At 40.2% G+C, this 129,860-nt stretch overlaps 10 protein-coding genes, 1 long non-coding RNA gene and 1 pseudogene across 19 annotated transcripts in view; 7 read left to right on the top strand and 5 right to left on the bottom strand.

Moving 5' to 3' along the window:
* Positions 1 to 10,726: 10,726 nt before the first annotated feature.
* On the top strand, positions 10,727 to 23,370 carry LOC114137007 (cyclic nucleotide-gated cation channel beta-3-like). Its single transcript, XM_028005483.1, has 17 exons — positions 10,727 to 10,996; positions 11,457 to 11,511; positions 12,711 to 13,026; positions 15,040 to 15,203; positions 15,337 to 15,851; positions 15,931 to 15,981; positions 16,278 to 16,364; positions 16,437 to 16,501; positions 17,347 to 17,469; positions 18,404 to 18,545; positions 19,619 to 19,778; positions 19,866 to 19,963; positions 20,039 to 20,122; positions 21,049 to 21,167; positions 21,279 to 21,431; positions 22,240 to 22,390; positions 22,489 to 23,370. Exons 1-17 carry the CDS (start codon positions 10,892 to 10,894, stop codon positions 22,504 to 22,506), a joined length of 2,406 nt encoding a protein of 801 aa, XP_027861284.1. The 5' UTR covers positions 10,727 to 10,891; the 3' UTR covers positions 22,507 to 23,370.
* Positions 23,371 to 23,617: 247 nt separating this feature from the next.
* On the top strand, positions 23,618 to 36,274 carry cngb3.1 (cyclic nucleotide gated channel subunit beta 3, tandem duplicate 1). Its single transcript, XM_028005482.1, has 18 exons — positions 23,618 to 23,947; positions 24,725 to 24,857; positions 25,521 to 25,584; positions 28,005 to 28,147; positions 28,241 to 28,540; positions 28,631 to 28,839; positions 29,315 to 29,365; positions 29,694 to 29,780; positions 29,872 to 29,936; positions 30,386 to 30,508; positions 32,173 to 32,314; positions 32,560 to 32,719; positions 32,819 to 32,916; positions 33,051 to 33,134; positions 33,207 to 33,325; positions 34,307 to 34,459; positions 34,552 to 34,702; positions 35,117 to 36,274. The coding sequence occupies exons 1-18, from the start codon at positions 23,828 to 23,830 to the stop codon at positions 35,138 to 35,140; spliced, it is 2,226 nt and encodes a 741-aa protein (XP_027861283.1). The 5' UTR covers positions 23,618 to 23,827; the 3' UTR covers positions 35,141 to 36,274.
* On the bottom strand, positions 35,405 to 49,471 carry nsmaf (neutral sphingomyelinase (N-SMase) activation associated factor). Of its 2 annotated transcripts, none has more exons than XM_028005481.1 (31): positions 49,440 to 49,471; positions 49,056 to 49,142; positions 48,038 to 48,116; positions 47,649 to 47,710; positions 47,441 to 47,477; positions 47,298 to 47,348; positions 46,964 to 47,035; positions 45,328 to 45,375; positions 45,136 to 45,188; positions 44,910 to 45,039; positions 44,754 to 44,822; positions 44,542 to 44,650; positions 43,460 to 43,636; positions 43,260 to 43,339; positions 43,067 to 43,157; positions 42,508 to 42,571; positions 42,229 to 42,280; positions 41,693 to 41,813; positions 41,128 to 41,259; positions 41,007 to 41,049; positions 40,749 to 40,915; positions 40,074 to 40,185; positions 39,807 to 39,865; positions 39,597 to 39,664; positions 39,445 to 39,512; positions 39,245 to 39,368; positions 38,993 to 39,076; positions 38,647 to 38,797; positions 38,302 to 38,404; positions 37,309 to 37,418; positions 35,405 to 37,101 (listed from the first exon to the last, which is right to left on the bottom strand). In XM_028005481.1, exons 1-31 carry the CDS (start codon positions 49,454 to 49,456, stop codon positions 37,007 to 37,009), a joined length of 2,715 nt encoding a protein of 904 aa, XP_027861282.1. In that variant the 5' UTR covers positions 49,457 to 49,471; the 3' UTR covers positions 35,405 to 37,006. The 2 variants fall into 2 exon arrangements, with proteins under 2 accessions (XP_027861282.1, XP_027861281.1); XM_028005480.1 differs by having other exon boundaries at positions 44,754 to 44,825.
* Positions 49,472 to 52,595: 3,124 nt separating this feature from the next.
* Positions 52,596 to 57,574, top strand: slc35d4 (solute carrier family 35 member D4). Its single transcript, XM_028004976.1, has 15 exons — positions 52,596 to 52,811; positions 53,435 to 53,481; positions 53,563 to 53,640; positions 53,766 to 53,847; positions 53,970 to 54,047; positions 55,122 to 55,147; positions 55,520 to 55,571; positions 55,655 to 55,703; positions 55,789 to 55,831; positions 56,485 to 56,520; positions 56,754 to 56,788; positions 56,887 to 56,956; positions 57,098 to 57,191; positions 57,274 to 57,338; positions 57,421 to 57,574. Exons 1-15 carry the CDS (start codon positions 52,740 to 52,742, stop codon positions 57,482 to 57,484), a joined length of 891 nt encoding a protein of 296 aa, XP_027860777.1. The 5' UTR covers positions 52,596 to 52,739; the 3' UTR covers positions 57,485 to 57,574.
* On the bottom strand, positions 57,502 to 64,018 carry rbbp8 (retinoblastoma binding protein 8). Of its 6 annotated transcripts, none has more exons than XM_028004972.1 (19): positions 63,842 to 64,010; positions 63,466 to 63,686; positions 63,106 to 63,148; positions 62,943 to 63,038; positions 62,416 to 62,507; positions 61,585 to 61,657; positions 61,114 to 61,310; positions 60,939 to 61,031; positions 60,663 to 60,736; positions 59,988 to 60,055; positions 59,649 to 59,901; positions 59,370 to 59,514; positions 58,823 to 58,896; positions 58,595 to 58,709; positions 58,362 to 58,499; positions 58,235 to 58,277; positions 58,071 to 58,158; positions 57,859 to 58,000; positions 57,502 to 57,777 (listed from the first exon to the last, which is right to left on the bottom strand). In XM_028004972.1, exons 2-19 carry the CDS (start codon positions 63,566 to 63,568, stop codon positions 57,680 to 57,682), a joined length of 1,935 nt encoding a protein of 644 aa, XP_027860773.1. In that variant the 5' UTR covers positions 63,569 to 63,686; positions 63,842 to 64,010; the 3' UTR covers positions 57,502 to 57,679. The 6 variants fall into 6 exon arrangements, with proteins under 6 accessions (XP_027860773.1, XP_027860772.1, XP_027860775.1 ...); XM_028004971.1 differs by having other exon boundaries at positions 63,763 to 64,010; XM_028004974.1 differs by having other exon boundaries at positions 58,235 to 58,271; positions 63,466 to 64,018.
* Positions 64,019 to 65,213: 1,195 nt separating this feature from the next.
* fam168b (family with sequence similarity 168 member B) lies at positions 65,214 to 69,975 on the bottom strand. Of its 3 annotated transcripts, none has more exons than XM_028004981.1 (7): positions 69,821 to 69,975; positions 68,563 to 68,654; positions 68,354 to 68,437; positions 67,661 to 67,800; positions 67,376 to 67,574; positions 67,172 to 67,296; positions 65,214 to 66,195 (listed from the first exon to the last, which is right to left on the bottom strand). In XM_028004981.1, exons 2-6 carry the CDS (start codon positions 68,630 to 68,632, stop codon positions 67,184 to 67,186), a joined length of 606 nt encoding a protein of 201 aa, XP_027860782.1. In that variant the 5' UTR covers positions 68,633 to 68,654; positions 69,821 to 69,975; the 3' UTR covers positions 65,214 to 66,195; positions 67,172 to 67,183. The 3 variants fall into 3 exon arrangements, with proteins under 3 accessions (XP_027860782.1, XP_027860779.1, XP_027860780.1); XM_028004978.1 differs by having other exon boundaries at positions 68,354 to 68,440; XM_028004979.1 differs by having other exon boundaries at positions 67,161 to 67,296; positions 68,354 to 68,440.
* A 927-nt stretch (positions 69,976 to 70,902) lies between these two features.
* fbxo45 (F-box protein 45) lies at positions 70,903 to 74,737 on the top strand. Its single transcript, XM_028004977.1, has 3 exons — positions 70,903 to 71,391; positions 72,257 to 72,613; positions 73,758 to 74,737. Exons 1-3 carry the CDS (start codon positions 71,059 to 71,061, stop codon positions 73,941 to 73,943), a joined length of 876 nt encoding a protein of 291 aa, XP_027860778.1. The 5' UTR covers positions 70,903 to 71,058; the 3' UTR covers positions 73,944 to 74,737.
* Positions 74,738 to 81,220: 6,483 nt separating this feature from the next.
* On the top strand, positions 81,221 to 86,932 carry nrros (negative regulator of reactive oxygen species). The gene is made up of 3 exons (XM_028005734.1): positions 81,221 to 81,369; positions 82,650 to 82,764; positions 84,437 to 86,932. The coding sequence occupies exons 2-3, from the start codon at positions 82,663 to 82,665 to the stop codon at positions 86,390 to 86,392; spliced, it is 2,058 nt and encodes a 685-aa protein (XP_027861535.1). The 5' UTR covers positions 81,221 to 81,369; positions 82,650 to 82,662; the 3' UTR covers positions 86,393 to 86,932.
* A 5,414-nt stretch (positions 86,933 to 92,346) lies between these two features.
* Positions 92,347 to 102,875, bottom strand: sh3glb1a (SH3-domain GRB2-like endophilin B1a). Its single transcript, XM_028005465.1, has 9 exons — positions 102,619 to 102,875; positions 102,110 to 102,251; positions 101,280 to 101,408; positions 99,069 to 99,202; positions 98,735 to 98,827; positions 95,289 to 95,378; positions 95,038 to 95,138; positions 94,565 to 94,802; positions 92,347 to 93,475 (listed from the first exon to the last, which is right to left on the bottom strand). The coding sequence occupies exons 1-9, from the start codon at positions 102,679 to 102,681 to the stop codon at positions 93,368 to 93,370; spliced, it is 1,098 nt and encodes a 365-aa protein (XP_027861266.1). The 5' UTR covers positions 102,682 to 102,875; the 3' UTR covers positions 92,347 to 93,367.
* A 2,251-nt stretch (positions 102,876 to 105,126) lies between these two features.
* LOC114136386 (crystallin J1B-like) lies at positions 105,127 to 111,975 on the bottom strand (annotated as a pseudogene).
* A 754-nt stretch (positions 111,976 to 112,729) lies between these two features.
* LOC114137087 (uncharacterized) lies at positions 112,730 to 113,258 on the top strand. The gene is made up of 4 exons (XR_003593941.1): positions 112,730 to 112,854; positions 112,925 to 112,987; positions 113,056 to 113,115; positions 113,203 to 113,258. It is a non-coding gene; the product is annotated as an uncharacterized LOC114137087 (long non-coding RNA).
* Positions 113,259 to 128,865: 15,607 nt separating this feature from the next.
* The window catches only part of LOC114136521 (zinc finger protein 271-like), a 4,250-nt gene continuing 3,255 nt past the window's right edge, over positions 128,866 to 129,860 (top strand). Inside the window, exon 1 of the mRNA XM_028004532.1 lies at positions 128,866 to 128,934. The gene's annotated coding sequence lies outside the window, so the exon portion shown is untranslated. The remainder of the gene's footprint in view (positions 128,935 to 129,860) is intronic.

The following is a 129,860-nucleotide window of genomic DNA, read 5'->3' on the forward strand; positions in this document are numbered from 1 at the left end:
TGAAACAAAACAAAAATAATCTTTCTGTACATGTTGATCTGACATTGCAGTTGTCAGAAAGGACCGACACAAGCAAATATAGCGGGGCGACGGTGATAGGAGTTTGTCCTGTAACTGGTGGGTTGCCAGGTTGTATCCCCGCTCCGTCTGTCTCAGGTATTGTGCCCTTGGGCAAGAACCCTGTCTTGCCTGCTGGTGATGGTGAGAGGGCCCAGTGGCGTTGATGCATGGCAGCCTTACCCAACCATCGGTGTGTGTGTGTGTGTGAATGTAGTGTGAAGTGAGTTGGGGTCTTCTGGACTTGATAAAGTGCTCTACAAGCACAGGCTATTTTATGTGGAGGGCTGATTTGTGGACAATTCCAATCAAGCATTTTCATGTGAACCAACTCAGACTGAGAAAAATACAACAGGCATCAGAGAGCGCGTGAGTCAAAACTAGCTTAACCAGAATTCGACACAGACGATCTCAAAGTGATGACGGAGCTCTTCGCGGTTGTGTCAACCACAAACGAGCCGGCTCTAAGGCCTGGAAGTCGAAAGCAAACAAGAGGAGCCTGCTCCCAGCTTAAACATAAGGCTCTGAAGGACACTAAATGAGGAGAAGTGAGCCAACATCAAGTTCAGCTGCTCCTTCTCAGCTCTGCTGAGAATCCATGCAGGCAAGGGTGTAGCTTTATTTTGACGGGGAGACTGCGCAGCCAAACATTTGCAAAGACATACAAGGAGCTTACCACGGTGTGAAAGAAGAAAGGGGATGGAGGGGCTGTACCTCCAAAGTCAACCAGTGGTAAAGACCAGGCAGGAGACAAAGAGATGTGTGAGGAAAAAGTGAAGAAATGAGAATAAACTGAAGAAGAAGCACCTCTGTTGAACTGGAACAGTAACAGGGAGTCTGTTTTGCTTTATTCTTCAAATATATAGTTTCTGATAATGCGCCAGATCTCAATTAAGGTGGACCGGGAGGGTAACAACGGTTAAGAATGCCTGAACTTTCTGAAAGATTGTTGAAACTATGCCTAGAGCTTACGAAAGTGTTGATCTGTAGAGAAGACTGTGTTTATAGTTAGAGCCATATGTTATAGAGCAGTGGTTCTCAAACTTTTTTCAGTGATGTACCCCCTTAAAAATATATTTTTAGTCAAGTACCCCCTGACACGGGCAAAACATTTTTGGAATTAAAAAGAGGTACAGTGCTGTAAAATCACTGTCTGATTTATTAAAGCCAAACAACTTATATCAGTGAACCTGACAAATACATCCATATTGCAAACATTGCATGGTTAAACAAAAAAGAAAAACAGAAGACGGTGACCACCAGGAAGGTATAAAACCAGTCAAACCGTTTTATTTTAAAGGATATTGAAACTAAATACTGAATATAAAATTCAGTGCATGAACACATTTATATTTTATCGAGCTTTTTACAAAATAATTTTTCCCAAGACTTATTATGAGGAGCCTACTGATTTTTTAAAGATATTTTGAAAAGCTTCACGTACCCCCTGCAGTACCTCCACGTACCCCCAGGGGTACACGTACCCCCATTTGAGAACCACTGTTATAGAGAATGCCACAACTAGGACTGCGTAGGCGCGATGTGGAAGGTTAAAAAAAGAGAATCTATGTTCATAGTTCTCGGGTCATTCTGTTGTCCTCAGATCGGTGCACCGATCTGCAGCAAGAGCTTGTTTGAAATAATATCCTCATTTATTCATGTCTTGGCGTCTTCATTGGAAACCAGAGGCATTTTTAGAGGCAACAGACATCCACTCATACACTTCCCAAAAATTGGTCTATTTTCTCTTAATTTACCAGTTATGAATGATTTGCGTGCTTGTATTAAATATTTTATAAAGCAAGTTCGTAGAATCGCTATTTTTTGCTCCCTTTTTTTTAACCATTAAAAAATACACAATTAACATGTTTTTTTGCAATTCAAGCAAATTTTTGGTCGTATTCAATAAATCAGAATCTGCAGTGAAGCTTTTTTTATGTCATATTTAAGGTATCTTTGGAAAAAACCTTTAAGCACGTATCAAACATGGTTTTCATTTAGCCCCCATATCTGCATTAAAAGTGTCTTTTTCTATTAGCCTGATGTAAAATTCTCATCCTAAATGTTGTGTTTTCTTCAGCTGTAAGCGGAAAATCATCATCATTAACAAAGAAAATGGCTTGAACATCAGTCTGTGTGTAATTAATCTATATAATGTGTTTCACTTAGTGAATTGAGTTACTGAAATAAATGAACTTTTCAGTAGTATTAAAATTAATGGGATACGACTGCAAATGCACAGGGGATAGCAGCTGCTCTGGATATTTTCATTTTACAAATTCTGCACTTAGCTTTGCTGTCTCCAATATAAATACGCTACAGCTAGATGTACCTTCTTTTTTGTGGGGTTTTTCCTTATTTTCTCTGTTTTTCCAGACACGCTTACATTTAAACGTGGCTCCACATCTCCTCCGCACCAAATGTAACTGCCTTGTGCCACCACGTTTGCCGTTTCCAGGGACCAGCTTCCTTTTTTCTGGTGTCCATCATTTTTAGATTCATCTGCTTAAAGAACATCATTCCAGAAGACCTGGTTTTTGTCCATGTTCTCTGTGGTAAACCTTAGTCAAGCCCATTTGTTTTTCTAGGAGAGAGCGATGGTTTCCTCCTTGCACACATGTGCAGTCTCTAATTGATTGTACAGATATCAGCAACAGTAGCCGGGGCATGAATTAGGGCTTATGATTCAATTTTGAGGTTTCTGAAGACTTTTTTCATCATCTCGCAGTTTAATCACAGGGCGAATGTCCTCAACTTGCCAGATCTCTAGTAATTTTTTTCTGTATAGAGGAATGGCTGATTTGAAAATGTCACTTTAAATCCCATGCAGGTAAAGTTTGAACATTGTGTTGTAATATCTTTGTGGGTAACTGCGGAAGCACGGCACGTCTGGGTATCTTTTAGTGTCTTTTATCCAATCTCCGTTTGCCCAGGGAGCTGTGTCCGCATTCATGGTGAAAAGCTCAGACTTTTCCCTGTATGTGTTGAACTGTACCTTGCCACCCATCCTGTTTGTGGCGAACATGGACAGGATCTAAAGGCTCTCCCAAACTTCACCCAAAGCCAAATAATCAACATGGCCACATGGTTGAGGGACGTATTCACATCTTCTGCTTCAGTGGACATCATTCCCTAAAGACATAGGGCATCGTCTTTGTGACTGCAGTGGTCTCAAAGAGGGTTTCACACCCTTCTGCAGACAGCCTCCTCCAGTGACAAGAACTTTGCAATCGTACAAATATACATAGTTCCTCACAGCGTCTGATAAAGGCTCCTCAAACGTATTCATGTCACCTGAAGGTACAGAAACCTGTTGAAGGGAAATATCAACATGGCTGTTCCTTCGCATTTCTGCAAGAAACACGACGATAAACCAAGCAATCCCACAACACGACACAGAGCTCTGTGCAAAATAGTTCGAACCAGGCCTATTGTGGAGAAAAGGAGGAAGACGCCTCATTGCGGACAAAATAATGCAATTTTCATCATGCGACAATGTCGACATTGACAGACTTCAATGAAGTAACTCCTCAGTCAGAGGAGTTAAGAGTATTTTAGTGTCTTGTTCACGTGTTGATAGGATGGATCGGCAGACAGACAGACATGTTGGATCTTTACTTGGAGTAATGTGGGTGCTGCTCTGATCTGTTGTGGTGAAGATCTGAGTGAAGAAGCCAAACTCTCAATTCACCAATCCTTTGGTCATTGTATTTTCCCCAGATTGGTTCACTGATCTGCATCATCTGGAGGATGATGAAAAGAACAACATCCTCCAGAAATTAACTTCTTCCAAAGGATGGATGAACTCAATCTTAGCGATAGGGTGACGAGCTTCCATTATCTGGACAGATAATGGAAATGTATTTCTTTATGGAGATGGTTCATTGCTGTTAGTTTTCATTTGTGGAATATGTTTTACTATGAAACTAAAACCACTTAAAAGATTTTAAGATGCTACATAAACAGGACTACAATGAGTTATCAGTAAATTGATAAGATCTCCCAAGTCTATGTTACTCACAAAAGAATAATAAAACCGTAGCAAAAGTCCACATCTGAAGTCTGTACACAAACATATTCACTTCTGCAGCTGTTATCGAGAGGAAAACAGCTCGACCCGGAGAGGCTAAGGGGGTGAGGAGTGTGATATTATCAGTGTCTCCATCTGTGAAGGGTGGCACAAGGCAAGAGTAAAGGCACATATTTCATTAACCTTCACCTTCCTCCTCTTGTTCTCCCAGGTGTTAGTGTGTGTGTGTGTGTGTGTGTGTGTGCGTGTGTGTGTGTGTGTGTTTGAGATGGGTGTGGGACTTTAGGTAGAAAGTCCATGTTTTTGTAGAAACAATGTAAAGAATCTGGTGAAACTCTTTAACATAACCTTTGCTTTACTTTTCAGATTGATCAGAGTGGCAACAAATGTAGACTTTGATAGGTATTTTTCCTTTCGAACCTAAATAAAAGAAAGAACCACAGACAACGTATATGAATTTTACGTTTAGCTTTTGCAAAAGGAGAACGCTCTGCCAATTCTTCCTCCAAACAATCCACAGAGCATTCTGATCTGCTCTCACATGAGCTCCTGTTTTTATTGTCAAAGGAGAACAGGCAAGGGGGCAGTCAGGAAAACAACAGAGGTCGTAAAGCTTCTAACCCAAACATCTAACAACCCAGTTCCAGATGTGATATCTGGTCAAAGGTCTGAGCCCGGTTCAAATCTCGGTCAGTACTGTCAATAAAACAAAATACGACTGCTCACAGGTAGTTACTAAATTAGGAGGTGTTCTTGCAAAAGGATTTAAGGTCTGAGAAACTTAGTTTTATCTATTTCTCGTAAAGTTGAACAGACAGTAGTGACCTCCATAAGAGAACACTTTAAACAGAAAATCACAATGACCTATAGGCTGAATGTGAACTAAAGTAAGAATAAAATGATAATACCAAAAAATCTCTAACAGACTTTAAAAAGGGCTTTTTTTTAAAAAAATTTAAAAAAAACAGCTGTGGTTCTATTTGGGCCAACAGAAAAGATAATTAGAGCTAGGAATTGCCACTTAAATTACAACGCATTGCCAAGTATTGAAGTCCTTTACAGTCCTTGTTGGCGTTCAGAGAAACTCAAAACAGAAGCAAATTCAAAAGTTTTTTTGTACTGTAACACACTTTGGGGGATTTTGTCTTAGGTTCTTTGTTTCTTGGAAGGTCCCGATCAATACAGGATAGGTCACTGGTAAATATTCAGCAGAGCATACACATGCTGAGGTTCCACATTTTTCTACCACTCTATTTTTCATCACCTGTGCTTGGATACAGTCCCCAGACTACAGCCAAACGTCTTTAGCAATCACCTTTCGTGGCTTCGCCTCTCTGTGGGAGGAAATAGCAACCGTCAGGTCAGCAATTTTCCCGGTGATTGCGTCGCCCCCCGATGCAACATCGCTGTTTCACCAATCAATTTTGTTACTTGAAAGAAATGTTGAATTTTTTAATATTCATTAGCAGTCATAGTCAAAGCCGTACATGTATTGAGCTGTGTGTAGCGGGCCTATGCGGCTTTTACCGTTTGAATTGAATTACAGATTAAATCATCAATATTCGGTTTAATTAAGATGCATCTTCTTTTTTTGCTTAGAGACTTGCTGCTAGTGGCTGAGATACTTTAAAAACCAAGCAGCTTGATAAACATATCAAGACGGGGAAAAGAAATCAACTTTCAACCAAATTATACCTTACATCATAACCGAACGCGAGTTATTTAGATCCAGAGGTTGAAAATCAGTTTCTCTTCATGCAACTTATCATTTTCATTGGGAATGAACCCCCTGCTTTCATAGATAGGACTATTTTGTGCTATTTGTAAGCTAACATGGTGAATAAAATGCAGCCTGGTGAAAATTATAAATGTGCCTGATTGTAATGGGGGAGGTAGGAAAATAGCCAGTGCCACACATGCTAATAAGCTACCTCCTGTCCAATTTTGCTCCTTGTAAATGAGAGCAACTGGGATGATTGGTTGCTACGTTCATAAGTTGAAAAATGTTGCATCGGAGCCATGAGAAAGAAAAGGAAATCTGAAAATTCTCAAAAGAAATGATCCTAAGTTAGATTTTTAACAAGCTGCTGTACATGATTTGTTTCGGCAGTTCTTGGCAAACAATAGCAGGGATTTCCTAGAGGTCGCTTGGCAACCACATGATGAAAACATGTTTCCAGGAAGTTCATCTGCTGCTTCCAAGGAAACAGTTACCGCACATATAAAATAATTGGAAAAAAAACAAGTAAGTTTGTTCTCAACACATAGTGACTGCAAGTCTATTTGGAGACTTTTATAATCCGGTTCAAATATCTTCTTGTGTCTTCAGTTTTCTAGGTGTGTTTTCTGACTCCATGTTTCATTCAATCAGATCTTCCTGTGTGTGTGTGTGTGTGTGTGTCTGTCTGTGTGACTCATGCAGGAAGTGTTGACCGACAGTAATATTTTTCAGCAACAATTGACCTTTGTCAGGCTCCGGGTGTTACAGAGGAAAGACCTGTGGCCTAATGTTGGCTGACAGCTTTGTCGTGTAAGATTTGATTGGTGCAAGGGGTGTGTCAGACGGCAAGGGGTAAAAAAAAAAAAGAAGAGGAACGGGCCTGTTAACATTCATGAGAAATGATCACTGTGTCTAAGGCAGAGCATCGACTTGTCATTTCTCAGACAGCGCTGATCAATTTGACTGGCCTCGTCTCTTCAGTTCCTGCTTCTGATGTGAATCTGTTATTTTCTTTCATGTTCCATCTTTCCTCCAGTTTCTCTATAGCTTCAAGTCCCTCTTTAGTTGTCTCTGCGGTCTTTCTTTCTAAGCGTTCCATCTTCCTTTCACTTTCTCCCTCTTTCGTCTAAATTCTCACTCAAAACTAAATGTCCTTTATTTGAATTTCTTCTTTACAGGAGCAATTCCACATTTGACTTTCTTGTTTCCTGATCCCCTCTGATTAGGATCCGTCTATTACCAGTACAAGAAGCATCAGCATCTGACCAGATGTAGAAAAACTCATTACCTGAAAGCAATGAAGGCTCAAAGCACTTGAAGTCCCTGTCAGCTTAGAAGAGATTGTGTTTAGACATGGAAAGACGAGGTGACTGCTGGCGTTTGCATGCACAAAATAGATCTTATGGACATAAATTGGGTTTGTAGTGCCAATGCGAATGTGTTCCTTGTCACCTTTTGAGTCACCAAGTCTCCACAACAACCATTGTTTGGGAGCCACACCAGAAATTCCCTCTCTTTCTAAACATAAATGTGAGCATGCGTAGAGTGCCAAACTCTACGGGGCTTTTAACTAGAGCAGTGTAATTTGGTCTGACGAAACTCAACTTGAGCCTCTCGGCCGCAGACGCCACAGACGGTGGAACCGGCATAAAACAAAGGATGAATGATTGGGTGTAGAATTACGTCGTTCTACGGGAAAATTACCAAAAACATTTGGCGAAATCACTACGGAAATACAAAAGTAACCTTCTTTCACTAGCGTCTCCATCCACAGGCCTAAATCCCTTTTTAAAAACAAAACAAAACAGTGGAGCTAAAGACAAGAGGATGCAGGACCATGTAGAGCAGGCGTGTCCAAGTCTGGATGATCCTACAACTCTTCCAATACATCTCAGTCAAATAAACTTCTTGTTACCAGGCCTCTGCAGGATTAAACGACTGAATGCTGATGAAGGAATTGTCATTTGATTCATTAGAGAAACGCACACGAATATGGGTCCAATTTATAATTTATCTTCTAAAAACAAGTTGATTTGGGGTTTTAGTGCACATTGATAAATCAGTTGTCAAACAGCATCTTTAGGTGAGCCTTCTCCTTCAGCACAAGAGTCTGAAAGTACCAGCAATTTTCAGACTAGCATCTAGAATAGTGTTGATTTAGGTTCGCCTCCTTTCTCAGGACCAGACACAAAAACCCTTTGGCCCCTCTCAGTGACACACCTCGGGGGCTCGCTTGCTGGGTTACCACCGCGCCGAAACTCACACTGCAGAGTCCACGCCGAGGGTTGCCGTCATCGCCGCGGCGCACACGCACCCAAAGAAAACACCGCTTCGGCAGCCGGAGCCAATAAACCGGCACGCTGCAGCTGGAGAGACAGAAACGGCGCCAGAGAAATAAATGCATCGCAGCTGCAGCCTGGGGTGTTACTTCATTTTATCCTCCTTTAGCTAACAGCTGAAACACATGTTCACAGATGGGATGTCGATTAAAGGGTTGCTTCTCATTCTCCTGATGTATGAGTTTGTAGTTGTTTTAACCCCAGAACCAATATGTGAATCAAATGTGCTGATGTAAGTAATGGCATTTTTAATGCCATTCAAGCTGAATCCGCTATTAGGGACGGGTGACGTCACGACAAAAAGTGCGTTTTAGCTAATCATTGTTTAATGTTGCCGACTGAAAAACCACAGCAACCTTTTGAGAAGTCATTTATCAACCATATCTGGTTTCCAGGAAAACTCTCAGTTGATAAATACCCGTTCTGCGGCTTTTGGGATTAAGCCATTTAAGTTTCTTTCTGTTTCCCTGGAACGAGTTTTGACGTGACACCGGATGTTGGTGTCTTTAAAATGCTCATAAGTCATGCTGGCTGGAGTCTCTCACTGAGCTCGGAGAAATACTCGATGACATCTGGCTGGTTCTACTGAAATCGGTTTCACGATCTGCTGCAGGAAGAAAAAGGAGAGGTGTAATTTATAAGGATTTACTGCCCCCGTGTGGCAGCTCAGAAAAATGCAACACACCACACTAAACTGGAACTAATTGGCTCTATTAGCATCTTCTGCATTAGAAACTGGCGTTTTTTTTAAAGTGACAAAATTCAGGTAAACTTTAGAAACCTATATGTTGCTAAATATGTATAACTTCTGGTTTTTATTCTCATTTTTTGGTTTTGAGTTTCATTTTGCTTAGTTTGATGTAGAGATTTTGATTTAATTAGTGTGATCAACTCATGACAACAGTATAAACCAAAGAACAATAAAGCAAAAATATTTAATTTATTCTTAAATCAAACACTAAAAGCTTGTTACAAATGCAGGTTTTGTCTTTAATTTATTTGTTTTAAGGCAGAGTTTAATAAATTTATGCGCACAATAGAGTCAATGGTTAAGAATTTGACATTATTGCGAAAGTTAAAGTCCCTTTTTGATTTTTAATAAAGCGGTGTAATTAAAATATTCTAAGTGTGACTATGGAAGATGTGGATAAAACAATATTCATAAAAAAACTTTGCCATAAATGTTTATCATGTAGATTCACATATATTTATTCGAAATAGTTAATATGCGATATATCCGATATAAGATTTCATATATCCAGAGAAATAAGAACACACAATTTACGAAATCTAAATCCATATAGAAAAAGTTATTGCATATTTTATTTTGATTTCATAATATATGAAGATCCAAATTTTTGTATGAACCATTCCTATATTTAGTGGAACTACATCTTCCTATATTATATGACCACGTAGGTAGCGTAAAGGTACGTTATGTCCACCATGCATAAGGAATCTGCTAGCTACTGTTTGTAATCTGACAATCCGGACTGAGATTATCAGATGAAGTTCAGACGAACTGAGTTTGCGTCTTAAGAGAGGACATCGTTTTTTGACCTTTTCGGGTCTTTTTTCTGCAACCAGAACCTGTTTTTATCCATGTGTTATCTGAATGCATGTTAATTCCATTTCAAAAAGGAAAATCAAAGAAGTTAAAGTCCATTTTGCTAAAAAAAAAAACCCCAAAAAACGTGTTGCTCTGTCCTCATTAATAATTTAAGAAATAATCGGTCCTTTGGTTAGCATGTTGTGATTCTGGGACTCAGACGTTGTCAGCAGGTTGACCGACATGGACCTGGAGCTTCTACCACCGCCGTGTCAAAGGCTTAACCCCACAACAAGGCTTTAATTAGATTATTCAAGGCAATGGAAGAGGATCTAATGACTATTTTCTTTGATACAGTAGACAACACGAAGGTGAAGAAGCAAATGTTCTGCTTCTTCGTCCTCGTATTCTTCTCTTCTTCTGTCCCAGAAAAACTCCGGTCCTTCACGAAACTCAACTTATGTTGCACAAAGAGTCGAGACTTTCAAAACGAAGAAATAAACCGGCCAAAACCATTTCTATCAACAATGAAAATTAAGCTAAATTAAATTAGAAAATCAAATCTCAGATGAAGGGGTGCTGAAGCAAACAGCTAAACCTTTTAGAAATCCAAACTGCTGACAAAAAATAAAAACAAACAAACAAGAAAACAGGAAACATATCCAGCAACAAAACACAGTGGTAAGGAGTTTTAACAAGCTACTCCTTGTTGCCAAGTGCTCTTAAATCTGTGAAAGGATAAATGAGCTAATTTCATTGCCAATTCACTCATGGCCTTCTTGGTCTTGGTCTTCCTTGAATGTGAACCTCCATACTAGATTCAAGACCTCGGCAACAGGTTTTCTTCCAGGATTTAACTCCATTCAACGAGTTTGAACTCGTACCAATCTAGAGAGAGTGCCCTCTCTTTTTTCCAGCTCTGCTGCAGCTGTCCTCCTTGCTTTCGTGGTCACCCATAAGCCTATTTGCATCCCAAATGAGATAGCAATGGGTTTACATGTCAGTGGCAATGGCGCAGACTATTCCCTCTGCGAGAGCATTAGTGGGGCTAAAAGCAGTAATGCCATCGGGGCCAGCTCAGTTCAGACACGTCGCTCTGCAGAGGACGGCGAGCAAAGTGGATCGGTTAGCTCCACGGGCCTCAGCAAAGGGGAGCGCAGTCCAACAGATGCGCCGGTATCCGCGTCTTCAAAAATATGTTTGCCAAGTTTAAGGGCCTCTTCTCAGGCCCGCATGTTCCACCTGATTCTGGGACCACTAAAGCATCACCAGCACCAGCTCCTGCTCCAGCTCCTGCACCAGCCAAGGTAAGACACCTTGTAAATATGCCTTTAAAGTCTCGGCTTTATAAGATGCAAGAAATGTTTTTATACTCGGATTAGCTTCCATTGCCTCTAAGCAGCATGAAATATTAGAAGTGCCATCCAAGCATTTTAAAAGAAATGCGTGTGCCGTCCTGCATGTCATGCAGATCCGTTTAATGTTTTCCCAAACTTGCAACTTTGACTTTCTATCCGCTCTTCCATTTGATGGATTTTTAATGAAGTCAAAGCCAACAAGTTCAACCTGAAGACATGTTCTTTTTTTTTTATTTATTGACTTCCAGCCAATAGAATAATTTGCTAATGTGGTACTTTGAGGTTGTTGTTTTTTTCCCCCCTTTCTTTTAAATAATAATACCAAATGTTTATCTGATGCCATCTGGTTTGACTAGTGAAACCAAGCATCTAAATCTGTGGAAAATGATGATTTGTCATGTAGGAGGAGAAGCCCAACGAGAAAGAAAATGAAGCCAAGAACGAGGACCAACCGCAGGGTAAGCTTGTGACTCTACTGTGTCCTGAAACTAGGGGTGTAACTTTACACGTCTCTTTTTCTGCTTTGAGTTTGTGGGAATTCTGACTCGTCCGTTCAAGTGGCAACACAGAATTATAGGGATGTATATTGTCATCAACTATATTGTAGCAGATATTGTCGTACATGGCACTCTAAAAGATCAGTGTTGTACGTATAAATGTCGAGAGAGAAAAAAAAAGGCACGAGAATGGAGCCTTGAGGTGCCCCACATGACTTTTTTTTTTTCTCTCTCTCTCTGATTTATAATCACCTAATGACTCAAAGTCAAATAAGGTTAGGCTGACATACTGCCACACAAAACGTTCACCAGTGCCGTCTCAGAAGAATCTGACTGAAACGCATGAAAGATATTTTGTTCTCATAAAAAAAAAAATTTTCTGATAAACAGATTGTTCAATTATGTTTACCAGAAATCCAGATATTAGCCTGTATCGCTGTCTGCAGTACTCCAGGTGCAACCTACAGCTTGACAAATAAAACCATTGGAACCAATTCAAGATGGCGAGCTGTGGATTTCGTGTCAATTCTTACTTCCTCCTGATGTCAAAGGAACATTGAAAAATTCTCCTTCAGGAGACTACGGTACTTTTAATTGTTATTTTAAAAAAGAAAAAAGCACAAATAACTGAAATGCAAAAGACTTATTGATAGTAGATATTACCGCCAGGAGTGACACAAGGGTTGCTTAGAATTTGGAGCCATTTGCTGCTTCACACAAGGCCGATTAGTTCGGCCATTTTCACTCAATAAACTAAATCACTGTTTGAAAACTGTTTCTTCTACCTAAATTTCCGCGGTGTGGGACACTTTTTCTTCTTCTTTTTTTCCTCCTTCTCCTTTGTTTACTTCTCTTCTGTCCTCTTTTCAAATGATTATTTTCTGTATTTTTCGTTGCGACCACAAAGCAATAACAGAAGACTTCTTTAAAGGGGAAACTTTTCTTCTTCTTTTTTTTGGCACTGTAGACAGCCGGATGATACATGTTTAGAAAAAATTGATCTGTGTAATATCGATGACAGCGAGATGAAAGGAATTAGAAAAGTCGCATGTGTTTTCCACGAGTGCATTTTATTTAGAGGAATGCTATATTTTTGCATGTAGCATCTCCAGGACCTGCACCGGCCCCAGAACCGACTGCTGCACCGGCATCGGCTCCAGCACCGGCCCCAGAACCCACTGCTGCACCGGCATCGGCTCCAGCACCGGCCCCAGAACCGACTGCTGCACCGGCATCGGCTCCAGCACCGGCCCCAGAACCCACTGCTGCACCGGCATCGGCTCCAGCACCGGCCCCAGAACCGACTGCTGCACCGGCATCGGCTCCAGCACCGGCCCCAGAACCGACTGCTGCACCGGCATCGGCTCCAGCACCGGCCCCAGAACCCACTGCTGCACCGGCGTCGGCCCCAGCACCTGCCTCAGCTCCGGCTCCAGCAGCCACACCTGCAAACCCTGAGCAGCCGGAACCTGAAGGGTGAGTCCCGCACCTGGCAACTAAACGAACACCGCCTGCACTCAAATGATTCATTTCAGGGGAGATTCATTCAATCTAAGGCGATTTAGTACGTTGAAGCACATTTTACGTAGGCAGACACGGCAACCCAGTATCTAATTAATCACGACTTAATCAGGTAGCCCGATAAGTTGCGGGGAGAGAGGCGGAGAAAGCTGGGAGAGGTAGACAGAGTATCTGAGATCTTTATCCCTTGGTTTCAACGGGTATATTATCAGAGCAATGACCCGAGAGTGGATTATGGGCTTTTCAGCTCTTTAGGCATAAGAAGCTCATCAGAGCTGCGTGTGGCTCAGCCATGAAAGACATGTGGCTAACGGGAAGCAGCAGCAGCTAATCTTCTCAGCTGTAGAGACAAGGCTTGCAATCAAAACACGATGAATGGAAGAGGTAGAAGGGAGAGAATGAGACCTGATGGAGGTGTGGACTGAGCGTCACAGGTTTCATGGGCAACATGAGGACACGCCCCCTGTCCTCATGTCACCTGCAGGGCCCAGGTGACCAGGTCACCTGGGTTACGAGCTGGTAATTGCTCCGACCAAAACATTTCAAGACCTATCAACCGTGATGCGAGTCTGACTTTATTTTTGGGTCACACACTGCGTTTGTCTTTCACACTACAGTGAAAAAGTACTTGCTTCCCTATAGATTTATTTTTTGTGACTGAAAAGTTTTAGACCTTCAAAAAACAAAAAGAAAAGAAGAAAGCCAATAAATAATTTCAGTAAATATAAGCTGCAGTTTTTATGTAATGATTTGATTTATGAGGACAGGGAAAAAATATCTAAACCGACCTGGACCTGTGTGAAAATATAATTGGCTCCCTTGATAAATTATGAAGTTTGATGCAAAAAAAAAAACAAAACCTCAAGGTGTTCATCAAATACCTTACACTAAGGAGTGCAAACAGTTACTTCTCAGTATCATCATGCTACTCTGTGATAAAGAAAATGTTTTATCTTAAAATGATTTTTCTTAAAAAGTAAAAAAAAAAAAAAACACCTTGCACACGAGTGAAGTCTTCAGTCTGGTGTATTACTGATTCTGCCCACAAGAGGGCATGATTTGAACACCCATTTTCTGATTCCATTGGGGAAAGTTACATCGATAGTATCTTCATTCATAATATTATTTTATATAAAAATATTAAAACTATATAATATTGTGTTATGCTTTTCATTGTACGACGTGTTGTTTTTATTATTAATCTTCATAATTAATTTGCTTATTTGTGTGTATTTGCATATTAATACACATAAATTATTATTTCACTGTTATTTTACTGCTGTACTCCTGTAGTGCACTTTGTAAAAGGGGGCAGTTGTCAGATTTAAATTCAATTCAATTCAATTAAGTAGCTTCACTTTCAAAAGTGGAGGTTCACTGACCACAACAAGATCACAGTAATGGGCTTGGGCTGAGATTTGACCACAACAACGGGTCAAAGAGACAAATGTCTAAGATTAAAGATTAAATGTCTAAGATTAAAGCTGCCATAGAGTTCATAAATAAGAATAACATATGAACTGGAGAACTAAATGAGTAACATTTGTCTTTGGCTTACGTCCAGGGGACAGCATGGTATTTCCTGGATATGTTGGGAGTTCATCACATTGAAGGTACAAATAACAAACATTTAAGCTCTCACACTAACCTGAGGGCAACGTAAGTGTGTTCAGTTGACTCAACATGCATGTTTTTAGGGTAAGGAAGCCATTAGATCCAGAAAGAAGCGATTCATACTCAAGGAGGTCCAGTAAACTGCTTCAAGGACCTTCTGGCTGTGAGGCAACAAAGCTAACAGCTGCTCCACCATGAGCTACACAATGATTTTTATTTTTATTTCTTATCTAATCCAACAAACTCGGTCTCAATTTTTCGCCAGAAAAGCTCAATTGAGACTTCTCAACTTCCATACACTTCCAGTTTTGTTGTCAGGTGACTGTTTTTTGTTTTTATTCTTGTTTTCTCTAGACAAAACGAGGCCCCTCCTCCTCCTCCGCCGCCGATTGTCATCAACAAATATTCAGATGAGCAGCTCAGAAAGGTAGCCCATCGGATGAAACAGAGGCTGATTTTATACAAGGAGAAAGTGATCGATCAGTACGCTTCGTCCCCCGAGATAACCCCTCCTGTCAGTGAGTACGACTGCATTCACCGTCTTTGTGCTCAGCTGTGACACATTCGTATCGATGACTCTGACCTGTGACTGCTAAGTCAGGATGAAAATAGACAAATTAGGTCGTCTCACTTGACCTGTTGTCATTTTAGCTCCACTGCTACTTAAAGACGAATACACCAGAGTGATGGAGGAAAGGGCGAGGCAAGCGGAGGAGGACAGAATAAAGAAGGAGGAGGCGGATAAGAAGAAGAAAGAAGAACAGGAGAAGAAAAAGAAGGAGGCTGAGCAGAGGAAGAAAGAGGAGGAGGAGAAAAGGAAAGAAGAGGAGAAGAAGGTGAAGGTGCCCCTAAAGACGAGGTTGATTGCAGCTTACTGGGCGTCAGTGGACTTCATGATGAACCCGCTGGCGAACTGGATGGATTCCGTCCTGGGTCCCACCATCGACCCCTTCACGGATCGTCGCTACATCGCGTGGCTCAGCCTGGTTACTGTGGCCATCAACTACAACACTTGGTTCATCACCGCCAGGATGTGTTTCCCGTACCACAACGAGATCATCAACCCTATCTGGTTCACCATGGACATCCTGGCGGACGTCATTTACCTGCTGGATGCCATCTTGTTTCAGCCTCGCAAACAGTTTGTCAAAGGAGGAGACATCATAGTGAGTGTGGAGCCAAGAGACTGTCTCAGAAAGTGGCTAAGAGTATAACAGGTCAAATTATTTTTTGTCTCTCTTTTAGAAAGACCGTGTCTCGACAACCAAGCACTACAGGGAATCTGAGAGATTACTGGTACTTCGGCTCAGATTCATGCATGTTTAAACTCATAGGAGATCTTAGAAGCATAAACACCCCTGAAGTCATTTAAAACCTTTTCCATATTTAATGAGACATATTGTACATTTCAACTGAAACCTCAGAGTATCTCCAAACACTCTAAGGGGGACTTTCCTGATTGAGCGGTTGCGTGTCCAAATATTTCTCATTAGCATCCCCAGAAAGACGGGATTGTGGAAAGCTTTTTAGAGCCTCTGTAAATTTCTGTAAAGTTGTTTCGACCGCAAATGTCGTTTGTTTCCCGCCAACAGGCAGACGTGGTTTCTCTTCTGCCACTCGACTTGTTGTACCTACAGTTCGGATTCAGATCTGGTTTCAGAGTCAACCGCTTAGTAAAGGTAAATTTAATAATGTGCTGACAGTGAATTGCACTTCCTCCTAACTGACATCCTCCTGTTCTTATTCTCAAGATAGATACATTTTTTGAGTTCAGTGACCGTCTGGAGAGCATCTTGGCTAAGGCGTACATCTGGAGGTGAGTTCCATTCATTTAATTTTGCCGGGGCGGGGGGAACATACGAGTTCTTGTTGCTGATAACGTTCATCTTTTAAGTGAGTCCAACAATGAACTGAGGATCCACTCAGAAAGCTTTGCCTCCGATCACGGTTATTTCCCGATACAGCTCATTTTTTAAAAAACCTGTCAAGACCTGAGTGAAGTTGGCCCCCCCAGCTTCTTCAAATTAGACAAAATTGGTGTCAATCAACTCGGCTACGTTTGTGCTGGTTTGTGCAGCAAAAATTTTCGTTTGTGCTGCTTCGGTTTTGAAGATATTAAGGAAAGGGTAAAGGTCAAAAGGTCAACCAGCCCCCCCACCTTCTTCAAATCAGACGAAATGGGTGTCAATCAACTCGGCTACATTTGTGCTGGTTTGTGCAGCAAAGATTTTCATTTGTGCAGCTATCATTTTAAAGATATTAAGAGGGCTGGTTGACCTTTGATGACCTCTAAAACATTTCTTAATATCTTTAAAACGATAGCAGCACAAACGAAAATCTTTGCTGCACAAACCAGCACAAACGTAGCCGAGTTGATTGACACCCATTTCGTCTGATTTGAAAAAGGTGGGGGGCTGGTTGACCTTTGATGACCTCTAAAAACATTTCTTTATATCTTTCAAATGATAGCGGCACAAACGAAAATTTTTGCTGCACAAACCAGCACAAACGTAGCCGAGTTGATTGACACCAATTTTGTCTAATTTGAAGAAGGTGGGGGGGCCAACTTCACTCAGGTCCTGTCAAGATATGCAACAAAAGTCCCATGAATTTCAAGATACGAACCTGTAACGTTTAGCTGTTGCTATTATTCCTTTTAAGAGTGATTCGCACCATTGGGTATCTCCTCTTTATGCTCCACCTGAACGCTTGCTTCTACTATGTGGCCTCGGAGTACCAGGGCATCGGTGGAACAAAATGGGTCTACTCCGGTCTGGGCAGCGCGTGAGTACACTACCATTTATATTACTGAATGCGCAAAAACTCTAATAAACTATAAGCTTCCCATTTGGTAAAGTGTAGTAAAACTTTCATGGTGTGAGAATGTCACTGAAGATATACAGTTTGAGAAGGGAAAAGAAGCACATCATTGGTAAGCCTTTGCTGAATATTAAATACGAATATATCAAAGTCAAACTCTACAATTGAATCCTCTAATTTTCTTTTTCAATTTATCACCCCAACATTTGAGTAAAAACCATTTTAAACATACTTGCTTTTAACTGCAGGTTATTGCATCAAGTTATTTACATATTTATGTGTTCGTCTGGACTCAGAAGGCCAAATAAATTTAAATAAATAAACTGCTGACAGATTTGTTACCGTTTCATTACTATGATGAGACTCCAGAAATATACAAATGTTTTGTCGCCATCATGTTTAGCTGCTATGTGATAAAGTTTGTCCCAAAGAAATTGACAGAAACCCCAAACCTGAAAGTTTTGTTGTTCGTTTGTGCTGCTGATGGAGTTACCTCAGCTGCTTCTTCTATGCGGAGAAGTCCCTTCTGATGATTGCTGAGTTGCCATTTCCAGACACCATGTTTGGACAGATCTTTCAGATGGCGAACTACCTTTTCGGGGCATTCTTTATGTCCGTCATTCTTGGCCAGGTAGCTTCTTTCTCGTCCTTTGTGTTATATTTTTGCTTTGTTTTGTGTCTATGTTGGATTGTAAAAGAAAATGCACCAAAAGAAACTGCAGCAAGACCTCATGGGAATCATAAGGGGAAAAGAATTTAATATTTTCCAAAAGAAGAATACATCTTTATCCCTGACATTCTTTCATGATATCCAGTCGAGTCAGACACAGCTGTCTCTCGGGAAACTCTCAGCGCCGTTTGTGAACGTCCCTCTAACACCCCCTCGCCTCCTCCACAGGTATCTGCGCTGCTACTACTTTGCCGTCCGCAGTCTGATCAACATCGGGGGTCTTAACGAGCCTCACACGGTCTTTGAGATTACCTTTCAGATGACTAACTTTTTCGTAGGCGTCTTTGTGTTCTCCAGTTTGATTGGACAGGTAACGCAGAGACCAAATTGTCCGTAGTGTAGGTCGTAGACCAAGCACCTCTCGTCAGTATGCGTCCTGAAATTAGCGCCTCCTAACTTAAAACACTGACACCTCTTTCAACATGTTTTATTAGCGTGATAGCTGAATGGACTGTGTCCCGGTAGGAGTTATAGGCACCCAACATCCCTATAATCCTTCACACTTTTGGATTTTTTTTTTCTGATTCCCTTTGGAGTCTTGACTGTGGATACAGCATCTAGTATGTATCTCTTGAACTCTTTTCCACTTTACAGCTACAAGCTTTGACGACGTTTACTGGTATTTTATGTGGTACACCAACACAAACCAGTGGATGATTGTAAAGTGGTAGATACCTTATACAAATTTCTATAGGAGAAAATTTGAGGCACCTGGTGGCCTGCTTTGTAGAGCACCATGTGCCGAGGCTACAGTCCTCCACTCAGTTGACCTGGGTTTATTCCCAGTCTCAGACTATTTGCTGCATGTTTTCCACCCCAAATTTCCTATCAATTTACTGTGTAGTCAAAGCCAATAGGGGCAAGAAAATTTGAAAAGCATCTTGTGCATTTGTATGCAGCCACCAATCACGATGGATCGGGGGTTTTTTTGGCAGTCTCTTTCATTCTTCTCTCCAAAATATCTCAAACTGAGTCGGACTGGATGGAGAACATCCGTGAGCAAGAATTTCAAGCCTTGCCACAGATGGAGTTAGCTCTGTTGACTGGATCGCTCTTTATAGCCAACAGGTGGAGTGTAGTCACTAATTTGGGGACTTCTAAAGGTGATTGGCTGGAATACATTTATTTTGTGGTACCAGAGTAAAGGGGGAGAATACAAATGCACAAACACATCCTTTGGTATTCTTTATCTTCCTCTTAAAATTTGACACTGCTTTGTGTTGCTCAGTCTTATAAAGTAAAGTTAAAGTTTGTGGCTGTAACATGACCAAATATGAAAAGGTTCAAAGAATACGTTTACTTCTGCCCAGCACTGTAGCTTTTCATTTACGTGCCAGTCAGTCGTCCTCTGTTTATTTAACTGTTTTTATCGTGTTGCTTTAGATGAGAGATGTGATTGGCGCGGCCACAGCAGGACAGACCTACTTTCGAACCTCCATGGACAACACAGTGGCTTACATGGTGACCAATAACATTCCCTCTATGGTGCAGAACAGGGTGCGCACCTGGTACACCTACACTTGGGACGCTCAGGGCATGCTGGGTCAGTGAAGACTGGCTGAATAATAATTTTGGGGTTTGGGAGTTGGCCTGTTTCTCCTGACCTCTCCCGCTTTATGCTGATGCGCAGATGAGTCTGAACTGCTGGATAAGATGCCTCTCGTAATGAGGACCGCCATTGCTGTGGACATCAACCTGGCGACGTTCCAGAAGATTGATCTTTTCAAGGTACGGGCATGTGAAATCATCCCACCAACGTGGTCAGAAGACTGGTGTGCTAAAAAAAACCCCGTGCCTCCACAGGGCTGCGACCAGCAGATGTTGGTGGACATGCTGCTGAGACTGAAGTCCATCATCTACCTACCGGAAGACTTTGTGGTGAAAAAAGTGAGTTTGTGTCCTTTTCCCACTGGACATCTGACGTACCATTAAATTATTTGGATAAGGCCTCCGCAACATCTGTTGGCACCCTAAAAAAAAGATGCGGAGAATAAACAAACATATTTCATACTTATATGGTATTCGCAAATACTGAAATAACGTCCTTCCTTATAAACGTAGACAAACATTTGCCTTTCCCGAATGGTGTACTTCCTTTGTTTTTACCATTTTGAAGAGTGACTAAGAGAAACTGGTATTTGTTACGAAGTGGTTTGAACAGCGAGTAGATCGCCAGTCTAATACCAGATATCTCACTTATGAGAATCGGAGTCACTTTAACATTCGCTGATTCAACTGTATCTGAAGGTAGAGAGTATTGTATTGTCAATCTTTACAGGAAATTGTATGATTAATGTCAGAACAATGCAAAGATTTAGGAATGCACCATGTATCAGCACCAATATTGGTATCGGACAATATTAGTCGCTTTTTAACATATCGGTTTTGGTCCAATAATTAAAATCGTGTCCATATTAATAACTGATATTTATTTCCCTCTTGTTTGTTTCTGGAGAGGAAAGGGGGCAATTGGTGATGTGGTATCTGTTTGGTCATGTGACAGTGATAGTGGTGCAGCAAAGGATTGTGGGGAGTTATAGTGGGTGAAGCCAGCTGTGTGGTAGTTCTTTTCAAGGTGTCCAAAGGAGATATATATATGCGTGTGTGTGTGTTTTGAACAAAAAGGCACCTAGACACTCGGATCAGCTCAAAAAGAAAATAAACTATAGAATTTGTCAACTGCGTTATTTGACAGAACTGGGTTTTTGCCAATAAGTGAAGTATTGAGGTATTTTTTAACAAGGGTGCTAATACGTGTGGAGGTTGCTGTGCAGACTGTGTCGTTTGTGTCAGTAGTTTTTGTCTCTCTGCAGGGTGACATCGGGAAGGAGATGTACATCATCAAAAGCGGAGCGGTGCAGGTGGTGGGAGGACCCGACAACAGCATCGTGTTTGTAACGCTGAAGGCCGGCTGCGTGTTTGGAGAAATCAGGTGAGTTCACGCAGACGAAACGAGTTACGGGTTGCACACGCAGCTTCCATCGGAAGAAAAATGCACCACGAAAAGCTCTGCATATCATGAAAAATCAACTGTTTTCTGTAGTTTGTTGCAGTCTTCTAAGGACGGAGGGAACAGGCGAACAGCCAACGTCAAAGCTTATGGCTTCGCGAACCTTTTTGTTCTGGAGAAGAAGGACCTGTTTGACATTCTCATCCACTACCCGGAGTCTCAGAAGGTGTTGGCCAGAAAAGGAAGGTGAATACAGGACCTGATTAAAAGGTTCACCTTGAATATCACATTAACTTCAGGCGTTTGAGCCGTTCGTATTCCGGTGTGAAAGGGTTTCATAATGCACAGTCTCCTACTGTGGTATTTCATTTAAATTATGGAGTCATGTACATTTATTTTTCATTTATAGTGAAATTACTCAAATCAAAATTAAAATCAATCACAATTATACATACAGGAACATACAGTGCTGTGAAAAAAGTACAGATGAGAGGCAGGGTTCTTTTTTCAGTCTGAAGCCGTTACAAAGTCACAAGTGGAGAAAATACAGGAGCTTGTTTTAAGTAAATAATTCCTTCATATAGATGAAAAGTGCTAGTTCCACTGGCAGATAATTTCACTTACAGCAAGATGGTTTTACCATATTATAAGTAAAATATTCTGCCAAATGTAACTAGTAGTTTTAAAAATTATTTACTTAAAAGAAGCTCCAATATCCTCCTGAAAAGTTACTTATAAATGAGATTTGTCTTATTTCAAGGGTACTAAGCCATTTGCAGTAGAAACCAGATTAAAAATACCTGGTAAAATTCTGTGTTTTTGCAGTTTTAAATAAAAGTTGCGAAATCTGCACAGAAAAGAAGTCAAATATTGAGGCACAAATTGCTAAAGGACATTCAACCAAATGTTCTTGGGGATGTATGAGTGTCATTGGTGTTGTATGCAACAATTTACGTTTTACTAAAAGTTCAACATTAATCTGACATTTTCTCCTGTGATGGGTGGATGAAAACTTCAGAGTTACCTGTTCTTATTTTTGTGTATTTGCGTGTAGGAAACTAATGAAGGCGAAGGGCCCAGCAGTAGCAACAGCAAAGGAAGAGAAGAAGAAAGGACTGGCGCTGTTCGGCCCCAAACCGCCGACGCCCAAACTGCTGCGAGTTTTCGGAGGAAACTTTAATAAAAAGATGTTTAACCAATTAAAGGTAAGTCGACGCTACTTAAGACACATGATAGAAATCAATACTTAACATTTTTAAACCCTACTTGATTTTGTGTTTTTTTGTTTTGTTTTCCTCGACAGAACACTGAGGAAAAGTGAGAACTCAGCTAACCTGCAATTTTTGTCGATTCCTCCAGTTTGGGAGTAAAGGTACAGCTTTATTTCAGGTCCTTTTCCTTGTTTTATATCAAGTGTTTTATTTTAATGTGATATAAATCATGGGCTGTGCAGGCATGTGTAAGTTTGTTAATAACATCACTGGCATCAGAACCGTTAGAAACAGCTGTGGTTCTTGATTAAATGGCCCGATATTCTGCTGCCGCTTGCCTTTGCTTTTTTCCTACCACAAATAAAGTCAAAACTCAACACTGTTTTGAACAAGCTGTGTAACCATATCTAAACCGGGGTTTGATCCGTCTGTATATTGTGGCTGCTGTGTCATGAATCTTGAAACCTGCTGCCACCGTCTAATGGTTTTGCTGCCAGAAGGCCATTGTTTCTTACATCGCTTTCAGTGTTGCAATGCAGGCTAATAAGAAACAGAAACTTAGCTTTTTCTCAATTTGTAAAGCACTCTTGCCGCCCCTAGATGAAGTGATGCCCTGGGTGGTGAGCCATACGGCCCATATCAAAAATAAAAAATAAAATAACCCGTCACTGGTTTCACGAACTACTTCTAATGGTGGGCAATGCAGGATGTTTATCGCTTCATTTTACACTGAATGTTTTTGTCTTTTTATGGCTTTACTGTCCAGTTCTGTTGTGTTTTCTTTTCTTTTTTTTACACAATTATTTCATTCTTATTATTTCATGTGACTGATTTAATCTTCCATATTTACCTTAATAAATGATTGACAGATGTAATGGCGGCTCTGTTTTGTTTTCTCGTGTCTGTTCATTTAGTCCCACAGCCTCCAGTTTGCGCAGCAGAAGCTCTGGTGCAGATCCGACCTAATCCTGTTAGACAGACAGACATTGTAAAGGCTGATTAATTGCTTGGTCTCCTCATAAACTCTGCATCCTCCTAAGCCACTGAAAAGAGTGAAATTTATCCCATACTTTCTCACCCTATATGTTTTCTTCCACGTCCTAACCCTTAAAAAGGAATAAAAAAAATTTGCTGTATAAAGTATAGCTTCATCTCCATCTCAGATTACATGTAATATGTAATAATTGCGATATACTTCAACTGTTTTAAGTCAGGCTCTTCAGAGTACGGCAGGAAATACGTTTATCCCGCCTGGCAGGGATTGGCAGATGCGATAGTTCATCTTGTGCTGGCCCAGAGAGACAAGGGGGAGTGCCCAAAGGGAATTACCGATTCAAAGAAATTTAAAAGCCTAAGCGTGTTGTTTGGGTCCGACGCGGCAGTCCACCGGGTTCCTGTGGTTCAGACGAGCCCACGGAAAATTCCTCCAGCATGTTCAGCAGGTTGAGGAGGTTTCTGGGCGCTCCTGAGCCTCCGCCTGCCCCTGCAACAACCCCACCAACCCCACCAGCTCCACCAACCCCACCAGCTCCACCAGCTCCACCAGCCAAGGTAAGGCCTCATCTGTGTTTATTTCCTTTTTCAAAATTAACTTAAGTTCTTCGCTTCTCTATCTTTTAGCTGCAGCTAAGAGATAAAACCTACTGAAATGTGAACTAGATGGCACTTCACTACACCAGATGATGATCAGTGAAAGCAGCTTGGCTCTGATGTGAAGAAGAGCTCCTGTTCTAGTTTTTACTCACATTCTTGCCTGTGACTGTGAATGAAATGATTTGTCTCTAGAATAATGAAAGAGAATCTTTTCTTTCAAATTCAGACATTTAAAAACATTTCTTTAGCATTTGGTAGAATTGCTCTAAGACATAGAGCAATGTCTTAGAGCATTGCTCTATGTCAGCTGTTTTGGCTATCCTTCCATATTCTTCTTTTGGGCCAAACCTGCTGACAGAATTTGCCATTTAGCTCATTTTTAGCTGACACGGCGTCATCGTCACCTGTTTGTGTCCAAGCTTTAATTTCCTGGCCGATGTCTTGAGATATTGCTTCAAATTCTCACAGGACGCTTTTTCCTCATGCTGCCATCAGCAAAACACTTCCACAGCACGATGCTGCTTCCCCTATACCTGTAATTTGGTATAAATTACAATTTGATCCTAAGTTAGAGAGCGGTGATTATTAAAGCTTTGGATACTTCCAAAATAATCCGCAGCAAAATAATTGAAACTTAAGTAAAAAGGTACGAGGACGGGGGAGGGAGGGTCTGAGTAAGTTTTATTGATCCGAGAGAAACATCTAACAGATTTCTCTTGTTTTGATGAATTGCAGGAGGAGAAGTTAACAGAAAAGAAAGATGAAAAAGTAGAGGAGCCAAAGGCGACAAGTGAAAAGAAGGAGGAGAAAAATGAAGAGAAACAAGAGGAGCAAATAAATGAGCAGAAGAAGGAAGAGCAGACAGCTGGTGAGACGTTGTTTATATTCATGTGAACCCCAGATATAGTTGTGTTTTATTTTACTAACTTTGCACAGACAGTTTTTGGCCTCACAATCTGTTCGTATTCTTCGTCTTCTCACTTCAGTTGTCTCGTAGAGCCACTTGGCGAAGCATTAAAATCACACCTAGCAAGTTGGACTGATGAATGTGTGTTCAGTTATCATTTTCTGACACCAAACCTACAGTAATTGCTGTTTTTGCCTGAGCCTAGTGTCAAAGTTTTGCACTGGCCATAAGGCAATCCATTAAAAGATGTATTTAAAGAGTGTTGAATTTATCTTTTGGGGTCTTAAAGAAATCTGGTAAAGTTCTGTTTCTTTTAGCATGCTCAGTGTTATGTATATGTATCGACAGAAGTTTGAATTTGTTTTAAATTTTCCATTTCACACATGGACAAAGTCCTACACACAGGCTCTGTCGTATAGATGCACCACTGATAATATTTAAGACTGAGGAGTTAAATGGGCTGTATGATCTTGACATATTTTACAAACCGGTGATATTTACGTTACATTTACCTATTCACCACCGCAGAGAACACACTTAAGTTTTCTCCGCCTCACCTTTTTAAAGTCTCAAGACTTTAAAACGACCCAAACGTTTTTCTAAACTCTTTTTTTTTTTTTCCAGGTCCTGCTCCTGTTCCTCCTTCTCCAGCTCCTATTGCTCCTGTTAACCCAGAAGGGGCTGAAGGGTAAGAATGTGGACAAAGTGATGCATGCTGGGAACCTCAATCAGTTTGAGTTAGAATCAGCTTAAGAAATAGGATATTATACATTTCAGAATCGGTAAATCTGAAGTTTTAAGGCGGTGCATGTTATTTGTTTGGATTCACGTTTGGAAGGGATCCCCCTTCATTTAGTGTTTTGATAACTGCGTTTTACATAAGCCGATGTAAAAGAGTGAAAGTTGGATGGGAAGTGTTTACATGAATACAAAGAAATGCAAAAGTAGGAAAATCTAGTTTGTAGATTCTTTTGTCCACACAAAGGACAATGTAATAATAACAGAACCTTTCTGGATATATCCATCTTCAAAACCCATAAAGATCCTAGCATTCCTTTTCAGAAGCTGATCTATTCAGAAGCATTGGCACTTATGTAAATATCCGTGGGTGAAGTCTTGAGATTTCATAACTTAAGAACCAAAGTCTTGTGACCAATAACTTGCAACATTTGTCAAGCTTAAGATTTCCTCTATGATGGCGGGAATTTCTTTTTGGGTTTTTTTTTTGCTTTGTACTACATTATACTAGTTCTACAATCCTGTGTTACGGTTTATTACAGCTGATAGCGATCGGAGGTTTGTTAGAACGTTCCAAGGTGGGTCAGGGGTATAACACTGGTGGTTCAATTTCAACCCCTTCATTTTCATGTTAGGACCTTCCAGTTGATCGCAAGGCATAAAGCAGATCACAGAATGAGAAGATGAACTGAAAGGGACGAGAGAAATGAGCTTGTAGCCTGGAACAGACTCTTAAGTAGACAAGCTAGCAAATAACAGTACCATGTTAAACGCAATGGCATGTCATGATGAAAGGGCAGGTAAATGACCTAATTGCCTGCATATGGAACAAAAAGAGAAAGCTCTTTATAGCAGCTTAGTCAAAATGGCACATTACTAAAGCTTAGAAATGCAATGAAAACATCTGTTCACAGTACTAATCTAAGAAAAACTTGTATTGATAAGAAGAATTTCCTTTGACCTAAAGTCTAAAGCGCTGGAAAGTAAAGGCTGTCAAAAACAAAGTCCCTGAAAATAGACATCCAAGAATGACCCAAAGGCAGAAAGAAGCCTAGGCAGAAATAGACAAAGTAAATCCTGTACTGCTTAAGACCAACGCTTCCAGATCGTCCTGCAGGTACAGTGATCAGCCAGTGTATAAAAAGGCTTGGCTAAGGTTAAATCCCTCCACATGAGTTCACTAAATTAGCTCCAGTTCCTCTCCACCTATTTTTATCTCTACTCTATTGTTGCAAATAAGCAGTGCATTCTACACACAATGGTTGCAGCATTATCTGGGCCTTGGTGTGTATTATGGCTAAAAAGCTTGAGAAGATTCAGTGATTCCAGTCTGCAGAATCACTTTCACCTGAGTTTAGAACAAGATGATTGATATCTGCTGCCAAATTGAGTCTCTAGAAAGTGAATGATTGTGCATATTGATCAGTGTGGACAGGCTAGTGTGAAATTAAAGGAACAATCCCAAGCTTTCAAAGATGGCACGATGTAAGGGGTAAATTGGGTGAGTCAGGTTAGAGTGAGTGAGATATTTCTGAGTCTGCCCTCAAGTGGTGACAAAATACCATGACACGTGCAAGGGGTTGCTTCAAAAGTGTAATATGAGTAGCTAAAACTATCAATAAGGCCTAATTGTAATGGAATAAAATGGATGTATTTCAATTCAGTCTATACACAATTTCATATTATGATTGGATATGAATTTAATGTGTTGGTCTTTTAAAATGTCTTAACATGACATTTGTTGTAAGTTGTTGTACAGTTGCATTCAGTCGTATATAACTAAATGTGAAAAGCCCCAAACAGTTTCTGTGGGTGCATGTAGCAGAATCGCAAACCTTGATCCACCTGTGACCTGCAGCGTGACTCCTAAAGCAGGAAAAGGAGATTATCAGCTCAGTGCAGCGTTTGGGACTAAGGATGATCTCAGGCTGCATTCTTGTTTTCTTTTTCAATAAATAATTTTTTTTCCCAGACTTCATTCACATGTAAGCTACCACTGATTTGAAACAGTCAGCTTTTTTTTTTTTTTTTGCCATCAATGTACTCAGCAATATAAATACGTATTACAAGACATTCATATAAAAGTTAAAAAAAATCATAAATCTCAGGTTTTCCAAAACTGTGCCTTTTTTAAAGTAGCCTTACCTCTTGGACTTTTTTTTACATTCTGACACATTCAATATAGAACTTTTTGGCCTCCTTGCATATGGGAAAATTAACAAAGTCTTGGAGTTTGTGTTTTACAATGCGAGTCCAAGTGCTAGGAATATTAATGCACTACGTCAAACCCTCACCTTAGAATGTTATTTAACATATCTTAACCAGCAGCTTTCAACTGATTTTCTTTTTTTTTTTGCTTCCTGTTTTCAGAGACGAGCCCCCGGTGGTCTACTCCAGATATGCAGATGACGTCCTGAGGAATGTCATAAAGAGTTTGAGAGAACGAACCGAAATCCTCAAAGAGAAGACTATAGACCCTTATGCTACATCTCCAGAAATCACTCCACCTGTTAGTAAGTGTGGGAAATAATCGGGGTCAAGTTGGTAACACGGAAACTCTGGAGAGTTGGGTTTTTTTCCCCACCGTGACCCCTTTGCCTTTTCAGCACCCATTTTGAGGAAAGAGGACTACGTCAGACAGAAGGAAGAGGAGCGCATAGCAAAAGAAGAAGAAGACAGGAAGAAGGCCGAGGAAGCAGCCAAAAAGGCGGAGGAGAAAAAGAAGAAAGACGAGGAGAAACGACTGGAGGCTGAGAAGAAAGCAGAGGAGGAGAGGCTGGCGGAGGAGGCCAGGAGGAAGGCAAAGATTCTGCCGGACATCAGCTGCTCGTGCTTTGACGTTCTCTTCCGTCCAGTCGAGGAGAAGATGGACACCATGTTGGGAAGCACCATTGATCCTTTCACGGGTACACGGTGCCAGCAACGCAACACCAACGATCGCATCTGGTCATCGTCAGCTTGAAATGCTTCACGTCTCTCTTCGTTTCTCTCGCCAGATCGCCGGTATATCACCTGGTTGGCGGTCGTAGCCGTTGCGTACAACTACAACGTCTGGTTCTGCCCCACCCGGCTGGCCTTCCCTTACCACAACGACACTGCCAACCCATTCTGGATTTTGCTCGACGTCCTCTCTGACGTCGTCAACGTCATTGACATCGTGGTTTGGCAGCCTCGACTACAGTTTGTCAAAGCTGGAGACATTATTGTAAGTCCCAAAGCATTTCTGTCCGGGAGGTTGACCCGACCCAGAGGTCAGTCAGTGACACCAAGTCAGTTTTCGCCAGAGGAAAGTTTTTTCCCCCACCGTTTTCTGTGACTGCATGCAAAAATAAAACAGAAACACCTTTTCAACTTTAGTTACGTAATCGACTGATTGGAACAAGATCTGACTGATATTTAGTTTTTGTTGTTTACAATCATATTTTTATTTATTTTGCTTCAAATCCTTAAATTAGATAATTACAAGATGAATCAAAGAAGTATCTCGCAAACAGCAAAATGTGACCAAACAGACCAAATGTGACAATTTTTTGTTTTTGGAAAATTAAGAAAAGCTCCAAAACCCTTCCAAACCCAAGTTGTTGTTTTTTTTTAAAACAAATCCTGGGTGGATTCCCATTTTCAAAAGTTCAGATACATTTTAACCATGCATCATTCACATCAACCCTTTGTGCTTTCAGAAAGACAGAGCTCTGACCAAAGTGCATTATCGGAAATCTTATCGATTTCAGGTAAGAACGTATCTGCATGTTGCATTGAATTGCAACAATACGCGCATGCATATTTTGTTGTTAAATATTCAAACCTAACACAGTGAAAAAAGTGATTGTCTTTCCTGAGCTATGCAGCAAATGTTCAATGGAAAAACCGCCATCTTTCTGGCTCAGATCACGTTCCTTAACTTCGTAGGATACTAATGAATAATATTTTAGTTCACTTCGACCAGCAGGTTTTCCCTACATGTCTTGCAGTGTTTCTTCTATGATTTAGTAATTGTTTCATTTAGACACGGGAACTTCAAAAGATTCAAACGTTTCTTTTTTGTTGCTGTTGTTGCAGACAGACATGTTCAGCATCATCCCCTTTGACCTTCTCTCTCTACACTTCGGCTTCTCCTCCATTTACAGATTCAACCGCTTCATCAGGGTAGGCGGCCGTCGCGTCATTTCGATTGAAATGTTGGGATTTTTGTTGCTCCACTCGACTTTACACGAGTCCCTCTGTCTGTCCGCTTCAGATAGAGTCTTTCTTTGAGTTCAGTGACCGACTTGAGAGTATCATGGCCAAAGCTTACATCTGGAGGTAAACGCTCGACGCTAAACATCGCAATTACATTTTACACTTTTGCGAGATACAGGATTAGATGGAAACCCACATCTGGTGCTATTAAAAAGGTTATTTGGACGGCCTTTTTTGCATTTGTCTTGTAAATATACGACGGTTTCCTTTCTGATGAAGGGGAAAGAGGTGGCGTGAGCGAACTATGGAAAGCCATGTCACCACCAGAACAAAGGTGGAAGGAGATAACCTTTTACAACGTTCATATTGGTTAGAAACATTCACATATTGACGTCTAATCTCGGTTTCATCTCCAGAAAACAAAATCACTTGATTACAGGCGATAATAAGACAAAACATATCAATATAACTTTGAAGACATGCATTATGCTGAGGAAATGAATTAAATCTGATATGTAATTCCAGTTAACTGTGTCTGCCTCTGTCTCATCATCCCTGTGTGTGTGATGCAGGGTGGCCCGTACCACAGGTTACCTTCTCTACATGCTCCATCTCAACGCCTGTGCTTACTACGTAGCCTCAGTGTACCAGGGTCTGGCTTCGACTACATGGGTGTATGATGGAAAAGGCACAGCGTATGTACTTTTTATCTTTGACTCCTTTAGGAAGTGTTTTGGGTGGGGTTTTTTTTCTTGCCCAAAGATCCATTTAAGGCTGTAATCCAAAGTGCCAACCCTTCTGGAAGCCTCCGTACGTGGTGCTGATGGCTTGAAGCAGAACGTAAAATCTCATTGAAATAAAATCGATGAGAAGTGTACTAACTGTGCAAGTTAATGTTGCTGCAGCTGCTATAACTGAGTGATAAATGTGACAAAAACCAGAAGGTTCTGTCACATTTACGTTTTGAATCATCAAACAAATGTTAGTATCACAGAGTGATAACTTGAGTAAATACAGAAAAAAAGCAATTTTCAAATGAGGGTCTAATATGGGCCCAAACGAACTCGATTCTATGTGAAAAAGTAACATTGTGCCACCCTGGACAAGAACGTCTGTCACCAAACGTTGGTGCTAACTGGTAGTGGGTTTTTGATACGGCTGTGGAGAAACGCTGACCAACTCAATGTTATAATTTAGCTATGGTGGATGGTTTTATGCACAAATTGCCCTAACCGTCACCTTAAAAGTACCAACGAAAAAACAAAGCCTATCCAAATTCAATCACTTGTTGTTTTTGAACCTTTTGGAGTATGTGCAATAGCTTGTACAGGTCACAATTTGTTGTATTATAGACCAGTTTTTATTTATTGAAGTTGCAACACAAATTAAACTTCTTTCTTTGTCATATAACTGCAGACTCAGTCCATGTGGTACTGACTGAAAAAAGAAAGGTGACTATGAAAAGTTCAAATTTGAAATCACAAGCATAAAAACGGGACTATTCTGGACCTGTTCTTCAGTGGCCAAGTCTCGGCATCGTCCATGAGTCATCCCTCCTCCGCGCCTGCTGACTCGGCTTCCCCACCAGACTAGTGGCAGCGGTCTGGCCGCTAGTCTGGCCGCACCAGACTGAGCGTCTACTGAGCTTATCAAAGGAACTACAACGCCCCTAAGAACGGCTGTAAACAGCAAAATGGGGAAGCATCGTTTGTGATGATGTTCTGAAGGGGGAGCGACGGAAATAATAAGAGCTTCTTAAAGAGACAGAGGCGTATTTCAAGGCGTCCGATACTGCTATGACGCAATTTCCGATTTCTTTTAAGTTATTTTTTATACATGCAGCTTTTTTCATAACAATAAGATGACATAATTACTTGATTATGCAATAAAATGCCTGAAAAATATGTAATGACTCCTTCCCTTAAAGTTTGGAATGGGTTAATTATCTTAATCATTGGTCTTTGGATCATTTTCATACTGCAGAACTGAGTTGCACTTGAGCTTTAGGTCATGACCTCTCTACCTGATATGCAGATTTCATAGTTCTGAGTCGTCATAAAAGTCCCAAAGAAGCTGTAAACTAACCTAAACTATCCTTTTAAAAAAAACCTTTGTGATTTATTCAGATGATTCTTAGAAACGGAAAGTGATTTTATGCAACACGTCTGCTAACCCTTCACTTTGAATATTCCTCTCCTATAAATAGTTCAACCAGCAGCAATAACAGCATCAATAATTCAGCTTGAGCACAAGACGAATTTTAAGTGTTTGTTACCTTAAATCAACTGAGCTGCTGCATAAATACCAGCAAGCCTACAACAGACCAGATGAATGTTATTTCTCTGCCGTTTCCTGTCAGGTACCTGCGCTGTTATTACTTTGCGGTACGAAGCCTCATCAACATCGGGGGCCTCCCGGAGCCGGTGACTCTGTTCGAGATCACCTTTCAGATGACCAACTTTTTCGTCGGCGTCTTTGTGTTCTCCAGCCTGATTGGACAGGTGGAATACTTTTTATTCATTGAAAAATTACTTCGCCCCTGACAAAAGAAATAATTAACACTTTTAAAATATCTGAAAGTGTGATAATTAAGGCTGGATGACCATATATTGTTAGAGGTGCAATAGATATTGACATTGTGGCATCCCTAAGCCTCCGTGATCCACATTTATTTCTAAGCTTGTGTCCACGTCCGTACAGGGGGGGAACCCAGTGATTAAGGAGAGTTTCTGTCTCTTCCCTCCAGATGAGAGACGTCATAGGAGCGGCCACGGCAGCTCAGGCGTACTTCCGCGCGTCGATGGACGGCTGCGTCGAGTACATGAACACGTACACCATCCCAAAGCTGGTCCAGAACAGAGTTCGCACCTGGTACAACTACACCTGGGATTCTCAGGGAATGCTAGGTGTGAACTAATATACTTCTACAATCAGTGAAAGACCGAAAATAAATGCTAAGCCACTGCGCACCTGTAAGAATCAGAAGCCTGTCTCGACCTCTCCAGATGAGGCGGAGCTCCTGGACAAGATGCCTCTGGTGATGCGAATCGCCATCGCTGTGGATATAAACCTGGCCACCTTCCAAAAGATCCAGCTTTTTCAGGTGATTCAGACTGAAAAATAAAGAATATGCCGTTTTAAACTGAATGCTGGAATGACCTGTTAGCAGAAAATGATCAAAATCTTAGCCAACCGAACTAATGTCGCTTTAATGAACTTAACTGGGGTCTGTTTCAGGGCTGCGACCAGCAGATGTTGGTGGACATGTTGCTGAGGCTGAAGTCCATCATCTACCTGCCGGGAGACTTTGTCGTGAGGAAGGTGAGAGCGAGTCGTGCTACTATGAGGTTAAGACCGAGCCGCAAGCTGACGTCCTGGCTTCCCCCGCTGCAGGGTGACATCGGGAAGGAGATGTACATCATCAAAAGCGGAGCGGTGCAGGTGGTGGGAGGACCCGACAACAGCATCGTGTTTGTGACGCTGAAGGCCGGCTGCGTGTTCGGGGAAATCAGGTCTGGGAGGACTCGGCCGACACAGAACCAAATCTGAACCGGCACTTTAGCAGGCTGTAAAAATAACACTGCAAAAACACAAAATCCTACCAAGTCATTTCGGTTTAGTTTCTCGTGAAAATGTCTGTGAAATATTTCACGTGAAGTAAAATAAAACTAACTTAGAAGTAACTTTTCAGCAAGAAATAGGAGCTTAAGTCAGTAGCTCCTTAATATTGACTAAAAACTACCAGCTTCACTGGCAGATTATTTCACTTCTAAAGACATTTTCCCATGTTAGAAGTGAAATAATCTGCCAATGGAACTAGTACTTTTTCATTCATATTAAGTAAGTATTTACTTAAAACAAGCTCCTATGTCTTGCTGAAAAGTTACTTGTTAGTCAGTTTTGTCTTATTTCAAGTTTGAGATATTGTCACTAGAAACTAGACCAAAATTACTTGGTAAGATTTTGTGTTTTTGCAGTGAATACAGCAAACTTCAGTGAAGTTTAAAAAAAAAAAAAAAGATTATTTGGTGCACAAATTTGAAATTGTGATTTTTCGGTTCAAATATACACATTCCAGTTTGTGGCTTTGAGGATCGATTTCCTGTTGGAACATCCAACTGTGTGCAAATTCAATTATCTAGCTCCTGATTTCAGGTTCAGTTGCAGAATTTCAGAGATAGTCCACTGTTTTCATTATTTCACACATTTTGTGCAATGCAGAAGAGTCCCACAGCATGGTCTGCCACCACCATGCTTGCCAGCTTGTTTTTAAATCTGAAAACCTCATGTTGATTCGAAGCATACGTCTTCGCCGGATTGTTCGATCTCTGTCCTTCTCAACCACAGCAGGAGCAGCTATGAGTACAGGATTTATTTCTTTTTAGGTACAATGCTGCACCGCTGGAATAGTTCTATTAATATTTCACTTCCATGCGTACCCTTTCCCAGTTTTTTTATCTAGTAAGACTTTAATGGTGTGCGTTTGCCTGTAGCTTGCTGCAATCTGCCAAAGACGGAGGGAACAGGCGGACAGCCAACGTGAGAGCGTACGGCTTCGCGAACCTGTTCGTTCTGGAAAAGAAAGACCTGTTCGACATCCTCGTCCACTACCCCGAGTCCCAGAAGGTTTTGGCCAAGAAGGGCAGGTGAGCGAGCTGCTTTCCGGGGAAGCAGTCCTGTTCTGCAGACATTTGTATAACTAAGAATCCACTGAGTGTCACTCGCGTGTGCTTTAAAGGCAACTGGTTAAAGCCAAAGCTGCAGCAGGGGCTCCGACCAAGGACGAAAAGCCGAAAGGTCTGACTCTGTTACAACAGAAACCCCCAACGCCAAAGCTCCTCAAAGCATTTGCCAACTTGCGCAAAGCGGGGCTGCTGGACAAGCTCAAGGTGAGATCTTCATGACACGCAAACCGATGGAGAATCACTCATGGTCCTCTGTTCGGTCAGGAGGTTACGTCCAGCCACCACTGGCATCGGCGTCTTTGTAGTGCTTTTGTTTTGCAGGGTGAAATTGTTACAAAACAAATAACTTTAAAAAACACACACAAAAAAAACAAGAATAATAGTGTGCCTCTGACTTAGATGAAATGAACTAGTTTCCTTTGTGGATACGACAAAATCCTTAATTTCAAACTTGTTTTTTGATGGTTTGCTGCATAATCATTCCACTCTGGGAAGTATTAATTCATAAGCGTCGTTAAAAGCTCTTAAGATGATGTTAATGCCAGTGATTAGTTCAATGTAAATGTTCTGATCAGAATTGCACATGAACACTCATGTCTGGTTGTCTCCTGTTTACAGAAAGCTGCAGAAGAGGAACAATAAGAGGCGAAAGTTAAGTGTCATCATGTACAGTGTTGCAAATTTGAACTTTGATTATTGAAACTCAAATGAGGACGCGGAAAACTTGTGAAAACTCTAAGATTTCTGATTATTTACATTTGCAATTTAGGATACAAAAAAAAGTTTTAAAAAAAATCCAAGTAGAACTGAAATTAAAATTCACATCTATTGTAACAAGTATTCTGATTAACCTTCTCAAATCCTGGAGAGACAGAAATCCATTAAAATGAACTTAAAAGCAAAAAAATGGAGTCATCTTTTAATAGTTTTTACCTCATCAATTGTGTCATGGTTTAAATTAAGGTTTTCTACAGGTTTATTGTGACATAGGTGGTAGCTCCTTAGTCTCCCAGACTGTTTTACTAGAAATCAGTTGATTACATGAGATTACAATAGATTCCACTAGAAATAATCTTGACAAACACGGGTACAGATCACTCACACCGCTTGATAGAAGGATATTGAGGCCACGCCCCTTCCATGCGCCGTTGCGTCAGATCCGTAAGTCATTCCCCTGTGCTGTACTACTAAAGCAACAGATTTGAGCCAGTGGACTTGATAAGGTGCATCGATAATAATATGATAGTTTGATAAGCTGGACGCAACATTTAAGCTTTAGTTAGCATCTTCGCTACACCATTCCGCTCGATTCTGTAGCCTCTGTTCGGCGCTCCGTCTGGGTTTTCTCCAATTGAAGTGGATTTCTTTTCAAGCGGACCAATCAGCAAACAGAAAAAGACGAAGTAAGCTTCCGGCTTTGAACTGGCACATTACATACATTACAGCTTAACCTTAGAGATTGGGTAAAATAGCAAAATAACTTCAACAAAGTCCAAGCCACCAGCAAGTAATTGTTTCTCAATCTCGACCCTCTGTATGAAACAAAGCTTAGAACAAGGGGCAGGTTTTTACCAGATTAGCATCATTTTATTTCCCATTTATTTCCCCGGTATCATATGATGCCAACTACTTAGCTATACTACATTTGTTGACTAGTGGCTACAGATTTATAGACTCTCAGTTTGTATGGATAGATAATATAAAATAATGGATGTACAAAAGGTGTTTTTAAACTGCTGCTTTTGCTTATGGAGTCCCTAAGGGACATGGAAGGGGGAAAAAAAGGATAATTAAAAACAAATAAAAAATAAAAAAAACTTAACGGTGTGCACGAGATAGTATCTTGTGCTCACCATGTCTTGTGCGCACGAGATCAGGCAAGAAAGTTGTTTTTTTTCCTTTCGGTATCCCTTTAGGCTCTCCATCTTTTGTCTTTCAGTTGCGCTAAAACTAACAAACTGGACGACCGCTTTCGAGGTAATTTTGTGTTTCTGTGGCAACACCTGAGCAACATAAAGCACTGAGACACACTGGGTCCACATTAAATAATAAAATGCACATAAAGCAATGGAATTAGGAACATCACTGATGATTAAAAAAAATATTAACATCCATCCTATGAGCTATACAAGCGAACCTTCTTGGGTTTACAGCTGTTCCTCAGAATAACCTAACAAAAAATAAAATAAAATAAAATCCACACAACTATCGATAAATGACAGGATTAAAAACAATTGAAAATAAGGCGATTACATTGTTTTAGCTTCCTGCTCTCAAGCAAACACTGCATTTAGACATGTTTGTATTTCCATACATCTGGCAACGTTTAACATTACGGTAACATTACGTCCTCCACCCAACTTTCTGACATACTATAAGGGTATAATCTCAGATCTTCCTAGCCGCGTCACAAGTCTGTTCCTTGTACTTGGGTCACATGATCAGAGGGAAACATGGCCTGTGGGTTTAACTGGAAGATTTGGTCTCTGTCGCTGCAGAGAGAGACCTTTAACTCTGCAGCCTCCAGAACAGGATCTGTTTGTCCTCTCCACCTGTGATCACCGTGTTGCACAGTTCATTCATCCACATGGCGGTGACAGCACCTGGAAAAGCAAGCGCTTATATTTATTAATCAGCTCACTGTTTGGCGTAAAATAACTAAATTAAAGAACACAAAATCTGCCTTTTTGACCTGATTCTTTAATAAGTCTCTCTGCCTTGATTGTGTATGATGACAGTGAGTCAGAGTGAATTGTTTTATTTCTATCCTTCATGGAAAGTTGTGGTTAACTCGTAAAGATGAGTTGTACCAGAGTGAGCGGGGATTCTGTTGATGACCGTGTTCCTGAGCAGGTCCCATAGAAGAAGGTCACCGGAGCGTCCTCCACACAGCACCGAGCTTCCATCCCAGCAGAAACATCTGCAAAACGCAGAGACGCTGATAAGTCCCACAGAAAAGGGTCTTCATAAATAAGGCAGCTAATCACAACAGCAGGAGAAAACAAAAACGTCAACACGCCATAAACTTCTCCACATTTTGTCACCTTACAGCCATAAACCGTAAATGTATTTTATTGGTGAGTCCAAACACAAAGTAGGATAGAACTGTGATGTGAAGATAAATACATTGTTACCATATTTCCTGCACCAATAAGGATCTGAAAAGTGTGCCAGGGTTTAGTACTTAGCTCATTCTACGCAAAATAGCTCAAGCTCAGCCAGACTGAAATTTCATTTTAAGTCTTATCTAAGATACTAGTCTGATCTAAGATATTCATGGCCCACTCATACTCATGGACTTTGACTGGGCCATGAATATGATTTAACCTAGAAAGGTCTTCTTTTGTAATCCAACAGCTTGTCTTCCAGGATCGCCCTGAATCTCCCAACAAACACAAAACAAATGTGAAGTATAGACGAGATTTCTTACAGTTTTCTTTTTTCACTTTGGATTTTTGCAGCTACTCTAGAGTTATCATTGGCTTAACATTTTAAAACCCAACCATGAACTCTAGAAACTAATCGGATGACTTCTCAGGATGACCTCAATTTTATTTATGGGTGTTTAAGTAAAGATCAATACAAATTCATGCCACACTTTTTGGGTTTTTAATTGCAAACCACGTGTGCTTCACCTCCACTTCGTAATGTGTTGGTCTGTCACATAAAATATATGATAGTTTTTGGTTCACGGGTATGAAAACTTTTCCAAGGCACGTTTATGTTGGCAGCATCCAACCACTTAAAAAATGTTAAAAAGCTTCAGATGTAGCGACGTCATGCCCGAAGAGTCAGTTTCCTACCTTTGCTCCTCCTCAGCTTTAACAGAAGAGATCATCATTCCAGTCTGGACGTCTATCACCTTCATACAGCAGTCGTCACCAACGCTGAGAACATGTCTGCTGTCTGACGAAAGTAACAACCAGAGACTTGTTACGAGTTACCCAGACCTTTCAAACATGCTTCTAAAAATATATATTCAAGGAGAAACTTGAATATTCTCCATATAAGAGAAAGTATTTTATAAAATCAAAAGGGTTGTGTGCAGAGTTGATCAAGGCTTAATCAGATCGCTGATTAAGCGATCTGATCTCTGTTTTCGTCACAAGTGGCAGAAAGGAAATGGTGTTTGCTATTGTGACACACACCAGGACTGAAGGCAGAGTGGTGAATGGTTCCAGCATGGCAGTGGACCTGCTGAAGAGTTCGGTAGCTGCTGGTATCCCAGATGGTGACAGTCCCGTCTTTGCAGCCAGACGCCAGCAGAGTTCCAGCGGGATTCAGACCGACCGTGTTTACCTGCACGCAAGACAGCAAGGAAGCCAGGTTTTATTAGCATCAAGCAAGACAGATTTAGCTGACAATCCTGCAATGAAAAGCGTAACACATATTCTAGTACAAATAATGTTGTTGGATTTTTCCCCCAAAAATTAAAATATAGTAAACTGATGCAGAGATATTAGAAAACTTTAAACGGTTCGGCATGTGACTCACCCCAGCATCATGTTCCAACTCGGCCAGCAACTCAAATGTATTTTTTTTGTTACTGGGTTGGTTTTTAGAGGAACACTGCCATACCTGCAAAATTAAAACCAGAACAAAAAATAAATAAATCGGAGTAGTCAAGTGAGGTTTTTAAATCAGCCAGAAAATTGCAATCGGATCGTCTTCAATGCTCATCAGATTGTAAGCTTTTGTAGTGTTTAAAAATACCTTTTTGCAGGTTTAAAAAAAAAAAAAAGGCACCTTAACAGTGGAATCCCAGGATGCCGTATAGAGCTTATTATCAAACCAGCACATCTCACTGACGGCGTCATCGTGACCCATCAGTGTGTCCTGCCGCCGGCCGTATGGGATGGAGTAGAAGTAGCTGCCAGGGAAGACAGAGGTCAGTAAAGAGTCATCAAGTAAAATTCATTAAGCATTCACTCAGTCACAGTACTTACACGTTGTTGTCCCATGAAGAACACAACACAGTTTTCCCGTCGGCCAGCATCAAGCATGAAGATAACGCCTGGAAAACAGCGGAGAGGTTTACTGTTCGCAGAGCTGGACAGTTTCACATGATGGAAAACGGACGGGAAATCCAGCTGGGTACCATGTTGGAGAAGGAAACGCTCCTCTGGAATTCCTTCAGCTCTTTGGAAAACATTTTAAGTGTTGAGTCTGGAATAAAGGCATAAAGTTGACAGAACAGTAAGATATGTTAAATTGAACTTGAATTGGATGGAGGAGAAAACTTTCCAGTTGCTTAGCTACCAAGCAACACGCTGTACTAAGCAGTTTTGGGGGGTTTTTTTCTCCAAACCTTGAGATGTAGAGAAGACAGAAGCTCCGTCTCGAGTCACAGCGATGCCCGTCACGGCTCTGGACGTTTAAAAGGCAGAATTAGTTACACGTTTAGAGTGAAAAGTGTGTATATGTAGGAGGCTTATTTCTAATATTTCATAAAAACAAATCTAAGAATAGATTTTCTGTCGTCACAAAACTATTGAAATATTCCAAAGCAGATGATGCCACTGCTACATTTATGACTCTTTTGTTACCGTTGCTGAGAAGAGAGCAGCAGACTTACTCCTTATGGATTTTGTGGCTGGAGATTCGCTTCAGAGTTCCCATGTTGGCCCAGGCCATCTTCCTGCTTTCCTCAGTCAGGTCTTCAAACGACGAGTCCTCACACAGAGAGACTGAAACAGCACACGGAAGAACACGTTTCACGCCGCTTTCTGTTACAATAATACATTTCAATGCATTTTAATAGGATTTTGTATGATAGAGCAACACGAAGCAGCAAATACTGTAGTTGTGAAGTTCGCATAAAAGTGGTAAGACTAGAAGCCGTAAGAAGTTTGGTTTGCCACAATTGATGTCAAATACGATGAGACCAAAATAAACTTTTTCAGGGAATAGAGCATACTTGGCAAAAAACTAACAATTTGTATCATCCTGATGGGGTGAAACATTTAAGGGTGTACAACTGCTGCAGATTTTTTGTTTTTGGTGAACATTTTCCATAAATTAAACTTTTTCTTTCACTCTACAATCCTGGACTACATCGTTTGATATTCAAGTTTGTGATTGCAACATGGCCTTCATTTCACATCCACTTTGTGGGTTTTGCCACTGTGTGTGAACGTTGACCTTTATTTTGAAATCAGAATGCTTCACTGGAGCAGATTTGCTGGAAAACAGTAAATGTGTATTACTAATAATACACAGTTGGAATTGAATGTGTGAGCTGCAGCGTTACCAGGGGACAGCTCGCCGACGGCGGAGTTGACGCTGGAGCTCCAAGTGAGGTTCTGGAACCTGGGTGTGATCCTCTGGGGGTGAGGGCTCGTGAAGAGCTGCTTGGGCGTCTGGCCGAACTCCAGGATCTGCGTCAGCATGGCTATTCTCTGATCCGTGTCCTCGATGCTTCCCGGGCACACGGAGAGAGGGGGAGAGTGGTTAGTGACGAACCTCGTAGAATAATAAAAATCATTTTTCAACTGATTTTCTTTGACACCTGTCACAGTCCATCCCGCCTTCGTAGGTCAACGGGTGAAAAACTAGAAAGAAAAGATAAAATAGACATGAAATGTTTTGAATAGTTTGAGTTTAAAGTGGCTTTTTTTTAAGTGAGTTACCATTATGAGCTTCAACAGCTTCACTGCCCCTCTGTTTGAAGCCAAACACCAAGTCGATCCATTCATGAAGGTGCTCTGATACATACTGACTCTCCAAGGCAAGCTGGTGCTTTTTGAGAAAATCACTGGCATCTGGAGAGAAGATAAAATGCACTTCGACTTCATCCTACGCATTTCCCTTTCAAAGTTCCACATTTTCCCCCACAATTAAGGCTATGAATTATAAAATCTCTTTAAGCCAGTCTTCCAGGATCAATACCATAAAACTGCAACATGTTTATGTCATATTTCTGCTTTTGTCAGGCTGTAAGCATTGAACTTGTACAAAACAGACTGAAAAGAGATTGATGAATGTTTTACACAAACGGGACTAGAAATAAAGTCAGAAAACTTTTTTATTTATTTACAGTGTAAATTAAAACTAGTTCTTCATTGTCACCTGGTTAATAAGTTCAAATATTTCCCCTTATTTAAGTAAACATTGAAAATCATTAAATCAAATTCCAGGTTTTTCCAGGCTGTGTAGGTCACTCTGCCTGGGATACGCAGACAGAAGTTAACTTACCCGAAGCCCACGGAGGGAGAAGAACATCACCGACTAACGTTCCATTCTGCTTTCGGCCCAAATCAAGACTCAGTCTGTTTTCCAGGAAGCTGGAGTCGTTTCTATAAAACTCTGGGATCAGCTGCAATAGTAAGGACACATAAAAATATAAACACACTCCTCCAGAGATGCTTTATTTGCAAACTAAAACTTTTTTTTTTACCCTTAAAAGTGTCGAACTCAATGGAGCAAATCTTTCGTAAAACAATTCTCTAAAGTTCTTTAAAAATAATATTCTCAATAACATTCTGCTGGTTCCAAACAGCTTAGTTTGGATAAAAAGCATACAAAGAAATTATTAATAATGACTGAATGAAAAATGATTTAGCTGCTTTGATCCCATGTTTCCTGCCCTCCGATATTCCACTAGGGGCGCTGTTTTAACACAAACTGCCGAGGAAACCCACAAAGGAGTAGGAAAACTAGTCCTGTCAGTACTCGATGCGAGACTCGATGTTCTCAAAATAAACGTTGCATTTGACACGTCCAGGTTTTACCTCTTTAAAGTCTGTTGCTCCCTCTAAGCAGTTTTTCCATGTTTCACTAATGCTGCAGGAAACAAAAGCACCAAAGTAAATATTCTATCAGAGAAATGAAAACACATGATTATTTTTTTATTTTTTACACAAACGGCTGATGATCATCAAAAGTAGACAAAATAAAAAATTTGCAATTTTTGTGGAAAATTTGATGAAGAATTTTAGTTGAGGTTAATATAAGAAAACAAACATACAGATGTATGCTTTCTGCATTTTGATAAGTTGGAGTAATGCTACCTGTTGAACATGCGGTCTGCGTGGTCAAAGCGGCCGTTCTGCAGACACAGCATGTGCTCTGGAGCTGATGGGAGAGGACAGCTTCTGTTACATTTCATCAAAATCTTTAAATCTGATTTCATTTCTATCTAGAGCTGAAACTATTAATTGGATTAATCGTGATTAATCGATTACTGAAATTATCAGCAAGTAATTTAGTAATCGCTTAATCTTTAAGTGGAATACAAAGACTCACAAAAATGTATTTAGAGCAGTAATTAATCCAAAATTGTACAAAATATGTGTTCATTTTGCCTTTTTGATAAAAAAAAACACCTTTGTCCATAAATCTGTTCCACCCAGAATTCCTCAGGTTGTATACTGTTAAAATCTTTAAAACGTGCCAGTTCTTTTCAATTAATCATTAGAATAATTGATTAATCGATTACTCAAATAATCTTTAATTGCAGTCCTATTTTTTATCAAATATTTACAATTAAAGGAGCTGCAATTGTATCATTCATCTTACCACAAATTTTCATAAATGCTGAATAGTTTTTAGTTTAGAGCTTCAACGTACTGACTCTGACGAGGTAAAACAGGACGTATCCTGGAGAGGAGTAATGGCTCCCGTAGATGAAGCGCGGTTCAGGCATGCCTCCGTACCGAGCCTGTGAGAGCAGAACCACTCAGAGGTTACCGAGGGAGAGGAAGGGCATCTTCTTGCACACAGCAAGAGATTAAAACACAGAGAACAACTTCAAACCTCTCACCAGCAGTCTGTCGAGTCGCTCCTGATTCAGGGCTCCGATGGGTTTACTCAGGTCTCTGAACGTGTCCGAATTTGCCAAGTCTTATAAAAAGAAAAAGAAAAAAAAGCATTGAATAAATAAGAACCTCTTTTACAGCTTTGGTTTTTTAACCCCACACATTTCCTGCTTGTTTTCCGCCTGTAACAGGCAGACCGACCCACCTAACTGTGTGCTGGTGTAGTCGGCTATGACCCAGGGGAAGACGGGGTACTGGGACAGGTCGTTGCAGCTGCGGTCGGCCAGGTTGTTCAAATGGAGGAGATACTCATAGTTGCTGAGATGCCCGCGCTGCCACTGCAGCATGTAGCTCTCTGCTGTGTGCTCCTTGATGTGATTCTCTGAGCCAAACAGAGGAAAACTCAATGTAATCGGATTCATTTTAACATTTCAACACCAACAATAAGGGATCTTTTCTCCTGTACCGTTGCAGTACATTTTAAACTCTACTATTTTCACGTAAATAAACGGCAACTTTAATCATACATATAAAAAAAAGCCTAAATGTCTGAATGTTTTAAAGTTTTACGTTTCTTAATGGCTTGTTGTCCACGTAATCATTACAACTAATGTGCCAAAATGCAAGATATAGAATCTGTATATGCACTAATAAACACATGAAATGATTGTCAAGTGTGATTGAGAACCAGATCCAATGTTTTTTTTAGATGCAGAAATTCATGACAAAAAAAAAATTTTCTGTTATATAAAGATACAATACCTGTTTGTCTAAGAGCTCAACTTAGTATTCGTTTCTTCTCAGACTTGTTTTTCAGATGGATTTTGCTAGTATGTATGAGAAAATCTTTAAAATGACTTCTCGTGCTCAAAATATAATTTATTGATCACCCAAGAAAAATTGCTTATTTGTTGACAAGCTGCTCCCACCCAAAGAGTAACATATTAGTAAATGTAAATATAGCATATTAAGGATAAAAAATTACCACAAATGTGAAATTACAAGAAATGCAAACATGACTTAAATACAAAATATAAGTAAAATGAACAAAATAAAAACAAGTATGGAAATATGTGAATCCATAAATGAGTTCAGAATAAATTTCAAGACATTCAGAGTTGGGTGTTGTATAATCTGATGCCTACAAGCAAAAATGACTTCCTGTGATTTTATTATTAAATCATCTTTGAGGTGCTGACTAATTTTATTCACAGTCGTTTCCATTTCTGCTTGCTGATGACGAACGCTTGGCTCTTCGACAGCAAAAGCTTTCCTGCGTTTTCTTACCCAGAAACGTAGCGATGTAGTAGTAGATTTCATCTCGGTCGGCTGGGTAGTAAAACTTCAAGTAGATGTCAGAAGACAAGTTATTCTCACTACAGAACACCTCCAGCCCCTGAATAAACACAAAGACACACACATTATGTAATCTTTTTGTCGTTATGGACGCAACAGCAAGTGATGTGTTATTTTTGAAGCAGCCGTCCAGCGCTGCTCACCAAAGGCCTGAGCCCGTGCCGTCGTTTGTAGATTCTCCTGACTTCGTTCAGTTTGATTTGAATCACATGCTGCTGAAACGACACGCGAGGTTAACCGGTGTTTCTGTCGGACGGCATCGTTTTGCGAGCAGGCGGCCGCTGCGTCTGTGGACTCACCGGATGTCCATTAAGGGGCTGGAAGTAAAGGTTTTCATTTGTGACACAGACGTGGCCTGGGTTGGACACCAGAGGCATCACCATCTCTACAGGACACTCCATGTGTGGCCTCTCTGCAACACTCTGAAAACTTCACAGCAGAGCATTGTCATATTTGCCCAAAATTAAGCTATGTTTTTGCTAGTGTAAGAAATTAAATCAGTACGAATTTTGGATATCTACTTACCAATTCTTATCAAACGACGACCTTGCCAGTCGGGACTGCAGATTAGCAGCAATCTAAGAAATTACAGATGTTCAAGTGTAAAAATATGTTGGTGAGAAGGAAAATATGCCACGGGATGAGTCACTCAGGATCTTTTTTATTATGTTTTTTATTGTCTGAAATGAGGTGATGGTTAGGTAATGATCAACCTACCATAGCCGTCTGGTCTCCTAGTTTGTCCAGACAGGAAGCCCTGTGGAGCTACCAGATTTAAGAGGATAAAAAAAACAGAAAAATAACAATGAGATAAAAGGCTAAGAGAGGATTAAACACATTCTTTTTTTTTTTTTTTTTGCACAAATACTACAGAAACTGGCTGATCTCCAGGTCCCAAATTTGACATAATGAGTGCATCCCTGCTAATAGGAAACATTATTTCCTCTGTAGATGACTGTGCAGGATGGTTGTGGCTTTTTTTATTGCCAGCAGACTCCATATTTTCGGTGCTTTTACTGTGACATTATCAGTAAAGAAGCAGAGGGTAGCAGTGTGCTCACTGCAGTGTGCTCTAGCAACACCACAAATTTGTACAACAGTACGAAACATTCATGACACACACACAAGAACGTGTCTGTGAGACCATTTCTTAAAGACAGTCTAGTGCCAGTGCTGTAAAAATCACCCGAGTTGTCTCATGTGTTTAGTTGTACTGATATGTCCCCATTTAATATTTCTGGTGATGTTTTGGGAAGGAATGATGCCACCTGTGTGGTGAAAATGGAGAAGGTGGTAAAGACCGGGGCTCTTATTTCACAATCCCTGGAAGATCCATTGGTTTTACTACCCTGTGTCTGAGTTTGACCACTTGGAGCCAGTCTGCCTGTCATCCATCTGGTTTCCAGTATGAACCCATCAGGCTCCCACTCTGGCAGTTCTCTTAAGTCAGACTTTGGGTGTGTTTTTTTTTTAAGTTTTCTTATGTAAAGTTCTGAAAAAGTGGCCAACTGAGTTCTTTTGCTGGTTAAAATGAAATCAGGAAAGGGGAGTACCACAGGGTACTAATCTCAGACCTCCCCTTTTTTCTATTGTCTGTGCTGCGACTCTGCTCTTTTTCAGCATCTTTGCATTTTTTTAAGCTTTATTTTCTGCTCCCCACCATCAGTGTGCGCTCAGTTCGGCCTTATTTTGATGTTAGGATGTTGCTCAATTTTTGAAACTTAAATGACGAGGTGAAAGTGATGTTGCTCAGAGCTAAAGACACCAGAAGGACACCTTGTATTTATCTTTCTTCCTATAAAACAAACCCTTATCAAAACTAGGAGTGAATATTGATTCTACCCTGACACTTCATTGTCAAGTAAAATTAGCAGTAGACATAAACTTTCCTCCAATTGCAACCGGAGCAGAAGCCTTTTTGAAGTTGTTCCAAAGATGCAATGTAAACAGATTCCTTCCCCTATTAGCTCCAAACAAATGTGAGATATTAACTATAATTATCATTCCTTTGTTGCATTTGTTTTAACTTGTTTGACTCAGTATTTGAAATATCTTTTATACATTTTCTGAGTGTTTGTGCTGTTTTTTTACTCTGTCCTTTATGCTGCGTTTGACTGCACAGTACTTTGTTGAGCTTTGCTAATATTGTTCAAGCTAATATTGTAAATGATATGGTATCTTATGTTATAATTGTGTTGTGAATATCTTAAAGCAATGAAAACAAATTGAAATTTCCTTCAAATAACACTTTCAAAAAGACACAATCAGCTGGAATAATCTGATTTTTGAAAATCAGATTATTCACGATTATTTGAAATCATGTATTACAATAATCACAAAAATAGCCACTTACCTGCAATAATGTCTGAACCACATCTTCTGTTTTACTCCAACCTTCCAATTCAAAGGTCAATTTCTTTAATCCCTGCCAAAATAAGAGAAATTATGTTAAGCAGACAGAAAAGCTGGTAGAACTCTCTATTTTACCAATTGTTTAAAATATTTATGTAACACTGTCAAATATTGAGTTTTACTTTCAGATTCCTCTGTTTTCTTTAGTTAGAATTAAATGTAAAAGTTATAATATATGTATATCTATATAAAAGTTATAATCAGTTGAGATAATGACAACCATAAGGCTGCTACGGTGAAGCACGTGAGGTAAACAGCACCTCCAGCGGACTCACCCTTTCATTCCTATACGGCGCAATGATGTTGCTTTCCTTAATGAAAATAACCTGAAAGAAAAAGTGAAAATGAATCAGGCACATTCACTCAGACTAAACAGAAAAGTGCAGCCATGAGTTGGAGGCCTTGTGGAACATCTCACCTGTTCACAAGAGACTGTGATGGCCGGCGGCCTAAGCCTGAGAGAGGAACACAAATCCGATGAGATTGAAAGAGTTTTAGCAGACTGGGTTTTTACAAAACAAAACATGCAGCAGAGCTGCAAAACATTTTCAAGTAAGCAAACCAGTTGGACGAAACGACAAATATTCAGAGCTCTAGGCTCAACTCAGAAATGAAGGGAAACTCACTCATAAAAAGGATTGTTCTCTTTCTCCACAAACTCGATTCTCTGACAGTCTCGCAGAGGAATCTGTACAAACATCAAGGATCGATTAGGAAATGCCATAAAGACCGACACAGCTATTTAAAAACCTGCTAGCACATGTACATTTCCTGATTGTGGGATCAATAAACTCTCTTATCTCACCTTAATCCTAGCAACACATAAAACAGCCCATCATGAGAAAAATCATCAAGTCAGTCTTTATTGCACTTGCTCTACTTGATGTCTTAGCTTTCAACAATCCTACATTGAATGGTTTTTATGATTTCTACATAGAGGATTAGTGTGACACCCATGTGCATAAACTGCAGGATTAAAAAGACAGAAATATGCATTTGCCGTATCAACACAAACCTTTATGATTGGCTCTGTAAGGCCATCTGGATCAAATATGATGGATCTGGAGCAAACTTTGAAGGAACCTCTGATCTTACTGGAAGAAACAAAAAACAGCAATGTTACCATTTTATTTAAACCACATTTGCAATTTTATTTTAAAGAACCAAAACCAAACAAGTTGCATATTTCAGAAAAGTCAACAAAATGAACCATCAATATTTGCGAGCTAAAGTTTTTCTCTGTTTTATTTCTATAAAATTAAACATTTTCTTACTTGAAAACAAAAAGATTTAAATCTTTAAAGAAGATAAATGAAACTTTTTTTGTTGTTGTTGTTTTTTTTACTAAAGAATCAATTATTGCCACAGCTATTCGAGTGGGTCCATTAATATAATATGCATATATAGAAATGACAACCTCATGTAGGACCGTTTGTTGAAACACTTGCATGCAAAACTAATCTTGAACATAAATGCACTTTATTCTCAACGAGACACTGCCATGAAAAAAAATATACTTAAAATAACCTAATAAATAATATTTTTAACTTAAATATTCTTACTGGTGCAGAAAGATTATAATACAAACAGAACATTATGATCATGTACAACAAAGCACAACTGGAACGTTTTCTAATTCAGAATAAGGTCATCAGTTTGCGTTGTGCTGATAGCATTAGCTCCTAAAATAAACCTTAATCATCTAAAAAACAAACGTGAGAAGTACAGTTAAGCTTAGCTGTCATATAGTCACTGTGTTTATATTTTGCTTGGTAACATCTGATCTTAATCTTCTTTTAATTTGCTCACTCTTTTATTACATAATAAAACAACATCTGAACAGCTTCTTCAATAGGCTTCTACTTTAAGCAGACAGAAGCCACCATAGGCACGAAGCGAACATTACAGAGGTGACAGATTTGAATCAGTCTTTCATATTTCAGGAAAAAATAAATAAAATTAGAAAGTCATTTCCTAAAGCAAAGCAGATGACGAGATTGAGTTTCAGAATCTCCATTAATGCTCTCACTTACTTCTCCTTTGTCGAAGGGCTTGTCACGTGGTAAGCAGTGTGCTGCTCAAAGTAATATTCCTCCAAGTCCAGCAACAAGAGAGAAAACCTGTGAAAATAAAATGTTTTAAAAATCAGCAAAACTGCACATCAAGCAACTGAAAACCAGCATATTAAAAAAAGACTAAAATATTACTAAAATAATTAAAATTAGTACAGGATATACAGAGTATGACTATTTAAGTTTCAATGTAGTTGAACAAAGTGAGAAAAAAAAACAAAAAAACAATACTCTGTTGGTTATTGAAGGACTCTTTGGCTATTTATTGGACATTTTCCCGCAAACATAGACTAACTTTACTTAAGAAATTCCTAAAGATGTCAAACTACATGTGTCTGATCCCACCTCAGTGGTGATGACATTATTTCAAGTTGTTGGGCTTTTTTCTGCCAGAACATGGGAACCTTTTTCCCCCTAGCTGTTTGGTCAGCGTGTCCACACAAAGCAAACAAAGGCTTTCTGTCAAAGAGGCTTAATCATCTAATTGAACTCACATGTTGCTCGAAGAGCATCACTTTCAGCTCGCAGGTTTCTTTCAAGATGGCCGATCTACATACATACAGTACAGACCAAAAGTTTGGACACGCCTTTTAATTCAATGAGTTTCCTTCATTTTCATGACTATTGACATTGTAGATTCACACTGAAGGCATCAAAACTATGAATAACACATGTGGAAATATGCACTAAACAAAAAAGTGTAAAACAATTGAAAATACCCCTTATATTCTAGTTTCTTCAAAGTAGCAACCTTTTGCTGTGATTACTGCTTTGCACACACTCTGCATTTTCTTGATGAGCTTCAAGAGGTCGTCACCTGAAATGGTTTTCACTTCATAGGTGTGCCCTGTCAGGTTAATAAGTGGGATTTCTTGCCTTATAAATAGTCATGAAAATAAAGAAAACCCATTGAATTAGAAAGGTGTGTCCAAACTTTTGGTCTGTACTGTACGTCGTGCAACGAAACCGGTGAAAGTGATTACCAGGCGAGGTAGAGTCAGAATTGTTCAAAGTCTTAACTCAAGCACACAAAACGGCATGTCTCAATTTTCAATTCTTGCTCTAGATTTTCAGTTGGATTTAGTTCTGGACTTTAACTAGGCCAGGCTAACACATCTAAACTAAGATGCTAAGCTCAAATCCTTGAAGGTTGGAGTGTTGCAAACTTTAGATACATCCCTGCTCCAACAAACCTAAGTCAAATGGCTGAAGTGACTCTGCAGCACTTTATAGCTTGATGACCTTATTGTTTGATCCAGGCGTGGTAAAGAAGAATCACATCCAAAAGTTGCAGAACTGGAGATTAACTGGATGTTTATTGTCATAGTTCTGCTGGAAGGTGAACCTCCATTCCATTCACCCAACCTCTAACGGGTCATCTTTCAGGACTGGCTTGTATTTTTGCTTCATCTACCTTCCAATCAACTCTGACCAGCTTCTCCACCATTACTAAAAAAAGAATTTTATTAGTAAAACAAAACAACAACAAAAACAAAAAAACAAAAGACAAAACCACGTTGCCTCAAAATTGCTACTGCTAAGTTTCATCATGGGCATTAGGGCTGCACATTAGGAGAAAACTGGAAAATGCAAGTCCAGAAATATATTAGCCCTTTTATAGTATTGTTCATTGTGAAAATTGTATTATCATAATAAGAATAGTTAATTATGTCTTGCTAAATCCCATTTAATAGTCTTACAAAACAAAACTGATGAGAGCCATGCATTCACTGCCATGCAGCTGCCTAAAAAAATTGATTTTAATCGTAATTTTTGCCATCGTCACTGTACCGCAAAAATATCGCGATAAAATTACAATTCCATATCCTCCAAACAGTCATTTGAAATAATAATAATAATCCGCGCTCTGACACTATAATATATTCGCGATATATCGAGGACGGTATCCTATAGACACGCGAAACAAATAGAGGTTTTGCCATCTCCTGAACAAACAAGAACAGATTTACAATTTGTTTTCTTGTTGCTGACGGAATTCCGTTTGCTTCAAGGTATTTTACCTGCAACAAAAAAAAAAATTGCATTGCACAGCGTTTAGAATTGTAAACATTAAAACCCGTCTTTTTGCTGCCAACAGCACCGTCACCGGTGTCAAACCACCGTCGATGACCTCAACTCGGAGAGGTGAGGTCAAGCAGAGCCTGTATGAGATGATGGCTGAGATAAATATAGATTACAGTGCAAGTCACTTAGCACTTATTGTTTCCAGGCATGAGATGAAGCAGCTGTCGTGTGTTGTTTGGCCCCGGCTCGGGCAGCAGCTTCATGACTTCAGTAAAGAGAAGCTGTGAGAGGAGCTCTCATTAGCTGAGTGGCCCCACACGGCAAATAAATGGCATTCTGCCGCAGTGAAAGCAAACACCCCCGCTGTATAAAATACGCAGCTGCGACTGAAAAGCAGGCTACTGAAAAAACAATAAGGTGCAGAAACAATAAGGTGGTGACCAGCGGCAGAGCGACACTCACCTTTCTTTGGTTCGCTCTTGCGTCTTGAAAAAGGCCATGACGGCGCCGCATCCTCCTCGGAAACTCAACACCGACCGCTCCGCAACAAAGATATGTGTCAACACGGAAACTTGCTTGAAACCACGTGACCCACTGTCAGCCAAATGAGATGCACGATATCGATAGTGAAGAGTCCTCACTCTGATTTTTTTTTTTTTTTTTTTTTTTTTTGAGTGGACAGCAAGAAATATTACAATGCTGCGGTATCCCTGTCAAAAAGGAAGTCTAGCTAGAACCAAATGATTTTCACTGTTTATGGAATAAACATTTTATCCGGTTGTTTGGTCAAATTGTTTCAATTATATATTTTTTTCACGGTCATTCTTATGTTTTGCTGTTGACCATTCACTGGCTGAAAGAGTTAAACAAAAACAAAACAAACAAAAAAACAGGAAGTTAAAACAAAACAGTGCATTGCACCAGTGTTTCCCAACCATGGCCCTCAAGGCATGCTGCCCAGCACGTCTTAGATGTTTCCCTGCTTTAACAATCTTGCATTCAGTTGACGTTTGGCTAACAGGCTTTTCGCTGCAGTCATCCGAATCGGTTGTATTAAAGCAGGGAAAACATCTAAAACATGCAGGGTAGTGCGCCCCGAGAACAGCAATGGGAAACACTGCAGTACGACATAGTGATAGGAATAAAAAGGTTTTAGTGGGTTGAGTGGGATGCGATATTCTGTGTGTATTTGCAATTATTGTTGAACAGACATAGTAAGTAAGTAAGTAAATAAATAAATAAATACACACACGATAATAATCAAACATGTCAAATCTCATATTTTGACTGGATGGTAATAGAGGTTAGTTGTACTTTTATATCCATAGTATTAACATACTACTACTAATAATAATAATAATAGTAGTAATAATAATAATAACAACAACAATAATAATAATAATAATTCATTTAATGTCGACGGTGCAGGCGGGCGCCCCGCGAGCGAGTCATCGCTTCATTTGTAGACGATCTTTGTTGTTTTGCGTCTTGACGCGTCGTCAGTGAGGGAAGTTTTCGAGCTTGAGAAACAGTTCCGTTTGGGAAGGCGCCGTACATTGTATCAAATGCAGGATTTTGTGTAGACACAATGTATCTTCTGCAGCGTGTCTGCGGAACATCATGCACTGGAGAGGCCACGTGTCTGGCCTCGCGTTCAGCTTCGTTTTCACGGTGTCATATTTCACGAATAAGGTAAGCGCTCAAAGGATACGGGAGTCTATAAATGCCTGGTTTGTTGGTAAAGTAGTCATCCGGTGTGATTCAAAACGCAGCCAGGGTATTATTGTATTAAAGGCAGCTACAACAAAACTCTATTTAAAAGCCCCAAAGCAAACATAGACATGTATGTCGTTACGTAACCATGTGACAACATAAATGACCATGCACCCCCTTTTTCCTGATACCTCTCAGTAAAATCGAGTGCTACCAAGTGTCTTCAGAAGTCCATAAAACAGTTAATTTGCGATTGTAATTTAATCCCAGCATAAATCCCGCTTTTTTTTTTTTTTTTTGTGAAGGCCTCAGAGAACATTAGTGAACAAATGAGAATTAACATCATCCTCAATGTTGAAACAAGGATGATGGAAGTGGCAGCATCATGCTTTGGGGGATGCCTTTTCTTCAGCAGGGAGAGTGAAAGTGGATGGAGCCAAAAACAAAATGGAGGCTATTTCTGAAGAAAACATGCTAAGACACCCAAGACCAGGGTGGACTAGTTTCATTAAAAATAATTCTCAACCCTAATAATGAATGATGGCACCACACTATTCTATTTCACATCTACTGGAATATAACCCAACCGTTTTATGTTGCAGTTTGTCCTGTCCGTGTTGAAATTCACCTATCCAACTTTATTTCAAGGGTGAGTGGGTCAAAACAAGCAAACAAGCAAACCAACACTACTTCTTCACGCATAAAGTGACAAAGAGATTGTTTCTCCAAGATGGCAGACATTTATTGGAGCCGCCCTGCTTCTGCTCTCTGGAAAGCTGGGCTGGGTGGAGATGAGCCGCATCCCCAGGTACTCCTCTGCTACTCCTCTTGCTGTTTATGCTTTACCAGCTTTCCAGACATATCTTGTGTGTGTGTGTGTGTGTGTGTGTGTGTGTGTGCGTGTGCGTGTGTGTGTGTGGGTGTCCGCTACAGATCCGCTGCTCTCTCCTGGCTTCCGGGCTCATTCCTTTTTGTGGGAAATATTTACGCAGGCTCTAGGGCCTTATCACGAATAGTGAGTGACGGAGTAACTACAAAAATTATTTATTTATTTTTTTTAATACTGTGGTTAATAACCACAGTGAGAAACTGTGGTTTCTCACTGTTTCCCCCCCCCCCGTCTCACTTCCTGCACAGGACATTCCCTTCTTCTTCACTCTTCAGAATTCCTCCCATGTAGTCAGTTACATAATCGCCCGCGCCGTTCACAGAGAGGTAAGTGCATTCACCGCCTGCCGTTTGCGTTATTTAGTCGTGTCTGGGCAGCTGAGTTCTGTTACTGTTGGAACAAGAGAATGAAACGGCATCAGTTCAATTCAAGGTAGTTGGTTGTGGGCATGAAGGGCTCTCCTGCAGCGGTCTGCATTAAGGCGAGTTTGAAGAAGCCTCTCACGGAGGACACGGGGTTTTTTATAGAAAAAACGGAGTGTTTTATCACCGTATGCGTTCCCGTGTGATCTTTAGAAATCTGAAAAATGATGCAACTTTTGGCATTAGTGCCCCTCTTTACATTTTGTCACGTTACATACAGTCAGTCAACATATTCCCTTACACTAGCGTCACCGAACAGCTGGATTAATACCGAGATTAGACACACAGCTGGATACGGAGACTCCTATACGCTGCATTACATTTTTTTAGGGGTACCTGATTAAAGACTATTTGTATTTGTAAAAAGTTCTGAAAACCATGTATGGTTTTACTTCCACTCAATTATTATACGTTGGTCTATTAGGGCCTGACTTTAGAAAGACCTTACAGAGGCAGTAGTCAAGGCCCACAAATAGTTATGTTTTGTAATAAAAGCATATTTTTGAAACATTGTAATTTATATAAAACTCATGACATTAATATTGTTAAATTTTTTATTAAGTGTAACAATAACAGGTAACAGTTCTCCTCATTGCTCCTCTTTGAAACCTGCTGATCAGTACAAATGTATCGTAGTTTTTCGTGACATTTTTAATTTTTTTTTTATTATTATTGGTCACCAAAGCCAGCTGTGGCCCAGAGGCCCTTCTCGTCCTAAATCCAGCCCTGGGTCTGTCTTATAAAACTTCAATGAAGTGAATATGTGGTTGCACTGTGACAGCACTGTGCAAAACATAGATTTGGATTTAGATTGAGATCTAGAGTCAAACAGCTGACAGTCATTCAGGAACCAACATCTGGAACACTGTCTGCGCGATTTTTCAATCCGAGAACTCATTATGAATACAAAAGATTTAGACTGTCAAAGTTGGATTCTTGCTCAGTAACATGAGTTTTGTGTTCTCTCTTCTCCTGCAGAAGACACAGCGGCTTAAAATAATCAGGTGAGCGTTTCTGTTCAGCCTCTATGATGGTAGAAAATCTACAGAATTTTACCACTTAAAGAAAAAAAATCTACTCCTCATCAGGCCTTCGATGTGGGTAAAGCGCAGCGTCGGGTGAAAAATAACATCAAATCACGTGGAACAAATTGGACACCCATTGTGTGTTTATAACACTTATAGTACTTTACATGTATTTGCAATACTGAGATATTCCGACATCTTAGGTGTGACACATCATTTAGTTTTATCAAAATCTAAGGATTTTGGAAGAAGTGTGAATGCACACCACATTTTCATAATTATGTATTTTTTTAAAACATGTATTTAAAGTCATACATTTCTACACCTATATTATCCATCTCCCTGCTGCAGCGTTTGCCTCCTGCTGCTGTCAGCCGTCAACCTGCCCCTGTGTGACCCTCAGGTAACCGTTCTCCACAACGAACTGGAGGGTGCGACGCCGCCACCGCCACATGTCTCGTTACTCTGCGTATGCTTTCTTCACAGTTTGACCACAGCGGCTACGTCTGGGCTCTGTGCCATCTCTTCTGCGTCGGTAAGTACGGTGGTACGCAGCCGATCCCGACGTGGTCGGTTTAAAGTCCGAAGCGTCCTCTCCATGACCGATCTGTCGTTTCCAGGCGCGTACAGAGTGTTTCAAGTTCACAAGTCCACTAATCTGAGGTTAGTAGAACACATGTAGTTGTCAGATGCATTTTAATGTCAGACTAAGATAATCTGAGTAAAAAAAAAAAAAAGGCTACCCAAATCAATTTGGTTCTATGTGGAAAAAGTGGTTCTCCCCACAGGTTTGTAGCCTTCTCGCTAGCTAGCAAAGTCATTTTCACAAAGTTTATAGATGGTTTTGATGGATTTTTTTTTCTGCAAGTATAATATTAAATGTGGTTGTATTTTCCCATTTTTCTTGCTTGAGCTGAAATATTTTAACAGAAATCTAAGAGGGCAAATACGTTTAGTCAGGACCATGTATTTCCAAGATTTGATGGTTCAGCCAGATCCCTCTTTTTTTTTTTTCTCTTAGTACTCAAAGATTGCACACCTGATAATGTAATGCTTTTCAGGCTCCCTACACAGCCCTGCTCCTCAAATGCAAACTTCATTTTATAATCAGGAGCTCAAATCTGGGTTTGTTTCCAGAATATTACTGATTACAAAACATCAGGAGATGCAACAGAAAAAGCTCAGCTTTGTGGTATCCTCAAAGAAATAAATGCCAAAGTGAAACAGTAACTACATATTTAACTTTTATTTAAACGACTCACCTCAGTTGAAACAAAACAAACAAAAAAAAAACACTTTGTTTTTTTCTATTTTAGTGACATTGAACAGCAATGCATCAACTACTTGTTCAGGTAAGAATACAGTCGTATTAAATCAGAGTTCATGGGAATTTTTTTGTCGATTTTGTACAATTATATCGAGACATTTAAAACGTACAAAAAAATCACAAAGCAGGGCTGTAAGTAGCAGAAGACGTCTAATCAACGGGACATCTCAGAGTCTTCAAGGGACGCTTTAATCAGCTCTATTAGGGTCGTTTGTCTTTCATACAAATATTCAACAGCTGTCCTTGTGTTTGAACTAGCGTGCTGCTGCTGGGTCTTGCTGCTCACCCAACAGGTATGACCGACCAAGTGGCGATTTAGCACACCTTTCGGCATGAATTCACCAAGCTTGGCGTGTGTGTATTTACATCGGACGACTTCGTCTCCCTGCAGGTGACGTTACCGGTGCCTTGGAGTTCCCCTCCCTCCAGTCCCACACGTTTCACTGCGGCTGCTGCGCCAGGTGAGTGCAGATAGCGGCGTATAATTTTGACTTAATGTTAGATAAATGTGAAACTGTGTTATTTAAAAAAAAACACAAAAAAACACGTATATAAACGAATCAGCCCTGTTTTAATTTAACTCTGTGTTTCTGCCTCTGCAGTGCGTTGTTGGGGTTTTTGTTGCTGTTGGCCACGGTCAGATTAAAACGTGGGCCGTCCCTCGAGCACTTCAGGGCTTGGGTTTTTCTGTCCAAGGTAAACGTCACAAAATGTCCGACAGTCAGCAGCTGCTTTCAAATTAATAGGAGGTCATTTATTTGGTACCGTTTCCTCCCAGGTCACAGCCATGCTCCTCTCTCCTTTGGTTTTCAACATGGACTTTAACTCTGCGTCTCTACTTTGGTAAGAATTTCACTCTGATTTCTAGAGAATATGCCTTGTGAAATTACATAAAAGCATTGACATTTTATTATTTTTTTTACAGTGTGATTGGCAGCCATGTTGGAGAGGCACTGTTGCTGTATTCGGACAGAGAATCTCCACCATAAAGACAAAAAACCTGCACTTCTTCAAGAGATTTTTTATTTCTTTTTCTAAATGTCTTGTTTTCTGATTATCTGAATAAAACTATACATGTAGCACATGTGTTTTATCTTACAGTTCTACAGGAAGCACAAAGTTTTTACAGTCGCATATAAAGCTGGAACGTCCAGCTCAGGCAACATCTGGAGTGGTGAACGGTTTTAGCTCTGCTCCTGGCTTTTCTTTGGGGTGAACAAAACATTAAACGGCTGTCGCCTTCGTGAACGAGCCTGAGGGTTCTTCTCCTCCCTGATGTAACCTGAGCAAGACACAGAAAGCTTTCAGCTCAAGGCATTGAAAGGTTGCAGTCATCCTGTCTTTGCGGCTTAAAGTCGGTTACCTCTTTCGATGCAGGTCTGTGTTGTCGGGAATCCGACTTCCCAGAAGTTTTCAGGGGTGCAGGGTGGAATGTAGCGGTATCGATGTCTGGAGCAAGTGGATAACTTCTTCTGTTTTTCCTCCTCGGGCAGATGAGCGTAGTACTGCAAGGAACGGGGAATTATTTCAACAAAACCCGACGTTTCAGGACAGGCTCCAACTCAGAATACGCACCACTTCACATTCCTTGCATGTGGTGCCCTTCAGTTTGCTCCTCTCGTCTTTCTTGCGAACGACGGCCACGTGTGCAAACGTCGGCTGCCTGTAGCATACAGGAATGCGTTGGAACCCACGCAACCCTCTAAAAATCTAAAAGCGTTGATTGGGAACTTTCTTACCGGGTTCTGTTGTGGCACGCAGGAGTTTCAGGAAGATCTTGATCTAGTTTGATGGGAAAATCAAAAATTAAACTCAAAATAGGTGCCTGGTGATTGATTGATTGATTGTGTCAATCTAGATGCGTACCGTTAATCTCAACTTCCTCGGCATCATCATCACAATGCCGACTCTGATCCAAGCTGGAGCAGGTGTACGACTTGTACTCCCCGAAAGTTGTTGCATCAAACATCATATCCAAACTGTCGGTGGCCTTTTCGCCGAGTCCTTGGAAAATTAAACGTGGCCGATTTTTTATTATTTATGGGAATCAACCACCTAATTCCTCCGCCCGCTCATTAAAAAAAAAAACTCGTCTATACCAGACTTGACGCATTCCCCGTCCTGACCGTCCTCTGCTCGACGCTGCAGCATGCTGTGGCTGACCCAGGTGCAGTCGGTGTCTGCCAGCTCTCCGGGCCGCTGCTCTTCCACTTCCTAAAAACGCAGCAAAGAAAGTAATTTTTAAAAACACTTCAGAATTATGAACATTTTTTTTCCAGGCACTGTGAGTGAAGATGATAGAAACACCAAAGCTGCCCATGCCGTACCTCGCTCTCAAACACGGACAAGGCGAGCGCGGGGTCGACGCTCCACGTGGACTCCACCATTTCCTTCCTGCCGGCTGGAAAAACACCACAGTCAGCACACGGCTGAAACGATTAATCGTGATGAATCGATTATTGAAACAAACGCCAACTAATTTAGTAAATCGATTGTTTTATGCCCCCCAAAAAGGCCATTTTCTGAAGGAACAATACATCCAGAGACGTAATTAAGTGAAAAGTGTGCAAAACATACATCAATTCTGAATCCAAGATAAACAAACAAAAACTTTGTAAATATGTTCTACACAAAAGTCCTCACGAGGCTTAGTTTTAACTTGTCCTGGTTCAAATTATGCATAATGAAAATAAATTTTAAAAATCTATCAACCACATTTTGCTACCCATTTATTTGCTGATTAATCCAAAGAATAATCAACAATTTATTGGATTAACAATTACTATAAGTGTTACCATTTTATAACCGATTAATCATCAGAATAATTGATTAATTGGTAACTAAAATAATCAGTTTATGCTGTAAATGACTGACCGTTGTTAGATTGAAGGCGTTTCTGTGACGCACTCCGATCCTGCGGAGGCGCTCTTCTACTTCCATCTGGTTTGTCTCCAGCTTTACTCAGTGGCCTCTTGAAAGTGGGACTCGCATAAGAGATGTTCAGCGTTTGGTTTGGACCCTGTGCAACATTAAGCGATTTTTCTGAAACTGTATTTCTGACAAACGTCATTCTCAGACTCTGGAAGGTCTTGGAAATTGAGTTAAAACATCATTTAAAAAAGGCATTGATACCTCGTTGTCCTGCATTCATACCTGTTCCTGTTTGAAGCCAAGCGTGGCGGCCTGGCTAGTGGTTTCAAGTTGTAAGGGTTTAGCTCCCTTCTGATTATCCACCTTCTCTTTACTCCCCGCTCTGCCTTCTCCCTGCTGCTCGGTGCCACTGTCCTTCTGTTTGGCCCAGCAAAAGGAACCTTCCTCTGAAAAGCGTTTAGTACTCGGAAGAAGAGACGGCGATTTCTCTGTGGTCGAGTCCGGTTTGCGGATCTGTGCTGCTGAAGAGAAAGGGCTTGAAGTGTGGGAAATAAAAGATTATTAGAACTTCCTGCTGATAAAACAGAAGGATCTAACATAATCAAAGGTCGTTGTGCTTGCCTTAAACGAGAGTTGCGCTTCCTGATATTTCGTGTGCCGTCTTGATGACGTGGAGTCAACTTGGCTTTCTAAGGCAACAGATTTAAAATGAAAGAAGAACAGAAACCTGTCAAGTTGGCTGGGATGAAAAACAGGCAGACAGCATCATAGAGCCTTCACCATGCTTATTAATTGGTATCAGGGGCCTTTCAACATACACTGACCAAAAGCACACAGTTCCAGTTGGCATTTGTGATGGTAGGACAGGGAGATGTTTTACTTCCCTCAGCATTCAGCTTACTGTTGGTGGTGGTTCTTTGCCCAGACTTGCTTGTCGTAGTTCAAGTGTTTCAAACTTGCAATTATTGCCCTGACTGCCGATTTAGGAACAGAGTATTTTCATTTTATCTTTTCCATTCTAAAGAGAGGCTCCAATTAATGGAAAGTGATGGACTCTCTAATCAGCCTATAAGTATAAATTTAAAAAACATGTTGATGACTTATTTTGTAGAAATTGTTAGGAGCTGAAATAAATGTAGCACTTCTGACTTGCTTTTTTAAAGCAATTTGCTCCATAATGTAGAAATATTTCACTAGATCCATCAGTAGTGCAATAAAATATTTATATATTTTTGTTACATATATTTATAGGTTGAGCGCTGTATGTGTGACTTAATCAAACAGAGCTGTACTTACAAAATGACGACAGTCAAGCACCTCTAAAGCACATGTTTCTCCAACTACCTCCTCCGTTTCTTCTTTCATGTCATCTGAAATAATGGAAATTTAAAAATAAAATCCACAGGATAAACCCCCACCAAACTTCAAACTTTATAGAATCTTAATCTGAAATTCTACAAACAATAGTACGAGTCTTATACTTGGTAAATACGTCAATATGCGATTTCTTTATGTATATTTTCCCTCTTTCTGGTGTCTTTAAACTGTAAAAACCAGTAGATGTGGTTATACTTGAGCTCTGGGATGTGTCCAGTTCACAAGTGTTTGGCACAAGCACTTCTCTCCCAGAATTCTTTGCACCTCCATCAGCCGCTTTCTTCAACTCTTTAATCAGAATAAAAAGACAGATTGAGGCATATTTTATCGCTATGAAAGCCGTTTGTTGGTGCCTCACGATGGGACCGACCATTAAAGAGGGAGTTATTCTTCTGCGGCAGCGGCGTCTCTGCATAACGGACACGTCTGCTCTCGTCGGGGTGTTTACGTTTCCTCAGTTTGTTCGCCGCAGGCAGCGAGCTGGTCAGGATCGGCGAGTCCGGGATGACGCCCTCGTCCTGCTCCGACGTCTCCTCGAGGTCCGCACTGATGCAAAAACAACATCTGCTGATGAAAGGGGAAGTGAAACTTTCCTCTACCTTCCTGTCTGACACCAGAACCTGAAAAAGTTGCTAAAAGTATCAGAGAGCAGCTAGTGAAGACCTGGGTTCAGTTTCCAAATAAAGATATTTATTTTTGTCTTTTCAACACCAGATTGAAACTATAACAATAAATGGCTTGACTTTAGAGGACACAGCTAATAAGATCGTTAATTAAACAGATGTTTAGTTTGAAAGAAAACTACATTTCATGCTGCATTTATTTAAGCTAGCAGACTTACTGATGCACCTTCATCTTCTGCAGTTCAGCTTGAAGATTTCTGTTTTCATCTTCCAGGTTTTTGTTCTCATTTTCTGGAACAAGGTATATATAAAAAAAACAACAACTCTTAAATACATCCCAGAATGTAAGATCATTATGCCCAGTGATGCTCAGATTGACAAAGGTTCAAAATACACATGGTTCTTCAGGCTTTGGTAGGTAGACTAAACAATAGATTAATCAACAACTAAACCTCTTAATACTTGTACGAGCTTTTTTTTTTTTTAAATAAACCTTTTAAAACACCTTTGGCTGTGTGATTGAATGGTTTCTCTCATTGTACATCAATTAGTCTAAATGAATTTAAAACAGAATGGTTTTAAATTCATCAGATAGCATGTGGGGATGACCAGCCACACTGACGAGTGATTGACAGCGCAAAGACCCGCCTCCTGGCTCTGACTGGTTGCACCGAGTAAAGGTAGACTAGCTAAATCTTTTTCACAGATTATCCATCTCATACCATTCTGTCACAACATGGTGACAGGTTTCAAGATGTGTAAAACTAAATATTTTTAGGGTTAGGGTTACTGCAGCTCTAATACTTTAGACTAAAACATTGACAACCTTATTGATTTGTGTACCTGCCATCTTTCTTTCTGCCTCTTTATTGTGATTGGTGCTCTTGTTTTAGCTCCACCTATTTTACATGATGAACCTGCCGAGTTTATAACTGTGGGTTGGTTTACAGAGCTGTTATGGCAACATGTAAACATTAAAGTTTAAGTTTATTTAAGCTTAAAAAAAGGTTGAAAGTGCCTCTTAGTATAGAAGGGAAAAAAAAGCTTACTTAGTTTAGTGATGACATCCAGATTCTGATCCTGAATGCTTTTCAGCTTCTCCTCCAAGACGGCACATCGATCACACTCTGCGACACGGAGCCTGGAAACAGGAAATGTTCTTCTTAGTTTGCTAGATGTTGTACAGCAAAATTGTGACACTTAAAATGTGATATAACCCGTCAGCTGTCCGCTAAGACGGATGCAATAATTATGGAGGGATAGTCTCCCCACCGGCGCTCAATGCACTGAGATTTACATTAGAAATCTTCCAATTTGTTTATAAATGCCTTAGTAGTCTCGCTCCTCTCTGAATTGCTTCAGTCTCATCTTATTTGGGAGCTATTTGAGCTTTTAGCTTCTAAATGTGCATTGGAAATAAATGTAACTTGAACCTGCAAAGCATGCTTTTATTTTATTTTTAAAACTATCCTAACGTTGCTCCCTTGTCAGCCGTAGCACTGCAATGCAACCAGATCCACCAGGCTGTTGACCCTAAAAGTTCTCTGGGCAGTGTGTGAGCCTTTGAGGAGGCTACCTGTCTTCCAGCAGGCTGATGGAATCCTGGAGGCTTTTGTTTTGTTCCTTGAGCTGCTGGTTGCGATTATAAAACGCCTCCAGCTTCTGAGCGTCTCTGCGACGAAACAAAGTTCATCTCAGCTGGTGAAGAGCGCAGTTAGCCAATGGTGCAACATACTCACAGACAGCGGTCATTTCTCAGCTTGCTCACTTTCGACTGATACTCTAGAGGACGAAAAAAATGCTGAACGTCAGTGTCTAAATTTATACAGGGGTCTCAAACTGCAGTCCTCGAGGGCCGCAGTCCTGCAACTTTTAGTTGTGCCTCTGCTGCACCACCTGAACAGAATAATTAGATCATTAAGGCTCTAGAGAACTGATCTACACAAGGAGGAGGTAATTAAGACATTTCATTCCAGCGTTTTGTACATGTGGCACATCTAAAAACTGCAGGACTGCGGCCCTCGAGGCCTGGAGATTGAGACCCCTGCTCTAAAACATAGTTTAAATTACTTTTATTTAATCTCGACTGGGTGTGTTACCCTGTACTGTGTTCTGGTGGCACACTTTTAGCTGCCTCCAAACGTCTTCAAAGAGGTCAGCGGGACTGACGGAGCAGCCGCTGCGGTCTCCTGGACTGCTCATCCTCCTTTGACCCGTCAACAGGCTATTTTTTATTTATTTATTTAAATGTAGGCTCGACTCCGACTATTCAATAAATGCAGCTGCGAACTTTCCAAGACAGCTTCAGCTACTAAAAATACTACAAAGAGAAAATAAAGTTAGACTAATTCGTTGCGGTTCATTTAGCTCGAAGGAATGACACGAACTGTACTTACGACCAACAGGTTTTAAACACCACTACAGTAAAGTGACAAATATCTACGCTGGACTGAAAGCAAACATGTCTCTCTCTACCTTGAAGTCAGCGCGCCGAGTTGCATCATGGGAAGTCTTCTTCTGGTCGCTGAGCTCCTGTGGCTCTGGCGCCCCCTGCTGCTGAAGGCAAATTCTTTCCCTCTCCTAAGGTGACTTGCCGAAATATTTTGTCACATTGCAACGAAAGACTTCAATATATTTTCTCAGGATTTTATAAGCTACGAGAACATATAGTTAATTCGGAAGTAGAAGAACATAATACGCTAATTAGAAACATATTTACAAAAAAGATTAGATTTTAAAACAAGAATCCAAAAGAAAATTACTAGCAATAATTGCATATTGTGTATTTTGAGGCAGGTGCTACTTTCAACGAGGAAAACATGTTTATGTAGGCTCATTCATTAAATAAAAGCTTCTTATTGAAAAATAAAGCAGACAATTTAATAATTTTCAAGAAAAGTTGGTCTTTAATCAAAGTATGAATTGCCAAAGAGGCAATTTTTCCTTAGCAATTCTTCAAAAACAAGTAAGACCAAAGAAAATGCCATGCAATTAAGGCCTAAATGTGTGGCAGTAAATAAATAATAATAATACATTAAGTTTTAAGGTGTTGCTGTAATCTATTTTGACTCCACAAATAGTGAGCAGAATGGTAAGGGAGGCTAACAACATAAATCACCTTTTATGCACATCTTTGCTAGTGGTGCCAGTAATAATCAAGGGAACTACTTATACCTGAAAATGAGTAATGTGTGTATAAAGTCATTATTTATTCTGTGGAAAGTGTTTTGATTTGAAGAAGAAGAAACAGAGGTTTTCCCTTATAGTTGGTTTTTATTTTTAGAGTACAAAACATGAACCAAAATCACAAAAATAACATTTACAAAACAGATTATTTAACTGAGGTGACCGAGGCAACATAGAAAAAGCATGTCTGAAACGAGTGATACTGGTGGGATTACTTTGAGGTAAGACAGCGAGCCATGTCGAAGGGTAAAAACAAAAACAAAAATCTTGAACTGTTTTCACTTAGTGCCTTCATTCAGTTGTGCTATTCACAACTGGACTTGAACGATATGATGTTTTCCTAACATAGCCACAGTTAGCAGTGATTTAATGCTGTAGTGCGTCAGAGCTACCTGGACACAAACTATCTTGATGTGAACGTTTAAAGCATGTCGCACTTGTATGGCACCGCTTTTTGTTTTTCTCTTTTTTTCAACATTAAGACCGTTTCTTTTACGCGCGCGCGCGCACACACACACACACACACAAACACAAAACGGCGATCCCATTCATTCGTTCTCGTCAAACGATTGCCCCAACTTCTCTCGGTTCCTTGCTAAAAGAACACTTCTGGCCAAAACGAAGACGCCGCACCTCTAACAGGCCGAAACTGCTTTTGGTCTTTTTTTTCTATTTTTTTATTTTTTTAGAAAGCAGCTTTTCCTAAAAACACAGGAGAAGAAGAAAAAGAAATGAAACACTCGAGCTGGTTAAGTTGCGGAATGGCTGTCAGTCAGAGGCACGAAGTCAAACACTCCCCGTCTCTTTATTTTCCCCCCTAAAATGCACACACACACAAAAAAAGTGAAGACGCTGCGTCATTTGAAGAAACAATGAAGACCTCGCGTTACATATCGAAAGCAGTGGAAATGGTAAGACTCTGCGTTGGGGTACGCAGGCACGTTTTTGCATGAAAGATCTTCTCTTTTTTTTTTTTTCACATTTATGAGACGGTCACTGGTGATTCAGCATTGCAGATTATTACTTTTTTTTTTCTTTTTTAGTTCCTTTGGACGTGTGCCTTTTATTGACTTTGCATCTGTCACAGCAGGTAGATCAAGCTAGCATTACTTCATATATCTATATATATATATATATATATTTATATACACACACACATGCATTCAACGTCATAGGTATCCTCCAAATAATAATAATAATAATAAAAAATAAACAGAAAAAGAAAACAGAACTCCCTTTTTACCACTTCAGAGTTTAAGCTATAAAAACCTGCATGACAGTCCGCAAAAGGTTCGCCTGGAGGTTTTTTTATGCTTTTGTTTTTTTTTTTCCTTTTTTGCAGTTTGATGCGAGATATGAGGCCAGGCTGCAGAGGTGCTGATGCTGGCAGGGACTGGAAGGAAAGGGGGGGGGGATGCAGCCTTGTTGATATAAGGGGGGACAAAAGGGGGGGCGTACATGGGTCCATATCCTTCCAAGCCCCCTCCATGTTGGAACGGGGCTCTGATCTATGTTAGTTGGGTTTTAGATTCACATTATGCTGGAAGAAGACTAAGTGGTTGCGGACGCTGCGAGGGCAGGCCGCTGCCGAGAGCGAAAAACACTGGAGTAGAGTGTGAATGCATATCTAACGCCTTTGCGACCTGCAGGGAGAAGAACGGGCATGAGTCAAGACGGGTTTCTGCACGCCGCTCGCAAACCAATCACACCCTTTGAACTTTGTTTTTCACATTTTGACACATAAAAACAAACTCATTTTCGTATTAGGATCATGAATGGCTCGGTCGTGCCAGAATGCATCGATAAAACCCATTAACAAATTGTTGAATGAGTAACCGCGGTGTCCGCATTCCATAATTATTTCTTAAAATGAAAATCTTTTCGCATTGATCAAGTTCGCAACTGTGTTTGGGATTTCTTTTTTTTTTTTTTTACAGCTTAATTGGGTGTTAATTTAGAAACATTCGCAACAAATTTTGCTATACTCGACGTAAAATGTGAGTTTTTGTTACCTGTAGTACTGGCTATAACTTCACACCAAGTGAGGCATCAGTGTGGTAGGAGTAAGAAATACTGCCACCTTCAGGTGGGAGTTGGAAGTCACTTCATCCGAATGGGTTGACTTTTTTTGCTAAAAATTTTGCAAAAAAACATTCAACTGTGAATTAGTGCGAAAAAGTGGGAGGACCTGTTGATTTTGCGTGAATTTCCGCGGTCGCAGGATTGAGAAAAGGAGGAGAGAATGACTGATGTAATTTGGCAGTAAACAGATAAAAATCATTTTGAAATGATTGCTAGAATAATATTTAACAGTTATCTTGAAGGTCCTATTTACGAGGCTCTCTCTCTCTAGAGGGAAACAGAAAAAGCTATGGCGGGCCGGATTTGGCCTCTAGGCCTCAAGTTTCACTCGTGCCGTAGAATAACGAACTGTAATGCAGCTCCCTGGGATTTTAAGACGGGTAATTGTTCCCAGAGCGCACATTGGACACCCATGCTCTATTACATAAAATCCTAATAAAAACACTCTTGACGTTTATGATGTGACAAAATGTGAAAAAGTCAAAGGGACATGAATATTGCAATACTGAGAGACTTTCAGTCATACACTGGACTCACGCTTCAGTGTCTTCACCACTGTGACGGCACATAACTGTAGCTGGGGGTGCCAGGGGCCCGATATGTGGGCATCGTAACTTGATGGGGGGCAACGGGTGCAGGTGATGGACTTGTCAGCAAAGTTCCTAGAAAGAAACACAAACAAACACGTTTCGTTTCGGCCTGAAGCGCACCGCTAACGTGTCGGAAACCGCCGAAGCTCACCTGCTGACATGGCCATGGTTGTGCCTGCTACCATCCCCATGGTTACACCGTTGGGGCGAGAGTGAGGGATGGGCGGGGCATACATGGCTGCGGGCATCCCGTTGGGCTGGACCACCGTCGTGTGATGGATGACGTGAGGCGGAGCAGCGTACAGCGGCTGCGTGTAATAGGTGCCTTGCTGTTGTGACGGTATTAGCGCCTGGATCAAAGAGGAGCAAAATATTTTTAGAAAAATACGATCACGTCGTCAGACACGACAGTCCAAACTTGTTCCCAGTCACTGACCTGTGCGTAAGGGCTCTGCTGGGGATAGGTGCTCCTCACAGGGTAAACGGCGGCGTATGGGTTCGGGGAGGAGGAGTACGGCGGGACGGTCCCCGTGTTGGGAGAGCAGGACATTTTGAAAGCAGTGCCAGTGGCATAGCCTGGCGAGAGGAAACACTTTGTTTTATTCAGGGTTTCACCGACTTTGAAAACTTTTTTTAAAGAAAGCTATGAATGGAATTAAGGACCTGTATCACCACCCACATGTACAAACTTTGTCTAGCCAACTGGTGATAAATTTGCACTTACCCAAGATGTACGCTAAAAAGGTAGCTAGCTAACCAGTGAGCAAATACTAGCAGCTAGTTAGAGGTAGCCTCAACCGCTACCGCAGTTAGTGAAGTTATTACAAGTCCTATTAAATAAATGTGACTGAATCATTTCTTTTGTTATTAATGTTTTGTCTTCAGTAAGTTAGATTAGGAACATTTCATTTATAATCATTGGAGGATGTGACCGACAAACCAAAAACCAAAAGTAAAAAGCTACTGTTGCAACTCCAGTAGCATTTCAGTTATTTTTAGCTATACCTAAAATGGCACTGGAGTTGTAACAAACATTCAGTTTTGTTTTCTTTTCTGCCGATCATGGAGTGGGGACCGATGGTAAGAGAGGGTAAAAGAAAAACGTTCAAAGCTACAGTTCAGTTCTTACCGCTGGAGAAGCCCGGGTTTGCTCCAGCATAAACACTGGGACTGTATGCCGGTGCAGCGGTCGCGTATCCAACAGGGAATCCGGCTGCTGTGGCCAAACAAAGGGGCAGAAAAATTTTTTTGATTTGGAGAACCTTTATGAATCTGTGTCGCTTTTTTTATTTATTTATTTATTTATTTTTTTGCATGTGTTGCTGCAAAAGAAATTACCTGGATAGCTCAAACCCTTTGTGTTGGTGAAGGGGACCCCTGTTGGTGCAGGGCTGTATACAGGATTCATGGCGTCTGTCTGCTTATAGTAGCTGTTTTGAAAAAAACCCAACAAAAAACAAACAAAAAAACATTTAAGATACAAGTTAGGCAAGCCAGTGGAACGTGGAAAACACACTATACATTAGCCATTTTTTTAAAACATGAAATATGTGCCTTTAAAACTAAACTCCAAAATATTTATGTACAAAGTATAATACTAAAAAAAAACCTTAAAATGCATCCTACAAACATGACTCTCACTTACATCATATTGTTTGCTAAATAACCTAATAAAATGTTTATGTTTCAGAACATCGTTCCCCCCATGTGACTTTAAAGGCTCAGTTCCAGTTTAGACATAATGTTATGCTGCCCTCTAGAGGTGATGTTTGGAAACACCATTACATCACTTTACAAAAAAATAAAAAACAATTTGAAGGAAATACTGATAATTATAACTTACGTTTAATATCATCACTGTAGTCAAGACTTGTGTAAAAACAAGATTAAAAGTTGCGCATTGGTTTATGTAAGAATTCAGCACAAAACTAAAACAAACAATGTGGTCAATGTCTGTTAATAAAAGTATCACTTTCAAAATAAAAACCACATTAGACAAAATAGTTTTAGCCATATTGGCGGTATTTGAGCTGCATTAAATTTGCTTATTTCACGTAACTCAAGCAGCTTTTTTATTTTTAATTTTTTTTTCTTTAAAAATGAAGTCTATTTATGCACCACTTTCTGATTTTCTTTAAAAACCCGTTCCCAGTAGTTCCAAGCAGCACCAAGGATCATGTGTGTGTTCTGCCAAATAAGACGTCAGGTGTTCTCCTTGTGCATAGGAAAAGATGGCAACCTCTCTTTCAGCCGAGGAATTCCGAAACATCCCGTCGCTTTGTTATCATTAAGCTAGCTTAGCTCGCAGGTTTTAAATGGCACAGAACCTGCGGCCACCTCGGCGCGCCTGCTCCCTCGCATGTTTTTCCTCGGATGTCCCGTGTGACCTGCAAGATCACCCGTGTGACCGCGCCGAGCCGCGGGACACTTCCCGGACAGCACCGCAGACGGGACGGACTTGTCAACAGGCCGCGCCGCTCCGGACAGGAGGAAAGGCAAAGGCAACCGAGACAGCTGTGCTCTGACGGACTTGTCCCAACATTGCACGCAACTCTCAACTCTGACTCGTTTCAATACAACCCGAGCTGGAACTTACTGTCAACCGTTTCCGCCGTGTGTTTGCTCCCAGCTCCGGTCCTCCGCTGTTAAATAAAAACTGAGCTAGCTGGTGTTTTGTTCCCAGATGCTTTGCTTAACTCTTTTGAGCACCACGCGTCACTTCCGTGCGTGTTCTGTCACGTGGTCTTCATAGCACAATCCTTCGCCGCATTGGCTTCGCAGCCCTGATAGAAACGATACGTCGAGCATGTCCGCCATATTGAGAGTGGCAGGTTCATCGTGGGAAACGAAGAGACCCAGTTTATCTGATTTAAAGCAACAATTATAAACGTTAGCTGAATTTGATGAGTAACTTTTAATCAGTAAGATTTTTATTTCGATACAAATAACAGAGACTTCTACACGACCTTGAAATAACAATGTGAAATAAAATGTGCCTAAATTGAACACCGTCGCAAACTAATACATTTAATTAAGTTTGCGTTATATATATATTTTTAAATCCCCATTAAGTTCGCCTTTTTAAAAATCACTGGGACACAACCGTCTTGCAAGTCTCTCAACACAAAAGTCCACTCGCAATATGGCAGCAACGGCAACAACGAAGCGTTTTGGATTTCTTTTGCCCTTCGGAGTTAGTTATTTTTCTCTCTTTCTCTTTCTATCTGTTATGATTTTTTTTCTTAATAAAGCAATTATTTATTTTTTCACTACACGCCATATGTTGAGGACACAATTAACAGCAAAAACAACCGTAATAGGTCAGAAAATATTATTTCTTTCCTTCGAGAAAGACATGGTTTAAGCCATAAGTTGTTGGGTTTTTTTAAATACAATTTTTCAAAAATGTAGCCTCAAATTTCGTAAACATTGTGAAATTGTGAGCTCATTATTATGACAACTACGTGGTCCTTAAAGATCAATAAAAACATAACAACCCGATTTTGGGGCTGCAGTTCATTGGCATTTGGTTGACTCGTACGGTTTAAAATCATTTTAGTAGTTCTAAATAGATTAAATAGTTTCACATTTAAGTGTAGTACAGTTTTCCGACAAGGCTCTGAGTATTGCATTTGCTCTTCCAGGACCTTGACGCATCGCTTCATTCAGCCATTGAACTGGGAAGAGCAGGGTCTGTGCTCATGGTTTAACTGCGACCTGCGTGGGGCTTCTACAGGTAAAATGACGCCGTGCTGGCTATTTTAGAGGCCGCCTCGCAGCACACGGTGAAACTATTCGGTCGGCCGGTGTCGTCGTTGAGGAGCGAGGACCCCAATGTCTGTAGCAGCCGCTGGGGGAGGAGGCTCTCCCTGCTTGGGCGCAGCAGCGGCGGCGGCAGCCAGTTGCAGCTCCGCCGGCTTGTCTTACGCTACTCCGGCGGGCGGAGGCGCAGGGGTGGCCGGGAGGTTGCCAGCCCGAGTGCTGGAGCATATTTTCTCGTATCTGGAGCTGTTTGACCTGATGCGCTGCTTGTTGGTCTGCTGGCACTGGAACAACATTCTGGCGGATGAGAACAGCGAGGTGTGGCGCAGCCTCAGCTCTCGGACGCTAAGCGATGAAGCCCTGCGGTCTGATATCCTGTGCAACCTGCCCACATATAAGGGGAAGGTAGGCTTCCACAGACCGCCTTGTTCTGTAGGAATGTGGGAAACGTGATAGATGACGAGTTTCTTTCAAAGACCCTTTCTATTAAGGTTTCTATTGGACAAGAAGCAACACTTCTCCTCTGTTATATATCTATTAGCACGGTAAAGCTAATATATACTTATTGTACATGTTTGCAATCGTTTTTTAATGTATATTTTAAGCTGGACTTAGCAGGATGGACCACATGCTTTTCTGTTTTCATCCTCGACAAGTAAGGATTCTCTGTACTGACTCAAACACTTGTTGTGGATCTTATCTTAACATGTCATCTGATCTTATAGAATTGAACAATGTGAAAGTTGTCACTAAATTAAAAATTCTCACTCCTTTAAAAATGAAAAGAAACAATAGAAATACTACAAGTGTGATTCTTATTCTTTTTATTATTAAATTCTTCGTCATGCATTTTATCCCTTATTATTGCTGTGTTTCATTGAAGATGTGCTCAACAATGATCTCTAGATACACAATTCATACCCTCTGTAAACCATTTCACCTTTTGTCACTTTGCAACCACCAATTCAAGTCCATTTTATTTTGATTTGAACACAAAGTGGATGGAAAACTTTGGACATCTGTTATCAATAAGAATCTGAAAAAGTAAGGCCTACATTGTCTTACTATTGAAAACTAAATGCCATGCTGCAACAAAATGTAGATCGTTCTATTGCTGTATAACACAAAGATATGGCAAAAATCAATGCGAGATGACAATCCTTATTTAACAGACAAACATTTGAAGCCCTTTTAAAGTGTAACAATATGCGCAACTAACAACCACAACAGATGCCAACCGTGTGACTGATGTCATGTCTTCTGCCAACAGCTTAAGGCTTTCCAACACGCCCTGAGCTCCCACGACTGCTCCCGCAACGTTTACGTGAAGAAGAACGGCTTCACTCTGCACCGCAACCCCATAGCCCAGAGTACGGACGGGGCGCGGGGCAAAATCGGCTTCACTGAAGGCCGGCACGCCTGGGAGATCTGGTGGGAAGGGCCCCTGGGCACCGTGGCCGTGATAGGCATCGCCACAAAGCGGGCGGCGATGCAGTGCCAAGGCTACGTGGCCCTGCTGGGCAGCGACGACCAGAGCTGGGGCTGGAACTTGGTCGACAATAACCTACTTCACAACGGGGAGGTCAGCGGAAACTTCCCGCAGTGCAACAACGCACCCAAATATCAGGTGAGCGCCACGGACCCAGCAGTTTTGCTGTGATTGCGCAGAAATGAAATCCCGTTAGAAAATTAGAACTGAACAGAAAACCAAAATTCAGCGTTCAAATAAACGCTGTTTTTAAGCAAATTGAGGAGACGTTAAGTGGCAGGAATAAAAGTGTGATTAAAAAAAAAAGAGGTTTATTGACCGTCAGGGATAATCCCATGTTCAGAGAGCTGTTAAGTTAAGTCCTCGTTTCACCAAGTCAAAGTGAGCGCAGCCATCTAGCAGGAAGCACTTTGCCCTTCCCTCTGCTGAGAAGCTTGATGGAGATGCTGAGTTTGTTTTCAAGCAGGACTTGGCACCTGCACACACTGTCAAATGTACCAGTACCTGCTTTAATAATCATGGCATCACTTTGCTTGATTGCTACCATAGAAAATGTATGATCTGCTAAGAGGCAACTGACAGAACAATGCAAGCGAGCCGTAACTCATGCCAAAAGATGTAGAGCGCATGTATTGTACAGTACATGAGCCTAGATTTCAGTAGGACGACATTTCTGTATGAAAAATCCCTTCTTGTTTTCAGTCTTACTTAATGTTGTGATTTTTTGAAGAACTGAATTTTCAGTTTTCATTAGTTGTAAGCCATAATCATCAGTATAATAAAAGATAGACTCTTGAAGTATTTCACTTTTTGAACTGAATTTAAAAAAAAGGTTTTCAGTGATGCACTTCTAAAAGAAAAGTATGATTTTATTGCTTTTATTTAAAGCAGGAAGGAAACAAACAGTCCTATTAATGCAAAATATTGATTCTTACAGTTATAAATTTTACTTTGCATCATTTTTAGTGGTATTTTGGTAAACAAAATCTAAATTTTGTGCTGCTATTTGTAGGTTAAAACAAGCTTGTAGCTGGTTATTTAGTCAGGCTATCTGATGAGGTAGCTAGACTGTAGTTGGCTGCTCAACAGACAATCATTTTCTTAATATCTCATTAGAAGGACTTTTACTCTAAGATTCCCATAAACAAAAAATTTAAGCACTTAAAAGCTGAAATAATATCTTTATACTATTCTCAATTCATATTTTCTGCAAATTGTCATCCTTTGAAATCAATCCTTTCTGTGTAATCAAACTCCTCAATGTGACTACTTTTGTTGACAGATCGGGGAGCGAATACGAGTAATTCTAGACATGGACGACAAGACGTTAGCCTTCGAGAGAGGCTTTGAGTTCCTTGGCATTGCTTTCCGCGGACTTCCAAAAGTCTGCCTGTTCCCGGCCGTCTCCGCCGTGTACGGCAACACGGAAGTCACAATGGTTTATCTGGGGAAACCTCTGGACGGCTAGACGCACATTAACCCCGTTTTCGCATTAAACACAAACTTTCCGGCAGGAGCAGAGCCCCCGGCACCCCCCTTTTTCGTCAACAGACTGCTACCACTTTCTGTCATGAAGTTCGAATGTGGCTGAGGCTGAAGAAAAACAGACTTTAGAGGTAAGGTGTGGCTGTTTTACTACAGCTCAACAAGAACGCGCGGGAGGGCGCGCACAACACGTGGAAACGGAAATACACACGGACTGTCATAAACATGTTTCTTTACCGACATGGAAGGACTCCACTTTTACAGTTTGGCTGCTGGACTGTTTTGATCAGTAAAGCATCGTTTTATTTCCTATATTTCAGATGAATAATGCTAAACAATTATGTAAGACGTCATTTCTGCTTCAGTGAGGCCAGAGCCACTCTAAACTGTGGCAGAAACTTTAGCATTTTAAGTGAAACAGTAATCATTAAAGCAAACTGTTTGGTGTGTGTCAGTTAAAACAACACTCTGCGGGTTTAGCCAAAGTCATCTGTTCTGTCCAAAATCGGATTGCAGTGAATTGAAACCGAATCCTTGTGACTTGTTGGTACACTTTGATCAAATTCACAAATGGACGACCAGCTGTCAAGTGCATGAATTGCAGACATAATTATTTCATAAACGGTGCAAACTTTGCCTGTGTCATGACAATATGTGTCCTTTTTAATGTGCTACTGTAGTATTACATGTTATTTATTGTGTGATTTTATCTCTGGTACTATAGACACTGTATGGTTGTATTGGCCTGAAAATAAAGTCCTCACGGTGCCACCATAACGACAAAGATTTTTGTGTTTATTTTTTAGACATATTATCCTCCTTAATAAAATCTTCCGTTTGTGTTTTTTTCTTTTCTGTCATCACACTTGGATGTTTTAAATTGAACAAATTTCGATCTCAGTCAATTATTTATTTAGCTAAAATGCTAACCATAAAGACTGTCAGACAATCACCAACATGCTTGGTTGTTAATAAAATGTACTTTTCCTGAATTGTATTAGTTTTACGCCACTTTTAACAGGAACTAAACCTTACACAATGTTCCATTTTTATCTTGTTGGTCCACAGAATTCGTTACTTTGGGTCAGCAGTGGTCTTGGCCTTGGAACTCTCCCATGGATACCTTTTCAAGCCAAGTCTGTTTCTTATTGCTGAATAATGAACGTTTAGTGGAAATGATCTTTCAAATCATGATTCAAGCACCAAACCTCGTGAAAACATTCCTTGGACGTTACTCTTAAAAAAGTATGAGAACCATTTGAAATCAAAGATGGCTGCCATGCAAATGGCATATTTCACCACAGAATCCTACGACATTGATCAATCTGGATGCTATATGGGCAAGTCTGTACATAATTATAACAAATCCTACTTCTACACCAGATATGGTGGGCATCTCGAAAATGTCTAAGGAGTATCTGTGCCAAATTTGCTGCTTATACCACTATTTGAAAAATTCCTGCAAAATATTATCCCATCTATTGTACTAATCGACATTAACTGAGGCAAGCGTGAGATCTCCAGTGCGTTAGGTGTTGTGTTCTTTTGGATGAGCCAGAAGACTCTTGGAATAATTTGGACTATAGTTTCACAAACATGGCTAGGTTTTTTTGTACTTACTCAGCTCAACTTTACTTGAGGTAGAATGCTGGGACAGTCATTGACAAGTTTCTAGTTTCAAAACCCAGTCAGGCACAGAGTTTGCATGTTCTACCCGGTCGGTGCCCTGACCTTCTCAAAGTCCAAAAATGTCTATTTTATGACAATTTGTATCTCTAAGTTTCCCTTAGACGTGTTTGTGCACATGCGTATTTGTCTCTGTGTTGCCCTGTGATGGACTGGGGGTCTGCCCAGGGTGTATCCTGCCTCTTTCCCAATGGATAAACGACACAGACAATAGACAGATGGATCTTATTCTGATATTACCATTAGTTTGATGATCTGAAAGTTTGCATACTCTGAAATCTAAAACTATCTTCAAAGAAATCGGAATATCTTTTAGCTTGTGATTGCTTCTCCATGATGATCAAAGACACACAGAGGATTCCTGTGATGGCAAAAGGTACAACATTATGCTATGGTTGACTGCTGTAAAATGAAATCTGAGAACATGCACAAGAGAGCTGACCTCAATCACAACACTGATACCAGATGCTAAATTATGTAGGAGCCATTTATGAACTAACATAATGTATGTTAGCTCATATCACAATGCTCTTCACAACACTGCTTGTGCACAGTCACAAATGACTATATCCCTTTTTCTCCATAGCTGATATAGATGTTACTCAATATGATGCTAAATCACTAATGTGTACTTTGTTTTTATTACATTTTTATTTTAATTCTGGCTCCAGGCTTACAATGTCTTATTTACCATTTCATGGGAAAACACTGAAGATGACAGTTTGTTACAGTGCAAAGAATCACTGTACGTCTCGTGAAGCCGTGTACATTTGCTGTCCCCTCAAAATAACTCACTCAAAAGTTAAATGAAAATGTCCAAATTGTGTCCAATGTGTCAATATTTTTGAGTGGCCACCACTATTTTTGCAGCACTGCCTGTACTCTCCTGGACATGGAGTTCACCAGAGCTTCAGTGGTTGTCACTGGAGTCCTCTTCCTGTCCTCCATTATGGCATCACGAAGCTGATGGAAGTTAGACACCTTGCGTTCCTCCACCTTCCCTTTGAGGATGCCCCACTGACGTTTATTAAGGGTTTAGGTCTAGAGACACGCTTTTCTAGTCCAGCACCTTTACCCTCGGTTTCTTTGGTAAGGCAGCTGTTGTCCTGGAGGTGTGTTTGGTGTCATTATCATGTTGGAATACTTCAAGCGTTGTAACCAAGTTGTAACCTTTCTTGCACCCAGTCCTTGTTCTCAAAAACATTTTTCCAACTGGCACTGTTTTAATGCATCATCACGAGCTTTGGACTTGACCATTCCAAACACACTTTTGTCATCTAATCTTCTACATCTCTTGGCAATACAACTACTTGGTTAGAATTAAAGCAAACCCACACTGTAAGGGGTTAATCCATAGTAATAAACTATGGATAATAACTCATCTCTCGCCTACTGACCACAGCAAAGTTAGACACTTAAGGTGGATGAAATTATGAAAGCGCCAAATGCATTTACATGCAGTTCCTCATATGACCAGGAGGTGTCGTAAATGTCTTAAGATCAAACATAGGACATTGTTCTCTACACGACAAAACACTTGACAAGATCATCCTGTATTCTTCCATCTTCCCTACCGACTTTGCTGGCACCCAGCAGTCAGTGGAGGATATATATGTCCAAAATCTATATTGTTGGACTGTGGGTGGAAGCTGGAATTCCTTGAGAGAACCCACACATGCATGGGGAAATCATGTAAACTCCACGGAGAAAGCCCCCAGGCTGTGTGTGGACACAAATCAACCATAAACGCATGTGATACAAACACATTCTGTCGTTTGGAACTATAATACTTTGTGGTTCGCATTCATTGGTGAAGTACTAAGAATAAAAATGGACCTGGCCATGTGATTGGATTTTGATAGATTACAGTGGATAGCAGACGTGGCAATACGGGGATGCAGGCCTGAAATCAGGAGGCTGTGAGACACAGGATATCACATGCTGTAGTAGAATGCTACTTCAGTGACATCCTGTGTCAGTGTGCTTGACCCCCGCCCTTACTGGACTGCTCCAACCCATAGCAGTTGAGAAACCTACGAGGCATCTCTAGTTTTTTGGTAAGATTAGCTTTTTCTTATAACTGTCCAATTCTCTGGCAGTTACGGCATATCCTATGTCATTTTATAGATGTGCTAGCTCTATTCACCTAAATTAATTTATTCACCCATCTTGAAGTAGCTAAAGTAGGTTGTTTTGGGTGAATGTCTCGAGAGGCATCAACAAGTCCTGCTAAATCAGAAGTTTGAGTGTAGGGGGGGCAGGTAGGTGGGTGAGTGAAATCTAAAAGAGCAACATGTCTCTTTCCACTGGATGGAAGTAATTGTCCCCACACATGCTTCTCTTTTTTACGATCTGTGTATTCATAACCCCATTTATGAGACTTCTCACGTTTCCTCTCACACTCCTTACTTATCAACCAACCAACCAACCAACCAATCAATCGATCAATCAGTTTAGCTGCATAGCACATTTCAGCAACAAGGCAGTTCAAAGGGATTTACATAAAAACACAAAAATACAAAGTTATACAAGACACCACGCAGTCAATAATTGAGAAAACCAGTAAGCATTACATTTTGCCAAGTGCCACCATTACACATCGAAATGTTTCATGCATTATGGTTCAAAAGCAACTCCAAACAGGTGGGTGTTTTAGTCTGGATTTAAAGCAACAACGTGTTTCAGCTGTTTTGCATATATTTTTGACGTTTGTTCAAGATTTATGGTGCATCGAAGTTGAATGCTGCTTCTCCGTGTTTGGTTCTGGTTTTGGGAATACAGAGCGGGCCAGAACCAAAAGACCCGAGTGGGCTGGAAGGTCACACTTACTTACTCACTACTCACTGTTTCTGTCTTGTTTCGAACCAGAGAGCTTTTGCGTGCGAAGCAAACGTGATGACAACTACATTATAAGCCGATCTTCTACAAGCTGTTCTTGGTGACACCATTTGTCATAGGCTAATTGTGACGAGGAGTTGCAGACAATGCCAAACATTTATGCGACAGAGTCTCTCAGAGATCAAAGTAGCTTGGTGGACAAACTCTATTTTCAACCTATTTCAAATATAATGCCTTAAATTAAGCCTGAGAACAACTGCTGCATGGGTGCTGCTTTTGTGCAAAATATTAGGTGCGATGCCTGAACGTCCTAAAGAGGAGGTTGATTGCAAGGGGGGCCCTTCAACCTCAAAGACTTGAAGCTGATCAACAAAGATAAACTGTGAGAGCACCTTGTGGAAACCAGCTAAAAACCGGTGAGCGATTAAAAGGAGGGCTTGAGTTCTGTCGTGCAAAACCATGGATTTTTCCTGGTGAGGCACAGACCATATTGTTTCCAGAATTGGCAGATTGCAAGGTGGGGTTGTGATAATCAGCAGTGATGTCAGCCTGAAGAAGACAGCAAAAACATCCTGCTGTTGGAACTAAAGAACAATTCTTAATGCAAGAAGGATTCATTTAAAGAGAAGATGTAGATTTCTTTGAGTCAGTCTTTGAAGAGCCGGTATTTGCTGAACTAAATATAGTTCCTGTGAAAAATCCATATCAATGTTGGTTTATTATATTTAATACCTCCTTTTTGCAGAGTGGCTGGAATATGCAAAAATAAAAATGTATATATACAGTATATATATATATCTATACTGTATATACACCAGTGGCGTGCGTTCAGGGGAGGCCTGCCCACACGTCACTGTCATCATGGAAGAATAATATAACGATAAGATCATTTTTATTGCTATTTTCATCCTGTGCTTTGTACTGTGAAGTATTTATTTTTTATTTAGCTTGACCATTTTTATTACTTTTTTCTTCAAAATTGCTGAATTTGTATATATATATATATATATATATATATATATAGTATATTATGTATTATATTATATATTATATACAGTACATACATATTTGGTGAGGAAACTGATGCACAATTTTGGAGCAGACCCTTCTTTATTTGTCTGCACCGTTGTAATCCACAGTTGTTTAAGACCGACTCCACTCTCTTCCAGCGATTTTTAATTAAACCTTTGAGCTTTAGTGGTTCCTGGATTCCTGATCGTTCTCAGCAGTTTTCTTTCATGTGGAAAAGGTAGCCTAGGTCAGACGAGTAAAACCTGGACACTGTCGGGGGCTCCAACCTGACGATGATCCCCAAACATCCAATCCATATTGGATGTTTGCTACACTCTTGCTGTTAAAAACACCCCCATTTTAAGTTACCTCTGCCAGTTTTGAAAAGGAGAGCGGTCAAATATTGAGAAATCATTATAACTAGAGCCTTGTTGTTTTCTGATGAAAGGAAGTTGTTTCTTTGGAACTTAGTAATGGTTTCCAAAACAGACATCTGTGGGGGTGTATTGCTTGATTTTGAGCCGCTATAAAATCCAGTGCTTGTTCTTAAGATTAAGTCGTTTGTATAATGTTGATTTCACCCTGAAAATAGAATGATTCAAATGCAGGATGAAAAATAGAAATCTAATAGATTTCTATTAGATTTCTAACAGAAATCTAATCTAATAGCTATCGGAACTGTTTTTGATGGCAATTCGTGACAGATCATGATGCCACACTGAACCACAATTTCAGAAGACTTCTATGTCATCTGATGGACTCAAGTTTTCCTAAAGCAACAGAAGGTTTTGCTTCCATTATTTCTCGCGGGACAAGTTTGCCTTTGTGCAAAAAAAAAAAGGTTGGCGGCACGTTTTTGTCAATAACCATTCTAGGTTGTCTTTTAGTCGTCTCACAAAGAGGCAGGTAGCTGAGTAAATATGCACATTCTGTAATGCACATGCCGCCTATTTTTAAATCAGTCAGAACAGAGAGCCTGAGATATCCTGCACGAAAACAGGAAGGAATTACTAACAAATGAGCCCTCCAAGGACAGAAACAGCACTTCCTGATTCCCAATTCCCTATTCTTGCACCCATTAGATTTCAAAGCAGCAACCACGCAGGAGCTCGACCAACTTGATTAAGTTGGTCGAGCTCCTGCCGATTTTCAACAACAAGACCGGAACAGTTTGTGGAACTTTGTGGTTACCGAAAGTAGCCATTTTGTAGATTTATTAGAGGTCCTGTAGAACATTAGTGACACACCACTCTGTCAGTTTTCCTGTTCCAGAACCATTGCAATCCTTCAACGCAGCTTTAGTAAACCTGCCTTTATGCAGATGTGCCTCAGCTTCTGCGAGGGGCCGAAAAACAGGCAGGAAGGGTGTGTGTGTGTTGAGTGGTTTCCTTTCTAGTAGCTTGACTGATCAGAATGAGCGGAGGGTGTGAAGGGTGTGTTCTCGTTGGGGTTTTGTGGTGGCACTTAGGCTGCTGGTACTAGTCGTCTCTCTTGTCACAGCACAACTCGTGTGATGTTGCAAAGAGCAAAAAGGAAGACAGAAAGAAAGAAAACAAAAAAGAACATGAACCATGCACACGGTCCTGCTAGTTGTTGAGCCTGCGCTCGCCTTCCTGTGGCTCGGGTCTTGAGAACCTCAGTGTGTTTGCAACACGTCCATGTGACTCGGTTTCCGTTGCCTGCCTGCTTCCGTGAAGAGTAACAAAAAAAAAAGAAGAAAAAGAAAAGGGGGGGGGCACTAGGGCTTCAGTAAGAGAAGAGCGCTGCAGCTGAAAGTCACACATGAGAGCTCTTTCTACAACAGCAAGTCACTCAGCGATATGGTCAGGGGATCAACCGTCAGTGGCTTGGGAAATCCGCATCTAACCACCAGTGTAAGTAAATGCACTATGCTCCGTTTAACCACTGCAGTATGCTGAGAGACACGGCTAAATAAACAGAATTAAGGATGCTGAATGTTTGACCTTTACAATCTTTAAGCAAGATATGGGAATGGTACGCTCTGAAAACAAATGTTGCTTGCATTTCTTATATCAGCTGGTTGAAGCCTTTTAAGCATCAACTCTGGGACAGATTTTAGTTCACAATAATATAAGGAATTTACATGCAGGGTTGCATTACTTCAAATTGTATTGTACAGCATTTTTGTCCAACCGGTGATTTTTATCTCGAGCGGACTGTGTGTGTTATCTTTTAAGCAAGTTTGTTCTCAGAACAGCAGTCATGTGCGACAAAACTGCACAGCAAGCAAGCGGCGCGCAGCGGCGCAGTCGCCGTGAATCCCGAAGATTGCCGATAAACTCGGCAACAAAAGTACCGCAAAAAATAAAAAATAAAAAAGTTGACATCGAAAGATTTTGTCGTCTACATGGCATTTCCATGTAAAAAAAAAAAAAGAAAGGAAAAAGCCAGTATTAAAAGTGCATCGATTAACAATGCGTGCCGGCAAAAAGGGGAACACAAAACCTCCCTATTTCAAACGCATGACAGCGGTTTGAGAAGAAATTTGGGAATTTTTTTTTTTTTTTTTTTAACAAAGCTGCCGTTCTCATGAAAAAAATATGCCACTTTCTGCTCCCTGATGTAGGATCTAAATGCAAAAATTCTAAATCTGTGCAATATGTTAGACTGTCATCAGCATATAGATTAATGGAAGCAAGTTACATGCAGTGTACATCTCGATTTTTAGGATTTCTAACCACTAGAAAAAAAGATTTGTGGACCAGACATTTTAGTCATACACCTATAGTGACAACAATTTAGCGTAGTGTGACAGTTAAGGTTTTGTGAAATTACTAAAATTGGAAAACACAAGGTTACGTAATTTATATTATAGAAAATGCATTACTTCACTTGGAGTATGACCATTTTTTTTAATTTTGAGTCAGAAACTGAACTCTAGTTTTGGCAATTGCGAAAGAAAAAGCCTTAATTTTAAATCAGCTTAACGTCAAGCAGCTATTTCATTATTTTTGCTTTCATTTCTTTTTCTCTTTGAGTAAGTGCACAGTTAAAGAAGTTACCATAGAGTAATTTCAGCTATCGTTCATGTATCACAGGCACATGAGTTTTTTTTTTATGGTAAACAGCAATGAAACTAATGAGAAGTGACACCTTTTTGTCGTTTTGTCTTCTTTCTTTTTTTTTTTAACAGTGAGAATGATAAAATGCCAGACCAAGGTCTTATTCCCGTCCTACTTTGCTTGTTGGCCATGTGGAGAATCCTGACACCCGTCTCCAGCCATCCACAACACAGTCACTGCAAGCTGGTAAGATGCATCACTTTCAGTAGCAATAGAAAAAATGTGAAATATACAAAGACAAAAACAAAGAACACGGGAAGACGCTTAGAACAGGCTGCTTCAAAATTTTTTACTATTTTACTTCCGCCGGGTTATTTATGAACTTGCTTAAAAAAACAACAACAACAAATTAAAGTTCTTCCTAGCTACTGAGAAGATGTACAATGTATAAAGTAATTCGTACATGCTCATAAAAATAATAATAAAAATAAAACTAATTAAGAAAAGAGCAAAAAGTGATTGTTAGAAAAGATAATAAAATACTACTGGTCTAATACAAGCAGTTATTTAGACCAGAAATAGGACGCCATAAAATACTGCTGAGGAAATCTGTAAAGTGTATCATTATTCAATTACCTGGAGTTTTCTTTATATACATTGTTGTTTTTATTAATTATAATAAAACACTACTGCTTATTGTTTCACTACTATCTGATCTTATTTTGTCTGCTTTCCCAATACAACCAGACTAAGTAAACATTATAAAATATTTGCATCGCGAAACTGATTAGAGTAAAATATACTAAAATTAGTTTTTTCTTGAGTTCTTGTCTGTGTTAATTTATTTGTTACTACTTTTCACTGCACGCTCGACACACAGGCCAGAAAGCTGTAAATTACTGCACTGTTTCATGTTATATGATGCTATAATATAATATAGAAAATAGCTCTGGGGTAGCTATTTTATATACCTACCCCAGAGAAGGCCGGTACATAGTTTGCAGGACGTTTTTGGTTGAGTGGTAAGAGGAATGTTGAGAATTTTTTTTCTTACTGTATTAGCCTCAGTCATTTGAAACAGATCTCATGCACATGAAAAACCCGTTCTGCTCAGATGATGCGCTGAAAGCAAACTGCAGATCTCCTGAAAAGAGATCTGCAGTTTGAAGAGAGAAAACAAAAGGTTGGTTTACTTGTTGTAAAAGTGAGCTTTAGTTATCATCTTAGTAGGACGAGGTCAAATCAGCAATCTAAAGCTAGCAGAAACTGCAATATGTCCTTTGAAATTGGTTGATCACTTTTAATTGCCTAAGATGTGAAGTCAGCTTTGTTTAAGGACGCAACACCAGTAGCATTGTTAAACTGTTTTTTGGGGCGGGGGTTAAGCAAGAACCTGTCTGACAAATAAACTACAATTATCGTTTACTAAAACTTTTCATGAATTTCTCAGGACGAAAAACTTACTTGACAGGTTTCCTGGAAATGTTCCTCCTAAAACATTTCTAAAACAGGTGACCTAATGAAGATGAAGTTTATCTCTCTCTCTCTGTGTCTCTTTACAAAAGAATACTAATGCTTTGATTTTATTACTGCTAAAATTAGCGTGCTTATATAGTAGAAGTAATGCCAACATAGCGGGCTACCATGTGGATGATTATATCAATGTGATGTGCTGTTGAAAGTAATTTAAAAACTAAAAGAGCTCTGACATGATGATCTTTAACGCCGCACTTAGCCCGATGCTACAGCCCACAACACTGGTCTTTAGTTACGTGGAAATATTTATTTTTCTAAATGTTGGTCATCACTTCAAATAAAACCAGATTTTTATGACTTTTCAGAACAATTAATGAATTCTTCTTCGCGACTAAGAACACAATGCAAAAACTGAAACCTGCGTGCTTTCATTTTTCTACAGGTACAAAAAGCAGCGATGTGCAACAATGGCCAACTCTCATCTGTACCTGGAAGACTGCCTGGGAACTTAGAAGAGCTCCAGCTAAACTACAATCAAATTAAAACACTACATAACATCTCTTTCCTTCGCTACCCATCACTAATCACCATAACTTTAGCTTGCAACGGTCTGGAGACAGTACAATCAAATGTTTTTCAAGATTCACAATTGTTAGAGAACCTGAACCTTGCAAATAACAACATAAACATTGGCTTTGAGGAAACCAGCCTTGCATTAAGAACGCTACCTGGTCTGAGATTTCTAGATCTTTCTGAGAATAAGCTTACCGATGAAATGGCTTCCACTCTACTTCAAAACTTATCATCCCTGGAGTACCTCAATCTTTCTGGAAACCTCTTGCAGAGATTGGATGAGACCTCATTCAGGGATCTTCATAACCTCAAAGACCTTGATCTTCAAAGAAACATAATGTTTGAAATTGACGGCGCCTTCGGGAGCAACCCAAAGCTTCAGAGGCTCAACTTGGCCTTTAACTATCTGCCTTGTCTGACGGACTTCCACATGACTCAATTGGTCGTCCTCAATGCGAGCTACAACTTTATCGAGTGGTTTATCTCAAGGCAGGAACTCAACGACACTTTCCAGCTGCAGACGCTTGATCTGTCAAATAACAGGCTCTTCTTTTTTCCTTTCTTGCCAACACGCAGTAAATTACAGAACCTTTATCTCTCGCACAACATTCTCAGGTTCTATGAACATGTTGCAGACAATAGCACACTCCAGAACTCAACCACGAGTGTTGAGTTCTATAACCTAAAAAGGCACATAAAAAACGTGACTGCTCAGTTATGGGACGAAAACCTTCACGGTGATATTTCTTCTCTGGACACTTTAGATTTGAGAGGAAACCAAGTGGATTATTTCCCCGATGGATTTATAGGGAAAATGCCCACCCTGTCAAGACTCCGGATCGGCACGAACTGCCTAGAAACACTCCATTTCTCAACAGAACAGTTCTCTAGCAACTTGTACGAACTGGATATTAGCAACAACAAACTGAACCAGGTTTCAGCGAATGACGGGTCGCTTAGCATGCTAGGCAATCTGACTTACGTGAACCTGAGTCGGAACGATCTGAAGGAGCTACCTTTTGGATTATTTTATTCATTGCCAAGAATCCACTCTGTAGACTTGAGCTATAACAACATTGGCATTTGCCTACCCGATGAAACAAATATCAACAGCAGCAGCATTACAGAATGCTTGCAGTGGAACAACATTGACTCCCTTAGGCAGCTTCACCTTAAAGGTTGCTACCTTGAAACTGTCCCAGACTCTGCATTCGCAGGGTTGTCGCTAACCCACCTAGAACTGTCTGACAATCCTGGGATTGATGTCCAAGATTCATTACAATGTTTAAGCAGGACGTTGCAACATCTGGGCTTAGGAAACACTCAAACACGAGACATTGACTTGTCCCATTTTCAAAGTCTGAAGTCACTTAATCTATCAAGGAACTCTCTTTACCGTCTTCCCAAATCACTTTATGATATTGACCTGAAAGTCCTGGATGTAAGGGGCAATAGACTGTCCACCATCCCCTCTGGTGAAGCTCATACACTAGCCTCAAAACTGCAGACTATTTTCCTCAGTGGAAATGCATTCAACTGCTGCCAAACAGAGTGGTTTAGGATATTTGAAGGTGCAAAGACAATTAATATGGTTGCAATGTCAGAAATCGAATGCCGCGATATCCTACAAACGACACACAGAGTGCAGGACTCAGAAAGATTTTATTGTTCAGAAGCAGGGGAGTCAATCCTGTGGTACATTCTGCTTTTTGTGCCTGTTTGTCTTTTTTTGACTGGGATCTCTATTGTTACGTTGCTTACCTACAAGCCCAAACTCCTACAAACATCGATCAAAAAGAAGTATTTGAAGCCCACGTCCTACTGATACTTTATAAACACCAAATGTGAATGCATTTTGTACATTGTCTAGATGTTGAAAATAAAATAAAATAAACACTTTAAAAGCTATCGACAGTAAAAACCTCATCAACATTTCTTTATACACGCATCCCGTGTATAAAGAGATGCATTTAACTGTGTCCTATTGCCTTGTGTTGCTCTTTGAACTGTGGTTAAAAACCAGCCCGAATCCTAATACCGTCATGTAAAACTGTGGCTGCGTTTTTGTGGGTCTCGGTTTGTCAGTGTGTGGGTGTATGTGTGTGTGTGTGTGTGTGTGAAGATATGCAGAAGTAGAGTGATGCAAGCTGTAGCTATAAGCAGCAGAGGAAACATGAAATTTCCTGTTTTGCTAAGATGTGCAGCAACTGCCCAGTTCTGTATCTCAAAGAGGAGGGGTTTGGGCCTTTCTTCCCATCAGCGAGACGAAGACGCTTCATCGACATACGATTCCAGCGCACCGATGCGTGCGAGGAGTCACTCTGATCCCTCTGCTCAGTCTTTTTTAATAAAACGTGCAGCACGATCTGTGTCGACGCAATATTTTATTCACAAATCAATAAAAATACGAACATCTACGGCTGTGAAACAACAGCTCAACATTATGTTGCCCAGAAGGAAGCAGCGGAGGATTCACACTCCTTTGCGTGCGATTTGTGTCGTTGTGTAGTAGCGGGGAGGCTGGTAGATAAGTGTGCAGCTGTATAAAGTCCCGGAGTCAAACCAGAAGGTAACCAAAATACCACTGTGGTGATGCTCAGGGTCATGGTGGTTGGAACATAAAAAGAGAAATCAGAGTGAAGCATTCTCCGAGTCTCAAAAACACTTCATTAGTTTTGACACTGCTTCTGCCTTGCGCATTATGAGTCAGTAAAAATCAAAACGTGATTTCCGCTTTTGTCTTGCCTCAAAACGTGTTGAAAAGGAGAAAACAATATAGCACGAGTGCAAACTGGGTCAAAAAGCAGGTGACGGAATATTGTCAACAGAGGGCACAAGCTGATAAGAGTGAGAAATAAACTCATGGCTTGAGGTCTTTGGTTTAGGTGTTGGTTATTTATGGAAACGGTGTGGCCGTGCACAGATGATCATCATATTGATGTCTTAAGAAGAGTGTAAGGTTACTGTGAAACTGAAATACTGCAAACACATAGAGGTTTTGGAGCTGAGGAAAGCGAAGATGCTAGGTGGCAAGTAGTCAATGTGCAGAGGTAAAGAACTGATTCTGGTTGTCCAAAATGGCAAAACGACGACAAGACGGGCAATCAACGCCATTTAAGGAAGGTCCTTCGCTGCTGCTTTAGATTGTGGAAAATTAGTAATTCCATTTGATTACTCAACTACGGAAAACAACTTTACTAAAAACGTTAAAAGAGCAATAAACACTGCACTAAACACGAGCTACTGATTTCATAATCTATATTGAGAATACAACACGTACAGGAAGTTACACACACAGGACATTAGGCTGGAAATACATATCTATGTTGAGTTTTTTTTTTCTCTGTTAAATAGCCCATCTGTGGTTATGTGGAACAAACTGAGATGGGTTACCAAATATACACCACAAAGCATATGCATGGCTGACTGTAAATGGTATTTGCGTGTGTACTTCTTTGCATGCGTGCCTCAACAGTTTCACACAGACGAATGCAAATAAGTTTAGAGAAGTGAAATTGGGCATGAAATGGGTGAGCTATATGTTTTCTGGCAGCAATTTTGCATGTATGAGCTGCAAAAACCTTCGAATGTACCAAGTGGACATGTTATGTCAGAAGAAGTCGAATTGGCACAAATACCAGCCATTGGGATCAGAACAGCTTTGGATGGTCAATCTGCGGATGAAGAACATCCGAGGATGTCCGGGCGTTTTTTGGAAACAGGATGTTACAGGAAGACCCTTTCTGAGTGGAGTAGTGGGGTGCAACCAAAATAGCATTGTGGAGAAGGGACAGTGCTGTTGCACATACCATACCCAGCCTAAGCCTTCTGACTTAGGCTTCTTTTTAACAGACAGCTTTGTTTGACTTGTGCTAAGGATGAGATTTGTGGGTCTAGTCACAACCAGCCAACCAATATGGGTTGCTGCGGTAGCAATGAACATCTCGGCTCTGCACTGCAGCTGTCTCTGAGCTGTGTCCGAAATGAAACCAACCTCCACAACGAATACCTCATCTCACTGTGCCTGTCCCACATTGTCTTCTGTTGGTGTCACTACTCGACGTGACTTCTTGCTAATATCAAAAATTCCCTCTGCTCTGTCACTTGTATATCTCCGCTCGCAGTCACACATACGCACAAATGCCGGCTATGAAAGCTATATTTACTTACAAATATCTGCCTGGATGTGAACTCTCACTGGGGCAAAACGGTTTCTTTGCTGGTTTAGATTGTGATGTCTGATTTGATTGACCGTGATACTTAAAATTAGCTTAAATAAATTCTCAGATTTAATCATTATAAAAGTCAGGTTAGCTATGTTGTACTTGCGAGTGGAAAGTAGCATGGAGCTCACACATTACCAGCTATTATTAGCTGCCGCTAAAAATAAAGCATGAAGCCGCCTTTTCCACATAATGAGCTAGTACCAACATTAGATGAGAGACAAACTAACAGAAGTGCTAACGCTGAGCATCAGAGGAGCAGGAAATGTTAGTAATGCAACCAATTACTCTCCATTTTTGGGTAGGATGGTAGACTAAATGGTTACTGAGGTCAAATCATCTAGCAACTATGTAACTCACTACTTAAAAAAGAAAATAAGTTGTACACAAGCATGTAGTGACATTTTTTCTCTTGGTGTCCTTGTACTTTCAGCTTCAAGTACTTTCAGCTTCCTGCACAAAACATCTTAAATAAGCAGATGCTTATCACTGTGCTTCTGTTTATCACTCTGTTTAAACTGTTAACTTTCCTGCAGAATGTGTTTATTCAGCGGTTTGAAATTGTCACCATTGGGCACAGGTGTCAATCTCCAGGCCTCGAGAGCCGCTGTCCTGCAGTTTTTAGATGTGCCACAGGTACAAAACGCTGGAATGAAATGGCTTAATTACCTCCTCCTTGTGCAGATCAGTTCTCCAGAGCCTTAATGACCTAATTATTCTAGTCAGGTGTGGTGCAGCAGAGGCACATCTAAAAGTTGCAGGACAGCGGCCCCTGAGGACTGGAGTTTGACACCCCTGTAGGAGTTGATCGCACACGAACGCATTTGTTTCTTTGGTGTCTGCATCCTCTGTTACTGTGACTTGAAAGCCTTCCTCAAGCGGGCTGCAGATACATCGCTGAAATAGCACATCTTTAGAGTTGTGGCAGCCATCAAAATGTGAAAGAAAATACGGACTGCTGAAAGAGGAAGTGCTTTTTCTCAGGCATGCTACCGCTCATCTGATTATCTGTGTGAGCTGGCTGCGTCTCACCTCTCTGCGAGGGACGAAAACTGTGAAAACGCTCATTTTGGGAATGCGAAACGATAAGCAACAGTTAGCGATGTGGTACGGTACGGACTAATGGCAGCGTGAAGTATTTAAACTCTCAGCCAGCACTGTGGCAATACTTTCGTTTGACATGTTATTGTCTCAAATGACCTAAATTAAACGAAATTAAATGAAAAACTCTTTAGTTTGGCTGTAACATCCATTTAACTTTGCAGCTATAAATACAAAATAGCAAAACTTAAGGGCAAAGGTAACGAGAGGCTAGCTCTTAGGTTTCACTAATAGCTATGTTCTGTAAAATGAAAATATTCTCCCGTGTATAAAGAGATGTACAGGGAGCTTATTAGTCAACAGGCAGTTTGCAAAACTCACTTCCTCTTTACCCTCTTCTGCTCTTATGACAGGCCCTTCGCAGTGAACGTCGAGCTTTACCAGGATGTCAAAGAAAACCAATCGCACAAAACACAGCGACACTACTTATCAAAAAAAAAAAAATAAAACGTAAACAGAAACTCAAACCTGCACATGTCCAGTTCAAGGTGCAGGTGTGAAAGGAAGGTCACACAACAAAGTGGATGGAATCTATTTTGAACGCTTGTAACAATTTGATCATACAACAGGAGAGAACCAAATTAAAACAAGAACCCTCCCACCCCCTCCAATAAATTGGTTAGGTGTTTTTGTTTTTTTAACTATCCAAACAGACCTCTACTACCTAATGCCGAATGTAGTCTCTGACAGACCGCCACGATGTGAGGTTAGAGTTTGGTCCCAAAGAGTGGAGATATGGGTTTACCGCTGGGAGTAGAATCTCATCCTGGCATCTCTGTTCATCGAGATTGCGTTCAGTGATACCAAGCTGTTCGTCACTGAACAGCTTGAAGGAGAAGCTCAACCAACACACCCAAGCCGAAGGCCAATTGGCCGGTTTCTCCATGGTTTTGACACCTTTGTTGTATCAAAGCAACGTCATTCAAGGGGAAATTGTAATATTCTATAAAAGAACAGATCTGCTAAAACTACTACACACTTGAATATGAGGGGTGCATGTTGTTTTTTTTTACTTTTGATTTTCCTCTTGCAGAGAACTCTAAAATTCAGATGAGGAACCTCAAATGGAAAATGTTGTGTGGCACGAACATCTCGTGAAGCTTTCAAAATGGCTTCCTGTCCTCCGGGGCCACTAGTTTATGGAATGATAAAAGATGACGAATGTTTTCTTGTAAAGGGCTTGGAGTGAGGCAGGCCGTGGTTAACGCGGCCAAGAGGTAATTCTTCAACAAGCTCAGGACGCTGCAATAAAAATCTGACAAACCTTTGAGATTTAAGATTACGTAAGAAACATCAGGACAAAAGTTTGAACCAGCTTTTATAAATGCACTGGTCGTCAATGATTGTAGTTCGAATTAAAGCGGTGTAGAAATACAGGAACGTAAAAACATCACCCAGTAGAAAAGAGAAAAAAAATTAAAGATACTTAACTGATTTAGTTGAGGATGTCATAATTTATTCATAGGTTATAGAACACTGTTGAATTTTTTAGCAAAATGCTCAACAGTTACTGTCGGATACTTCAACACGATGAGGTAAAGACAGTTTTGGTTTTGAGATGCTGGGGTAGGATATGACATATGGATATTTATCCAAACATAAAACTGAACTATTATGCTGCATATTTTGATTATACATGTTCTATATTTTTGGGGTTTTTTATTCTTATTTTCCAATCATGTTTGAAATAAACCACCATTTGTCAGTACTTAATAGCGCCACTAAGTTCAGTTTGAAACGTATAAGAAAAAATGTTACTTAACAATTTATGTTTAACTGTTGACACAAAAAACTTTTTTTTTCATGACTAATAAATTCCAGCCACATGAGTTAAATGTTCCCTGTAACGTAGGAGTCAGACTGTGTATTTAGTTACCATCTAAATACATCTGTTTTTGTTGTTGTTGTTGACTTGTCAACTAGTTGGTATTTAAAAAATAGAAGGTACTTTCGCGCCACTGGTGCAGAAAAACTTCTGCTCCTAATAGTTGGACACATGCTTTCGTAATTGGGAAGGTTTTTCTTGTAAGAGCACATTGTGCAGCCTAGCTGTGCAGAAGTACACAGAATAAATGATGGCATGCATTAACAACATCAAATAGTACACAAACTGCTTCCCATAGGTCTATGAATATCCACTTTTCTGTATGAAAACAAGCTCTTATAGTTTGTAGTGGTAAAATTATTGACATGTCTGAATGACCAAAAGTTGACTTTGTGAACTTAATTTAAAATGATTCTTCCATGATTGTATTTTTTTTTTTGGTCCATTTCAGTTTTACTCTGCTGGCTTTGAAAAGCAAAAAATATTCAAGCAACGTTTTCACGGATTGTGTGTTTCACACCAATATTTTTTTTTTCCTGCCCTGCCCTCTAGTGGTCTCATCTGTAAGTACACCCGTGCGATCTGAAACTTTCATTTAACCCGTACAATAATGTTAAAATGCCTACTTTCGATGGTTCATATTTCATATTTATTTTACAATCACATGCCACCGCATCCGTTACACAAAATACAAAAGCTCAATTTTGTAATACGCCCTCAAAATGCAACAATACAGCTCATATGGAAGTTGAAATGCAAACTTGGATGTCATTCCAGATGGGCTAGTAATCTGTACTGCAGGCATTTTCTTTAGTAAAACAGCAAGCTGATCAAAACCAGAGAAACAAATGCCAGGCTTTCTTTCCAGAACAAGGCAGAATTTTTTATTTTAAGCACAGTCCATGGCTTATTTCTGTCCCACAAAACTGGTGAAAAAAAAAAATATATCGGCTTTCCGTTGGGGGTTGAAAAAATAGCAATCAATACTTAACAGAGTGAGCTACAATGCTCAATACTGATGGAGGAGATGCAAATTGTAAAAGGCAGTATTCCAACAATCCATTGGACAGGAACAGAAATGGCTATGAGCTTCGTGTTAATACATCTGTGACAAAACGCAAACAATACAGTCCAAATGAAATTCGTTTTCAGGACAACCATAACAGCTACTGCTCCTCGAGATTACCGCTTATAAAATAAGAATTAAAAATATTTAGCAAAACTCTTCACTTCAAGCTGAAGTGCTCTTTTTTTTTTTCCAGTAGGAAAAGGGGGAGCGGGGGGAGAGGGAAAGCGTTTAGGTTACCAACTGAGATCAATTTTGTAAACAAAATCTTTAAAAGTGTGGCACATGTTTCAGTTCGCGTGGAACCAAACTCAAAGGCATCAAAGAAGGCCTAAGAGATTTTCTGCAAACTAATGAGGAAAAAGGTCCATCCGCTCTCCCATCACTCAAATTTATTTATTCCTGCAGCATAACAGAGTCCATATTTTCTTTTTTTTAACAAAAGAAACGTAAAAAAAAAAGGAAAAACCCCAATGAAATAGAAAGTGTGGCCTGTCCCTGCAACGTGGTATAAATACGGGATCACAGCTGGTTGCACAGGATGCGAGTAGAGAGAGAGAGAGAGAGAGAGAGAGGATTTGTGCTTCAGTTGAGCAACTCTAGGTAGGTGATTGGGACTTTGCCCTTCTGGTTGCCTCGCTCCCCCATCAGCCAGTCTGAGTCCATGCCTGGGACACTGTTAACTGTGATCACCTGGGGAGAGGGGGAAATAAACAGGAAGTGGAGAGAATTATTAACAAAATGTTTGCAAAACTACAAAAGTAAGGTCATCAGCATGGTCTGACAGGGAAATGAAGAAAAAAAAACTGATGGCAAAGAATCAGATTCACTGTCAAATCTACATTATTAAATATTTTCCTCATGCAATTGAATCAGGAGTTCCACTGGGCATGGTTTTTGGCCCAGTACTTTTACTTCTCTTTCACCCATGTAATATTGCTCTGTCACTGTATTATAAGCCTTGTGGGCCAACAGGCTTTACTTGTGCCCCCACCAGGCTAAGCATGTCTTTTGTTTATTTATTACAATTGTTTTTATACACCAGTAGCAGTGATGGCAAAGATGGTTTAAAGAGTCTTTTTGGTGAAATGGTTGGAAGCACAATGGCTGCATAGTATGGTTAGTATGTGAACACATAGGGAGACTGAGGTCAGGTGTCCCTTTTTTTTTATTATTTAATGGAACAAGCCAACATCAGTAAACAAAGTGGCATGTCACAGAAAAAGGATCAGAAATTTTTGGACATTTTGGAAGTGCAAAAAACTGATATTTATTTTCGATTTTTTTCTTTTATGCTTGCTTCTTTTAAGACCTCATAGATGGTGTTTGTAATGCCTTCCAATAACAGATAATTAAGCTGGTGATATTTTCACATTTCTACTTCTAACTTTTTCTAACTCAAAAGCACAGCAGCCCACTGAATGAATTCTCTGCCATTCCTACCATCAGACTTAGCAAGGTGATGAAACCAAAGAAACCTCTAACAAAGACTAATCATTTATGGAAGAAAATGAGGCAACGTGGAGGCAATATTAGTCAGCCACAAGTTTGCCACATACAGGGAGTGGCACTTCTGCAGTCCTGCAATGGGAGACCATGTGGTTTAAACAGATGGTGCATCTGTGAGTATACAAAAAAAAACTGCTGTGATTCAGAGCTGACTGAAATTCTGTGGATTCTTAGAAAGAAAACTAAAAATAAACTACAATACTAACATTTACGGGGAAAGCATAATAACGAAAACACAACTATAAGTGTTACTGAATTTCCGTGAAGCCTCACCTCGTCGGCCAGCAGGGAGAGTTCGTTGCTGCTGGCGGCGTCGTAATCGTAAAGGACCCGCGCTTTGCGGCTGACGTTGGAGCTCCGCAGCTCGCTGAATCCGCCCGACGCCGCCGCCAGGCTGCCGCTGCCTGCCGAGACGCTGGGCAGAGAGGCAGACATGGGTGCGGTGGGTACGGATACGTTGGCCCCGCCCGACATGGACGACTGGTTGTTGTTGGAGAATGAGGATGGGAAACTGGTGGTGGCGGGAGACAGGATGAGCGAAACGCGTTCGAAAACAGAGGCTGATTGACAATGAGCACGCACGCAATATGGCCTTTTTTTTTTTTTAAGTCTTGACTCTTAATTCGTGCACTAAAGATACTGTGACCGAACTTCATTTATTCAGGATTAGTCACTCTTTTATTGATGTAATCTCTCAGCTCTTTGGGAATGAACAAAGCGAAAGCGAGGCGGCAGCAACGTTTCACCTGCCGAGTTGCTTTTGGAGGTCCACCATGTACTGGTAGCACTGTGCGTAGTACGTCGTCTGGGCCTCCACAAAGTCATTCAAGCAGCGTAGATGGTGTGCCTGATAATGGGGGAGAAAAAAAATAATAAATGGATCAATTTAAAAAGAAGAAGAAAAGAAACATTTCTGCTTATTTTAGTCATTTTAATATATATGTAATTTTTTAATCACAGCAGAGAAAGACATGTACCTATCTGTGAGTTTACTTACATGAGTGCTGCTGACACCCTCTAGCAGCAGACGCGTGATCTCTGCTTGTCGGTCGAACTCACTCTGGGTCATCCTCAGCTCCTGCTCTGCCTGAGAACCAAGAAAAGTCGGTTTAATTTTCTAAGTTTACGACAGATAAGTTGTTTTTATAATTAAATATGGTTATTACATTTTCTTTTTTTTATAAAAATCTCAACCACTTTATATGCCATGCATTCACACAACATAATGAATTTAGGGGGCGGGGGATGAACACAAATGCACACCACAACTTTAGATTTTTATTTGCTACATTTTTACAAAAAATGTTGGTCTTGAACATTAAACCACAAAGGAATACATTTACTGTGGTTGTAACACTACAAAGTTTGGAGGGTGGGGGGGTAAACATTTAAAAAATTGGGACTGAATGTGTCATGGAGGAGATGCAGGAAGATTAGCAGCTGTTGACAAAACTGCCCTGGGGCTTTGGTGCGTCTGTGTGTTCAAATCAAACATGGCTCCAACATTCCACTCACCTCCGTCACTTCCTCTGCTCACATCTGCGGCATTGCGTAAAAAAAAACAAAAAAAAAAAAAAACGTGACACAGTAGTTAGCGCTATAGCTGCTGCACGGCTGCAGCCAACACAGCAACATCCTCACTCCCGTGTTTGTACAGAGGCGAAAAAAACAAAACCGCACTCTGCCTGTGGCGACGCCGGCTGTTAGATGGTTCTCATCTGTTTTCTTGCGACTAAACGGTGCAACAGAATGAGTGGGAAAAAAAAAAAAAAAAACAAGGGCTGGTGTTAACCCACAGAAACTAATATTTATAGTAGAGGTTTTGTGTTTGCTTATCAATCAATCAATCAAATTTTATTTTTTTGTATAGCACATTTCAGCAGCAAGGCACTCAAACAGGGTTTCGGCAGGTTTCAACAACTCAAATTTAAGTCTTTTTTAAGGACAAGAGGAATTTAATAATTCGTTATGTCCTAAATTTAAAATCTCCGCCTGGATATTTTTTGCTTATTTTATTTGTACGCAGTTCTTTAAATGTGCTGTGAGTAAATGTATTTGCCCATTTATCCATAACAACTGAAACTTTCAACATCTAGCAAGTTATTTTCCCAAATTACCATCCATTAAAAGTCCCCATCAGATTAATTTCACTCCCTGCTACGGCGGGAGGGTGAAATGACCGTAATAAACCGATATTGGCTGGAAAGCGCAACGTCTCCCCTTTAAGAAACCGTTGGAATTTTTCAGATGGAGCACAGTGTGGTGGAATTACAGTACTGCAAATTTGGCTCGATTGTCGGCGCTCCATTTAGGACTTACAGGGTTAAGACTTATTTCTCAAAAGGAACGTATGAACTTTGTCCAGCCAACTGGTGATAAATTTTCACTTTGTGATATATGCTAGAAAGTTAGCTAGCTAGTAAGGGCATGTTAGCAGTGAGTCGCAATGAAGATGTCTGCGTGTGGCTCAAGCCTTTTTTTTTTGGCCTGGCAGAAAAGTCCCACAAGAAAAAATAAAACAGATAAGAAATACTTGATTAAAAAGTCCTGACAAGACAAAATTTAAGACCTGTCATTAACATAATTAACGACAACCTCTTTTTTTTTTAAGTGAATTTAAGATATTTTAAGGGCTTAATTTTAAATACATGAATTGAAGACTTTTTAAGGAGGCAGCCTGTCAGACTTTACAGGCGTGTTGCAACAAGAGAAAAACTGACTCTGCCTACGGAAATCTGTCTAATGTCTTTAATGGTTAAAAGATTTTCAGCCTACTGACTCCACAAGATTGCTACTGAGCCACGATGTAGCGCATGGTGACTGTTAGATATCTCCCTGTTTATCTGCATGCACAGTTGAGCTTTAATCACACGGAGCAAATTTTAAACACCGACATAAGATGCGCGTTTAAAGCTGTCCACTTGTGTCTGAATCGGCCTGGACACGGGTTAAACTCAAGTCTAATTACAAATGTCAATGAATGAAGTAAGACTGGCAAATTAGAAGTGAGGAAATAGCGACCAAAAACTGCTTAAAGACAATTTTATTTCATCACGTCTCTACGACCGGTGCACAAAGTTAGAAAAACACAAGACTTTGGTGAATGTAAAGATAACGATACGATTCATTAGTTAATTAAACAGAGTTAATGTCTTTCTGTTATTTATTCAATGCATGGAGCCCCAACAAGTAGCCTATAAAACTGAATTAGGGGTGAAGCGATTCATCGTAATGAATATTGAAGTAATAGTCAACTAATTTACGATTATTCCATAAATCAGTTGACTTCAGCACAAAGACTCACAGAACGGCCGGTGGCTGAAGGAACAACATATTCAGAGCAGCAATTAAGTTAAAACTGTGCAAAGAATATACATGCATTTCACATTTAAGATAAAAAAAAAAAAAAAAAAAATTATGTAAATACCTAAAACTCTCAAACTCCTCAAGTAGCAGAGTTTTAGCTTCAAATTCTGTAAAAAAAATAAAAATAACTCCTATTCAGCACTGTTTGTTTTTGAATTATTATTCTGTTAATCAAGAAAATAAGTATATATTGATGTTTGTCAAGCAGAGAGGACTGAAATGTTCATGTTGATTTTAGAAGGATTTGTTTTAGCTGCAGATGCATCCTTTGCAACAGATGATCAAGCATTCACAAAAGAAATTCAAGTTTATTTAAGTTTCATATTGAAAAAGGAATTGAATTATTTGTTCATTTGCCTTTTTAATGTATTTTTCATATTGCATAAAAAAACCTCAAAGGGTTAAATGACATTTTCTGTATGATTGTCAGAATAATTAAATGAATACATCAATCACTAAAATAATAATTTTATTATTATGATTAAAATTGTGTGTTATCTGTCTACATCTGCTGTTTTGGACTTAGTTGTAGTTCCTAATGACTTTACCATAACACCTCAATTTTATGCTACATTAGTTATTGCTGTATTTTACTGGTATATACAGCCTGAATGCATCATATTTTAATAATAACCAGGTATGCACTGCAGTGGCTTGCAGCCCTCATATAAACACGTTTAAAGCTGGTCAGTAAGAGGCATTTCAACGTCTCTACAACCTTGTAAATATCGATAAGTTGGCTTTAAAATTCTTTAGAACACATTGAGGAAAAGCCCTAAAGAATGCGGAACTTCAAAATGAAGAAAAACTGGCGGTCACAGTGAAAAACCAACCGTCCAGAAAAAGGAAACCTGACACTTCCCATTGTTGCTCGGAAGAAGGAATAAAAGTCACAAGGGCTTTCCACACGTTCAGCTCCGTGTGTCAGTCACAACTTGTGCAACTTTAGAGGGCAAAATAAATCCTGAAGGCTTTCAATCCGTATCAGGATGTTTGTGTCTCTAAAACTGCTTACAAATGTGATTTAAAAGACACAGAAAAGCTCTTTCTTTTTTTTTTTTTTAAGTGTCTACTCACTGCAGCTCTTGCGTCAGGCATCCTGGCTTTCTTTAGTCGCGTTTTGGCTGCGTCTAGATCCAAACGTTTGACCTGTAGAAGCTTTCGTTCTTTCTAAATGGGCGGGGGGGAAGAGAAGAAAGTAACATCATTAGTAATCCTGGATTCTAAAAACGGTACAAAATCTCATCTAGTATAAGGGTGCGGTTGCTGTGGACAGCTGCTTTATTTTAGATAGGGAATTACGTAAAGTTTAAAATACATATATATTAAAAAAAAACCCTGACATTTCCTCCATGCTTGCTCTGGGACAATTTGGAAACTCTCACACATTTGTCGCGTTAACCCAACTCACCAGGATGGTTTTGAAGTCGCCCTCTAGAAAATTTCGAAACGGCGTCAGGAAGTTGATGGCAGAACTCTGAATGAACTCCCGCTCGGCTCCGCCGATCTGCTTCTGCGTCTCGCCGCATTTTATCAGCGCATTTCCTGTTAGTCAGCAGCACAAGGAAGAGTTCACAAAGAGCTGCAATCTGCCAGAGGCCTCAACATGTCTGTCCTTTAAAACATCAGGAGCTGCGCTACAGAAACATTCACGCATGCAGATCCTTCCCGTTAAATGCTGCACAAATAAAAATCTTCCAAAGGAATGTTATTTTATTAGTTTTAAGAAATCCAAACCATTGCATAGAGGTGATTTGTTGAGCAGTTCTTCTGTCTGACACACTACGTTTGTTATTAGCTTGTTAGCAACTAAATCCAGACATGTTTTTCTCTCTTAAAGAAGAAGAAAAAAAATGGAGTTTAAATTTAATTCAATGCAACAAGAAGAGAAAGGTTGCTAGTTGCTAGGCAACACTGACAATTTCCTAATTTACTGCCTGTATGTACATTTCTGAAATGTCTACGTCTTAAATAAGAAAGAGGGTCAAATTCTGTTTTAGACTTTCGGGAAATCAAACCTCTTTGTAATTATTCAGACGTAAAAAAAAAGTCTTAAGCTAAAATAATAAAGCTTTACGCTCTGGAAGATAAAATATACGTTTTTGGGCTCAATAAGTTGGACTCCCAAAGAGAAATTAGCTGAAACAATTACAAACTATGAAATATGTTTTATTATTGACAACATTTCGTTGTTTTTTTTTTGTTTTTTTTTACAAAACTCCACTCTTACCAATATAACCATATCTTTAAAAAAAAGTGCATAATTATGGAAAGATTGAAAACAATTTAACAAATCAATACCCAGAGCTGGAAATTTATTATTATTAGTACGTTATTCAAGTTTCATGACTGTAACAAAGAGCTGTGTGTCAGCAGAACATTGCATGATTTTACAATGTGTTGAAAAGCATTTCCCTGTCACTTTTTTATGTGCAAAGCAAAGTATTTCGTGTTTGTCACTTTTTTTTTTTTTTTTTAAAGAAAGAAAACAAAATATGTCTCGGAAAGAAATCTGCATCAGTAAAGTCTTGTGCACCCTGCCATAATAATCAGGACCTTTGTTCATTTTTATTTCTCTGACGATATACATTACTGTGAGTAAGTCTTTTCGCTTAGCTCTCATGTTCCTGCAACTTCGCAGTACTAACTTAGCATTAATCTTTTGTATCTGAAGGTCGATTTCTCGTCAGAATAACCATCTCATGAGAAAAATAATCGGCAGGTAATATATACGTTGTTTTCTATCCTCTTGCTCTTTCCTCGTCCGTCTACCGAGGATCGTGCTTGATTTGAAAGTCTTGGCTCTCTTTAGAAATAAAAGAAAAAAGTAAGCAATGGTAATGGTGCGTTCTCTTTGTAGTCTTTGAAGTTCGATTTCCCTGAGTTTCCAGCCAGAAAAACAACAGGAATGCAAACTGAAGTTGAAATTCCGACTGGGAAAGTCAGAGCAGCACTGCTGCAGGCATAAACTATTTATCAGCAACACTGACCAGGTTTTATTAAACCAGTGACACAGCCTACTGTAAAAATATCGGTTAATGTCTTCATTTAGTGACTGAATTCATAAAACGGGATTATAGTGTTATTAATGCTAACTGTACAACAAACCACAAATCCCACCGGTTTCCAACCTGCAACTGGAATGCTCAGAAATACTAACAAAGCTAATTTCCAGAAATTAGCAACAGACAGCTTAAAATGTCAACTTTAAACTCAACTGTTCATTCAATCACACAATGCAGCACTGATATGTCAAAAGATATATTTTGAACACTGTACTATGGGTCTTACAGAGAAATGAGTCAGAATAAAAATTTTAAAAAAAAGGAAAATGGTCCACAAGAACCGATCCTTTGAAATAATTAATACGGTGACACATATTCACATCAAAGGAAAATGCAGATGAACTATTTTATGCTTTCCCACCTTCAGTCCAAGCTAATGCGCTCTAAGAAGCTTTCAGCCTTTTTACTTGTTGCATAAACAGAAAGAAATTGATGTTTGGTACAAAGCTTCTGAGTCTTAAAGGATCCGAATCTTATCAGTAACTTTTTATGTTTTATTTTTATTTTCCAGCAGAACAAACAACGTGAAAGCTCATCGACGTCATAAACTCCCTCACCATAAGCAGTCCCAGGACCAAAGTCGCTGCCGGCTTCAATCATGGAGTGGCCCAGCAAGTCGTGGTTGTTGATTCGTGCGGGGGCTTTTTTCTCCAGCTTCTCGTACACAAATTCCTCCAGTCGAACATCTAAAGGAAAGAAGAAAAAAAAAACGTTACAGGATAACTCGATTACAAAGTCATAAGACATCCGTGAGGGAGCCACACGCAAGGAGTGTTCTCATTGAGCTCACTTCGGCCTGACTCCAGTTATCTCAAAACAGAAAGCTGCATTAATGTCAATCATAACAAGCAAAGACTGAAATGGTCTTCTGCTGGTTCTGATCAAATATGTTTTAGTCGTAAAAAGAACATTAGACAGGTCAGCACCGACTGTTGCACAAGACCTGAAACCCCAGATGGTCCATGTGTTTGTTGTGCCTATAGCTGCGGTTGGGCTTTAGTGATATGGCATCAGGGTGTGAACTGTGGAGGATGCACAGCTGAGCTCACACACACCAAAAGAAGACGAGTGTCAAAAAAAAAAGAAAAGGAAAAAAGCACACCGTCTCGGGGATGTTAGGTATTGTTCTAAAGGGGCGTTGAGGTGAAATTGACACATATTATGAAGTTCAACCTGAACAAATGATGAACAAGAGATAAATCAGTCGGCTTTTACGATATTTTTCAATTCATTAAATGCATCACGACTAAGAATCTCACCATTTCCAGTCTATAAAATGCATCAAAATACAGCATGTACAGTAATGTCAGTTTACATATGATTACATAATTTTCTTAGATGATCAACAAGTCCATGACAAGGTTAAAAACTAAATAAAAATACTCACTTGGATTAGGTTGTAGTAAGACCTCTGTCTGCTTCATGATCTTTTCTGTCCATTGCTTGGTGTTCTCAGCTCTGCCTAAGAGGTTCTCCAAATGGGCATCCAGCTCAGTCTTCTCAGCCTGTCCAAGCTTCTCCTCCGTAAACTGTCAGACAAATTATGAGAATAAAAAGGTTCGTTTCGCTCATTTATCGGCTTATCAAAAGAGGACCGAGATGTCAAGTGGCTATCTGCCCAGCTACATCTGATCCGTTTAGTTTGATGGTTTCTGAGGCCTGCGTCGGTGCCTATATGGAGCACCATGTAAAAATCGGAGACTACGCGGTTTAAAAACACTATCTAAAAATAACAGCTAAGCCTGGAGGGCACAGAGACGTTCACTTAGGGGACAACAGGGTACTTAGCTACATAGTAACAACAGCAGTAACGGTAATTATCTCACAGCTGAGCTAACTGGCTAGGCTAGCAGCTAGGTTAGTTAGCAACAACTTGCTCCCGACGGTTTCACTTACTTGCACCGCGCGGCTCAGGAAAGTACCGGCGTCCGCAGCTAAGCGCTTAACGTTAAAATCCATGGCGGTCCAGGTGAAACTGCTCTCCTCCTGACACAAGAACGGGCTTATCTCACTCTCACGTTCAAGCTGTCATCCCAACAAAAAGTGTCATTGAAGCAACTTTTTTTTTTCTTCTTCTTCTTTTTTTTTTTTTTTTGTTGTCTGAGTTCCACCCAGCTGTTGAGCCAGACAAAGATGGTCCACTACTGAAAGATAGTTCACTGAAAGATAGTTCACGGCTTTGGCTTCTCAGAGAACAACGTTTTACGTGGCCGCGCGCATGCGCGAGAGGCATTCGCTGGCAAACGGAAGGTAAAATATAAAATAAACAAATTCGAATGAAATAACAGAGAAAATTCATAATTTACACACTGTTTGTAGCTTGCATTTAACAGGCAAAATTAATCATTTCATTTTATTCGACGCCCTTTTATAACTCACTTTCTTCACTTGAGCAAAGAAATGTGGCGGCATAGGCTATCTCTCTTGATCTATATTGTTCCTGTATGGCAAGTAGTTTTAGACATATAAGATGTACAAAATGTGCTTTTCGCCTACTGTTCTTTGGGATTACGTCGCTCTAGCCAAACAGTTACTTAAACTAGAACTGTATTTTCAGTACTACTATAAACGTTCCCACAGGTCATCAGCTAAAGCAGATTAGTGGGTGACCACTGACCAATAACAATTGGCTTTAAAACCTCCAAATTGTTAACAACTATGCACAAATTATGCAAACTAGTTAATGGAGAGCTGCCATCTTAAAGTGGCTCCAATCTCAAATCTGCTTCCATGTGAATGGAAGCAGATTTCATCTACACTGTAGCTGTAAGTGTAGATGAAAAATGATGGCCGTACTCAGGGATGTTTATCACTTGGAAGTATTATGAGAGAGAATAATGCTATAAGTCATGGACATCTTTTACTTTTTGATAGTACTTATATTCATAATATAAAGACTTAAAGGGGCTAGATGTACAAACCCAGAGTAGGTTACCCCAGAACCTCAAAACCGGGATAATTTGATTTAATTGAGTGAAATACTCTGCTCTTTACCAGGAGAACCTCTGAACATTAGTACATTGCCAGTGATCTAAAGCACACAATCAAGTTCATTTCTGAATGGCTCAAAAAGACCTAAATGAATATTTTGGAGTGACCTACTGAAAGTCTGGACTTCAATTTGATTGAAATGCTACGGTATGACCGCAAACAGGCTGATATGGTTTTAATTTAGCTAAATTAAAACATTTCTAACAAAATTAGTGGCCAAAAAATTCATTATATCGTGTGTGGAGCTTATTACATCATCCATTCCCAACTTTAAAACCACAGTGGAAAGATTAAAAAAATAAATAATAACAATAATAATAAAACTGAGAAAACAACAGAAGGATCAGAAGAACATTGTATTTTTTTCTGTTAGATGGGCTTTTATTTTTTCTAATCTGATGAAACTTTGTATAAATAATGGTGTTAGGGTGATGTGACACCTTTCTCTGAGTGGGACCGAATGCATCCTTAAAAGAAAACATTTAACAAGCCTGTTCAAGTGTTAAGCTATTCAAAGAATGCACAATTTGGCAGATCTTTTGAAAAAAACAAAAAAACAATTAAATGTTCCTTCTGTCTGGAGGTAATTATGACAGAACGGGCATGCTGTGTAGGAGGAAGCCAAAAGCTTCTGCTGGTCACAACCTTTTCACTCTCCTAAACGTTGGCTAACAGACCATGCAGGCTGTAATTACGCAATCACAATTGCGTTTTCTTCCTGTTACGCAAAGCCATCGTTTGTGTCAAATAAAGCACGCATTTAAGTTTGTTTTTTTTAAAAAAAACATTTTAGAGTTTAGACTTTAAACCACTTCCCATTTGTCATTTTTCAACAAGTGGGCTGGAAAAGCAACTAAGTAGCCTACACACCACATTTTTATACCCACGCTGTGCTGCAGACATAAAAGTCTCTGGCATGGCCTTGTACTTGGCCAACTTTCAGGAGTGTTGGGGTGGATGCTTTAAACATGTGAATGTCGAAGTCAGCACTTTCATAAAGGCAAAGAGGCTCCTCGGAGAGAGGAGAAGGTTGCAATCTCTCCTCGTTCCAGAAGTAAATCTGTCCGCTGCAGCTCCTTCACTTCAAAAGTAGCAGAACGCACTCAGGGGAATAAAGAAGATTGAAGTGATGCTGAAGCTTGACTGCGGCGGATGATTTGCCCACCAGACATGTTTCCTAATATTAAGCAGCCGAGAAGATAACAGACGGATACAGATACGGTAGTTAGGGGGGGAAAAAAGTTTTATTTTGAGCACAAGCAATTTACACACATTTTCTCTTCTCCTCCTCCTCCGCCTCCCGCTGCCCCAACTAAATAAACTTTGACAGAGCAAATATTTTCAAGCTACACTCAGACTTTAGAATGCAGCCGTCATGAACTGCCATGTCAAAGTGCATCTGCATCATGGGGAGGCCTACACTCAATTGATCAATAATAGATGTTATGCTAAAGCTACAACTGCTGCCGTTTGCCGACCACATTTTCAGCCAGCTCCAACAGCAGAGGGTATCTGAGCGTCCTCTTCCTCCATGACTCCGGGATTCCGCGGAGACCGGTTTGCAAATAACGTCGAGAGGACAGATTAATGCAGAAGAACTCTTGGAATGGACGAGCGCGCTGTCAAAGCTAAGGAGTGTTTCACAAATATAGACGAGGAGGATGTATGCACAATGTTTCCATGCATCGTTTCTCATCAAGACCTGCAAAAACATTCTACTTTTAGTGCGTCTGACTGACAATTTCACAAAAATACAACCTTTAATTTGTAGGTAATTGCTTGGTTCACAGGTAATTTTGTTCAACAAAATTGCCAGCATCACACTTTCTGGTACCTTCGATATGAATGAGTTGTGCTCTCTACACCATTTCAGAAGGTTGAAACATTGAGAGGAATTTTTTGATACAATTATTGATTGAACCGCGGCCCCGTTTAATCACAGAGGAAATGGACCGCAGCCAATCAGGTGTAACGATAGGAAGTCGACTACCTCTGCCAAAAAAAAAAAACGGAACGGTGAGCGTCTCCGCTCCCGCACGCACTTCGCGATCCAATTTACTCTCGCAAATTTTGCCACAATAGTCCAGTTCAATTTAATTCAAAACTACTTTATTGGTCACAAAGGGAACCATTGCTCTAGGGACTGAGGCGACCATGGAAGAAGTTTGATGCGTGTGATGAAACGTTTTGCGCTGGTTTGGTGGCGTTCTGATCTGAAGAGCTGCACTCCCAAAACTCCTTTGGTAGAGTAACAGAACCACAGCATTACACGTCCTCCGCCATGTTTTAACAGTGGGGCGTGAGTTCCATAACCTTCTCTCACAATCCTTGCTTGGAGGCGCAGTTCCGATCAAAGTGCCACACATTAGCATTTGTTATTATTGTCTCTTTCAGCTTTTAATCATATATGTAATAATGACCATTTTGTGAAAGCGTACCTCTACATTGAAATGCATTACATCTGCAGATATTTAATAAAAAAAAAACTATGCACAATCTTTTTCCCACACCAGTATGAGTTCAGATCATTGCCTGACATTCCTACTGTACCTGCGCCCCGAAGCAGGCTCCGATGAAGGAGGCCCGGCTGGCGGTGCATCCCCCTCGGCGTATGGTGTCCCTCACAGCCTCCTCCAGCTGTTTCATGGTCAGGACCCCGTGCAGCGCCGCCTGGAACGCGCCGGGCAAAGCTGGACACAGACGACCGCAGGCATGTTTCCAATTATCCGCAAAAGCACCGTCATTTGCTCCGCTCTTCAGACGCCATTAGCAGGGACGTGAGCGGATCTAGCGAGGGGAACTTTAAAAGCTGTTTAAACCCCGAGACAGCCAACTCAGCAGGGGAGGGCAGGATAAAAAATAAAAAAAAACGGAGGAGGAGGGAGAGCATTACAGATCAAAGGCAAAAGGGGGGCCTAATGACAGGATCTACATTCAGGAAGGGCGTGCAGGCCATGCCAAGTCAACAGACCTGAGTCCCGCTGCCATCTACTGGCTTACCTCATGTGTTAGTGAACACAGCGGGTATGAGCTGATGGGACGCTTTGGCTAAGTTCTCCTTCACCTGGCCGATATGCGCTTCAGTCGAGACAGAGAAGAAGAAGAAGAAGAAGAAGAAGAAGAAGAAGAAGGAGAAGAAGAGAAACAAAATACAGTGGTTCATTCGAATCTCATCAGTCAAACTTTGGTGTTTATTCAAAGATGGTCTGCATATACTTCTATTCTAACTGCTCCTGTTTAAAGGGGAATTAGTTTCCGCTGTGCAAATTCAAGATAGACATCAGCATGTACAGCATTTCTTATTGGAAAACTTATGCTTAACTATCATGGATGCTCCAGGGCTTTTCATTAGCTCAGTGAAATTAAATCTGAGAGGCAAACTGATTGGACTGAGGTTGTGGCTCATTTCACATAATGGTAATTATGTGGTTCTTACCCAAGATTGCATGTTTACTCTCTCCTCTTAAGATCACCTTACAACTCTTAGTTTCCCAATTTCTAATGACCACGGTAAATGCAACCCCTAAGTACTAACACATATAGGCCTAAAGACTGCTACATTCACAAAGCAGGGCCCCACTTTGATAGTTGTAGTTTACGGCGTCAGATCAATTCACCAATGACAGCCCTGTCCAGATCCTGAGGGTTCTTCCTGTTGGGGTTGCTCAGCTGAGCCACAACTGCATCCAAAGCGTCGGGATCCGGGCCTTTCAGAACGAAAAGTTCCAGAAATCTGGAATTCGCACACAAACGCACCACGATTCAGGATGCCCCTGGCGCCTAAGATGCAATCCGGCGAAATCGTCGCTCCCCTCTGCATCCCCATCCTCACCTCGCAGCAGCCAGAGTCACTGCCACGCACATGTCGTTGTTTTGGGTGACGCGCGTGGCGCTCTCCACTTTCTCCAGCATCTCGGGTCGCCCGGCGAACATGGCGACGACCGGAGCGAGTTTGGTGACACCGTCAATCTGACAGTCCACGTCGCAGCCTTAAAGAAAAAAAAAAAAAAAAAAAGTACGGCGGGATTATAGTCTTCATATATTTTATATCAGATGCCAGTTCGTTTGAGATTATGGTTACATTTTTTCATCACCTGGTTCTTCTTTTCCGGCGTCAACATTTCTTAAGAAAGCCTTCAGGCTCGCGTTCCTCCACGGACCGTCAATGGGAAGAATGGCTTTGGGACCTAACCGGTGAAACGATGAGAGGGTTTCATGGCGGTCAAATCACCAGATAGATGTTAATATTACACAAGGGTATATGCAGATTGTAGTTTTGATGGTGATTGTTTCAGTTAGTACGGGAGAGAACCTATGAAACCAGCCCAGCACTTTGTCAAAATATCACTGCTCCCTTTGTTAGATCAGGAATTTTATTGTCATTAACTCCCTTTTCGGGTATCAATTTCACAACCCAAATCTAGGCCTGATTACCGCCAGACTTGTAGAATAAAGAAATTCACCCAGTCCGAACCCGTCTGACAACATGAGGTAGGCTAAAAGATCTCAAAACCCCAGTGGTGTTTCACATTTTCTCCATATGGAGAAAACATGGAACAGCGGTGAACCGTGCCAGTAGTGGCTGGCCCATCGAAACCACCGTAAGAATGCAACAAAAAACGTATAAACTTATCCAGGAAGTTGCACAAGAACCACAAGCCTCGCTTTGTGTTAAGCTTTGGACAGTGTCAATTATTAGAAATAAGAAAATAAGGACGAAATAGGGGTAAAAATTACATTTGTGGGAGAGTTTCTAGGCTGACTTCAGGCAACAAGAAATTCTGTTGCTTTGGGAATATTTGGGATTATTGAGACAAAAATCCAGTGGATTTTTAGTTTTCGCAAAACGTTATTAGAACTGGTGTAAGACTTGTTTAAAATCTACATCATGGTTGTAGAGCCTGTCGTTGCTCTGCTGTGTCAAAAAAATGGATGATTTGTGGTAACTGATGAAACTTTGTGCCAAAAAATGCTGAAGGACAACGTCTGACCTCGAGTTATTAGTAACCTTACGCACTAAATTAATTGGATTAGGCAGCAGGACAATGATTCAAAGCATAAAAATGTGTCTACCTCTGAATAAAAGCAAAAAAAACAAAACAATAGAAAATAAAATAAAAGTGAGGATTTTGCAATGCCTTAGTCAAAGTCCAGTTCAATAGATCATTTATCCGTAAGGCCCCATTAATGTGGCTGGTGGTATTTAAATGAATTCATCACTTAGAAACTGTTTTAGTATAGTTTTCAAATTCAGATTATCTTTGTTTCGCATAAAACACTGCTTGGATGTCTGAAACTTTTTGTGTGTTTTGAAGTGTCAAACAACAGAAGAAATCGTAAAATATCTGTATAGATTTTCACCAGATGGAAAAAAACGTATGCTTTCTAGAGTTCAGGTTTCTCTAGGTGAAGCTTGGCGTTCGGTCGTGACGAAAGTTCCCTCCGAAAAATAACGACGCAATGACTCCAAGACATGCAGCTGTCTGCCGTTTACTGGACCCAGCGGCGTACTCTGCTGCTGTGGTAAGTTACTGCAGAACTGAATCTTACATGTCACCCTCGCAGTAAAACAAGGCAGCAAACATTTACGGCGCAACAGAGAGCGCAATCGAGAATAGGGAAGTTGTGCTTCCTGCCACGTTTATACGGACAGGGACTGTCCCTTCAGCAAAAAAAAAAAAGACAAAAACATACAGAGGGTTTTAACAGATCGTAACAGTGGCTCTCACATCCCCTCCGGCCTACAAAGTTGGACATTAACGCATAGGGAAATCGGTGTAAAACGGAAAGTCACCAAGTACCTCCTTTTTTCCTGTAAGGATCGTTGACGGGCAGATCGTACAACGTTCCCGGCCCAAAGAACTCGTAGAAGCGCCTAGTCAGGTCTTTCACATCGACATCTATCAAAAAAAGTCAGAAACTGTAATTATTAAGTGATTAAATAAGAAGAAAGACCAGCTGTAAAGCTTAGAAAAAACATGCTGACTGATAAAAGAACAGCTTGACGTCTTTAGGAAAAGGTTTTCTGATTCCGTTTATTTTCACGTGACGTTTTCTTTCAAGCAAAAGTGAAAACAAACCATTTTGATAACAAGCAGTCGAGCCAGGGCTCTGAAAAGTGTCTCGCGTGTGCGTGTCACACTTCTCGCCGCCCTGCTTTGGGAGAAGTCCAGTACCTCCGCACTGACTCAGCGACTCCAGCAGGACGTACGCCTGGTCTCCGTAGCAGGTCTGCTCGCCCGTTGTCCTGCGATAGAAAGGATTTGCTGACAGAGGCCGAAACTCGGGACGGGGCTCCAGGTCGGAGAGGACTTCATTCAGCCGGTCCGGGTTGTAGATCCAGTGCATCGGCTGAGCTGTAGGGGTAAACGGAGAACCGGAGGGACGGGAAGAGATGGAAAATCTTTATAATATCTTCTTTTTTCTCTCTCTCTCCTTTGCTTTCCTAAAGTGTTTTACCTGCTGTTAATGGTCTGTATCTCTGTAACGGGAGATAAGGGCGTTCAAAGCCCTTAACCTTCTTCATTTTGTCAAGCTACATCTTTAGACTTTAATACATTGTACCTAATGGACCCACACAAAGTAGTTTGTAATTGTGAAATGGAGTTTAGGGAGCGTTTTATTTTTCACAAGTAAAATCTGAAATTGTGCCATGGTACAACAAAGAGAAGCATTTTTCCTTAACCAAGATGGAGATGTTAGACAGGAAGAAGAAAAAGAATCCTGGGAGAAAACTTGCTTAGACTTAGAAGTGGGGCGGAGCTTCATCTTCCACAGAACAACATTCAGATGTGTTAGATCGGCCCAGTCGAATTATGACAAATGAAAATCATAGATGACCTCCAAGTACGATTGAGTATTAAGGCCATATTAATAATAATAATAATAATAAAGGAAAATGACTTCCAATGAAGTCATTGCATTGCCAGAATAAAGTCATAATATTACGAGAATAAATTTGTAATAACATGAGAATAATTTTACAAGAAAAAAGTTGAATGAATATGAGAATAACGTCAAAAATATTTCAAGAATGAAGTCATAATATTACAAGATTGGTTGTGACATTATGACTTTATTCTTGTTTATACTTTATTATCGTGTTATGTCGAGTTGATTCTGGTAATGCTATGAATTTATTCTTGTAATTTTGAATTTATTTGCATCATTTTATTTTTATTTTCCGAGCACCCTGTCGAACTCCGTCAAATCTGACCGAGCCCAGGTTGGGTTTCTAAGTGAAAGGGCCGACTAAAATCCATCTTTGATTCAAACTGTACATAATCAGAGTTCGTCCGTTCATTTTGTTCAATTTGATAGTGTTCTGAAGGCTAACACGTGGTGACAAGAACGAATGCACTTGTTTAGAATTTGTTTATCAGTGTAGCTGTTCGGTGTAATCAGCATGGCTCAGAAACGACGGCACCTCCCTTAAACTCTACCGGCACGTCCAGATGTTTCTAACGGATAAAGCATCTGCGCAACTGGACTAAACAGAAACAACATTGCAACAGCATTCTGTTTGAAATATGTTGAGCTTTTAACAGCAACGTAACCTGTATGACTGAGCAGTGTTATCTGTACAGGTGGTGTGTATCTCACCTGCTGCATCTGCCACAGCTGCCCCAATAATGGCGCCAATGGCTCTGTCAGCCGCGCTCGAGGCCATCTGCTTCTATTAAACCACAGACAAGACATTCAATATGTCTGACATTACGACGTCTCATACTAAAAAAAATACATAAATTAAAAACAAAACAAAACAACTACAGCTTGAAATGAAAGTTTGCGAATTTCATTAGAGAAATGGAAATACAGTACAGCTCCCTACTGCTGTTGGGGAAAATGGTAGCTTGTGGCTAAAAATACTTGACCCGGACGCAGAGTAAAAAAAAAAAAAAAAAATCCACATGCAGAAGTCATTGCGTTTGGTTCTCGTCGCGCTATTAGCTTCTGCAACTTCTACGTTGCAACAGACTGCAATGAAACATCACCAGTCATCACTTTTGTCATGTAAATTACAGTGTAATTGAATATCTATGCGAACACTTCAGGTTTACTGTCACTAAAAGGTATCAAAACATTATATTCTGCTACAAAAAGCATCAGTTAAACAGTTTTTTCTTCTCTTCATACCTACCTCGACGTGCAACCTTCTGTGCTGCTCCTTCTAGTCCTGTTTCAGTCAGTTTTCCGGAAGGCGCTAAAAACAGCGGTCAGCCAAGTGATAAGAACAGCCAATCACATGCAGCCTATGAGAAACTGTTACTTAACGCACTGAATCAAGGCCTAGTATTTAACACTCTGGGATGCCTTCAGTTCCTATTCCATTTGTGTCGCTTCAGTTCCTATTCCATTTGTGTCGCTTGGACAGCCCCCCCCCCCTTCCACACAAACACACACACACACACACACAAAAATCTTTCGAAAATTGCCTTAGAAATATTCTGTATGAATTCATAGTGCCCAATTTCTTTTTACAGCCACTCCCTATTTAATTCGCCAGCATACACACACACAAAAAAAAAAAAATCCACAGATTTTCAGAATTATTTAGGTCCTTAAACACTAGGCTTAGCCAATAAAGTCTCTCTGTATAATGCTAAGTTTTTTCAATTTTAATTTTTTGTTTTACCTGACCCTGCCAGTGTAAAGAAAATGGGCAATGACAGTTTCTGAAAATTCACCAACATCATGTTTTGTGTGACTTTGTGTTTTTCTCTTCACCCCCATTTATGCAAATGTGCTGTTTCGCAGCATTATGTCCCTCCACGCCACTAGGTGGAGCCACCGACAAGAAGTAAGAGAAACGGTGGGAAGAGTAAGAACGTGACGGAGACGTGACGGTGCTGCGCTCCTTCGTTTAGCTCGTGTCTGATGTCCTACATTAAATAAATGCACTAAGTTGTCCAAGAACGTGACTTATTTTTCCACACCATTACACAGTAGGTGTATGAGAGATTCACTTAATAAAATGATGCTAAATAAAACTGTCATGTGTAACCAGGTGGCACCATTAGGTGTCGCACTCTCTCCAGCCAGAGCCTCCAGAAAAGGGAAGCTGGAAGGGTGGTGGCCAGGTGTCCATTTCCTGTGTGTTAGGCCGGCTGTGTGTTGGGCCAACGCTGTTTGCTGGCTGTGGTAGGTTGGGGGAAATCGTTTTAAAGTGCTTCTTTTAAGCAAGTGGTGCTGATGTGGTGTTTTTATACAGGACTGCATTGTTGATGGTGTTCGGCTGGTAGCGTTACCTGGGCGTGGGTGTTCGACGCCGCAGGTAGGTTTTTATACATTGGTCCTTTTAATCCGAATCCGAGTGTGTTTATATATTGTTTTATTTGCTAGGGTTGCACCAGATTGGATACACCAAGATTTGATTTGGAAGTGTTGATTTATGCAATGCAGGTAGGCAAGAGTTTTAATTTCTTTTAGGTTGATTTGATTAAAATGACTTAATACACATTTAGTAATTTTTGTGTTTTTGTTTCACAGTTTTTGCACTGCCTCCTGCTGTCCCTTTTAGCGTTTGGTTTGTTCTTTTTTGTTAGCCCGCCGAGTTAGGATCATTTTTCTGCTTGTAGTACTTGTGAGGGCGGGCTGACAACTTTTTCATTCATTTTGTTTGTTTTGTTTTTTGTTTATTTTGTGACACTTCCCTGATTTCTTCTATCCTGTTTGGCGTGATCCCCATGTTGGGTTGACAACGAACGGATAAAGCTAGCTTCATGTATTCAACAATAAATATCAACTAGAAAATTCCTGAAGAAATTTAACCGGGGCCTGCCAAAGTGTGCCCGTCGGTTTGGACCCAGCGTTCTGATGCTAGACATTAGCATCAATGCTAAAGAAAGCTGCAACGTAATCAATAGCATGAGGAGATTGACAAGAATGTTTACTAACATGGACTTGCACCAGTCAGTATGATAAAGTAAGTGTATCAGCTAAAATGAGCAAAAATGCTAATGTTAGCGTGATCGCTATCAGTAGCATGTGGGACATCACTAGGATGTTTTCTATAATTGACTTACTCCATGCAGTATACTAAACATGGCTAATAAGTCAAATAAATAGCTAATAGCTTATTAAAGCTAAAATGCTAATGCTAATGAACTGCCTTGCTGTGCAAGGCAGTTCCCTAACCTGAGAGAAAAATATAATGCATACTAATATTATTGCACCGCCTATGGAGGTGCATTAACCTGAGGGGGATATTGAGGCTTTTATTTTGAAAAAAACAAAACATAAGCTTCATATTAAATGACCACACTAATTAAAATGTCTAACAGTGTTTTGGGTTAAATCCGTTATTTACTGGCCAAAACAGCCAGTAGCTCTAAATGGCAGCTCAGCCCTCTGTTTTAACTGAGTGTTAGTTAGAACTACAGTGATGCGTATTTGTAGTCCTCTCATCTAAAAATTGTCAAGGCTTTTATTTTGAAATTTTTGTTAAGCTTCATTTCAAAGGGCCAAACTAATCCCATGTATAACAGTCATTGGATTGAATCAGTTATATAATGCTCAAAAGAGCAATTACCTGATCTAAAAATATTCAAGGCTTTTATTTTGAAATTTTCAGTATGCTTCATTTTAAAGTTCCAAACTAATCCCATGTGTAACAGTGACTGAGTTAAATCAGTTATATACAGCCCATAGCAGCAATTAGTTCTAAAGGCCTCTGCTTCAACTGAGTCTTCCTCCATAGATAGAACTACAGTGATGCGTATTTGTAGTCCTAACCAGCAGCCAATAACCTCCTGAGTTCCGTTGCTATGGTAAATAATTCTCTCTGCCAACTGTCAGCTGAGTGAGACATGCAGGGGGAGACAATTTTCTGTTTGAGCCAGCCAGTTTGACACAAAAAAAAGCATTCGGAACAACTCCTTCCCGTTCGGGAACCGTAATACATATTTGAAAACCGTTTGAAGCGTATGAGAGGGCTATTTGTCGTCTCCGATAGTCCCGTGATTCATATCTCTACCTCATTCACAGTATTAACGGCGATGAGAGAAAGAAATGGTGTGCCGAGATCTGAAATTTTTGAGAAATATATGGAAATACATGGGAGAGAGCCTGAGAGAGCGACAGAAAATCCTGTCGCATGACTTTGCTCTGAAGCACCGTGACAGAAAACCGTACGGCCTAGAGAAATTTCAAAAACATTTTACCGGAGCAGGCAGTTTGATACCAATTGGGCGATATTTGTGGGCGTGACGGCGATTTCAAAATTATTTTGGGGTCAAAAATTCTCTTCACTTCTCGCTCTAAAGGAGCGGCAGTTGGTGTCAGTTACGCTCTGCGTTTCGGCAGTTGGAAATTTGGATCGTTTTTCGCTTTTTACGTCGCCATCGTAAGTCCGATTCCCAATAAAAGTAATAGCTCCCTTCTCGGCATCGAGCCGCACGTTTTGATACCACTTTTGTGGGGGTGCAGGCAGCGGTACGAGCCGCGTTAACGGTGATGGAAGAAAAATAAATAAAGAGACATTATATCGGGTGTAGAATAATAGGTGCCTGCCATGCAATGCATGGAGGCAGTTACAGGGTAGTAGGGGAAAAGTGGTAACGTCTATAATAAATGTTTGAAACTGATGAGAACTGATTTCTGGTACATGTAACAGAGAGTAACTTTAACACTTCCTATCAAAAGATAACACAACACGTCAGGATACCACCGTAATCCTTAATAAGGTTGGGTTGGGGAGTGGATCGAGGTTTAGATACATGTAGCAAACTCTCTATAACGGCTGTTTTACGACCGTTATCGCTAAAAACCGTAATTATGAAACAAAATCTTTTCCCTTGAACGTCTAAGCACGTCTAGCATGTAATTACGAAATCAGCACCAAATGAACTTGTAAATTTACATTTTAGCAGGGACAGTTTCCACCAGCTTCACACTACTAACCTGTAAACAAGAACAGTTTAGCAAACGAAGAACGACTGCCTTCTTTTTCCCCAAACTGTGTCTGAGGTGCGAGGGGGCGGGGCTCCTCACTCTAGGTCTCCTGGTGAAACGCTGTCTATAATTTGGTTCTTTTTTTTTTCTTTAATTTCACGTGGTATTTTGGTCAATTTCGCTCTAAAAAAAAAACAACATATATAATGCATTGTAATACTAATAATTTACGTGGTGGCTTATACCCTTAAATTTTCTTGACTATATAAACAAATGATTATTACAATCTCCCACTTTATGGTGAATCACATTAGCAGGGCGCACCATTGAACACAGATTTGTCTTTTTTGTGTGTGTTTAGGGTCTTAACTGTGTTTTGTGAGTGTTTTTATTCATGGTGTTGTAAGACAAGACAGCAGTAGCCATCCAAGGAAGACCTACCTGTGGGTTCAGGATTTATTTTTACTGTTTTGTTTTTTTTTTCCGGCCGGTGGACAGCAGGAAGCAGTGGTAAAACTGTAAAAACCAAAATGACTAAAGCTTATTATTAAATCACTTTAATCAAGTCAATCTAGAACACATTAAAAACACGGCATCACATGAACCAGTCAAACTTGGTGTAGTAGATCTGGTGCAGCCCTACCAGATAAAAGCAATATCAAAAAACAAAAACATACAATTCAATCTGATTAAAAGAGACAAATGTATGTGGAACAACCACACGCCCAGGTAACGCTGCCACCGTTTTTATAATGCGGCCCTGTATAAAAACACCACATCAGGACAAACTTATTTAAGAGGATCAATTTAAAACCGTTTTCCTCCAAACCTGCCACAGCCAGCAAACACACACCTGGTCACACACACAGGAAATTGACACCTGGCCACCACCCTCCCAGCTTCCCTTTTATGGAGGCTCAGGCTGTGGAGGGAGCGCCACCTAATGGTGCCACCTGTTACACACAGTAAGCCTCCCAGGAATATGGTGGGAAGTGAGCTGGCTTTGCTGTTGCCTGGCAACATGGCATACATGACATTATTCCACTAATGTAATCTGATGATGTCAAAGTGTTATGATGTCATAAGGGACATAATGATCTGTCCCTTATGACATCATAAGGAACAGATGCCTTGAATATCCAGCGTCTGAATCAAACTTGCAGAAGTCAAGCAGCAGCTCGGACGTTGGTTTTTCCACAGTGGATTTAACATTGAATTTTTTCGTAGCTTTTCTGATAGATCGATCGAACAGTCAACATGTCGGCAGTTACACCTCATGCATTAAACAAAGACGAAGTCAACCAAATGACTAGAGAGGAATTGGCCTTTGTGGTCCTGGATTGGATACAAAGGATGAAAGAAATTGGTGCAATGCTGGGAAGGGAGGAGGAATTGAAAAAACAGTTGGGAATAGCTCAGGAACAAATTGAGCATCTAAATACAAATAATGATTCGCTCACTCAAGAGCTAAAGGAGTCTAACCGACAAAACAGGAACCTGAAAGAGAAGACAATCCCAAAGTTACAACGAGAGATCGAGAACCATATTTCCCACAGGAATCAGTTGAGGTCTGACAATGATAGCTACCAAAAGAAAGTCAAAGAGTTGCAAACATCTTTAACTAAACTCAAGAGGGAATCAAGACAGGAGGTGGATAATATCTCAAAAGGAATAGATGCAGTGGAGTCACAAAGAACAGCGGACCAAAAGACAATTGACAGGCATCAAGATGATGTGAAGAGACTTGAGGTTGAGCTGTTAAAGAGGATGAACGATATCGGCATTTTGAAGAACGAGGTTACACACCACAAAGACAGATCCACACGTCTTCAGGGCAAAATAGAGCATCTAGAAAGGCAGTTGGACAAAGCAGCAGAGGAAAAGAAAGCTCTTATGAAGAAAATTCCACAAAATCCATCGGAGGACGTCATAATTAAAACTGAGCAAGAGTTTTTAGCTCAGCTGACGTTATGTGGACCAGCAATAGCGGAGGAAAAATTGAGACGCAGGAGATTAATAAATCAAATGATGAAGAAAGAACAAGAGATGAATGAACTGCAGAAGGAACATGCAGAGAACCAGTCTGAGCTCTTAGCCTTACGACACCACAAAGCCTTTCAACAACAGCAAGAAGCCAGGAATGAGAAAAAATGTTTTGAATTTGATTGGAGAAAGATGAAGGAAGAAATTAAAGCCTTAAATGGTCAAATACAGGCACTAACAGAAAACAGGGATCAGGATCAAGATTGTATCAAAAAACTCACAGAACAAGTGAATGAGTGTAAAAACAAATACTACAGGGAGAAGAAGAATCATGAGACTTTGCAGAAGAAACACAAGGATTTGAAGGAATCCATGAAGACCAAAGAGGCAAAGGTAGAAAATTATATTGCTGGGGAAAAACCCAAACATGAAAGCATAATTGAAAATCAAAGCGATAAACAAGAAAAATTTCTTCCACCGATTGACCAAAAGTTTGCCCGTTATCGAAGAACTTTGCCTCTGGGTGAAGGCAGGTTAGTGCCAGATTTTAAAGAAGAGAAGCTGGTAACACAAGGAAAGTTAAATCAGAGAAAGCCAGCGCCCCCTAGCACAATGAAGCCTGAAATCTCAACATTCACACCGGCACGCAGGAAGCGTATTGTCCAGGAAAATGAGAGGAGAGAAGGTAGCGGGCAACCAGGCGGAGTGACCCGATGAGATTGGTAAAGTTCCCTCATTAAGAGGTTAAAGGCAACTGATCTGGGAACTCCTGGACCAAGAGGCTGAGGAGAAGGAATCAGTTCCTCCTTACTTATAGGCTGCTACCCCTGGATGGACGGACGGTTCCAATCATTAACTAATGATGACTAGACTTTTATTTATTCTTGCAATTTGGCCAAAACCATAATTTTCTGATTTAATCTAATCAACTTTAGATTAACTCCTTAATAAATAACTTGTACTAACCTGTACAAAACTAAATGCAAAGGTTTTCTCCGGGTGCTCCGGTTTTTCCTACCTTCGGGAAAAAAAGTGATTTGGTTCATTGGTCTCTTAATTTGACTTCTGTGTCTCACTCACTGACTGTTAGAGATACAAAGAATATGAACTTATCTAGTTCAGATTCTTAATGCGTTTCTTTTTAGCACACACTCCTTACATGGCCTCATAAAATGGCTTCCAGTCCTAATGTTTCTATATTTTCTGTTTTCTTAGTCGTCTTAATTTTGAACAGGTCATAGAATATGATCAGTCTCTCTAAGCTGGAGTGTCTTCCTGTTAAAAGGGAGTTGTTCCTCTCTACTTACTGCTCAGGATGAGGGACGGTAACAACTATCAATTGGATAATTGGATGAATGGATTGATGATTAGATTGGATGCAAAGTTTTTCTCTTGGTGCCTCGATTATTTTGACTATTCAGGAAAAGAAGTTTTGAGGCTAAGGGTGTAACTTTGTGTTGCAAGTTGGTGGGAATGAAGGGGGGTTAGAGTGCTGATGCACCCACAGTCACTGGACGACCTTTTCTTTTCTACTGCTAAGAATAAAGAGAAAACTTACATGAGAATGCCAGACAGGCTTATTCAATAAATTAAGATATGATGTGTCTTTAATATAGCAAATAATAAAGACGCAAAACCTTTTTTGGGTCTGGTTGGGGCAGTTAACTCTTTATTTAGTTATTATTGGATTCTATAAAATATGGCTTAAAGCTGAGATGCTGATGTTTGGATATGTAAAATATATTTGATCTCTGCTAATAAATCTATAGTTTGGTTTCTGTCAGTTCTAGAAACAAGAGAGAAAAAAGCCAATTTCTCTTTATAATGTCCTATAATTTAATTTTACTTAGCAGGAGTCGTGGTTCAAAATTGAACAAACTTTGGCTCTTTATGCTTTATGAAATATTTCATCCTATTTGATGATTGATCTGAATATTGCCACGTTCTATGAACAAATGATGCAATTTGTCCAGGAGAAAAATGTAGAAAAACAGGTCGTTATATTATGTTTTTATGTCAATCTGTCAGCTTCATACAGACTCGTTGCCATAGCAACCAATAAACAGTTTTCGGAAAAAACGTTTTCGAAAAAAAACAACCTGAAATAAATATATAAATAATATTTATACAGTATATATATAAATAGTGTATATATATATATATATATATATATATATATATATACTTATATATATATATATATATATAGTGTGTATATATATACTTATTATTTTATTTATATATATATATAATTAATATGAATAAATATATAAATAATATTTATAAATATTATTTATATATTTATTCATATAAATTATATATATATATATATATATATATATATATATAATTTATATGAATAAATATATAAATAATATTTATATATATTATTTATAATATATATAAATATTATATGTATATATACCTAATATGTAATATTTTAGCTTCCTGAAATAACCTGTTCTCCCTCTGCTCTTTAGAGGGGGAACAGATTAATTCAGGAAGCTGAAATGTTTGGCTCCTCCCTCTTAACTTTGTCAAATAAAAAGCAAATGTCTCCAGATATACAGGATTTAGTGTTGATGAGAGGAATAATCACAGTTAAAGCGTTTGTGAAAAAAATAATTGGCTCCCATTGCCTCTTTTTCCCACCGTCCACATCTTTGTTGGAGTTTCTCTCTGACTTTCTTCTGGAGAGTCTGTTCCAAAGCGACTTCATCCTGCTGCTCTTACTTGTTCACTGCTCCCTAAAACTGGGTTCAGACTCTGGTTGCCTCGATAAATATGGTAAACTATTTGCTCTGTGCGAAAAGTGGGCGTGTCCAGATGCTTCCTTCATCCTCCTACAAAATACATAAATGAAACCTGAACTGCTGATTGCATTAGCAGTGTTGTAGCGTTATTTCAAATAACAAAAAATAGGACAGAAATAGAAGAACAGATCAGTTTCATTTGCGTTAGCTCTTCATGACGATAATATTTCATAAAGACCGGGGGGGAAAAAGCCTTGAATTACATGATGACGGTTTTTCTGGGGGTCCAGATGGGAAGTGTGAGGAATTCACTCCTCTACATGTTCACATTATTTGACTGTATCTAAGAATATCAAATATATTTTGAATTTAAGTGAAGATATGACATAATACAATATATAATATACAATAAAATACAACTAGAAAATTCCTGAAGAAATTTAACCGGGCCCTGCCAAAGTTTGCCCGTTGGGTTGGGCCCGGCGTTCTGATGCTAGAAATTAGCATCGATGCTAAAGAACGCTGCAATGTAATCAATAGCATGTGGAGAATCACAAGAATGTTAAGTAAGGTGGACGTGCACCCTTCAGTATGATTTAAAATTTTGTCAAGGCTTTTATTTTGAATTTTTTGTTAAACTTCATTTCAAAGGGCCAAACTAAATCCATGTATAACAGTCATTGCATAAAATCAGTTAACGAATGAAGAAACCCTTGTTGGGTGAATAGTAATAGGTTCCTGCCATTGCTTTGCATGGCAGGCCCCAATAATTAACTTAATTCCTGTTGTTGATTATTACGCTTTGGCTTGCCCAAGCTATAACACATGGAATTCCTTCGCAAAGGAGTGAAATGCATTAAATAAATACATGACAGCAGAAAATATTGGTGTTAAAACATGTATAAAGATAGACAAAGGGTCATAAGGCAAAAAATGGAAAAGAACACAGTTTTTATGTAGTTTACCATGACCCAGGGGCAGACTTCAGCTTGAATCAGTTTTATTTATTGCCCCACAAAACAGCATACCAAAACCTCTTTGGCCTGTTTATGTATTTCAGAAGCAAATACATGCGACTTTCTTGTGCCTTTCGATCAGTATTGGTGTGGGTCTTGGAATTCAGGCATGGAGCTATTCAATATTAGTTTTATTATCTATATGAATAGTTCTTGAATAAAACGTTTGCTACAAACACCTACAAAATTTTTTAATTTTCCCCCAAAATTGAATTTGGGGATTCTCATCTCCCCTCAGAGCTCCTTGTGGCGTTTCTCTCGCTGAGTTTGATTTCGACAGCAAAATTTCAACTGGACCAATCAGCGAACAGAAGGAGAAATGAACGATTAAGTCTATTTTCTGTTTTTGAATGGTTGTGGTTTTGACGACAGCAGTGGTGGGAGGTAAAGCTGCTCAGTCCGTGTTGGGGACGCTTCCAAATATTGAATCAAAATCCACAACCACATTGTACAGTGCTTCGCAGTGGAGCATGGTTATTTACAGTGCGGGTAAGCTTCACAGGATCGAACTGGCGCGCTATCTACTTCACAGGCAAACATTAGCGACTGGGTAAAATGTAAAACCTCAAAGCCATAACAGCCGAGAGCCCAGACCTTCTGTACGAAGCGAAGCGTAGAACAAGAGGCTGGTTTCTATAAGGCTGATGTTCCACTAAAATACTTTGCTAACGGGTCAATAGTTCAGTTTCTGATAACCTGTAGTCACCACAGGGTGAATTACTTTAACAGATTCTCTATGTCATTTTGATTCAACACGCTCTCTTTCTTCCTCCATCTCTTCCAGTCCCTTGCTTCCATCCTCCTCGCATCGCAGCTGATCGTCCCCGGTGTTACAGTTCCGATGAGACCTCGCTAATCCAGGCCTGTCACCACTTATCCCAGGGCCCTCACGGGTATTCCCAGCCCATTGATTTCTCTCCTGACCTCCTAAAACAGCAAAAATGGAGTGCTGAGGGTAGAGTCGGGCAATCAATAGCTGTAACCAGAAAACAATGAACAAAAGCTGCAGTGATCCGCTCCTGCGTGACCCCACTCTCCGGCACTCCTCGTGCTGACACACTTCCTGCTACAAACCCCGCTGCTTTTAAGTGCCAAAGTGCTTGAGAAAATGTTTTTTAAAATGAGATTTCATGCTTGCAAGTGAATCAGAACGCGATTAGAGATGACAATGATTCATTTCAGGCTGCGATCAAGATGTACCGCGTTCAGATTTATGGGGGAAACATCGAGTCGCCAGCACCGGGCGGAGATGAATCTTCAAGCAGCTCATCTGCTGTTATGCACAGCTTTTGCCCGTCTTTGGCTGGGAGATGACGTGCCCTTCACAGAGAGATGAAAGAGATGCACAAATAGATCTGCCGCTGTCACCAGATCAAATGACACAATGAGCAGGAGGAGCCTCTATAAATGACACTCTTAACAGAAATGCAACATGATACGAGGATTTGATGAGGAGCGGCGGGGTGGCTCGCTGCCTGCTTCGTGCCCAAACCTTCGAATGGACGCTGAGCCGCTCTCACGGCTTCCCTTTTCAGGTTCAGCGCGAGTGTTATGGTCTACAAGAGGCAAAAATGCAAGAACAAAGCCGTTGCTTGAGCAAAAATAGTGCTTTGAGCTCAACCGGCAACAAATGGTTGCTGGATCTTATGTTGCATAAAGATGTTTAATTACACCACGTCTCCACTCTGTCAACGTGTATTGTAAAATTTTGCATCCCGTTGCTGATTTCTATGGGAATACAGACATATTCAGGGTAATGTTGGGTTTGGCAAGTGAAGTCACGTCTGTTTGCTGCATCACCCGGTCTATGCTAATCGGCTAATTACAGCGGGGCGCCTCCCACCTCACCCCTCCTATCATGTGTTATCGCCACATTTTGTCAAGCAGGTGGCCACGGGCGGCTGTCTCATTGATCGGTCCAGATTTCCACTTGGGCGCTCCTCTTTAGGCCCCAGAGACTTCCACTTTAATAAAAGCATATTGATTGATTGCTATGATTTGTGTTCATGGCCCGATAGCAATCATTACCGTTTCTGTTTCTCATGTACTGCTGTACACTGTTTTCCACACACGCTCAGCAATTCCTTGGTAGAATTTTCACCGTCTTTTGTTTTTAATCCAATCCCAGGATCAGAAAAAAATATATATATTACAAAGACCTTTGGGAAAATGTGCAGCTAATGTCTTGGAGGAAAAAAAAGTGGGATTTTTGGTGCGGTAACAGATCCACCACATCGAGAAAGCCTGCTGGCATTAGATCAGTTTTTCTTTCCTCATATTCAGATTTCCTAGACAGCTCTTTCTCCACTTGGTGATCCTTATTTTGTTGTATTTCCAAGATGACAAGATCAGAGATCTTCTCTTCTTCAGTGTCCTGGTGTAGTTCAGAGATCACACTTTCATCTGTGATCTCATTTTGAAGTTGGCGGTCTGATTCTCATCTATTTCTGTCATCGAAACTTCTTGTTGTTCAGACATTTCTTCGGAAACCTTTTGATTATTGAAGGTTTCCAGCTCAGAGGGCGCTGTCATAGCCTGCTTCTTTCTCCTTTTCTTACACTTAGATTTCTTAGAGGGCTCTTTCGCCACCTGCTGATCCACATTTTGTTGTTTCAGTTTGTGTGGAAATAGTTTGATGGACTGGTTCTGACTGATTTCTGGTGTCCTGTGCATCCACCTTGGTCAGTGTTGAAACAGATCGGTAATGGACTGTTTTCAACTTTGTTGTTCCGGTAAATCTGCCTGTGTTTCAACGGAGACCATTTTATTTTCACATAGATGGAGCTGTGTCAAGCAGCACTCATATATTTTTTTCTCCACCAAAGATCTCTTTTCAACTTCCTTGACGAGGGATTTCTTGGTTTTCATCAATTCCTGAAGAAGAAGGTGTGCATGTTGCTGAAGGTCAATAAACGGTCCAAGTAAAGTTTGTCCAGCACAGAACTATCAGCTTTTTCATCTACATTTCCAGCGGATGCCTCAGAAGTCATACGAATTGACGATTCAGCATCTTCAACAGAAATCTCTTCATCTGCGGGGCCGCGTGTCGCCAACCAGAAACGAAGAAGCTGAAGCGATTGCTTCTTTTTCTTACTCATCCTAGGCGGCATTGTCTCTCCTAGCTCATCCAATTCAATTTCTGTGACCAATTAAGAATCTTGCTCTCTAGTATTTTTACCATAAATCCTTTGATCAACGTGGCTTTGTGAACCCACAGCCATTGAGAAAGATAACTCTCAATATAGTATGAGAAACAATATTGAGAAATGTTTCTCAATACCGTTTAAAGTATTTTTAAAATTTCAATTCATGAGAAATATATATCATAGGCGTAACTTCCTGAAGGACCGGTGTGGACATGAGCCCGCCAACTTTGTCCTGACGGGGACAGTCCCCGCCAATATTTCCTGCACCTTTTTTTTAGTGTGCCTGCCTCCATTTGCGTACAGTAACTCGGCAGCAGCTGCACGCTGCTACAAGCATTAACAGCCAGTTAATGCTTTTTAAAATTCTTTTGTAAAACGTAAATGGCAAGTCCGCGCCGTGGCACTACACCACATTGCTTTACATTGAGTCAGGAATATCAATGGTGGGGAAAATGACACAATCAAGCAAATAATCTCAAAAACAGATGCAAAGTTTTGATATTGTCAAAACTACGACAACAAGGTCCAGCAAAGCTTGGTCATTACTTTTTTTTTTTCTTTTTTTTTTTTTACAAAGTAATGAAATAACGAACTGCAGTCTGATTTTTATTGTGAATGAGTTTCTTCCTATTGAGCAGTGAAAATGAATAAAAGGTGTTACATGTCTTTTGCTTTAAGTATTTGCTTACTGGAGGGTTGTTAGTTGTGCTGCAGAGCCACAGCAACAACTAGCTCCTCATTTCTGCGGTTCTGATGGAGCCTGTGCCGTTCAGCGCTGCTGTTGTTCCTCCTATACTTTGGATGGAATCATTGTTCTAATAATGGTGGGGGGGACCTAAAAATTCATCCTTATTTTTTTTTTCTTAGCGAAATGGCAGAGTTACTTCATTCTTTGTTTCTATTGCCTTTTTATATTGATATTGTATACTGAGGTTTGTTTTATGATTTCTTTGGGGGGGGTAGGGGATCATTCTGGACTTTCCCAAGATTGGGGGGTCCAGACCCCCTCTGGGATTTACACCCATGTGTTAATTTGGAAGACCCATTTGTGCCCAAGCTCCAACTCCATGGCTGATGTCTTAAGATATGGCTTCAATATTTCCACGTGATGCTCCTTTCTCATAATGTCATCTGTTTTGCAAAGTTTTCCTGCAGCAAAACATTGTTTTCTGGTTTGCTACCTTTCCTATTTTACTCCTCCAAATTGACCAACAATTACTTTGAACAAACACTTAAACCTCAGTTTGACATGACATGTCTCCAGAATGAATGCCTTTTTCCCCGAAGTGCTTTTGTAAACTGCAAGCTTGGTTCATGTTGTGCATTTGAAGTAAAGGCCACTTCCTCTATGATGACTACATTTCCCTAGGGGATAATTACAGTCTCCCACCAGCTTCAACCAGCATCTTTACAAGGTCTTTAGCTTTTGTTCTGGGGTGGATTTCCCACATTTCCCTACGGTTTATACCTGCAATTATTTGAAAAGTTGAACGTGGCACCTGAACGATTGTAAACATTTGAAAGTAAAAAAAAAGGAAAATATAATCTTCCACTCTTCCTTAGTTCGTTTTAAAATAAGAAGTACTGCATCAATGCTAAACAGTTTCTGAAATATCATCTCAAACTGTTCATCCTAAGAAACTTTCTTATTATTGGGGGAGAGTGTTTTCACATCAGCATGAGGTTTAACGCTCTGCAGAGTTTATTACACAGACTGTCTGGCAACAGTAACCATGCTGCAACCCAAGTCTCATATGTCGTCTTCCCTTCACTTTATATTCTTGCTTTGAACCTCAACCAGTCATCATCACTGTCTGTAGACTCAATGCTAAGTGCATTGAATTGCTGCCATGGGGTTGGCCGATTGGCTATTTGTGCTAACAAGCTAGGTGCTTATAATAATGTGATCACTGAGAGTATGTGAGCATGATAATTACCTTAATATTTTTTTTTAATCCATGGGGACAACTGCAGACTGCAGTAATTTTTCAATTACTTGAGAAAAGTAATTCATCTCTCTGCCTCTGCCACACAAAAATGGTGGCACACTAAAATGCGACTGCTACGTTAGCATGCTAAAATGTGCCAGTTCAGGCTAAATATAGATTACAGCTAGGGTTTATGGGTTTATTTTGGCTTATGGGGATTTGAATACATTACCAGCTAAAACCTGTAATCAGTTATACATTTGTGATTCAAATAACTTAGATACTATCTTTCATGTACGGTGGCCTGTGAGGGACTGGTGAGCTGTACTCTGACTCTCACCCAATAGAGACAGGCATTGGGTGAGCAATTTTGGACCCAACTCTGAAAGTTAAATAGCACATTTACTGTAGAGGTTGCAAATGAAACTGACATTTGGGACAAAAAAGTGCAATAAAAAGACATCAAGTACTGTATAATGTCAATCATATTCAAGCAAGGCCTGAAGCAGGAAGTTGTTTGTGACATAATTGTTAGGGCTACATTTTAAAGCCTTAAAATGGGTGATGGCAGCATGTTTTATTTTTTTCTTTTAGTCAGGCCGAACTATGCTCAAAGAAACTTTGTTGTCTTTGTAGAAAAGGCCAGTGTTGAGACACCTCTAATTGTGACTCACGATGACACAAAACATCTCACTCATAGCTTTGCTTGCATTTTAAGCAAAATTATTCATCTTAATTGGACAAAAACTTAAATACAGGTAGGTTAAAGTCTTTAACAACGGCTTTAGTTAGAGGAGCGGAACTAAAACGCTCCTCTAACAGTTCAAATAGACACGACTTCTCATTTTGCTCATCATTTTGCTTACAGTGACACTGGGAATTTTTATGTCATGTTTAAACAGTGACTTTTAGTTAGTTGTTCAGGATGATGTCAGGTCACGTCATGCACGTTATCATGCATGGGAAGCTCACATGGTTACTCATTACAAGGTTATTCAACACTTTAATGGAAAATTAAGGATGTTTTCATGCAAATGCAATGGCACCATAAAAAAAAAAAGCTAACTTTACAGCCTCTTTTGCTTATTAGGTTTTGCTGCAGCTTTGTGCTTAAAAGGCTTCCCAAGCGGGTGATTGTTATTGCCACCAGCAATTGATTAGTTATTGGAAATTTTAATGGAACAACGTCCTGCCATCCAAACCCTATGTGGCTGCTTGTTTTGCCAGCAGCCTCCCTGTAACATTAACCACATTTCTGGTGATAATTGCCAGACTTCACAGGCGCCCAGCGTGGAAGAGGAAGTTGAAACAAGAGAAGGGTTGCAGCAAGGTTTGCCAGCATCCGCCTTCAGGAGCCACCCCTGGAGTCATGTGTGCGATGTTAGCCACGGCATCCAGAGTCACTCCAGTGGAAAAGGTGGAAGCTGAACTATTTGACCACCTTTCTTTTCTCTTTTTTTTTTTAGCCCAGGTAGAACAAAGTAAAATACGAAGCAGACATTCCTGTTGCCGACCTTTTCCTTTTACCACCATCGTCTCTCCAATGATGATGAGAAAGAAGTGGAGGCGAGCGACTCCGCTTCAACAGCTGCATGCTGTTGAAGATTAATCTTCACTGCTCTGTTTGCACAGCCTTTTGTGTCGGGTTATTATTGTATGTAAATCCTCAGAGCAGCACTCTCCAGCACACACGCTTTACAGCCTCATTCTGTTGTCAAGGTTTCTCCTCGTGATATCGGGGAATGCGGAGATTAAATGAGTCTCGAAGGTGCGCGGTTCCCCTATTCCAGCCTTCCATCATTTCCATCTACGCTTCTAAGACTGTAAAAAGCATCCTCTGCGACTGTTAATGTGATTAGCAGCACTTTCCTCTTCCAGGTTTGGATTAGTTTTCACATATTGGGTGTCTCCATCTCTTGCAGTCTTCGTCCGGGCTGCGCAATTCATGCAAACTTGAAATGAAGATAAAACAAAACGTGTTAGTTGCCTCTGTCTGTGACAGTAAGTTCGACTGATAACTGGTGCACATGCTGTATTTTTTTTTCTACTGTTCTGCACTGCATTCTTTTTTGATAACTTAACAATTCACCAGAAATATCCCATGTAGCATCCCGTGGTTTCACACTCTTCCTTGCTTTGTCATTGACAGTCATCAGATATTGTACTTTGAGGCACAGTTACCTTTTCATACATAGTAAGTTGGTTTGGGCAAAAAAGAAAGAAATAATAATAAATAAAGTCATAAATGAATGTAGTCATTTGTTTCAACTATGATTGATACTCACACCTAAAACATCAAAACAACTAATCTCCATGGAAACAAGATTGTAAGCACCATAACGAGTTCTCCGGATTGAGTGGTTTAAAAAATAATACATACAGAGCCTAATGTTTATGGAGCTGTCATCTTTTGAACAATGTTACCATGGAAACCATAAAAGCATCCTGCCAAACGTAAATATTTTTGACAAAGGTAAATCTGCAGAGGTCGCTCAAAGAGGTTGTAAGTAAAGGCTTATATATTTGTCACATATGTTTGTAATAATTCATACCAATGTTTAATAATTCACTTTGCAATATATGTAGAATTATGTCATCACTTAAATGTGCCAAACAGAAGTAATCCTTGTGTCTCGTGTTTCTCATTTACTTTATCATGACTATTAAGACTGAGGGAAGTTGAAAAAGCATCTGTTTAAATGCATAGTTAGCTTAGCTTAAGAAAACGTCACATTTTAAAACAGCCATTAAAAAAAAAATTCTCTGTGAAATTAGGGAATTTATTTGATTTTGGTAAACCCAGCTGACCTAAAGCAGGAAGTTAAGATTGTCTTAAAATAATATGATAAGAAATCAGGTCGTCTCTTATATGGGGTATAAATATTTGGTTTCAACTATTGACCCTTTGCTACGTCACTTAATCATTCCAGTCGTAATGATGGATGTCGGAAGTGAGGGACAGTATTGAACACAGCAACTGAAATAGTTGCCCAAAGTTGTTTTGACTCTACTTGTTTGAGTGAAGCTGATGTGTCTGTGAACATAACACATTTGGTTGGGTTTGGTAATTACAAAGGTTTGAAAGAGCTAGCTTCGAAAAACATATGGAGCAGTCATCCTTTGAACGATGTTACCATGGAAACCATAAAAGCATCCTGTCAAACGTAAATATTTTTGACAAAGGTAAATCTGCAGAAATCTGATTTAATAATTCTAGGTCATAGATTTTAGATTTATGACAATAAAATTTGACAAAGGTAAATCTGCAGAGGTCGCTCAAAGAGATTGTACGTAATGGTGACAGTAATGGCTGTAGTATTGTTTAGATATTATCTAGACAACAAAATCTAGATCATAGATTTTAAAAATCTGTGACCATTTCTAAAATGAAATCGACTAAACAGAAGTGATATTAGACTACCGGCTGTA

Source organism: Xiphophorus couchianus, chromosome 21 (genome assembly GCF_001444195.1).
Source record: "Xiphophorus couchianus chromosome 21, X_couchianus-1.0, whole genome shotgun sequence".
Taxonomy (NCBI): domain Eukaryota; kingdom Metazoa; phylum Chordata; class Actinopteri; order Cyprinodontiformes; family Poeciliidae; genus Xiphophorus; species Xiphophorus couchianus.

Bases quoted from the DNA above. Each gene is read 5' to 3' on its own strand.
- LOC114137007 (XM_028005483.1), top strand. From the start codon at position 10,892: ATGTTTGCCAAGTTTAAGGGCCTCTTCTCAGGCCCGCATGTTCCACCT. The intron at 16,502-17,346 runs GTGAGTTCCATT...ATTCCTTTTAAG, and splicing joins GCTAAGGCGTACATCTGGAG to AGTGATTCGCACCATTGGGT. The intron at 19,779-19,865 runs GTCAGTGAAGAC...GCTGATGCGCAG, and splicing joins GGACGCTCAGGGCATGCTGG to ATGAGTCTGAACTGCTGGAT.
- cngb3.1 (XM_028005482.1), top strand. From the start codon at position 23,828: ATGTTCAGCAGGTTGAGGAGGTTTCTGGGCGCTCCTGAGCCTCCGCCT. The intron at 23,948-24,724 runs GTAAGGCCTCAT...GATGAATTGCAG, and splicing joins CACCAGCTCCACCAGCCAAG to GAGGAGAAGTTAACAGAAAA. The intron at 24,858-25,520 runs GTGAGACGTTGT...TTTTTTTTCCAG, and splicing joins GAAGGAAGAGCAGACAGCTG to GTCCTGCTCCTGTTCCTCCT.
- nsmaf (XM_028005480.1), bottom strand. The intron at 48,117-49,055 runs GTAAGTGAGAGC...TGTTTCTTCCAG, and splicing joins AGCCCTTCGACAAAGGAGAA to TAAGATCAGAGGTTCCTTCA. The intron at 47,711-48,037 runs GTTTGTGTTGAT...ATGTTTGTACAG, and splicing joins TTACAGAGCCAATCATAAAG to ATTCCTCTGCGAGACTGTCA.
- slc35d4 (XM_028004976.1), top strand. From the start codon at position 52,740: ATGCACTGGAGAGGCCACGTGTCTGGCCTCGCGTTCAGCTTCGTTTTC. The intron at 53,848-53,969 runs GTGAGTGACGGA...CTTCCTGCACAG, and splicing joins CTAGGGCCTTATCACGAATA to GACATTCCCTTCTTCTTCAC. The intron at 56,957-57,097 runs GTGAGTGCAGAT...CTGCCTCTGCAG, and splicing joins CACTGCGGCTGCTGCGCCAG to TGCGTTGTTGGGGTTTTTGT.
- rbbp8 (XM_028004972.1), bottom strand. From the start codon at position 63,568: ATGAGCAGTCCAGGAGACCGCAGCGGCTGCTCCGTCAGTCCCGCTGAC. The intron at 60,056-60,662 runs GTAAGTACAGCT...CTGTTGCCTTAG, and splicing joins TGCTTGACTGTCGTCATTTT to AAAGCCAAGTTGACTCCACG. The intron at 59,515-59,648 runs GTATGAATGCAG...AATGTTGCACAG, and splicing joins TTGGCTTCAAACAGGAACAG to GGTCCAAACCAAACGCTGAA.
- fam168b (XM_028004978.1), bottom strand. From the start codon at position 68,632: ATGAATCCTGTATACAGCCCTGCACCAACAGGGGTCCCCTTCACCAAC. The intron at 67,801-68,353 runs GTAAGAACTGAA...TCCTCTCGCCAG, and splicing joins AAACCCGGGCTTCTCCAGCG to GCTATGCCACTGGCACTGCT. The intron at 67,575-67,660 runs GTCAGTGACTGG...TCTTTGATCCAG, and splicing joins AGCAGAGCCCTTACGCACAG to GCGCTAATACCGTCACAACA.
- fbxo45 (XM_028004977.1), top strand. From the start codon at position 71,059: ATGTCTGTAGCAGCCGCTGGGGGAGGAGGCTCTCCCTGCTTGGGCGCA. The intron at 71,392-72,256 runs GTAGGCTTCCAC...TTCTGCCAACAG, and splicing joins TGCCCACATATAAGGGGAAG to CTTAAGGCTTTCCAACACGC. The intron at 72,614-73,757 runs GTGAGCGCCACG...TTTTGTTGACAG, and splicing joins ACAACGCACCCAAATATCAG to ATCGGGGAGCGAATACGAGT.
- nrros (XM_028005734.1), top strand. From the start codon at position 82,663: ATGCCAGACCAAGGTCTTATTCCCGTCCTACTTTGCTTGTTGGCCATG. The intron at 82,765-84,436 runs GTAAGATGCATC...ATTTTTCTACAG, and splicing joins AACACAGTCACTGCAAGCTG to GTACAAAAAGCAGCGATGTG.
- sh3glb1a (XM_028005465.1), bottom strand. From the start codon at position 102,681: ATGGATTTTAACGTTAAGCGCTTAGCTGCGGACGCCGGTACTTTCCTG. The intron at 101,409-102,109 runs GTGAGTATTTTT...TCTTTCCTTTAG, and splicing joins CTTACTACAACCTAATCCAA to ATGTTCGACTGGAGGAATTT. The intron at 94,803-95,037 runs GTGAAACGTTGC...CGCCACCACCAG, and splicing joins CTCCAAAAGCAACTCGGCAG to TTTCCCATCCTCATTCTCCA.